The 134,329-nt window shown below is 36.3% G+C and overlaps 1 protein-coding gene across 4 annotated transcripts; it reads left to right on the top strand.

Moving 5' to 3' along the window:
* The first annotated feature begins 13,190 nt into the window (after positions 1-13,190).
* Positions 13,191-109,369, top strand: LOC149577317 (uncharacterized). 4 transcript variants are annotated; one of them, XM_089823413.1, is made up of 9 exons: positions 13,317-13,712; positions 24,811-24,878; positions 63,784-63,846; positions 76,118-76,262; positions 76,486-76,509; positions 108,203-108,309; positions 108,410-108,460; positions 108,674-108,727; positions 108,925-109,369. In XM_089823413.1, exons 1-9 carry the CDS (start codon positions 13,451-13,453, stop codon positions 109,027-109,029), a joined length of 879 nt encoding a protein of 292 aa, XP_089679539.1. In that variant the 5' UTR covers positions 13,317-13,450; the 3' UTR covers positions 109,030-109,369. The 4 variants fall into 4 exon arrangements, with proteins under 4 accessions (XP_089679549.1, XP_089679546.1, XP_089679539.1 ...); XM_089823420.1 differs by lacking the exon at positions 63,784-63,846 and having other exon boundaries at positions 13,314-13,712; XM_089823416.1 differs by lacking the exon at positions 76,486-76,509 and having other exon boundaries at positions 13,321-13,712.
* Positions 109,370-134,329: the final 24,960 nt, after the last annotated feature.

The raw sequence follows: 134,329 nt of genomic DNA, 5'->3' as shown, positions 1-134,329 counted from the left end.
TGACACTTTTACTTGTACACAAATAATAAGTCAAGAAGTCAACCTATTTATGGCTGCTCTAATTTTTATAATTTTTATTGATAAAACAAATCATGTTTATGTTTCTAATATTGACATGTTTATTATCATGCATGCTTATGTGTATGATTTGAAAACCATATTATTGATTCAATATCAAATAATACTAAATCATGTGTGTTTATGTTTCTAATTTTGACAACAACTTTGTTGCTTCAAGAACAACTGATAGATCCATAATATAATATTAGATCATGCATAACCTAGTATTAGTTTTTATTTAAGAGACATCATAGTTATAAAAAGAAACATAAAAATGCATGATCTAGTAGTGCTTGTTGTTGAAGGAACAATATGCCCCAATACTTCTTGACATTGAAACAATAATATGCTTATTAATATTGTAAACATAAATATGCATATGATCTATTTTGCAAACAAAAAAAATTAACATGCACTTGATTTTTACTTGTTTAAATGGAAGAGTACATAGTAACATCTTTATAGATTATGTATGTGCATGCACATGTACATACACATATACATCTACATAAGCATTGGCATATACATATACATACACACACACACACACACACACACACACACACACACACACACACACACACACACACACACATGTCTCTGTGTGTATGTGAATTGTATAATAGAAAATGGTGAGCTTTGTTGTGCTGTCATTTTGTATGATGCTTAACGACAGGAATCCTTTTGAACTCCTCTCTTGAAAAGCTAATTTCGGATCAACTCCAAGGTTTCGGGTGATCTTGCGACCTACTAGAATCCACTTAGTTGAAGATAAATGTATTTGTTCACAAGGAGGCCTTTTCTAGTTCAAACCAATTTCAAATAAGATATCAATATGCTTGTTGTTTCAAAATTCACCACAAAAAGAGATATGCTTTTTGGTATTTTTTGTTTTTAAATGAATGCAATCTAACAATGCAACTATATGAATTCCTAATTTAACCAAGTATTAGTAAAGCAAATAACAAAGATAAGGTAATGAGAGACGAAATCAAATAGCATGAAAGGAAAATTCCTAATGGACATAAACCATGGTAACAACACGTCTGCGAGTTAAATCGTTGAAAAGATCGAGTAGGAAACTAATGAAAATAGGAGCAACACTTCTTGAAATCCATTGATGCAATCATCGATGGGAATTTAGTAAAAAATGAAAGATGTTTGACTTCTTATTGAATCGCAAGGCCACCGAAAGTGCGCTCATGCGAGATGAGAAGCTATGTAGGAACAATAGGGTGATCTCTTCTCTAACTCGATACGCTAGCAAAATTTGTCAACATGTAGCAAACACTAGAACTAAAATATCGCACAACCAAATCAACACAACAAAACTATTGGCTCCATTATTATCACGAACAAAAATCCACAAAAATAACACACTCCGATAAGAATAACTATACTCAGAATAAGAGCACCAATAGCATATATTATTGCATCAAAATAATGACCTGGAATACATGTTACATTCTTGAATTTATAAGAAATCATCTCCTCAACTTATGTTGAGAGTAAGAGATCTCTTAATGCAAACATATGTTTTTAAGCTAATAAAACAAATCTAATTATATAGAATTAATGCGGTAAAATTTCCACAATCCATGATAGTTATGCTAAGTTTCTGGATTAGATTGTGTAAAGATAAATCTTTACAAAATCTAATCCAAAAACTTAGCATAACTAATTATATACAAATTGACTCTCTAAAATGGTGCTAAGAAGGACTCCACCCTTGTTTGTATCAATTAATGGGTGCATGAGCCTTTACATGACTTAAAAACAAGAAAATAAGAAGTAGATAAGAAGAAGGAAACTATAAGAGGATCTGGGAGTCACTAGAAGCTCTAAAAATGGAATCTCAACCTTCTCTAAGCGTTTGTAGGAGTTAAAGTGCCATCATAAATGTGTTTCATGTGCATGGAAAGCTCTCAATATAGCAATTGGCAGTTAACTATTGGCGCACTGTTACTTCTTCAAAATTGTTGGCACACCTCTGGAGTGGTACACCTTGTACACTTACGCACCAGTGTACCCTTGATAAAAATTGTACAAGGTGCTCAATTCACCAAAAAATCAAAGTTCTCAGTTTTGAAAATGGGTTCTTGGTTTTTCTTAGATGAGGTCTTGGAGCACTTTAATGTACTTATTTTGCCCTTTTTGATGATTTATACCCTCTTTATAGCCAAATATTTTCATAAATTTGAACTCCTTTTGCTTCTTCTATTTGTAAGAATTTGGTATAGCTCTAATACAATTTGCCTAAGGCAATAATTCAATGTCAAGATCAAGAAGCTCAATAGATAGCATAAGAGAGACTAATGATGATCAAGATAATAATGGATATCCAATAATTGGATATGAGATAAATACACACTAGAAGTGCCTTGCATATAAAGGCAACTAGAATGACTAGGAGTCAGCAAAGTGATAAGCCTCACAACTAAGCACATGTCCACCAATAGTAGATTATCCTCCATTGAGCACAAGAGTTTGTGTGATGATGAGAGGATAAGTTTACATAGGTGTATCTCGTAAAGAGATGTTGTAGACACCATGTGCTCAATTGAAGTGCAAACAACTGTGTTGTCAACATGACAACTCAGATGATTATGCAAACTCTTGTGTTGTCAACAAGACAACTCATATGACTACACATACTCCTAGGTTTCTACATGACAACTAATATGATAATGCATTAACCTAAGTAAAGTGTAATAATTTAATTATTTACACTAACACCCCCCTTAAGTGTGACTTAGGGAAATGCACTTAAGCTCACAAAAGCTATGATGAAAATGCATGATGGGTCCTAGCTACTAGGCCATGTTAGGTACCCATGTAAAAATGCAATGCTCTACATATAATGCGATGCAATCTCTCAAAAAACAGAGAAAGAGAGAAAACCTCATGGGAAAAACCTCCTTCAAAAAGAGAGATGAAGAAATAAAAGATGCATGCAAGGATGGAGTAATCAAGAACCCCCTAATATGACATACATCATGCATGTACAAGCATATATCCCCCATAAGAAAAAATACATTATGGCATCCCCCCGTATTGAATAGTCTCCTGCAAGGATGTCATGAAGACAAAAAATTATCCAATGCCTACAAATGACATTTCTCCCTTTAGGAAGAAGATACACCAAGAATAGGTGCAAGTATACTTCCCATTGTGGATAGGAAGATGGATGAGGAATCCATATGTAGTATGTAATGGATGATGCCTCTAAAGTTTGCTTATATGTTGACAAGTCCTTGATGAATGTAGATGCCACAAGCCAATCTGGTGGATGCCCAAAAGAAGGTGGTAAACAAGGTAACATGTCCATGTATGAAAGTGAATCAAACTCCAAAGACAAGGAATCATCCTTTTAGGAAGATATGGGAAGAGAAGCAATGTAGCCTCCCCTCAATGATGAATGCACACCCATGAAAGAAGCTCCTTGATGACTGAAGAAGCTACACCATGAAAATTGAATGATATTCCTCCTTGTAGGAAGTGGTGCCATAGATGTAATAGAGAATGCTCCCCAACTAGTAGGAAGAATCCTCAAAAGATATGATGTCTGAGGAAATTGGAATACAATCTCCAAAGACTGATATGTTTCCTTTGAAGTAAAAGAGTCCTCCTCCAACTGATGGAAAGAAGTGTCCATAATCATGTTAGTCTCAAAAGAAAGATCAAGTGGTTGAGGGTCGAAGTGTTCCCTTGCAACAAGTGAAGAAGAATTCTCCTCAACAAAGAGAAGACGGATGTCATAAATAATGTCTCCCACATCTTCAATGTAAGACTCCACAAACAACACTGCAATGTCTGGAAGGAATCATCCCATGAAGCTGAAATAGGAAGACATGGACCATGGTGTTTCCTGCTGTACTAAATCAAGAGCATTTGTGGCTAGAATTGGATTAGTAGAAGCAATAGGAGCATTAGGATGTATGATCTCAACTAGAGTTGTAGGTACCATAACTGGAGTGACTGGAGGTAGAATGTCCTTTGGGAATGGAGGGACTTGTGGATCTCCATATGCTTTCCAAAGGCACATCCAAAGGTCATGAGGATTACTTGCCTTTCTAAGGACAACAAAACAATCTAGAATAATATTTATAAAAATAGCTTGAAGAATTATGCTAATAGGCGACTAATCAGTGTAAGAGGGCAGTTCTTTGGAACATAGATAAGGAAATACTTCCCTATGTTCTCTTAGATGATCAATCATCAAAGCACTCCATTTCTGATAGTTCCTTTTTGTCAATTTAAATCTTAAACCAAACTGACACTTGTGACATAACTCCATGTATGAAATAATGTATGCACCCCCAAAAAGCAAAAAAAAGAAATCAAAGAACCCCCCCAATGTATGTTATGGCACTTTATATTTTGTGCAATTACAATAGGCCACTTGCCAATTTAGGGCATAAGTGGACTTCTGATTTTGATAGTTACAACAACAAATATGAAGCTATATTAGACTCAACAAGATAAGACACAAGACCTCTCAAGGATCTAATTAATTACAAGTGCCAATAGGCCAAAATGAGACCAAAATTTGAAAGTATTATGTCCACTCAGAATTACTCTAAATTGATACCAGATCTGGAAAGTAGACAAAAAATCATGCACTCTAAAAAAAAATAGCACCTAAATATGTGTCCAGATGAGCCCGAACTAAGCCTTTGAATTTGCAAAAATCAGGATTTGTGATTTGTAGAAAAATTCAGGAATAGAGATCTCAAACACCCTACACCAATGTGTAGATCATGAAATTTTACCCCAAAACAAAAAACATTACTCGAAAAAAGGAGTTTGTATGAGGGAGATATCACTATTTGAAAATCATCTCTGTAATTATTTTTCCTAAGTCCTCGTCATTGCACCTTCAAAAATCAAAAGACTCTTTTCACCTCAGATGTCTGATTTTGATGAAACAAAAGTCAATTTTGGGGTTTTTTGACCTTTTGAATATGATGGCAATATCTGATTTGTACTAGCAAGCTCCAATCTTGACCTGCAAAAAATCTCTCCAATGGCTATACAATGAAGCTCCTATGACTCTAATACCATGTAAGAATTTGCCTAAGGCAATAATTCAACGCCAAGATCAAGAAGCTCAATAGATAGCACAAGAGAGACTAATTATGATCAAGATAATAATGGATATCTGATAATTGGATATCAAATAAATACATAGTAGAAATGCCTTGTATATAAAGTCAACTAGAATGAATAGGAGTCAATAAAGTGACAAGCCTCACAACTAAGCACATGTCCACCAAGAATGGATTATCCTCCATTGAGCACATGAGTTTGTGCGATGATGAGAGGATAAGTTTACATAGGTGTATCTCATAAAGAGATGTTATAGACACCATGTGCTCAATTGGAGTGCAAACAACTATGTTGTCAACATGACAATTCAGATGATTATGCAAACCCTTGTGTTATCAACAAGACAACTCATATGACTACGCATACTCCTAGGTGTCTACATGACAACTAATATGATAATGCATTAACCTAAGTAAACTTAAGTAAAGTATAATAATAATTAATTATTTACACTAACACAATTAGAAATCCCAAGGCACCTATGTTGAATCTTGTCATTAATAGTTGCATAAGATGAGGAACTTATTTTGGTTCATGTGTCCAACCTCTATATCTTTGATCTTTAGTGTAAATTCATGAATCAAAACTTACATGTGACTCCTTTGAAGGTGAAGGTCACTATCTTAGGTGAAATCTCTATTGTTGTTGATAATGAAGATGCTACAATAATATGTGCACTTTGTGCATTGTGAAGTCTAGTCCTTGATTTTTTCTTCTCTATGACTGCCCAATCCTTCCCAGTTAGAGACCAGGTGATCTAGATTATCCAAAACAATAAAAAATTTGAAATTTGTTCATATCTTTTTTAACAGACTTTTCTAGGCATTTTAAACTAGCTTTTTAGAGGTCTTCTACTCAAAATTTCAAGTTGAAACTTTCATCGATCTCTAAAACTGGGAATACTATTTTAGAGATTGAAAGCAAATTTTTAGTTCTTCTTTCCAACGGTGTAAACAATTTTGAATTTTGAACTTTAGGTCAAAAGTTATGACCTTGACAAGTTAAGGATGCCTTTTTATTTGCACAAAAAGAAAAATATTTCGAAGAGTTGAAAATCTAACCCAAAACAAACTCTAATTGACAAAAAACCTAGCCTAAATGCTCCAAAATAGTGAAAAAAAAAGTTAATCCCCCTGATATGCACAATAGTGCACCTAGCGCACCTTGATAGGTGTGCCAAGTGCATTGAAAGGTCATTTTAAGGCTATTTTAGTGCAGTTGTGCTCATGTTCTTGTGCGCACATAGGTGAGGTGCACACATGCATGTGGAAAGTGAAAATGGGGAGGGGACTTAAGTACATGCCTTGTTTAAAAAGAGTGCACACATGCACACCTTGATGGAGTACGCATGCGTGCACCCTTAAGGTTTTTTGAAAGGTGTGCATGTGCACACCTTAGGGAGGTGCACGCATGGGCACCTTTCCTTAGGTTCTTTAGTTTTGGACCTAGTGCACACTCTTTGGAGGTGCACACCTATGCATGTGCATAGTTGCACATCTCCAAAGGGAGATAAGTGCATACTTGCGCATTCAGTGCACTTGCGCACCTTGGATAGGTGTGTTTGTGTGCTAGTGTACAAGTGTGCATTTATGCACTAAAACACTTAAAATATTCCAAATTTTCTTAGTTCTAGCACCTTGTACTTGTCTATTCAAAGACTAGGACTTGATCTAGACTTGAGAAGAGTTCCAAAATGACACAGGCCCCTAGTTTGGGAGACTAAAAATTTACTATGGGGTCCCCATTTCTAGGAGAAATAGGGCATATGTTGTGAAACCACAACAAGCTTTAGTAAGATGTAGATCACTCGCCAAGATTTTATTATATACATTAGAATGTAAAAGTCTCCCATAAAATGAATTTGATTAACATAACCAAAAGGAGGATCAGTGTCAATGCAAGATCTATGCTTTGTGGGGTTTTTTTTCCTAATCGACAATCATTTAATGATATGATAGATCTAACATAATAAAGTAAGTGCAAGGGAAAATAAGTAAGAACAAGTGCATCTTGAAAGTGAAATAGGAAAAATGGTACTTTGAATTTGAATTTGAATTTGAATGACATCAAGATGTTAGAATGCACTGTAACTCCATATTTGGGAACCTAAGACATGTATTTCTCAGTCATGTAAATTTCAGCCAAAAAGTGTATAAACATGTTAGTTTTTGAGGTAAATGTTGACACTTTTACTTAAACTAGAAGAATAAGTCGAGAATCAACCTATTTCTGACTACTCTAAATTTTTTTTTTTTTTTTTTTGAGAACTTGCAACTATGCTTATTCTTTGTAGATCTAAATCCACAACTTTTGTAACCTATTCCTAAACACAAAAGATAAGAGAACAAGTTTGTGGAAAGGGGTTTTCCTTGGTCAAAACTATACTTAGGAATCAAACTTGAAATAAAATTGAAATTGCATAAGGAAAGATGAAATGAAAGCTAGATCTTATACATAAGTTACCTTATAACTTGATAATGTCACCTCTTTGGATGTGATCACAAGTGTTGATGCAATAGATTGATCTCCATAAAAGACCAAATAGGAAATCATAAACTAAAGCCTTGGATGATGGATGTTGTAGTTTGCCACAATGCTTGATGAAGAAGAAGGATTGAAGAATGCTTGGAGACTTGGATGCTTGATTTATTATGTAAAATAATTGAATTATATATAGCTTGCACTTGATTTATGGATCATAATAATGGATGAAATGAGGAGAAAGGATTTTATATAGAGATATCTAAGTGAAATTACCTCTAGGTTGACATGATAGATGTAGAAAATATGCCATGAAATATAGAATGGGGTGAGACCCATCTTAATGTGGGAAACAAAACAATCGACCACAATAACATTTATTGTGTGAATAAATTAAGAGATGACACAAAATATTAATTTAAATCAACAAAGATCCAATGAAATGAAATGAATTATTCAATAGGAAAAGAAATAGATGAGAACTCTTAGAAATGAGGGCTAGCCTCGAGTTTTGAACAAACTAAATAATTAATATTAATTTAAATTAATAAAAGAGAATGCATTATAAGTTTATACACACACACACACACACATATACATATCTACATATACATACATATATACATATAGGTACATATACATACATACATACATACATATACATATACATATACGTATACGTATACGTATATGTATATGTATATGTATGTATGTATGTATGTATATGTATATGCATATACACACACATATGTAGCTATCTACATATGCATGTATATGTATATGTATATATACACACATATGTAGATATGTATATGTGTGTGTGTGTGTGTGTGTGTGTGTGTGTGTGTGTGTGTGTGTATAAATATAAACTCAAATTAAGTTAGACATTAATTTAAATTAATAAAAGGTCCAATAAGTGCTAGAAGAATGTGAAATCAATGTAGGACCCTTACATACTAGAATGAGACTAAGAATGAGCACCTAATAAGGATGCATATAAACACACCATGGGCGATGAGACTATATGCATATCTATATAGAATACATATTCCTCAAACTTAGACACATAACTAATTTATAGTTAGTGAAATAATTTGAAAGTGTCATTAAACCCCACTATAATGTCCCCACTTTAGCAGTTAAATTAATTTTTTATAAAGTCATTAAATAAATTAAAAATTAAAAGGTGACTTTATATTTAATTAATTATTGTATTACAAGGGAGAAGCTTCTAGAGTGTGTATTAATTATTGGAAAGGGGTAAGCCTCTAGTAATTTAATTTTCTAGAAGCACGATTAATTATTGTATTGCAAGGGAGGAGTTTCTAGAGAGTGCATTAATTAATGGAAGGGGAAGCTTCTAGTACTTGCAATTAATTAATATTTTATTTCTTTCTAGAAGGGTGTAGGAAAAGTATAAATAGAGGTGGGAGAGTCATTGTTTAACATTGGATTATTGTGAATTGCATTTGATAAGAGCTTGGATGTGTGAGTCACATATCTTTCTTGGCATTAGAGGATGTTCATCCTCTCTTGTAACATTCTAGACGTCATTCCCTTGGGGTTTGGCCTTTGGAATACATTGCTATGTACTTGATTTTATCATCTTGAGAACTAATAATATTTTAGCAGTGGTTCAATCTTCAATTTGCATAAATTCCTTCTTGCTCATGTTATGTGGATTGAAACCTATGCAAATACATTAACATTGCTTTAAGTAGTTGGTTAGTTCTTGGGCATTTCCAAGGTGCCCATTATAGTGGTGTCAGAGCAGTTTCTAGAGTTTCTCTGTTTCTAGGGTGCCCACTACAGTAGTATCAGGGCTTACTTGCAAAGTGTTTTACGAAGTTATAACTGATAGCTACCCATTACAGTGGTATTAGAGCTATTTCTAGGGTATACATTACAGTGGTATCAGAGCTATAAGTCTTGCCATCTAGTGGAGGTCTTATAGGGAATTTGGAATAGTTGGATAGAGGGAAAAGTGTTTGACAAAATGCTCAGACAGTTATTGGATACATTAGAGGAGGGGCAGCATATGCAACTACATGGTATTCATACAATGATACAAATTTAATAAGATAAGTGGAGGTGAATTGGTTAACGTGTTTTATTGTTTGCTAATTGTAAGAATGAATGATGGGTCAAAGTTGTGATTCATAATGTGTAATCCTCAAAGTATTAAAATATTGGGACAATCAAATTGATTTTTTTTGTTAGTATGTTGAAAAAAAATTAATCTGTATCACTGTTTGCAAAATGCACAAAGAAATGATAGGTAGAGATTTTTTGAAACCTAGAGAGCATGGATGATGAGTAATCTTGAAATGAATCAATTTTTTTGTGCAATAATCATACACCCATTATAGTCCATGATTACAAACTAGGAATTGCAAATAAAACCATAAAAGATTCAATTTATTTCACATGCTATGTAATGTTTCCTCAATATAAAGTGATTGTTTTTAATGGAACCCTTGATGTCATGGATATAAATAGTGAAGAAGGACAACAAACTACAAGTAGGAGTGAGTAGAACCTTTCATTGTTGACAATAAAATAAAAGTGGAAATGATGTGGTAATGTTGATTGCAACCTAGGAGCATGATGCTTGGAGACATAGAACACAAATGATGGCAATAATATAACCACATTAAAATAAACCCAAAAATTCCACAAGAAGAGATGAAAATGGGGCTCAAAAGATGTCTTTTCATTGATGTCAAAAAATATTCCCACATAGTCAAAGATGCTATTAAAATGGAGTAGTCAATGTTTAAGTGCCCTACACAAAATATTAAAGAATATTAGGTGAACAACTTCACATGCTTGAAGACATAAAAATAGGTTTAAAAAAAAAAATTGTAATTATGTAAATTAATATTTCATTCTGGTCATCTTTAAAGCAAATAAGTAGTGACTTAATAGGGGCAATGTTTCACTCGACCCTTTAAAATTACCACTTTTTGACTATTTGATGCTTAATGGATTCAAAAATGCATTCATTATTACCTAGAAGCTATAATAATAGCTACAAGTAGTTAAATTATCATATGGAGACAATGGAAAAATTATCAAAAATTGATGTATAGTTTATGATTTGTTAGTGCATAAAGTTAACTGGTACAATTCACTTATCATGTGCAAAAGGCACAATGTTTCTCTTCTTATATCTTTTTAAATGCAAGAACTTGTGTAATTTCTAAATTTCATCAAAGATGACCTAAGACTACCATTAATCAACCAATAAATGAGAAAGAAATCATAAGTGAAATGAAATAACAAATGTATAAGGAATTGGGGCATTCCATCTCTGTATGTGTCAAAATAATAATAAAAAAAGATATATGTTATAGATACATTTGTCACATGAGATCAAATATTGAAGAACAAGAAATATTATCTTGACAAAATTATGTTCCCTTATGATCATCAATAAAAGAATTTGTATAAGAATAAATATATCATAGAAGGCAAGGATTCTTATATTTCAAATAAGAACTAGTTTAGACCATTTTTGATATGTAACAAGTAGAGGGAAAACATGTCTAAAGAAGATTGGGAAGAAATAGTTCATACTTTTTAATTCAAGAGACATTGAATCTAAAAAGTAATTTATTGTTCAATAAAAAGCTCACAAACGATATTTAAATAAAATATGCATATTATTTAGGGCTATCTCACTACAATATTAATATAACATGAGTTCAAAATTAGAAAACTCATAATTAATTGTTTTGATCACTCTACAAAATCTAAAAAATAAAATGACAGAATCCATTATCCCTTGAACTATCAATGAGCTCATGATATATAAATAAATAAGTCTTATATTCATTATTATCTCAAAGAGTTTTATGCCACACGTGACCACCAACAAAAAGAGTAGATAATATTGCCTCAACTAAGAACCAACTCTCATAAGCTTTGATGTGAAACAAGGAGGTGGAAAAGGCCTAAAGAGACATGTAAAGAAACAATCTATATTTTTTGCAATGTAGGGTAATGAGATTGGAAAAACAAAATTAGTTTAGAATGAGACGCTTCCAAAGACATTGGAGACAAGAAATGTCAACTTTCTTAACACATTTTATTTTGTATGGTAGCAATTGAAAATGTGGCAAATTTACTTAAATAAGAAACTAATTGAAATGCATAAGCCACATATTGTCCCATAGACTATTTAAAATTTGTAAACTTCAAATGTCTTACTTATCAATGATGTGCTTGAGAGGTGTTATAATGAATGGTTCATAACACAACCATTGATGAAGGTTTTGCGAATGAGGTTGCAAGTAAAGTAGGCTTAACCTTGTAAGGTACTTTGTGATTAAGTGCACTTGAGCTAAAATAGTGTCAAATTGGGTGTCTTGACACTTTACCTTTGTAGATGTAATGCCATGAGAAACAAGTTCCTGTGAACCACTACTCATGAAATATGGATCAAAGAATTTGACTAAAAAATTGTAAAGTTGAATCTTGATAGCAATATTACAGTTTGACTTGTTGTGGAAAATATCACCTTCTTATCAATTGATGAGCTTAAGGGACTTTATAATGAATGGTTCATAATGCACAATAGTTGCTAAAGCTTTTACAAATTGGGTTGCAAGAAAAGTGGGGTTAATCTCAGAGGAAACTTTGTAGTTAAGCGTGCTTGAGCTAGAGTAGTATTGAGATGGGTGACCTCTTAGGAAGTCCAATGTTTCACCTCTATGAGCATCACCCAAATACATTTAGTGCTAAGTGTTTCGTTTATTCTCATGAAAGATGGGCTCTTGAGAACCACTAGTCATGAAACACGAGTTAATGAGTTTGGCTAAAAAACTACACAATTGAATCTTGATAACATCATCATAGTTTGAATTAATATGGAAGATATCTCCTACTTATCAATTGATGAACTTAAGGGGTTTCATAGTGAATGGTTCATAATTAGACAACACTTGTTGAAGGCCTTGCAAATGGGGTTCCAAGCAAATTGGGCTTAACCTTGGAGGAAACTTTATGGTTAAGTGTGCTTGACCTAAGGTAGTACTAGGATGGACGACCTCCCAAGAAGCATAAATGCTTTACCTTTGTGTGCATCGCCTAGATGTTGTACGTGCTAAGTGTTCCATTTATTCTCATGAGAGATTGATTCTTGTGAGCCACTACTCCTGAAACATGAGTCAACGAGTTTGACTAAAAAAATATATAGTTGAATCTTGATAACAATATCACAATTTGACTTGATGTTGAAATATCTCCTATTTATCAATTAATTAGCTTAAGAGGCTTTATAATGATGGATACTTCATAAGACAAAATATTTGCCGAAGGTAAAGGGGACTTAACCTTGGAGAAAACTTCACAATAAGCACAATTGAACTTGAGTAGTACTTTGATGGATAACCTTTCAATGCCTCATCATTATAAGCATCACCTAGATGCATTGAATACTAAGTATTCAATTAGTTCTCATGAAAACATTTTTTTTTTCGTAAACTACTATTTATGAAATTAAGATCAATAAATTCAATTAAAAATAAAAGCTAGCCAAGTAATCAACTTACGAATTCAAATCATGTCCACCACCATTTTGTCAAATTTCTTCTTCGACTGTAAACTACGCAGATCATGAAGATCAAATGCTGAAATTTTGAAAAAATTCTTAATGTTTTTGATTTTTCGAAAATTGATTACAGTTTGTAGGGAGGATAGCCGCATCCCATAAAGCTTCCATAAACTATACAAACCCGACGCAGACATACCAGTTTTTACATATTGCATTAGCATAATCGAGTTTTTGTTATCCCAAATGGTAGTAATTCATGTTAGGCAGAGCGATCAACGTCAATTCCTGTACGAATGCCCGTCGACCCGAAGCGTGGAGATTATCATTAGAGACATTGTTAACATTCACAACCTCCAATGCACAATACAAAATCTTGTAGTTCACGGGGAGCAACTCATTCTACACGGGCCCTCAGAACCCGAAGATGTAGAGAATACTGATGCAGAGAATTCCAAAGAAAGAGAATCCCTATATAATAACCCTTCTGGAAGGCGTATCGCAGAAGGTAGATTAAATGCTTTGTCATTGCCATTTTTAAAAGCAAATAATGATTCTAATCGTATGCTCTCTGCTCAATGTTTACTATTTTTGTTCTTAAAATGCTCTGTCAAGATTTGTTTTTTATTATCCGTAAGAGGCCGAAGTCAAGATTAATTATTATGTATTGTTATTAACTATTATTTTATTAAGCGTGAGTAGATTCGAACCCAAGATCTCTTCCATTCGAAGTTCACAATTTACCATTGTGTTGTAGGCTCTTGCCTAACCCTGTTAAGATTTAACTCTTGTAGCTTTGGCAAATATTTGGCAAACTTTTCAGACCTTTACTATTGTGTGGGTTGAGTTTGGACCGCATTGTCCTGTTAAGATTTAACTCTTGTAGCTTTGGCAAATATTTGGCAAACTTTTCAGGCCTTTACTATTGTGTGGGTTGAGTTTGGACCGCATTGTCCTTCAGTTGCACTCCTGAATTGATCCATCGTTAGTTACAATGTAATTTTAATTTTACCATCATCCTCCGGAGTTACGGTCCATCTTTTTCTGGAGGGCTAGGGACAAGCCCTTTTGCCTGGTACATATAGGTAAGAGTGTCAGTTTTTTACTGTTTGCCTGTTATGGTGTGATATTTCATCTACACCATTTTGGCAGACCATAGCCTTGCCACATTGGAGTTATAGCAGTGTTATCAGACTTAATGTCCAATTTGGTGGGGCAAATTCACTTTCTGCCATTACATCCAATACCGAATTGGGCCGGGTGAATCCATATTCTACCATTGCATGCTATATCTAATTGGGTGGGGCGAATCCACTTTCTAAGTATACATAGGTGAGGCCAATGAGCTATTTTTTTAACCTAGCTGGTGTGATTGCTTCAGTAAGTAATTTTAGCTATGTGGATTGCCTTCAGAAAAACATTTAGTGTTCCCCTGTTGAAGAAATCTATCAGCTGAGATGAAATCTACGCAGTTAAACTTGCAGGAGCGAATGAGCTGTGAGTGCATCTGATTGCTGCATCTCACAAGCTAATGATAAAGATTCAAATTACATCACAACTTCCACGATTATTTATTGTGAGTTCTATAGACACAATTGAATTTTTATTCTGTTACCATTCCCCGTAAAACAGAAATTAAATTGCTAATGGCAGAGTTTCCATTAGCCACAAGAAAAGAATATCACAAGCCGATTTAAGGGTTTATATTGCTAGGTCAAATTGGCTTGTTTATAGTTTGTAACTTTGTTCCACCAGGCTTACAATCTTGTGGCACACTACTTAACTTAGCACTGAGCCACATCTCTGTAGTGTGTATGGCCACTGGTTTTTGATTTGGTGTTATTGAGACGCCACTTCTTACATTTCGACCACATTGCCCATTTTGCAGAGTAATATTTTTTGAGGGTTTCTATCTGTTCTCTTCACATAAAATTTAAAAGCAAGAGTTTCCACTTGACCACCTACATTCAACATTCAAATTCCATGCAGATATTGTATGTTTAGACGAACCTTTCCTGGAAGTTTGAGCAGTTGGCCAGAATTTGAATCATATGGAAGAGATTGAATATAGTTTTAAGTCAATGGTGTTTGACAAGGTACTGCATGCACCATACAAAGGGATCAAAAATGGTTTCCAGTCCTTTATGTTTAAGGAAATAATATATAACAGTTTCACCCTGTTAAGATAATCTAAATGCAAAAGGAAAAAGGTGAATATAGACTATTTTAAGATAATCTATATTATAGAAGTAAAGAGCTGAGGAGCTGAAACAGAATAGACAGTTTTGGTATTATTTAAATAGTACTTATGAGAATATAAACAGGGTGTGTCAAAGACAGACACTAAAATTTTCGAAACACTATAAAAGTGGTGAAATTTATAAATGTGAATATGATGGAACCATTTAGGAATTTAAATAGAACCATCAATACTGAAAGAAATATTAAGAACATTTGTCTTATGATCTTATCATCGCAATCTGCATATTGTGTCAAAAGAGAAGTTTTAATTTCTTTATACAGAAAATGTATTAAAACATGTGCGCCATTGATGAAAAACAGCTTAGTGTCATTGTCAAAGGAGTTACATATAACCTTTACACAGTGGCCACAACAAAGAAGTTGCATCTAATCTTGTTGTAGAAGTTAAAAGGAAACTTGATACATAGTAACAAAGGAATAAAATTAAACCTTGTAGAAGGAGTTACAAAGTAATCAAGTACTTTGAATCTCGTAATCTAAGTTGCTGAATTGGAATTGGGGGTTGTATGCTGGTATGGCAAATTTTTAGGGGAATGGGTGCATCCATACATAAAACATATAGAAATCATCGATATTATATTTGCACCCTAAATCTGGACTGAATTTCAGAATAGCACATATTATGCATATGCTAAATGAATCTACCACAAATATTAGAATTTTGAAGTGAATTATACTGAATAAATAGCAATTTGTCAAACTCAAATGCCTTGATAGGTATTTCACTATTTTGTAACCTTATGGATATAATCTTAAAGTTAGTCATTGTGAAGATGAATTGAATAGTCATCTAGGAAATGAACTGAACACTCTTTGTTGATACGTGTGTATATTTTATTTCGTTTGATATGAAAATAGTATTTGGGTTTGCTGTAATGGTCACCTCTGAATTTTTATTTTCAAAATATGTTTGCAAGTTTACGGGAGCAGTGAATGTAGTTCGCTGTTTGATATAATCAGATTTCATTCATAATAAAAAACATACACAAGCCTGATATATTTGCAACACAATATATAAGCAATGGGAAGATCACAACTAATCTTCCTTCGATCAACAATAAACTCAGTCCAGATAATAAAACCAGATTTAAATCATTTTGCAAGCTTTTTGTAGCTACCAACAATCAAAGCCAGCACTAACTGGGTGTCCTTGCATGTCAAGTGTGGTTTCTGGAAATGATTTCGGTGTCACCAACAGCTCCAAACTACTCCAGCAATCTGTGTTTGCAATTAGTGATCTTAAGTTCTGATGCTAACCCTTTCAAAAAACTTAGAAAACAGAAATTGCCCCCCCTTCAATATCCACGTGCTAGTAAGGACAAGTGCTTGCTGTCTAGGGCCTGATTAGCCTTTTAATATTCACTTCTTCAAATCTCAAAAACAATAGCCAAGAAGTTAATGCGCAGCCAAGCAAAACACCACGGCAGAATACCCAGGCACAGATCTACATTTCTCTGGACAATAGTTATGATAAAAGGTGCGCTTCAGCCACCTTGTATAATCACTTCCAAAAATCTGTTGATAAGCTCCAGTAAACTGAAAATGAAACCAAACACACCCTAAACCACCTCAAAATTTAATAAGAATCACCAACACACTAAAATCGACGCACACCAATTGTAGACTGAAAATCCACATCAAATGAAATATCCTTGCTACAGAATTTTTACTAATTACAGATATAACCAAACAGCCAAACCAAGAGATAATTCATTCCATGAAATTTTCACAAATTTACAGGCTGATTGGTGAGATATTTGTTAGCATGCAACAAGGATTCTTAGTTCCAAGACTATCAAATAAAACTTCAATAAAAGACATCCTTAAACTTCAATATATTGAATACAAGGTGTATTGATGCAGGAGCATCAAGCTTGGATTTTGTGGGCCCTCTGTTCAGCGAGCTTAGGGTTATGTTCGAGGCATATCTGTGGACCTTCTCCTATGTGCACATAATGATTGGATTGATCGTATTGAAGTTAGAGCTCTTTTGGGGGCTGCTGGTAACGTGTTCTTTATTTCCTAGGTGGACTTTGGAGATTGTTTTTGCGAGTTTCGACCCATAGGAGTTAACTTATGTGATCTTAGATCTGAATCGTTGGATGGAGTGTGGGCCTATGGCTAAGGCCGCTTATTGTTACTTTATCTTATGAGTTAGTTGTGATTGTAAATTTGGGTCATATCCTGAGTGTTAATTAATTTGTTAGGCTGACTTGTGGCTTGAGTGTTTATTTAATGTAATTTGTCAGACCGACTTGTGGCTTTCTATGTATAACTAGAGAGTCTTGAGATGTCTAGAGGCATTCGGTAAAGTATGGAGTAGCTATGAGCATCTTGAGGGATGATAGCTAGGAGATGGATCTTCGCATGTGAGAGTTTAGTTGTATCTTTGTATTAGCTGTAACCCGGAAGGCCTTGCAACCAAGTATGTTGGATGTAAATCTTATGATGATATTATGAGAATATATGTTGCAAATATCTGTGTTATTGTTATATTTCCACTGTGTGGTTACTTGCTGTGGGCTAGGTCACCTCCAAGCGGGTACATCCAGTCTTGCACTGCATTAGATGATATCAAATCAAATTTCAATCTTGAGCTAGTTGCATGGTGGATTGATTGTCTGTGGAGCCCTAGATCTCTTTATTGTGAGGTGGCAGATAGTGGTTTTGGCTCGCAATTGCAGAGGAGTCACAAATGGATCGTTTTGGTTATGAAACCTTGTTGTGAGAGATGAAATTTTCCTTGGTTGAACAGATCGCCGAATTGAGGCAGGTTGCGAAGATAGAAAGCAGATTGCTGAGTGGGAGGCAATTGGAATCTTGCAATCAGATTGCCGGTGTGAGGCAATTGCACTTCGAGAGGAACTTGATGGCTAAGTTGGATCAATTTTGGGCTAAATCCAATAAGAGGATTCAAGAGATGATGAAGTCTTGTTTGAGTTAGCATCTACCGATCAGAAAGAGAGTTGTTTGGCCTATTAGAAGGATTGTTCAGAGAAGAAAACAATTTGCTGATAAGGAAGAGGTAACTGTTGACTTTGCTGAAGATGATGAGGTATGTGTTGGTTTTCATGAGTAGATGGATGGATCTGACTTGGAAATTATAGAGCATCTTATTGTGGATGATGAGATTGTTGATTATGAGATTTGCATTTGTGGTGATGAGGATTTACATATGGATGAGGATTTGCATATGGTTGTTGATAAGGATATGGATTTATATGTTGCTGCTGAAATGATTGAGGATGTACAAGTTACTGCTGATATGATTGATAATTTTGGATTTCCATATTGCTGATGTTAATATGGTTTTGGATTTACATGTTGCAGCTTATATGGTTGGGGATTTTATTGTTGCTATTATGGACATGGATCAACATGTTGTTGATGTTGATGTTGCTACTGATGTGGATTCACTTGTTGTGGTTGAGGATCTACATGTTACTACTGATGTGGACTTGGATGTTGTTGATGTGAATTTGCTTGTGGTTGACATGGCTGAGGGTTTACATGTTGCTACTGTTGTGGATTCGGGTTTGCATATTCATTTTGTTGCTAACATGGATTTCATGTTTGAGGATGTTATTTATTGTTGGTTGTGATCAGTTGCAAAAATTGTTGGTGAAATATTATGTTGTTCAATTTGTTCCTGTGAGTGAGCATGCTGATTGGGTTGCTGAGATTCATATGATTTTGATGTTTGAATGGATGAAGTAGAGCTGTTGGACTTGCAACTTTGCTCTCTTGTCTTTGATGGATTGGAAGCCTTTGGTGAAGATGAAGATGGGTGTAGATATTTCTTTTGGCATCAAAGTGTGGGACACACTTTCCTATTTACCCTGTGAGTTTGATTTAGGAGCATTGAGCTTGGATTTTGTGGGCCCTATATTCTGCGAGCTTAGGGTTATGTTTGAGGCATATCTGAGGACGTTGTCCTATGTGCGCATAAAGATTGGATTGATCATATCGAAGTTAGAGCTCTTTTGATGGCTGCTGGTAACACGTTCTTTATTTCTTGGGCGAACTTTGGAGATTGTTTCCGCGAGCTTTGATCAGTGGGAGTTAACTTATGCGATCTTAGATTTGGATCGTTGGATGGAGTGTGGGCCTATGGCTAAGGCTGCATAATGTTATTTTATCTTATGAGTTTGTTATGATTATAAACTTGGGGCCTGTCCTAAGTGTTATTTAATTTGCCAAACTGACTTGTGATTTGAGTGTTTATTTACTATAATTTGTCAAGCCGACTTGTGGCTTGCTAGGTATAAGTATAGAGTCTTGAAATGTCTAGAGGCATTTAGTAGAGTATGGAGTAGCTATGAGCATCTTGAGGGATGATAGCTAGGAGATGGATCTTTGCATGGGAGGATTGAGCTGTAGTCATCTTTGTATTGGCCGTAACCTGAAAGGACTTATAGGCGGGCATGTTGGATGTAAATCCTATGATGATATTATGAGGATATATGTTGCAATTGATCTGAATCTTTGTAATATTGTTATATTTCAGCTCCAAGTGGCGTACAACCAGCTTTGCACTGCATCATGTACCAACATTGCATCAGGTTCAAGTTACAATCTCTGACAAAAACTATTATGACCCAGATGCTGAGAATGTTGATCTAAATGAGCAACAATGATAGCCTTTATACTGAGCACTGTAGGTCTTTACAATGTTGTGGCAGTGATATCAATCAGACTGACCATTTTGCTTCAGTCTGCCAGAATGAACAACTTCAGCTCTAATAATGAAACGTTTGAATAGATTTATCGCTTCCAGAGAGAAACAGACTACTGTTGTAGACCTGGAGGCTGGGGCTATGTTCAGAGCTGCTAGTAAGAGGGGTTTCATCCTGTTTGCACATCAGTAAGCAGAGAGTAAAAATATAAAACATCAAGATGCATAATAATCCTCCTCTAATTGGCATTGATTCCCTTTATAAAGACTCTGCATCCCAAAAAGCAGTGAATTCCTCCATAAATCCTAGGTTTTAGGCAACTTGTCTTAAGCACTAAGATTACCATTCATTAGAAGTCCTTCCATGAATAATTTGCCAAGTAAAACCATCTCTAACTTAAAAATGGCCCCACAATTATGACAGAAATATAGAAACTTAAGGTGTGGCCCCATGATGAATAATTAAAACAATATTCTTTGGGAATTCAGCTTTTTAGCCTATTATTTGATTAATCATTTTATACCCTAATTAATCCCTTGGCTCCATATTGGGGACATTACATCAAAACATGCTGAAAATCTTCATCATAACAATCCAAACACACACCAAAAACTTCATAGTCTGATCTTCTAAAAATAATGAGCTTGAGTGGGTCTATCACCACTGAAACGGGTGTCCCTGCTAAGGATTCTTGTCCTCAAACTAGCAGATAGTGCTTCCCGGAAATACATAAGCAACAATTATTTATGTTACCAAAAAGAAGATGCTCAAATGAGAGCCAAAAATGCTCTTTTTAAAGAAGAAAGGAGAAGGTTAGCACAACATACGTTTGGAAATCCTTTTCTCTCCAATATTCCACACCTGTCTGGTTCCTTTTAATTTTATTTCATCTCCTTATGTCTCCTTTTCCTTGGCGTCTGCCCTCTTGCATTTTAAATTGCATTATTAAAACATTTTTTGCCTTTAACATAAGGCATCCACTTCCAAAGGTATAATATTAGCCTTTAACTTCATAGTCTGATCTTCTAAAAATAATGAGCTTGAGTGGGTCTATCACCACTGAAATGGGTGTCCCTGCTAAGGATTCTTGTCCTCAAACTAGCAGATAGTGCTTCCCAGAAATACATAAGCAACAATTATTTATGTTACCAAAAACAAGATGCTCAAATGAGAGCCAAAAATGCTCTTTTTAAAAAAGAAAGGAGAAGGTTAGCACAACATACGTTTGGAAATCCTTTTCTCTCCAATATTCCACACCTTTCTGGTTCCTTTTAATTTTATTTCATCTCCTTATGTCTCCTTTTCCTTGGCGTCTGCCCTCTTGCATTTTAAATTGCATTATTAAAACATTTTTTGCCTTTAGCATAAGGCATCCACTTCCAAAGGTATAATATTAGCCTCATGTCGATGAAATAGACTAGGACATGGGGACCTTTTGTAAGAGGCTTAAAAAGAATCTTTTTAAAAGAATAACAAGGCCAATTAACTTGCTATAAATAACAAGTCCTTAAAATAGTTCCTTGCTAAAAATAAACACCACGAGACTTACTATAAATAGTAAGTACTCAAAATAGCTCCTTGCTAAAATTAGAAACCCTGCTGGAAAGCTTTGAAAACCCAGCCAGGCCACTCAACCCCTTACCCTAGACTTCAACTTAGAAATAGGCTAATGGATTAACTGGTGAAACCTAAGGACTCGCACTCTTCTCCCTCGACAAAAAACATCGAAGTACCCATCCCCGGGTACTTGGAGTACCTGAGTAACCCCACCTCCACCATTTTGCAACTGCGTTGCCGCCATGACGGGTGCTTGAATTTCTGTTTGAATTTTGATTTTTGAATGTTACTATTGGGTATGTACTATGTGACTACGTTCAATGTTCAATGGATCTAATTCGTGTTGCAATTTCGCTATGTTCAAGTATTTCAGTTTGGTATGTTATATAAAAACATCATTTCATAACTAGCATTTCAGGTTCTATATGTATAGTATATAGCACTCTCCGCCCCCTCGCTGCCATCTCCCCACTGTCCCCAAGCTGTTCTGAAATTGATGCCCTTTGTCCCCTTGTCCTGGAAACTTGTCCCAGCATCCCGACGTACCCCAGTGCCGGTGTTACATTGGGACTAACCATCTGATCAAGTGCAAAGAGTTTCCATTTCCATTTCTGTTTCATTTTCACACTCCAATTTCCTGGCTTGACACTGGTACCAGAGCACAGAGAATTTGCTTTCCTGCATCTTAGTTTTTAATGCACTTATTGTATGGTTTGAAACAAGCTCCACAAGTATGGCTTGAGAAGCTCAATGAGCACCTCTTGGGCATGAACTTTAAGCTTTTTGAATTTGAAGTTGCAACTCTTTTTGGCAATACACATGACAAAACGATTGTGTGCTTAGTTGCATATGTGGATGATCTGTTCATTACAGGAAATAATTAAAATTACACTGGAAAAGTTAATTTAGAACTGAAGAAAAGTTTCAAAATAATGTCATCTTTATTACTATTTGGGTCTTGAAGGGATTTAAAAAGCATATTTTTAAACACAATAGAAATAAATTGGCAAAATTTCCAGACAATTTGGAATGAGAGATTGTAAACCAGTTGGCATGCCCATTGGACAAAATATAAAGCTGACCTCAGATGATATTGTAGAGTTTAAATATGCAACTCAATATACATGGCTCATTGGAAGTCTGATCTATGTAACACAACTAGACCAAATACTTCTTTTGCTTTAAATACATGCAACAACTGAGAGAAATTCATTTTTTGGCAGCAAAGATGGTCGTATGAAACTCAGAGTTTTGGGCTAAGATACTCCATTGCAGTAGATTTCGATCTAGTTGGGTATTCAGATTTAGACAATGCAGGTGATTTTGAAGATGGGAAATCTACTTCAGGTATCAATGGATTTAGGATCAGCAGCCATGGCTTGGAAGTTAATGGAACATTTGGTGTCAGCTTCTTGTGCAATAGAAGCATAATATTTGGCAGCTTCATAGGGAAATATTGTGGCTCAGGAGGATTTGTAGGAAAAAATGAGTTCTATCAAAATTACTCATGGTTAATAATGCTTCTACAAGACAAATTGCAAGAACTCTAGTATTTCATAATGGAACCAAACACATCAATGCTAAAATGAATTTGATTTAGTGTTATGTGAATGATGTGTTAAATTGATATATTGTCCCTTGTGGAGCAACCAGCGATATCTTAAGAAAAGGGCTTGGAAGAAAGATAATTGAAAAACTCAGATGGTTTCACCATAATGCATGTGGATCAAGGAGGGGACAGGCTATTTTTAATGTAATCCTAGGCTATAGCTAACAATAGGTTATTTTCTTGTAAAATCTGAGCAGTCGATGAATCAAACAGTTATCCAGGAAAGCAGTTGAATAGTCAATATTAGACTCTTTTCTGGTAAATATGTACATTGCATCTCATTTGAATTGAATGTAATCTACAAGTTCACATTTCCTTTTTTTGTTTTCATTTTCGCATTGTAGTTTTTGGGATGACATATTTATTGTTTGTTGTACATTCGAGTTGGCCTAATGGCAAAGAACTTGTACTCTCAAAGGAGAGGTCACAATTTCAAATCCTGCAGGGTGTAGGGTATGTACACCTCGTATTCAAGACATATTTAGGTTCCTCTTCCATACTGGGAGTATGGTGAGTCCCATAGATTGCAAGTGTAGAGATCACCTGATATCATGTACTATAAAACAAAATTTATTTTAATTTGATATTAAATAATACAATCAATAATCAATGTCATATGGTCATCATCATGATTAACAGTAGATGACGTAGGTAGTTTAGAACAACCACAGAAAGTCCCACAGCCACTTGCAGTTTAGTATGCTATCTGTTTTACTCCCAAAAATGTGACATCCTATTCCTACCCAGTATCCCTAATTTAGCAGACACCAGTTATCAGCTCCCACAGTTCCCAAACAAGAAAGATTACAGTTGTTAGACTTCTGAATCCAATTAAGAGAGTGATATGCTGGAAGCTAATTTAAAGATGGATCAAACAAGGATTATTGCAGAAGAATCTTCCAACCTATGCAAAAAGCCACCCAAAAGCCAAAGCTTTGCCAAGTGAAAAGTAGAATAAACATACTGTGATATTGCTGCAGAATCAGAGAAATTATGACACTCCTTACTTGTCAAACAAAATGTAGTATTTTTTTCTCACTCATCAAACAAAATGCAAGTGAAAATAATTACTAGTTAAGGGTTTAGGGTGTGATTTTTATGGTTCAAAGTCAAACAAATGCATTGAAATTGTCACTACCGTTTTCAATCTGCTAAGCATCTTGCAATTTACAACTTAACAATTATTTTTTGATAAGTCTGCCTATGGGTCACCTATTAATCAGAACCAAATCATTTAAACAATGAATAGGGTTTACCAATTTTGCCCTGTTTTAGCCAGGGAATGCTGCATGTCTGGATTTGACAGTTTAATCAGCTGTAATATCTTGTGTGTTTCGAATTTCTGGTGACACTTTCAGGTTTTAATGAAATTACAAAGTCAATGCAGAAAAATGACTGCGTGCTTCCTTTTGAAGTTACAATTCTTGCTTTTTTATATAGCTCAATTATTTAGATTGTTTTCAAGTGATTTATTTTTTTATGTCTGATCTTGAACATTTCAGCATGTGATCCAACTGGTGCTGAGACCTTGAGGAGAACACTGACAGAAGCAGATGCGTATGTTTCTAAGGTTATATGAGAACATTTTCATTACTAAGACCATTGTATGATATTTTAGTTTCCCAATTTAAAACCGGGTAATATATTTGCTTACATGAAAGTTTACACAAATAATTATATTTTATGTAACTGCATTTTATGAAATTTCATGTTCATTTATATTGAAAGAGAAACAGCTTGCTAAATTTCAATAATAAAAGGAAAATTCTTTGTAACTTGAGTTCAAGTATGACATTAGTTTTGTATTCTTCCTGTCCTGTCATTTCTTATTCTATAAGAATCTCCATGAGTGTTACACAAATTATTTAAGGAATATCCTGTCCATTTCTGTGTCCGGCATAATATCATGCTATCCAGTGCTTGAGAGTGCATTCAAAAAGTAAAAGTACACATGAAAGATGAACATCAAAGGGCAAGAGCATAATCAAAGAAGTGATTACTCCAAAAAAATCAATGTGCAATAAGTAGTACCAGCATCTTATAAAGTGGGAATCGTTTGATCAGTTAAAAATGCATATTGCAATTTTTTTGAGATTTTGAATAGTTGTAATACCACTAATTAGGTCATAATAGGTCATATGAGACAATTTTGAAGCTCGTTTATGTTATTGAAATATTTTAACCATCCCTCGGATACTTAGGGTTGAGGACATGTTCAAATGGAGCATAGATTATTTAGTAATTTTGTATAGACACGTAAACTTATTCCCTTGTGATATGTAACTAAGTCCTTGGAAACTAATACTTGTAATTGTCTTAAATTGTATAGGCATACAGCAATTTAATGATGACTGATTTGGTACATGACCCACATGGAATGAATAAACCTTCTCTTAACTTATCCAACCTTGATGGAAGTGCTAAGTCAGCTCATAGGACCCTCTCTTGCTTCTATTTAATGTTTGCTAGCTATTTGCCATGCTTTTGCACTTTATTGCTTTATAAACACTTGTTTGCTCACTAAGTCTAGTTGCCTTGGTAATTGAGCAACCGCCTCTACAAATTTACAATCACCTTGACTGTAACAGCACCAAACTAAGAACTGAATAATCACTATCTATTTTATAAGAGTTACAGAGTGCTCATTCTAATATATACTCAAGTATTGATCTTCCCTCAAAATAGGAGAGGAATCTATCAATTAAAACATGACAGGAATCCATCATTTATCCATCAAATAAAATCTGCATCTGTCGATCTAAACATGACATGAATCCATCAAAACATGATATGCGTTCATCCTTCCAAATAAGACAAGAGTGCATGATCTATATATCAAAATAGGATAGGCATTCATTCATCAATACATGAGAGGATTTCATCATCTATCCATCAAAATAGTTTAAGCATCAATCCATCAAAACATGACAGGAATGCATCATCTATCCATTAAGTTCAGATAGGGATTTTAGACTCATCCGAGTCGCTACCTAAACACTATGGTCCTTAATGAAAGAACATCAAGGTCTGGTCCCTGATCGAAGAGCATCAAGGTGCATCCCTAGGAGTACATCGAAGTAAAGACTTGAAATCCATATTGGAATTAAACAATCCCTAGAGGGCGTATATAAGGATTATATTTTATCCTTATTAAGCTGTGAGATAATAGTAATATCCCTTCCTTTAATTGAATAGATTTTGTTGATTGATTTAATCTATGCATTTTCAGGTTGACCTAATATTTCATGGACATACCCTACGCCATATCTTCAGATACTGGAGTGTTGAAAATTGTATTTGTTTCCCAAAATTATTACATACCTTGTTTCCAAAAAGGATTTGTAAAGTTTTATAATGCTGTGATCTTGATTGGTGTAAATCTCAATTTTATAAGTCTTGATAATGCAGATGTTAAGATACTCTTATTTTATTTCTGAATGTTTATTGATGATTTGAATAATGTATTGAAACTGTATATATATATCTCTGATTTTATGTATTATGATCTGCAAGTGTGAGAGTACGATTTCCACAGTAATTGATCTACTTCACACTGCAGATCATAATATATATATCAAAGTAAAGGCGCAGTGAGAAGACATGATGAAAGGTCACGTACCAATAACCCAATGATCATGAGTCGGTTCACAAAGGTTTGAAACGGAAAGCAAGATTAGTTAGTATTCCTTTGTCAACGCTATGCACCATGTAATGTAATCAGCGGTTTTTACGTAAGTATATTTGCGATCGACAGTATAAGGTAATACTGAATTATGTGTGCATTATATGTAATCACAAAATATAATAATTATGTGCTATCGGTATTACTGATTACATTACATTATATAAGTGTTTTACTCTACTCTTGAGCGTGTATATATATATATATATATATATATATATAATAGTAATAATGAGACATATATCTATATATATAATATTATATGTATATATAAATACAATTACTGTAATCAGTTATGCAAAATTTATTTGAAGATAGTCATGAAAGTTACAGATTCAATTTCACACAAGCTAACATTCTTAACACTCCCTCTTTAGCAAGGGAAATTGAAATAAGTTTAATTTATACAATAAGAAGTAATCATCATTATGTTTTAAACTAAGAGAGAGAAAGAAGAAGGAAAACATAATGAATTTTCATGGTGTCCGGCTATCGCCCATAAGACCCATGAAGGTTATCAATGTGTCCAGCAAAATCCGGCCCAAAGAACAAGGATAACCCAATCTTCAAAACAATGGGTTTTCATGGTGTCCGGCTATCGACCAAAAAAGATCCATGAATGTTATCAATGTGTCCGACAAGATCCGGCCCAAAAGATAACAACAATTTCAACCATTGTTTGAAAATAGATCAACTAAAATAAAGTCGTCACTTTATCATAGGATCAGAACACACGAAAGGTCGTCACCTTTCTCAAGAAAAGTCGTCACTTTTCACAATACAAGCTTGCAAGCAAAAAAGAAAAAATAATAATTTGTATTCATGAATAATAAATGCATTTACAATAATATCATACCAAGTTTTTCTCGGAAGTACACAATTTTCAACTTCGCAAGAGGTTTGGTGAAAATATCAGCGTTTTGTTCATTTTTATTGATATAACTCAATTTAATGATATCTCTGCCGATCATGTCTCTTATGTAGTGAAAGGGAGTCTCAATATGTTTTGATTGATTGTGGAAAACTGGATTTTCTAATAGCTTGATACAAGTTTGATTATCACAATGAATCACAGTTGGTTTTAGAGGTTTTCCAAATAGCCCAAATAGGGGTTTTCTTAACCAAACTGCTTCACGTGCTCCCATGGAAGCGGCTACATACTCGGCTTCGGTAGAACTCAAGGCAACAATTGGCTGTTTTCTGCTGAACCAAGATATCATTGCTGACCCAAGACTGAAGCAACAACCTGTAGTGCTTTTGCAGTTAGAGGAACAACCTGCCCAATTTGAGTTTGTATATCCTTCCAAATTTATCTCAACATTTTCATACTTTAATCCAAAACCAATAGATCCTCGTAAATATCTTAATATATGTTTTGTAGCCATAAGATGGATCTTCTTAGGTTTACACATAAAATGACTAAGGGCATTTGTAGCATAGCATATGTTAGGTCTGGAATTCACAAGATACATAAGAGATCCAATTATTTGTCTGAAGAGAGTAGGATCAATGTCCTCAGATTTTGATGCTTCTTCTTTTAGCTTGTGTAAGTTTGTTTCCATCGTAGTAGATAAGGGCTTACTATCCATCATTCCAAATCTGGTCAGAATATCTTGAGTGAACTTTCCTTGATGTAAGAAAATGTAGTCTTCTTTCTGATTAACTTCTAATCCCAAGAAGTAGTGTAGTAACTGTAAATCTTTCATTTCAAATTCAGCTACCAGATCTTGTTTACATTTTTCAATTAATTTATCATCACCTATTATTAACAAGTTGTCAACATATAGAATAAGTATTACCATTCCATCATTAGTGGTTTTGAAGTATATGTTAGAGTCGGCTTCATTTTTTGAGTATCCAAGTTTGGAAAGGTATTTATCTATCCTTTCATACCAAGCTCGAGGAGCCTGTTTAAGAACATAGAGTGCTTTCTTGAGTTTACATACATATAATTTTTTATCTTTTATGGTGAATCCTTCAAGTTGTTTTATTTAGACTTCTTCATTAATGACCCCATTTAGGAAAGCAGTTTTTACATCCATTTGATGAATCTTCCATCCTTTTGATGCTGCAATTGCAATAATTGTTCTTACAAAAGTGTAACGAGCTACTGGAGCAAAAGTTTCTTCATAGTCAATGCCAGCTTTCTGGGAGAATCCTCGAGCAACAAATCTAGCTTTATGTTTTTCAATGCTTCCATCAGCGGTGTATTAGATTTTGTATAACCATTTTGAAGATACAACTGTCTTGTCTTTAGGCCTAGGTACAATATCCCAAACATCGTTCTAAATTATGGAATTGTATTCTTCTACCATGGCATCTTTCCACTCTTGTGAGTTTAGGGCTTCTTCAGCTGTAGATGGTTCGGTTTTGTTTATCTCAGATATAAGAGCAGTATAACATGATTGATTTCGAGTTCTCTTGTTTTCTTTTGAGATCTCATTTGGTTCCACATTGTTTTCTTCAAGCATCTTCCTTGCCCATAATGGTCTTTTCTTCCCATTAGTTATATCTGGTTCTCTCTCATCAGGTGTATGCTCCCTTTGATTTTCAGTTTGTCTAATTTCCTCATCATCTGAGATTGGTTCATCTTCTATGCCAATTGAAAGTTTTAAAGCAGAATCCTCTTCAAAAATTACATCTCTACTTATTTCAACTGATCTTTGTCAAGGAATGTAAATTCTATAACCCTTGGAATTTTCACAATATCCTATAAATATACCTCTCTTCCCAGAAGGTTCAAGTTTAGTCCTCTTTTTTTTGGGTATGTGAATGTATACTAGACATCCGAATATTGTAAGATGACTTAGATCTGGTTTGGTCCTTGAGAAGACTTCTTTAGGTGTGGTATTCTTTAGAAATGAATGTGGACATGTGTTTTGAATGTATACTGCAGTCTTAGAACCTTTTGCCCAAAATGAGGCATGCATATTTTGATCACGTAACATAGCTTTTGTAGCATCAATGATGGTTCTGTTTTTCCTTTCTACGACTCCATTTTGTTGAGGATTATAAGGTACTGTATACTCCCTCTTAATCTCAATAGAATTACAAAAACTTTTGAAGATGTCAGATGTATATTCTCCTCCATTGTCTGATCTTAATGTTTTAATCCTTTTACTTGTCTGATTTTCTTCTAATGCTCTGAAAGTTTTGAATTTTGATAGAACTTCATTTGATTCTTTGACTTCAAGAAATAGATCCAGGTCTTCCTAGAAAAATCATCAATGAAGGATATGTAATAAATGAAACCTCCTAGAGAAGGTGTGGGCATGGGTCCACAAAGGTCTGAATGGACTAGTTCCAAAACTGATTTTGACTTATGTTCACTAGAGGGAAAAGGTTTTTTAATGATTTTCCCTAGAGCACACCCTTTGCAAGTTCCTCTATGAGATGAGTTTAGTTTAGGAGTACCAGAGATTATCTTATCTAAATTAGGAAGAGAACTAAACCCAATGTGCCCAAGTCGTCTATGCCATAATTCATTAACATTGGATGTTTCAAGACTAAGAGCTTGAGTTTGAATATTGCTTAATCTATATAATGTTCCAAATCTGGACCCTATGGTAATAGCATTTTTCATATTTGAGTTATTAGGCCAATATAGTACTTTGTCTTTGTTGAAGGTGACATGATATCCATCATTGGTTAGACTTGAGATAGAAATTAGGTTCCTTTTTATGCCTCGTACAAATAAGACATCTTTAAGATTAAGGGTAGTTTCATTTTTTAATTTTATAGAACATGTCCCAATACCTTTTACAGGATAGGTAGAATTGTCTCCAATTGTAACTCCTTCAGTGATATAAGTTCCAAATGTATCAAACATATCTCTGAATCCAGAGATGTGACGGGATTCACCACTGTCTACGATCCAAGCTTTTTTATTTGAATTTACTTCACTTGAAAATGTGGAATAGTATAGTTGATTTTCATCTTCCTTTGTTTCAACAAGGGAGGCTAGAATTTTCTCTCTTTCTGGACAGTTTCTGAAGGTGTGTCCTATTTTCTCACACTTAAAACACTTAACATGAGAATGATCTTTATTGAACTTCTTTTTATTATTATTAAATTGCCTTTTATTGAATTTCCTCTTTCTTTTGTTTGAGACAGTGTGAAGAGCTTGATTTCCTCCTTCTTGATTTGAAGTGATCCCTCTAGAGATTAGCCTTGATTCTTCTGCTATGCATTCATTTTTTAATTGATCAAAATAGGAATTGAAGGTCTGCTTACAACTTGTATGAAAGTATCCCAAGACATTGGAAGCCCTCTTAGAGCTATTAATGAGAGTTCTTGATCTTCGATTTTGTTTCCAATGAAAGATAATTGTTTCTTCGTTTCAGAAATTTTCTCAAACTAAGAGTGAATAGAATCTCCTTTTTCCATTTTAGTATTCAGTAATTGGGATTTTAAGGTGATTAGTCTACTTGAGTTATTTATCTCAAATGTATTTTTTATGGTCTTGAATACTTCATATGCACTTTTGATCTCTGATATGGAAGGAAGGATGTGATCTTTAACTGAATCAACAATGATTTTCCTTGCTTTATTATTACGCCTTTTCCAGGTGAGTTTTTCGGTTTCATCTTGAGGTATTGCGATATCTTTTTCAATATATTCTTCAAGTTCCAGTTCTTCCAGAATCGTAATGATATGGGTTTTCCAAGAGAAGAAATTTGATGCACCTTCAGGTCTGTCTTCCACCTTGACGTTGTTAATAACCCAATGATCATGAATCGGTTCACAAAGGTTTGAAACGGAAAGCAAGATTAGTTAGTATTCCTTTGTCAACGCTATGCACCATGTAATGTAATCAGCGATTTTTACGTAAGTAATTTGCCATCGACAGTATAAGGTAATACTGAATTACGTGTGCATTATATGTAATCGCAGAATATAATAATTATCTGCTATCGGTATTACTGATTACATTACATTATATAAGTGTTTTACTCTACTCTTGAGTATATATATGTATATATATATAATAATAGTAATAATGAGACACACACACACACACATATATTTATATATATAGATATATGCAATTACTGTAATCCGTTATGCAAAATTTATTTGAGGATAGTCATGAAAGTTACAGATTTAATTTCACACAAGCTAACATTCTTAACAGGATGAAGGTAAATTTATGTGAAGTTGAATTTTCTATCCTAAGTTTGCGTGATTTTTTTTTGTAAGCAAGCAACCTTTTCTAGGGCGCTTTTGTGAGGTTTTCACACCATCACCCTATTGCAAATGGGGACCCCTCTTTTCACATGGAGTAGGGTACCATGCAGTCTTAGTTCAGTGGCAATTTTCAAGACTCCGAGTCTGAGTCAAGTTTGAGCAACCTTAGCACGCTAGGGAGTCTAGTCAGTTAAGGATATGAGTGAGAGCTGGGCAAAGCTAGTCAAGTATGTGGAATTGAAGTCAAGATTTGTGATGAATTGAATTGGCCAAAGTGTGAAAAGATGGAGTGAAGATTTTAAGCAAGTAGAGACAAAGTTTTAACCTAAAGAGCCTTGAAGGAGGCATGTTAATTCTTGAAATTTGTCTAAGTTTGATTTTTTTTAGATTCTTCCAAAATCTATAATCTCCATTATAACTCCTATGAATCTGCAACCACTTTAAAACATCCTGATGGTATATACATAACATATAACTTAAAGTATAAGAAGTTAAAATATGACAAAAATATTATATTTTATGTTCCGCTCTGCCATTTGAGCATCTTAATTCAGCTTGTCACTTGAAGCAATTCTGCTTTCCATGTAGAGGTTGGATTTCCGCATGGTATTGTCATATGAGGCCTTCAAACCCGCACTTGCCACATAAGTCTTGAGTTTCCACAAGCAACTTGACGCATAAGCATGAAAGTTGCAAAAATGTAATTGGGGCTTGCCACATGATAAGATAAAATAAGATGTGATAAGATAAATTTATTAATGCCCAGCAAGAGACCCCAAAGAGGGTCTAAGGGGGTCTAAGGGACTGAAATCATACAAAAAAGGAACAACCAACAGCAAGAACCAAACGGTGCTCAGGGAAAGAGTAAACAAAGCAAGAACCCAACAAAAGATTGGAAGTAGGAGCTAGCAATAGGGCGAGAGGGGGCCTCAAGCCATTGCTGAGAACCACTGCAAGTAGTAGACTATTGCCTTGTATAAATCTTGTGATGTCTCACTAACCTAGTATGTCTTGAATTAGAGAAGCCAAGCGACCGTTTGGTGCCTCGAGCCAGAGAGGCTAACATGAAGGAGGTAATGAGCTGATCAGTAGTCTATCTTGAAGGGAACTGAAGCTGCAAGGTGTGGTCCCAAAGTTGCATGGCCTCTTGGAGATAGAGCGTAAGACACTGCTAGTAAGTTCATTTGAAGAAGGATGGAAGAGATAGATTCCCTTTGAATAGGCAGTTAAACCTCCCTTTAATCTCATAGTACATGGGGCAATGAAATATAAAGTGTCTCCACCTCTCCTATGTCACAAAGGCGATAGATCTGTACCTCCTTGTTAGTCTCGCGGTCTATTTGGATACAGAGCCGATAGAAACCCACCCTGTAAGAGCTGAAAGAGATACGAAGAATGTGTGTCCAATGTCGGGCAAGGTATAAAGGACATATTATAACCCCATCTTGTATATCTATATAGTGCTTTGCATGGAAGGCCATCCTTGGATAGAGTCCCCCCCTCAAGGGTTTAATCAATGTCGTAAGAATATCTTGTCTGTAGATGTCCATCTTGACATGCCCATTCAACTCCTGTTGGGGAGGGAGGAGATGAGCAGGGGCATCCAAAGAGAATTGAAAGGTGGGGAGGGGGAGGCGGTTAATCTTAATCCTCACCAAGCTTAGTAGAGCAAAGACCTGAGCATACCAAAATCGGGCCTGACCAGGGAAGTTGACACTTGCAATTGCCTTTGAGGAGTGATAAGCCAGGTAAGTGGGTTTGTGATGTCCCTCAAGTGGATTCACAAAGCACTGAAGTTGATGGAGGAACCAAACTAAATCGAAGATGGCCTCAAGTCTAAAAGGATGTGCCCCAAACTCGACCAAAAGGATATTGAGAGGAGTGGATTGGTGGCACTTGATGATGCACCAAAGAAGGGTCTAGACACCCTCCATTGAAACTAGTCTGACTCCAAAAGAAATGCCCTCCAAACTACTAAATTGTAAAGCATAGTTGACCTGACCAAGGAGTCCTAAAGATACATCTTGGACGTGATGTCCTGGAAGTGATGCTAGAAACACTGTCTCTCAAGCAAAGCGAGGGAACCTTACTCCTTGTTGACACGAGGTTGCATGACAAGTCTCATACTAAAATAGGGACCAAAGAACTTGACTCTTAGGTACATGTAAGAAGAAGAAATCTCAACCTATGCACCCTGGAAAAAGAAATGGAGATGAGAGGTCTTTAAGCAATTAAAGACCATCACATGGGTCTTGCTCAGGTTAACAACTAGCTGCCCCAAATCACAAAAAGAGGCTTGGCTATTCAAAAGCTGCTGAAAACCCTCTAGGAAGGAGGCTAGGAAATCCACATTGTACACAAAGAGTAATATGGAGATCAAGTCTTGATGCAGGGAACAACCATCACCCAAAAGTGAGTATTCCTGAAGGAAAGCCTCAAGCTCTTCAACATAGATGCTGAATAAGGTAGGAGAGAGAGGGAAGCCCTGCTTCACCCTAATGGTGCTCTGGATAGGGTCCGAAAAACCATGCGGGGTCATGAATCTACCCACCACACTCTCATGCAATCTCATGATGGCCGTTAGTAGAATCTCTAGAATCCCAATGTCTCCAAGTCTTCGAAAAAGAGCTGTATTAGAGACAATCAATTGCTTTGTGAAAGTCCACAAATTAATACTAGACTTTTGTGGAACGGTGCTAGTCTCCTCAATAATAGCCCGTAGAACCAAAATGTGGTCCATGGTCTATAAGTCTATTTGGAAAGGATCCTGACCTTTGCATGACAATGATATCAATCAATCTCCTTAGAGAGAATAGTGTGTAACTAGGTAGCGTAAAGTTTGGTGAAAGTGTTTCTAACCATGATGGTTTTGTAGTTGCCGAGATCTGACGCTGACCCAACCCTGTGGATTAGATGGATGATATGTCAAAACCAAGAAGGGGGTAAAGGCTAAGGAGTGCATGGCCAACCAGGGGGAGACGGGTGATGTTGAAGTGGTTGAGGGAGGGAATGAAAGAGGCACTAGAGAGGGTGTAGTCCACAATGCTCTCCTCCCAACAATGCATCCAATAGGTGAATAAGCTGGAACCAAGAAAACATGAGAGCTCATTTAGAATCACTAGGTTCAAGGACTCTTATAACTTGAGTAGATGATGACCATATCTCATGAGGGGTCTTCCACTGTCCTTCAAGAGCACTGCAAGCCCAGGGTGTTAGAATATGACTCAGAAGTACAAATTGAATCTGTCACCCTGTTGTAGAGGGGGGTCTAATGGTCTTTTTGGTTGGTGCATTGAAGCCCCTCAAAATGATAATGTCACCCATCGCAAAAAACTTGACAAAGCAATCATTTAAATCCCTGTAGGGGTCACTGATGACGGGCCGCACCACCTGTACCAACTCACAACCAAAAATGCAACAATATGGAGATAGAGAGATGACAAAAATGCTTCATAAAGCATCCATTAATACTTGAAATCCATTAGAAGAGATTACATTTGAAGAGCTTACAACGCAAGAACTTCTATTTCTCGAACTTCCTTACAAGATATTACATACAAAGAGCTTCTACTTGAAGAGCTTCTATTTCTCCAACTTCTACTTCTCAAGCTTTCTTACAAGAGATTACATTAGAAGATCTTCACTACAAGAGCTTACACTTGAAGAGCTTCTACTTGAAGAGCTTCTATTTCTCGAACTTCCATTAGAAGAGCTTCCATTTCTCGAACTTGATTTACAAATGATAATAAGCCTTGCTTAAATAGGCACTTCTAACCCAAGACATTACAAAGACAACCAATGTGGGATAAAAGGTAAATACAACTACCTTTAAATAAATATTAAATTCCCACCCCAAATACAACTAAGCACCCAACAAATATTAAATACATGATTCAAGGAACTTTCCACAAACTTCTAAATTGCCACCTATACACCTCGATTAATGGAATGACAACTATTTCTATTATTTTTCTTTTTATGCCACATATGCACCTCGAAAATAGAAATCTTCTTTTTCTTTCTTTTCTCCTTTTTATTTTTTATTATTTCTCCTCTAATTTTCGTCACTTTCTCTCTCCTCCACAATTTTATTTTATTATTATTATTATTTTCTTTCTTTTTTTTCTTTTTTTTGAAATTTAATTTTCCCATGCAAGATGCTCCTGCATCAGACTCCCTTGATAGATAGAAAAGTATGTCCCACAATTTGACGCCAAAAGAAAGATATACAACCATCTTCATCTTCACCACAAGCTTCCACCTCAACAGGGACAAGAAAACCAACATGCAAATCTTCCACATTTTTTTTTTTTTTGCTGATGCATGATGCTCCTGCATCCGACTCCCATGGTAGGAAAAATTTTGTGAATATGGATTCACAAAATGAAGTAGCCACTGTTGACATTTTTTTTTTTTTCTCTTCCTCCAACACATAGCTGGAACAAGTATCCGATGCCAATATATTTCCTTCTTTCTTCTTTTCCAACACCTAGCTGGAACAAGTGTCTGTTGCTGAAATCTCTCATCTGCAATGAACTCTATCCAAGTATAAATCTCATCCTCATCCAATCTTGTTGAATTAATCACACCTGTAATAAACCCAGCAACACCATACCAATCTTCCTTTGCATACCATACATGACTAACAAGATCCTCATGCAAACCATTATCAATATCTTTCAAACTCATCTGAAATTCAGCATCATATAATTCATAGAAATTTACCTCTTTGACATATTCATCTGCGCTTGCCTCTTTCATGTCGTCAACAATGCATGTAACTACTTCACTTGCTTGATCTCTAACGAAGGCACTATACTTTTCCTCCATTGTTGCAATCTTCAAATCATCTTGATCTACTTTCAACACATAAATATGGTTATCTTCATGCTCTTCCTCTTCTCTTTTATCTTCTTCAGCTTCTGGTTCACAAATAAATTCCTCTTCATCCTCTTGCTCTTCTTTTGTATCACATGTTTGATACTCCACTAGATCTTCTTTCTTCTTTGCATCAACATCTCTTTTCTGGTAATGCGCTCTTTGTTTCCGCAAATCAGCTTCTAATTCATTCACTTGCTTCTGCAAATCGACTATCAATGCCTCTTGATTTCTTGCTCTAATTTTTTCTAGTCGAGGAATCCTCAAAATCTATCCAATCAGAAAAGTCATCTTCTTCTTTCTCTTCTCCATAATCAAGTCTTTAGAAGACAAATCTCATGCAACACAAGAACCTCGTGCAAACTGCCTCACAGTCAGCGCTCTGTCTACACAATCAAGAACTTCTTCACAAACTTCACCCAACTCAAGGTCCTGGTGCAAACTGCCTCACGTTCGGCGATCTGTCTGCACGCTCAGGAACTCCCGCTCTGATACCACTAATGACGGGCCAGCTCTGCAACCACTAACAAAGGTATGCTCTGATACCACTGATATAGGGCCACACTACCCATACCAACTCACAACCAAAATCACAACAAGATGGAGATAAAGAGATGACAACTAAGCACCCAACAAATATTAAATACATGATTCAAGGAACTTTCCACAAACTTCTAAATTGCCACCTATACACCTCGATTCATGGAATGACAACTATTTCTATTATTTTTCTTTTTATGCCACCTATGCACCTCGAAAATAGAAATCTTCTTTTCCTTTCTTTTCTCCTTTTTATTTTTTATTATTTCTCCTCTAATTTTCGTCACTTTCCCTCTCCTCCACAAATTTTTTTTTTTTTTTTTGAAATTTAATTTTCCCATGCAAGATGCTCCTGCATCAGACTCCCTTGGTAGATAGAAAAGTGTGTCCCACAATTTGACGCCAAAAGAAAGATATACAACCATCTTCGTCTTCACCACAAGCTTCCACCTCAACAGGGACAAGAAAACCAACATGCAAATTTTCCACTTTTTTTTTTTTTTTTGCTGATGTATGATGCTCCTGCATCCGACTCCCATGGTAGGAAAAATTTTGTGAATATGGATTCACAAAATGAAGTAGCCACTGTTGACATTTTTTTTTTTCTCTTCCTCCAACACATAGCTGGAACAAGTATCCAGTGCCAATATATTTCCTTCTTTCTTCTTTTCCAACACCTAGCTAGAACAAGTGTCTGTTGCTGAAATCTCTCATCTGCAATGAACTCTATCCAAGTATAAATCTCATCCTCATCCAATCTTGTTGAATTAATCACACCTGTAATAAACCCAACAACACCATACCAATCTTCCTTTGCATACCATACATGACTAACAAGATCCTCATGCAAACCATTATCAATATCTTTCAAACTCATCTGAAATTCAGCATCATATAATTCATAGAAATTTACCTCTTTGACATATTCATCTGCGCTTGCCTCTTTCATGTTGTAAACAACATACAACTAAGCACCCCAAATACAACTAATGCAGGAGCATCATGCATCAGTCACCCTCTTGCATATTGTATATAGCATATGACAAGGAGGCTAAGAGAAAGTCTTCAAGCAATTGAAGACCATCAACTGGGTCTTGCTTAGGTTAAAAACTAGCTGTCGAGAATCACAAAAAGAGGCTCGACCATCCAAAAGCCTTTGAAGATCCTATGGGAAGGAGGGTAGGAGAACCACATCATCCCCAAAGAGTAATATGGAGATCAGTTCTTGATGCAAAGGCTAAGGACGACATTGTTGGTTAGGAGGAGGCGGGAGATGGTGAAGCAGTTAAGGAAGGGAATGAAGGAGGCACAAGAGAGGGTGTAGTCCACAATGCTCTCCTCCCCCTTGCAATGAGGCCAGTAGGCGAATAAGTTGGAACCAAGAAAGCAAGAGAGCCCATTTAGTGTCACCAGTGCACTTGCATTGTAACAAGCTAATTTTTCCCATTTCTAATTAAACAATTAATTATAAACAAAGTAACAATACCTTTCCTATTCACATGAAAAACAATTATGACAACTCTACGTATTCAAATGAATGGGATCAATGATTATAACAGATTAACTGAATCCTAGTCCATTGAAAGAGAGTAACTAATTTAACAATATTAACCAACTAACATATCTTCAACTAAAAATGTAAATACATAAAAGTAAAGTACCCATTAAAAAGAAGATAACTTGAATGCAGATCATATCTCTCTCTTATGCAAGTCTTAGCATCTGGTGGAGAGGAGAAGCATTGTTAGGAGCTTAAACTCCCAACCGTGGACCCTTAAGTATCTCCACACAATCTCAATCGAGAAAGGCCTTCCTTGCCCAAGATTAGGCATGATACACTCGTGTCCTGCCACTGAGCATCCTAGTGTTAGATTGTCGGCTATGCAACCATCTATGCTATGGAGTCCTTCCCATCAGCCCATCTATTCAACTGCTAGCAACTCTGACCTCTAGTGATCACAGCAACAAGCATGCCACTAAACCTTACTTGACCAAGGATTTACATGGACACTATGTCCACGATCACCCACGACTCGACTTGACAACAAGCTTATACCATTTTGGTCACCATGAGCTAACTTGGTTTGTTCATTCGTTTATTCTCATTTTAAGCTTAGTATGTTACCGATTATCTCTCTTTTCCTAGCAGGTGTTATTCACATAATCATTTGTTTTCAGCCTACACCCTTCATCTAGACCTTACTGGTCATCTTGGATGAATCTCGATGTGGCTGTGCACCAAACTCTGGCTAATAACAAATGCATGGAGGAAAGTTCCTTGATATTTTCATATATCTTATCTTTATCTCAATGAGGATGCCCTCCTTATCTCAAATAACATATGGATAATGCCTTTTTATAAGATTAGCACTGAACTATACTCCTCTTTAATTCAACTTCTAGAAGTAAAATCATTTGTTTACAATAATTAAATAAAATAGAACTAGTTTCTTGCACTTAAGGAATCAACTTGTAGGCTTATCATTTCATTTCGGACTCTTGTCCAACTGACTACACAACATGATATTATCAATTGCCTATTCTACGTACTTAATCCCATAATAAAAAATCATACCTTTAAGCACATAATATTCATAAGAAGGCACAACCTAGTTAGCTAATAGGTGTGATCACTTTCGATTGCTGGAAATGGTTGTGCGACTCCTTGGTTGTAGTATATCAACTTGATATGGAAGCGACCGCAGAGAGAATCAATGCCACTGTGAATAGAAAACGCTGGTAGGTATATCAGCAAGAGGATCGTAAATCTAGTTATGGACCACGGAAATATGAATGCAATATTCACGATGATCATGACAGATCTTATGCAATACTCAAATGGCTTAACGATAGTATGGATGCAATTCTTAATATGACAAAATGAGTAATATCTCAGAGACGACAATATGGAAACATAGATGGAAAACTGCTACTCTAGAAAAAAAACACCAATGTGTGTAATGTTGCTGGTAATAATGAAATCACCAATATAGAGTTTGGCTTGCTGCTCAAATGCATGCTTGGTTACGAGCAAGATGAAGAAAGGTGGCTAAAGATGAGTTATGTTCAAGAGCCTCTAAAAAGGCCGATAGCAAATGTGGCTATTTAAAAAAGAAAGAAACTATCAAATAGGCTGCTAGAAAAATAAAGAGGGCCGATGACATGAAACAATATTATTAAGATATAGCCAAGGTTGGAAATAAAAACTTTATTCCCAAAATGTTAATATAAGGATACCATCCTATATCTACCTATACTTGTATATATAAATATAAATATATATATATCTATATGTATATATATACATATGTGATATTCTAAGCATACGTATCTTCGGTATCTGTCTTATTTTAAATGGGCATATACGCTCATGTATGTCTCATTGGAATTTACATGTATATACATATATATGTAGGTACTATGGTATCGTTATATTAAGACATGTTTGTTATTACAGGAAGCTTTGAGTTCATTCCAATATATATATATATATATATATATATATATATATATATATATATATATATATGGAGGTAAAATTGTTGTTCCAATTAATTATTTTACCATCTTATTAAATGTGTAGACCAATTTAGCTCATGGTGATCACTTGGTATTCCCTTGCTTGCCTAGTCCGGTTTTTCCCTTGACCAAGGTGGTTTAGGACCCATACTTGTTAGCTCAATGGTAGGTGGTGCCCTTATACCCTTTCCTTTTTTGGCAATGTTTCCCCCCTTTGTTGCAGTCCTGTGAAAGAAATTTACCATGGGAATAACATATTTCTCATCATTTAATCAAATCAAAATTACTATAACAAGTATTCATACTAGCTATCCATTTCCATTTCATATAACATCATACCAATTAACTATTATTCAAAGTTCCCATGAATTTATAATGAATAACTAACACTTCCATTTCATATTAACAATAACAATTAACTAATTTAATTGAATCAACTCACTTTACATGAAGTTCTCAACGACTATAAGAAATATTTTATATTTAAGCAAAAAAAAGGGATGTGACATGCACAATTAGAGTAGTTGATGACCGTATCTTGTGAGCGGCCGTTGCTGTCCTCCGAAGAGCATTGTTGGCCTAGGGTATCCGGATGTGACTCAAAAGTACATTGCACCATCTTAAATTGGAAGCACCCCAATTTAATTAAGGTTTAGCACCCATTTAATGCAATTCTATCATTTATTTGCATTTATCTTCTATTTTTCCTCCATTGAAATAATTTATTTCATCTCATTGGACCTTTTATTAATTTAGAATCAATACAGATGGGTTATACCTTTATTTTTCTTAAATACAATATCCTCATTAATTAATTTAAACTAATATTTAATTTTGTCCTTCTTAGATAATATTTTATCTCACCTATAAATTAATATTATGTGTTTCCTCTTATTTTATAATTTGGGGTAGACGCTTAATTAATTTAAATTGATAATCCTTTATTTACTCCCCTAAGGAATCTCATTTAATGCTCCACTTTAAGATGGGGCTCACCTCATTTTAAAGTTCAAGGCATTGGCCACTTCGAGATCTCTATAAAAGGGAGCCTTCTTATTTCATTTTCACATCAAACATTCACTAGATGAGGCATTCACAAGACCAAGCACTCATGCTCAAGCACTCAAGTATTCAAGTCTTCAAGCATTCTTCAACAATTCCTCCATCGAAGATCAAGGAATCAAGCATCAATCCGTTGAAGGAGTTTATCTTGCAAGATCTTCAAGATCCGTTGTTGCATCTTCTACATCAATTCATCTTCATCTTCTTGATCGAAATCAATTGGTGAACTAAGCACATTGCATTCGATTCAAGAGATCCTACTATTCTAAGATGAATTTGTTTATTTACTTTACATGCTATTTCAATTATTTCAATTCAAGGTCAATTAATTAACTAGGGTTTGATTGAGGCAAACCCCCCATCAACAACAAAAATACTTTTTTTTTTTGGGTAGGTTTTGGATCTCAGATTGATGAATAGGTTGCAAATCTGAGTACCCTTTTTAGCTTTCGTCAGAACTATGAAATCAAAATCAGCATCAAACACATCAATTAGGGTTGCATTACACCCTTGATGTACTAATTCGCCCTTGCTGATCTAGGTCGCACTGCACCCTTGATGATCTAGTTCACACTTGAAGATTCTAGTTCATCCGTGATGGGTATTAGGGTCACATTGCGCCCTTGAATTGACTAGGTTGCCTTTGATTTCTCATCGAACGATATTTGGGTTTTGTTCGCAGCTCAATTTTCAATCTAAGTCGTGAGAATCTACCCTTTTAGAGGTTGTTTGATAACCCATTTTTCAGGTTTTTCACAAACTATATCTTTTTCCTTCTTTCATTTCAATACACTTTATCATTGCTTTATATATCTTAACTCTACATTGCACATCTACTTAGTTGCTTTTCATAGCTCTTGCTAAAGTAGGGTTTTAAGGACCTTTGTATGCTTTCTCCAACCCTATTAACCATTAGATCTTTTTTTGCATTAGTGCTCCTTTATCACTCGGTTGGCACTAATCTTCCTAGATCTAGTTAACTTAGAGTTGGGATTGAGAGGATTAGTCTCCTTACCTCCCTCTTTGAGTTGTGATAGTAGGATTTGTGACGAACTTAGGCTTTGTTATCCTTGATTCACATTCCCCCCATACACAAACCAAATCCGTCAGCAAGACGTAGAGGGGGGTCTAGTTGTCTCTAGTCCATACGTGAAGTCCTGCAACACAATAATGTCACCCATTGTCGAAAACTTGACAATATAGTCATGTAGATACCACTAGGGTCTACTCTTTTGCGTACTTTGTATAGCATAAAACAAGGAGGCTAGGAGAAAGTAGCAAATTGCAATGAAAATGTCCTTGGAATGTGTATCTATTTGGTTGATATGGATCCTCATAAATCTGGCCAAGCTGTTAGAGTAAACCACAAAAGTCGCGCCCAAGAGGCGGTCCTTGACCAAGCGACTCCACTAGAACCCCTGATCTCATCTTTAAAGGAAGACAACCACTAGAACTTGGTGACACCTGGGAGAAGACTTATGAGGCTCTCATGAATCTCAGTAACAAAGAGGATGTCAACAAAACCTTTAGCATCCTAAAAAAGGCCCAACATGAGCCATAAGGTATTATTGGCATTTCAAGAGTTGACATGCAAGAAGCCATTGTGAGGCTTCCTCATGCCAACTGCCTCCATGACTGTTATTTGGCCGTGGAGGTCAACCTTGATTCCTTGTATGGGGGGACGGAATCTCTAATCATAGCCCTAAGGTTCTTGTTTACAACCCACTTCCGACTGTGTCTAGCCTTTGCAACAAGACTTCGAGAGTGCTTCAGCTCCACTAGTTGTGATTTAGTGAGGTCCTTGTCAAGGAAAATCTTAGTGGAAAGAGGAAAGAGCTTTCTCCTTTCTCTAAGAACCCGAAGATGGTTAGCCAACTATAGGGTACTGTTATGGCCAACCCAAGCCCTATCAAGCGTGATGTTTGTGATATCTAGTTGGTCATTGGGGAAAGAGTAGCCCGCTCTGAGAGGATCAATGGAGGAAGGAGGAAGGCCTCTACCTATTAAATTGAGCTCAAAAGCCTGTCTAATCCGTTCATTTGCTAACCTCATTCCATTGCGATTACTTTGGTTTGGTCATAGTATGATCTTTACATATTTTGTGGCTAAGTTTAAAAGCCTGAGAGCAGGCTTTGTATTTGATACCAAATCTGAATAGGGGCTTTACCAATCTTGCAGATTCAGTTGTTTCCCTCTGTGAAGGGTCATTTTCCTAGGATAATAAAGAATTAGGATATATCCATAGCAAAGGGACTTTCTTAAAGAAGAGTTGGATAGATTGCATGACCAAAGCATGTCTAGAGAGAGAGAGAGAGAGAGAGAGAGAGAGAGAGAGAGAGAGAGTTACCATTAGGAATGAGCTAGGTTTAAGGTTAAAAAATTTAGTTAGGGAAAAAAATCAGCGCAATGTGGGATATATAACTACCCAATGGACAAGGCCTTTCTTAAAAAAAGTTAGTACAAAGGTCTCCAAAAAGGAGATAGAATAAGTTCAAAGCATGTCTAAGAGGGGCTAATTAAAAAAAAAGAAACAATTCAATAAACAAAGATCTTCTTGTTCTCTGATTTCTTTTTAAATTATCGTATTTTAGTTATTTTTGGTTCAAATTTAACATGGTATTAGAGTGGGTTTGAAGGAATTTGATCCAAAACCAGTAGTATTCTGCATTTGTGTTCTTTATTTCTCCATTAGTCATTCTTAGTGTGTGAAAATGGTAAATGGTTTAAAAGTTGGAGATAGGTTAGATGGCTCTTCAAATTTTGCCTCATGGAACTCTTGGTTGCTCTTGAAGAGAATGATCTTTTGGGTTATGTTAGTTATGATGATGTAGAGCCATCTGATGATATTGAGAAAATTTAGTGGAAGAAGAACAATATTTTGGCTAAAAAGATCACGATTGATTTAGTTAAGGATCATTTGATTACTGTCATCTCTAAATTGGAATCCGCCAAGCAAATGTTCAAGACTCTCAAGGATTTGTATGAGTTTAACAGTACCAATAGAGTTCTTGCATTGAGGCGTTAACTGTTGCATGTAAAGATGGCAAGAGGTGAATGTATAGTTTCATATTTTATGGAACTTACAGAACTGAAGGACTAACTCTGTGCAATTGGTGAAACTTTTTTCAGATAAAGATCTAGTTATGTTCGCTATGAATGGACTTCACCATTCCTGGGAATCCCTCATTCAAGGTGTTAGTGGAAGGGATGAGCTTCAAAATTTGACAGACTAAGGGCAAATTGCATTCAAGAAGAGTGCAGATTAGAATAAAGATTAAATGGTTGAAGAAATTTTCATGAAGATGATAAAATTCTTGCAGCTCACACTTCGAAAGTAAAAGGGAACAAAGGGAAGTCAAGAGGTTCAGAGACGAGATTTGAGTCAGCTCCTGACTTCAAGAAAAAGAAGAGAGACCTCTCTCGAGTTCAAAGTTTCCAGTGTGATAAACTTGGTCATTTCCCAAGCTATTGCATCACAAGACCAATGGCTCATGTTACTGTAGAGGTTGTGAATTCTTCTCCACAAAGAGAGTCTAGCAATAATTTTGAAGGGTTCTTATTCATCTCTGCACTTTTGGGGAACGTTCCCACAAATAGTGATACTTCACTAATTGACACTGGTGCATCTCGTCACATCACTGGGTTCAAAGAACATCTATATAATTTGAAAGAAAAGGTTTCTCACTTACAAGCTATTTTTTGTGATGATGCAAGTTACTTAGTGAAAGGTGTTTGTTCTACATCTTTCAAATTGGATTTTGGTATTCCATTGCACCTAAGTGATGTATTATCTATACCAGGTATAAAAAGGAATCTGTTTTATATATTGGTCTTGGAAGACAAAGGCTATCATGTTGTCTTTGCTGATGGTAAATTCTTGGCATGGAATATTAATAATGATTTTCAATCAGCCCGTGAAATTGGGGTTCGTAATGATAGCCTTTACAAGCTTTCAACTCGTCCTATCCATGCATTTTCTCCTGATACTTCAATGGCACAAGAGGTTTGGGCATCTAAATTTTAGAGCTTTAGCCACTATGGAGAAGGCTGTAATTGGTCTTCCAAAGCTGAATCATAATCATGAGGAGTTTGCAAGGGATGCTCTCTAGGTAAGAATATTAAGAGCACTTTTCATAGTAGTGCATCTAGAGCTAAAGATATTTTAGAATTAATTCATTCAGATTTATGTGGTTCAATGCTTGTTGCATCTCTTTGTGGTTTTTGGTACTATATTACATTCATAGATGATTTTTCTTGTAAGTGTTGGATCTATTTTCTTAAGTCTAAGGAATATGATGAGGCATCGTCCTGTTTTTAAGAATTCAAAGCATTGGTTTGAAAATTTGTCTAACGAAAGGGTTAAGATCTTATGATCTGAATATGTTGTTGACGTGTTTCATAATTATTGTATTGAAGCTGAGATTAAGAGGGAGTTCTGTGTTCCCTATAATCCTCAACAAAATGGTGTTCTTGAAAGGAAGAACATGACAATTGTTGAGGCAGCAAAGGCAATGATTAATGATCAAAGCCTTCAAACATTTCTATGGACTGGAGGTTGCAAGACAACAATTCACATTCAGAATCACAGTCTTCATCAGATTATTGAGAACATGACACCAAAAGAAGCATTTACATATATAAAACTAGATGTTAGTGTTGGTTTTGGAGGATTGCTGGAAATGTAATAGGCACCGCCATAATGTTTGGTATGCGTTTTCCAAATGGCAGTGACCTCTTATTTAAATTGAGAATAAGTGATGAAGAGACATTGTCCATTCATTAACTAGATAATTAGTATAATAAGACTTAATCTTTGTTATATATATATATTAATCTCTCATATAAACTTATATCTCATATATGATGAAAACATATATATAAATTATATCTCATATATAATTATATATAGATTTATCCGACAGAAGCTACCAAATATCAACACTCCCTCTTAGATAGGGAGGATAAATACGACATATATTACACCATTAGTAATATTAGTCATTACAAATTTTAAGGATATCTTTGATCAAAAAAATCCACCATTTTGATATCACATTTGATATCATGAGTATTGGCCTTCAGAATAAATGATATTCACTGAATACTCTGAGTAATGATGTTTAGAGTATCAACACTTCACCATTTACTCAATAAAGTAATGGTTTGCAAAATATCAACATATGATATTCACCATTTTGATATCACATTTGAGTATTGGTCTATAGGATATCAACATATGATATTCACCAAATACTTGTTGAGGTCGGTTTTGTACCAGTACATAACATATAGCAATTGAACACTTGATATAGGATATCAAATACTCAATTCCTCTCTTGAAAAGTTAATACTCACGAAGACATGAGAAAAAACTCCAACGTTCCTTACACTTGTGGATACTAATTGTAACAGCCGGTCTTCTACTATCTAATTTCATTAATAAACTGACTGATTTATAATTCATAATCACATGACATGGAATTCAAAAGCAGTTTAGAACTGAAATTAAATCTACAATGCCTTTCTATTCGAATAAATTTATCATTGACTAATAATTAATGTAAACAGCCGGAAATAAATCTAATCTAATTATAGATTACATACATGAAAATGTAGTTATTATGCTAATGAACAACTAACTAGATTTTAAGGATAACATCTAATTTTTTTTTTTTTTTTTCAGTTAATGAAATTTGCAGCTTGAAAGGAAAACACTAACTTAAAGGATAATTAGAACATATTGTTTTTAGTTGAGAGACTTTCTAAATTGGTCGTCCAAGCTCTGACTTCGGTGAGAGGAGAAGCATTATCATAGGCTTAACCTCCCAACCGTGGACTTTTTTACTAATCCATACATGTTCTAAATTAATAGAACGGTCCTCCCTACTCCAAGGTCGGGCATGGGATGTTCATTGATCCAGCCATAGGAGTATTCAGGTGAGTTGAGGTCCCAACAGCAATTCGGAAGAATAATTGAAGCATCAAGATAACAACACGATCAACTTGTTGTGGCAAGTCTGCCTAATACCATGTAATATCCTCCCCTGATTTGAACTTTGACTTGTAGAAATTTAACTTAAGGAATATTGTCAAACACTTTGTATGCAAACTCATAAAGCTGATTTCCTCAATAAATTGCTTTCCAATGAGTAGATTTACGAACAACTATGAAGTGACATTAAAATGCATAATACACATCATAACATTTTCACAAACACTTGGCACACATTCAACAGTATATGAAAAATTTGGAAACTCTTTCAATCTGCTGATAAAAGGGTGATTTTTAAATGTAGATGTGCACTTACAGCTGCCTTAAAGGCTGCAACAACTATTCAGACTTGTATTCAACAATTATTATGCAAAGTATCAAAAATTGACAGAAGAAACCTGGAATTAGTTGCCGTAGTATTTTGCAGATGTAGTCGGCAGCCCTCCAAACTTCTAATCAGCCGGAAAAACAAGTAAACTTGATACCAACACTGTTCACGCCGTACTGTAGCAAAATACTGTTTATGCCGATTGTAGCAAAATACTGTTCATGCAGCACTATAGCAATAACTAACTTCAGATCTGCACCTCAAACCCTTGTAAATTTCTTTATGCGAACACCCCAAATGAAACCCAGTGTGTTTCCTGAAGTGAAAACACCATTGATCCTCCTAACTGTGTCTTCCAACAGCGAAGAGAATGCTAGCAAAGAGGGATTCCGTCCTCCAAGCCCGATAATCATATATCCAGCAACATAACATTAATTTTCATCCAAGAATACAAAAAAAAGCTCTTCCATTTCTTTTATAGTGTTCTCACAAGAGCTCAATCCTTCGTTTTCTCAATGTGGGATAAAACATAACTCCCTTTATGTACCTTATGTCTCCAATGTGTTATAAAAATAAAGGGAACTCTTTTAATTTAAATATTTCCCACAAACTATAGTCTATGCATTAATAAAGTTAAATATTTAAATTTAACTTTATAAAATGGCTTTATCAATGCATAACAAATCTTATCAATGATAAATAAGTTTTCCTGTCGATTTTAAACAATTACCATCGACATACCACTGTGACTGAATGTCCGGCCATGTCCAAGATGACTTACTATAAATAGTAAGTATGCCCAAAGTTGCCCCAGAACCCCTCAGAAAGACCTGCAACTGAAACTGTCTAGGCCAAATGGCCTCTAAGCCCCTTTAATGTCCTAGTTAGCCTACGGGACTGTGGGGGAATAGGCTAACGACAACATCATGCTATGAATGCTGGAAAGGGGACATTACAGTCCGCCCTTCCCAAAATTGCTTGTCCTCAAGGAACTTCAGCTTTGGATGCTGCAATATCTGCTCATTTTCCCAAGTAGCATCCTCGACAGGTAGGTTCCTCCACTTCACTAGATACTCCCTGATAGTCCTCCTGCGAAGCACCCTCTCCCTGGAGTCAAGTATGGCCTCGGGAACCAAGATAAGCTTTCCCTCATCATCAAGAGGTGGCAATACTACTGAAGGCACCACATTGTGACCCAATGCCTTCTTAAGGCGTGACACATGGAACACATTATGCACTTTACTGTCTGCAGGCAACTCCAACTCATAAGCTACTTCGCCCACTCTCCTGATTACTTTGAACGGTCCATAGTAGCGTGGTTTCAATTTCTTTGCTCCACTCTTCTTGAGAGAGGACTGTCTATACGGCTGTAACATGAGGTACACCATATCTCCCACCTCAAAAGACCTCTCAACCCTGTGCTGATCAGCATATTGCTTCTGCTGATTTTGTGCTTTTTGCAAATTTTCCTTCAAGGATCGCATAATGTCCTGGCACTCCTGCAAAGTATCCTTGACCTTAGGCACCCTGCTGTCCCCAAATAACAAATCCAAAAAATTAGGAGCATCATACCCGTACAGTGCCATAAAAGGGGACATTTGAATAGACATATGGAAAGAGGTATTATAGCAGTACTCCCCTAGATGTAGCCACTTCACCCAAGCCTTCTGCTCTCCTGCAATGTAGTTTCGAAGGTACCCCTCAACCCATTTGTTCACTATCTCTGTCTGCCCATCAGTTTGGGGGTGGTAGCTGGTACTCGGAGTGAGCTCTGTTCCACATAACCTGAACAACTCCTGCCAAAAGTGGCTCATAAATCTGCTGTCTCTGTCACTGGCTATGCTCCGTGGTATCCCATGTAGTCTGAATACCTCTCGAAAAAATAGTTCTGCTGCTGAATATGTAGACGAAATTGCAAAGAAATGTGCAAATTTCATCAATCTGTCTACCACAACAAAGATACAATCCCGACCCTGTGCCTTGGGGAGGCCTGTGATAAAATCCATGGAAATGCTATCCCACTTCTTCTCTGGTATGGGTAGGGGCTGTAGTAAACCACCCGGAAAAGAATGTTCCTGTTTGTTCTGCTGACACACAGGGCATTCCCTCACAAACTGAAGCACCTCTGATTTGAGTCCTTTCCAAGTGAAGCGCTCTCTCACCTGCTGATATGTCTTAAAGAATCCGGGATGTCCTGCCATTGGTGAATCATAAAATGCCCTCAAAATCTTCTGCTTCATAGCAGACCCGGGTACTAAATAAATCCTTTCCTTGTAGATGATCAGATCATTTACGACAGTGTATCGACTATCTTGAATAGCTCCCTCAATAATGCTAGATGCCCAACTATCCTTAGCATATTCTGCCAAGATCATCTCTCTCCAATCATCCATGACTATCCCAAGAGCAAGCAAATGAGGCCTTCTAGATAAAGCATCTGCAACAATATTTTTCTTCCCTTTGACATAGGCTATGTCGAAATCATAGGCCTGTAATTTACTCACCCATTTCTGTTGCCTGTCATTAAGGTCCTTCTGTCCAAGGAAATGTTTCAAGCTATTATGATCTGTTTTTACTGTGAACCGGCTTCCCACTAAGTATTGCCTGAACTTAGCTAGCGCGTGCATGATTGCTAGCATCTCTTTGTCGTAGATGCTGTAGGTTCTCTCCACACCTCGTAATTTTCTACTCTCATATGCGATGGGATGTTTGTCTTGCATGAGAACAGCTCCTATGCCCTCTCCCGAGGCATCACACTGCAGCTCAAAGGGCCTGGTGAAATCTGGAATGGCTAAAACAGGACATGTACTCATCAGCTCCTTAAACCTGTCAAAACAATCCTGAGCCCTCTCTGACCACTTGAAACTATCTTTCCGTGCCAAATCTGTAAGTGGTGCTGCTATCTGTGAAAATCCCTTCACAAATCTGCGGTAGAACCCACAAAGCTCGAGAAATCCCTTGAGTTGTGAAGTGTTCCTCGGTGGTGGCCAATCCAGAATGGCCCTGATCTTGTCTGGGTCAACCCGAACACTTCCTGCACTAATAATATGCCCTAGATAGAACAACTCTGTCATTCCAAACTCACATTTACTCATCTTGGCATATAATGACTCCCTCTCTAGAATACTGAGCACTGTATCAATATGCTTCAAATGTTCCTCCCAAGTACGGCTGTATATCAGTATATCATCAAAAAATATCAACACAAACTTCCTCAACTGATCTCTGAACACTCTATTCATACAGGACTGGAAAGTGGCAGGGGCATTTGTCAACCCAAAGGGCATGACTAAGAACTCAAAATGTCCATAGTGGCATCTAAAAGCTGTCTTCTCCACATCCACCTCTCTAACTTGTATCTGATGGTAGCCGGATCTCAAATCAATCTTGGAGAAGTAGCATGCACCATGCAATTCATCAATAAGCTCATCGATGCGCGGGATAGGGTATCGGTTCTTGATTGTCTTCTTGTTTAGCTCCCTATAATCAATGCACATCCTCATTGTACCGTCCTTCTTCTTCACCAATACTACTGAAGAAGCGAAAGGACTTTTGCTTGGCCGTATGTGCCCCATGTCAATCAACTCCTTAATTGCCTTTTCTATTTCATCCTTACATCTCTTCGGATGGTGGTAAGGTGTGATGATAACTGGCTTAGCCCCTTCCTCTAATTCAATAACATGCTCGATTCCCCTATCCGAGGGTCTCCCTGGAGGTATCTCACCAAACACCTTAGTATGTTTGGTTATTATTTTTTGTACATCAGGTGGATACTCTTGTTTATGCTGCTCTGTCATCTCAGGCATTACTCTAAACTCTGCTGCCCACTGCACCTGATCATGTCTAAAGAAACTCTGCATCCGCTTGAGTGACACCACTCGAAGTCTCCCATCTGACAAACCTCTGAGCACTATCTTCTTAACATTTGCCTCAAACCTCATTTCCATTTTCTCAAGGTTAAATGTAAACTCTGCTAGAGACTTCATCCAGTTCATCCCAAGCACCATATCCTGATCACCAATGTTGACCACAAAGAAATCTCCTGTCATGTCATAATCTCCCAAACGAAGCTGCAAGTTGGAGATTTTCTTGGTACATTCAATTTTGAAGCCATCGGCAACCATCACCTTAAATCCCCTATGCTCCTCTGTATGTAGCCCTCTGCGTGTCACAAATTTCTCATCAATGAAGTTATGTGTCGCCCCTGTATCAATGAGTGCCACAACTCTCTGTCCATCCAAGGTTCCCCTAACTCTGAAAGTGACGGCCTCCTGTATACTTGACAACTGAGCTATCGTGCTATCACCGCGTGCTTCCTCCTGTGAAGAACTATCATCATCTCCATCTGATTCGGATGACTGCTCTGAATCTCCATCTACTGACTCTTCGGCTGAAAAGTACTCCATCTGCTTAGCTTTTGCTTTCAATGGACACTTATGTGACAAATCCCAAGGCTCCCTGCAATGAAAACAAAGCTTCTTCTTCCTGAGATCATTAAGTGTCTCATTGTCCAACCTCTTACTTTCCTCCTTAGCTGGCTGAACCTCTTTATGAAAAGGTTTCCTGTTCTTATCTTTCCTTGAAGGGAAACTCTTTGCCCGGAATTTATTTTTTGAAGATGAAGAGGAATCCATGTCACGAGCTTTCTTAATGGCTTCCTGCAAAGTGGGAGGGTTGAGAGCTTTAATCCACCCTCTCAACGGATCAGCTAACCCATCCATAAATAGAACTAGTATCCTCCATTCAGATACATCTATTACTAACACTGCAAGTTTCTGAAATTCTGAAATGTATGTTTCCAATGATCCCCACTGTTTAAGCTGAGCTAACTCCTTGAAATGGAGTTTTGGATCCTTCCTATCAAAACGTTCAATCAGCCTCTCTGTAAACTCCACATATGAGGTAATGTGTGCATGTCCCATAGTGACCATACCATGATGCCACCACTCGTGTGCTAACCCATCCAGATGAATTGCTGCGTACTTAATAGCTTCTTCCTCGGGCATAGGGTTCAATTGAAAGTATGTGTCAAGCTTTTGAACCCAAGCTCTTGCTGTAGACTTTCCTGAGCCATCATAATACGGTAACTCAAGTCTCCCTACTTTCTTCCGTAGCTCATAGCTTTGGTTCCTGTCATGTCCACGTGGCATATGTTTCATCCACACATCCATATACTCCCTAAAGGTAATTGCAGCAGTAAAATCTGGCCCTTCGGCTTCCCAATCTCTCCTCAACTAGTCCTGTATATCAGTAATCTGGGGCTCTGGTACGAGCTGCTCTGGAGCTCTAGGAGGAAATGTAGGAATCATGGGCCTTGAACTCACTGTCCTAGCTCGCTGGGGTGCATGACCGAAATTGTTCCCAACTTGTTCATCTCCATTATGTGTCCCATCCTGATCATTTCCATTCTGATTGTTACCATTCTGATTATTTCCTCCACCCATGTTAGCATTCAACCCCATTTGACGAGCCATCATCTGCATCATAAGATCCAATCTCTGATTCTGTTCCTGTGCCCTTTGTTCTGCTACTCGCTGACCCTGTACCAAGGTCTCTAATAACTGTAAGAATCTTTCCTCTCCAGGCTCTGGACCGGCATTCCCGCCTCCACCTAATCTTGTATTCCTGTCATCTCGGTCACCCATATTGCTGTCTTGATCAAAGAATACCTCCGCTGTGTCTGTATGACTGGATTCTATACCCCCCTGTATGGATGAACTAGACTGTTTTCTTTGCAGGTCTGAACTCCTACTTTGTCTTGCTCTGGTATTGCGGAAATTATAAGGCCCCTGTCGCATGCTCAAACATAAATGCTCTGATTTTAGTGTTTTGACATTTCATCAAACACTTTCCCCTCTATCCGCCAGTTCCAAATTTCCTATAAGACCTCCACAGGATGGCAGGACTTATAGCTCTGATACCACTGTAATATCCTCCCCTGATTTGAACTTTGACTTGTAGAAATTTAACTTAAGGAATATTGTCAAACACTTTGTATGCAAATCATAAAGCTGATTTCCTCAATAAATTGCTTTCCAATGAGTAGATTTACGAACAACTATGAAGTGACATTAAAATGCATAATACACATCATAACATTTTCACAAACACTTGGCACACATTCAACAGTATATGAAAAATCTGGAAACTCTTTCAATCTGCTGATAAAAGGGTGATTTTTAAATGTAGATGTGCACTTACAGCTGCCTTAAAGGCTGCAACAACTATTCAGACTTGTATTCAACAATTATTATGCAAAGTATCAAAAATTGACAGAAGAATCCTGAAATTAGTTGCCGTAGTATTTTGCAGATGTAGTCGGCAACCCTCCAAACTTATAATCAGCCGGAAAAACAAGTAAACTTGATACCAACACTGTTCACGCCGTACTGTAGCAAAATACTGTTCATGCCGATTGTAGCAAAATACTGTTCATGCAGCACTATAGCAATAACTAACTTCAGATCTGCACCTCAAACCCTTGTAAATTTCTTTATGCGAACGCCCCAAATGAAACCCAGTGTGTTTCCTGAAGTGAAAACACCATTGATCCTCCTGACTGTGTCTTCCAACAGCGAAGAGAATGCTAGCAAAGAGGGATTCCGTCCTCCAAGCTCGATAATCAGATATCCAACAACATAACATTAATCTTCATCCAAGCATACAAAAAAAAGCTCTTCCATTTCTTTTATAGTGTTCTCACAAGAGCTCAATCCTTCGTTTTCTCAATGTGGGATAAAACATAACTCCCTTTATGTACCTTATGTCTCCAATGTGTTATAAAAATAAAGGGAACTCTTTTAATTTAAATATTTCCCACAAACTATAGTCTATGCATTAATAAAGTTAAATATTTAAATTTAACTTTATAAAATGGCTTTATCAATGCATAACAAATCTTATCAACGATAAATAAGTTTTCCTGTCGATTTTAAACAATTACCATCGACATACCACAGTGACTGAATGTCCGGCCATGTCCAAGATGACTTACTATAAATAGTAAGTATGCCCAAAGTTGCCCCAGAACCCCTCAGAAAGACTTGCAACTGAAACTGTCTAGGCCAAATGGCCTCTAAGCCCCTTTAATGTCCTAGTTAGCCTACGGGACTGTGGGGAAATAGGCTAACGACAACATCATGCTATGAATGCTAGAAAGGGGACATTACATACCACCTTGGCCAAGGATTTCGAATGTGGGTTTATAACCCGATCTCCACCACTCAGCTTGACAACTAGTTTCAAAAGTGGAATTTGCATGAGCTAAATGCATTAGATTTATTTGTAATGTAATGGTTACTGATTTTCGTTCTTGTTTTCTTTTTAACAGGTTCATCTACACCTCCTCACCATTAATAGGCCATCAGGTTGGTGTCTCCTTGGTGCTTGAACCATTAACTTTTACTAATATAACAAGTACCTATTCACAAGATTCTGGCTCTACAACTTGTGAATTTCCTTGGTACTTGGGATTTGTACTCATCTCAGAATTGAACATTGTTCCATATTGTTAAACATATTTATCAGAAGAAAAACATTTCAGGAAATCTGCAGAGTTTAAAATGTACAGTATGGTGATGGAATAATCTTATATTCAAAAGAAATTCAAAGTTGTGGTAGTCGATTATTCTTGAGAAATATATTAAACCAATATGGCATTACAGTTGGCTGTTTCTATTAACACTTACAGTTTATGAAGTGGACATGAATACAGATGATTACGTACATATATCAGATCTTATGACAGACGGCTTGTTTTATTACTGACTGGAAAACATGAACAATACTCAACTGCCGACTCAGCTTAACAAGTTGAGAGAATAGAATAAGGAAAGAATTATAAAAAGGTCTCCTTACGTGACTCAATGCTATGTAGTCAATTTGGCTATAACCTGAACTCGGACGCCTTCTTCAGATCTCCACAGGAAGCAGTGGATTATGGCATACAAATACATATAATTTCGGGTGTTAAGGATGTTGTAACCGAGCAAGAGAATCAAGTGAAATTGTAAAATAAAGCAAAATTTGGATATCTTTGTATGAGCCAAAACACGACAAGGCCATCATAAATAACTTTGGAAGAGACTTTACGGCTTCTCGCCATTACAAGATTACATTCAAATTTTAATTCGATTAGTTAGAAAGAACAAAAAGAAAGAGGGAAAAATGAAAGGAAAAAGGAAAGATGAAAAGTTTATTTAATAATATTATTTTATATTATTTTATCTTCTTGGTTAAATTTATAAATATGTATTTGCAAGGTGGCATTATTGGATTAATAATTCTAATGTAATGGTGCCACTTTGTATTTATTTATCTATGATTTTAATCGAGAGAGTAAAATAATATTATTATTTGATAAATTTAATTAAGGTAAGAATTTTATTTATTTTTTAATATTTATATTGTTTTTAGTTTTTAATTTTAGCTCATGCGGATTCCACCAAGAAATTTAATGTCAAGTCCTAATAAACTTGCCAAGGCGATTTTTTTAGGTCAAACTTGTCATTCCTGATAACTGAATCTTATGACCATCCCATTCCGATGACCTCGTTTCGTAATGCTTCCCCTCTCTCTTCGATCTTCATCCTGCAACCTTTAAAACAACGTTCTCGCCAAAAACATCAATTTCATGATTCATAATTTGTTAGATAAAATCATTAGGAAATTTCATTATAAATACTAACTAATTCATCATAAATGTTCAACGGCTAAAATTAACGGACTCCATTTCCCATGAACACAACGGCTAGATTTAACTGACTTAGTTTCATATGATATTTAGATCGATGCAACGGCTAAACTTAATTGCTTCAATTTCACATGAACATGAACAAATAAACAACGGCTATAACTACCATGATATAACGACTATTATGAACTAACTCAATTTCACTTGAACATGAAAAATTAATTTGGTTCAACGGCTATATTTAGCTTAATAATTTTGGGGCAAAGATTGGGATGTAACACTTAGTTATCGATGTGATTTGTTGGTAATCATGTAGGCGGCCTTACGATGTTCATTCAAGGATGACTTGGGTTTTTGGATGATGGTGATGATTTTGTATGAGTGCTAGATGATGTTGACGGTGATGATGATGGGGGCAATAATGTTCTAATGACTTTTACCTTCCTAACTTTCTTAGAATGAAATTTGATTACTCAACTGCTTGCTATTTTACTCTTACTTCTATGAATGGAAAGATTAGCAAATGGACGGATATCAAATCTAATGAAAGTTTACCAGTTGCTCTACGTCCATAGATGCAATGGTTCAAGGGAAAAGACTAGTTTACCACGCAAGGCTTCCCAACAAGCCGCTAGGAAGCTAGTGGCCTAGTTATAGATCCCTATCAAACATCCACTAATATGACCATGCAACTATCCATCTACTCTTACTCTTACTTAGCAACTTTCTCAAAATGAAATCCACTTTAATAGCTTCAAAAGAAATCTAACTTTAACTATTTGGAAGTAGAAACCATGCAATAACACCAAATGTTCTTAATCACCATGCAAGTCACAACAATAATAGAGGCAATTTTGGTATTATCTTAGCAACAAATTTCTTCGACCCTTTACAAATGAGAGCAAATGGCCTTATATAGAGGCCAAAATTACAAACAATGGTAGAGATTAAGAGGCAAAACCATGGATCCAGATTGGATCCTAGAAATCCTAATTAGGGTTGCCACCTCATCAGCCAATGAGAAGATGCCACCTCATCAATGGACCAATGAAAAAAAAGAAAAAGTGGCAACCAATGAGAAGGCACCAAAATGGTAGCCAATCAGAATTAGACACCTATCCTACCCAAGAAGAAGGAGAATTTTCCACTTGGGCTTACATCATGGATCTTCTAATATAGTTCTACCCCTTTCTTTCATCTTTTTAGCCAAAGTAATGAACTTGGCTAGCTTGTCATTGACTTCCTTCATGGGAGGGCAAAGTGTATGTTTCATCTTGAGCTCAGCTAAATTCATCATGTTGCTCGTTGCTTGCAGTGTTTTCTCATGATCCTTCTCATATTCTTTCGTGTATCCGATAAAGGCATTGAGGAAGGCAAGGGTGCCCAAATGTTTTTTCTTGATGGCAACCTTCCCCAACTCATCCAATCTCAATCCAAATTCTGTCTCATTGACGTTCTCCTCTTTGATATCTTCAAAATCAAGCACAGTCCCAACATCGCTCATCATGGTTGAAACGAAAGTGTTAACACCCGGGCTGTGCTATGCAATCTCGTTCTATACCTCTTCAAATATTCTCGATCTAATAGTCAAGGCAACAAACCAAGACTCCACCGTACTCAATCCTCCTTCATCTATCAACTTGGTTCTTTCCAAATATCTCTTCGGTAGCTCAATGAATGCCTATAGCTTGGGAATGGCTAAGTCCTTGACTGGAAGGAAATTCTTCCATTCACCTTCAAATATTCTAAATCTATTTCTAATAGCCATTAATGTACTGAATGTCGAGACAAAGGAAGGCAAGAAATTTCGCCCATCTTGGATTGTAACATGGATCCAATCCTTGACTTCACACGACTGAGCCGATATCTCTTCTATGTTGCTCCCGCTGTCTTAAGGAAGGTCTGCCTGGTGCAAATATTGGATAGGCTGGCAATCTCTCCAATGCTTGTTCTCGGCCTTCAACTTTACAATCCTTTTGTTTGCCTTCCTCAACCTTTCTCTGATTGAAACCATGCCTTCTTGGATCTCCTCACATTCCATGTCATTTGTGATTCTTCCCAAGTTATGCTCTACTATCTCATATTCCTGAGCTACAATCTCATTCAATGCCTTGCTAACTGTTGGTATAGCAATCTAAACTTTTCAGTGACCATCATTGTCACTCCTGATTACCTTTGCCACTGTTTTTGCAATTTGTTTTTGGTTCTTGCTATTACCCTTTTCCATTAATCCTTGGATATCTTCAATTGTTCGGGCAGTCACTACCTTGCCTCTTGGCATAAGCATTTGCCTTAACCATAATGGTGCAGTGCATCTCCCCAAATTTGGATTCGGTTTGACTAGCAAAGATCACCAACAGTGTCGGGTGCCTGGCTTATTTTCTCAATATCAATTGGCCTATCCTATTCTTCACTAGTGACTGTCATATCATCTCCATGTTGGTTCTCTGAGAAAGGAGAGTACTCGGTGCTATCACTGTAACCACTTGATTCTGAATCAGAGCTCACCTCTATTGCGGCCCCTTGTCCACTTGTATTATCTTCTTGGCTTCTAGCCTCAATTATGCTCTCCCTTGACGGTGCTGCATTCTATTTCGTTGCTGGAGATTCTTGATGTTCTTTACTTTTCTCCACCTCCAAACCTCTCTTCCTGTTCTTAACTGTTCTTTTCTGCTTGCTACTGCCCTCACTTGTCTGTCTGACTGATTCTATTAGACCTTCCTTTGGTTTCATCTTCTCATAAGCAAGATGTACCCTCTGACTTTGTAATTTCCTTAACTTCTCATTATACCACGACTCAGGGTGTAGGTCCACTGTCCTTGTAACTGCCTCCAAGGAAGGATCTTGATGATCATCCCAATCCACTGGATTCAACTCTGTTCCATCCACTGTATCATAATTTTCTCTTAGCACATTTTCATCATCTTCTAGTTGATCGGGAATATCAAGGCCTCTCCATCTGATTGCCCTTATCATGTTCACTGACAATCTTGAGAAAGCTAGCTTTCTCACATGAAAGTAATCTTGGGCATTGGCCCAAAAATCTTCTATAGTAGGAACATTTTTAAATGTCTTTTCGTGAGATGCTTTTATAAGACCATTAGGTCGAATCCTTACCTTGCCCTATACCATCCTAGATGATACCATTCTAACTCTTTCTCTACAGTTGCAAAGGCGACAGGATTGGGGCAACTATCATTGCCAATTCCAAATGAGAAGGTAATCCTTGTCTCACCTTTAAGTTTCATCATTTTGTCATAATGCTCAATTTGCCTAGCCAACTCCATCAAAACTACCTTGTCGGGTGGGTACCTTGGAAGACTCTTGGGACAGATTGTACTTCCTGCTACTCTAATAAATGTGAATTGCGGAAATTGGATGAACCAATTCCCATACTTCTTAACTTTTGCTTCCGCTTCGATGAGAGCCTTCTAGCAGGTGTCCCTTGTAATATCCTTACTATCTTCATGGCAAAGGCGTCAGAAAACATCTTATAATCCTTGGTGTTGTGCAGATGCAGCTATGGGTAGCACTCGTGCACCAAACATTGTCCCAACCCATTGCCAATTACTCCTAAGGCCTCAAGTCCAAGATTTTCATATAATCTTGCAACTAGATAGAAAAGATAGGACCCCATATAGAATTGCATTTGATTTTGTACGGTCCTAAGTTTCAATTCTTAATTCTCGCTTATAATCCTAGCCCAATCAAATCTTCTTTTTCCATTTTCAATTCCATCAATAAAATAATACATCTAGTTCTCAAATTGCATATCTTGAGCTAAGCCCATGATCTGGCTGAGGAGCACAATAAGATCGCCATACTTTGATTTGAAATCCGACTTAGTGAGCTTTGACAACTTGGTAACTCCCTTCTTGCCTTTGTGCAACCAATTTTGCTTTAGGTGAATGAAGTAAGCCTCCTGATTATCCTGAAATAACTTAGCCACTTGATCCATCATTACCATTGTCATGCTTTTATACTGGGGAATATTAAATGCTTCTTCGACCACTTGTCCGCCAATGTTGGTCAACAGTCTCTTCCCTTCATAAAAAATGATGGACTTGGTAACAATATCAAACTGGGATGCACACTCCATTACCAATTCTGGACAAGGCAAGGTAGGAGGGAAGGCCTCATGTGTACAGTTCCGATTTTGTAGATTTTCTTTGCCATGGGGGATTGCCCTTCCTTCAATCTGTCCTTTAACTGCATCATGTTCACTGTACCGATATTGGTGTCACTTATTCGCCTCACTTTCGAGAAGAAGGCGGTCTTAGGCATCATGTCCTCCTTGTCTTTTTTGGTATTCGTTCCCTTTGGGTTCTTGCGTAACTAACATCTACCATTCTAAACACTTATTTCTGCCCCTTCGTTTTAAATGATATGGACTACACTTATCGATCTCCAAACTTCTTTCTATCAATGAAATCTAGCTTATTTATGCCTCGCCAAGTCCTATCTCTACACTTATCGATCTCCAACCTTCAACTTAAGGGTGGGACTACCACTTATTTTTGCCTCTTCGTTACCTTAGGATGGACTACACTTATATCTCCCAACTTCAATCCTAGGGTGGTCTAGTTTATTTTTGCCTCTCCAAGTGTCCTATCATGAAATCTACACTTATCTCTCCAAACTTCAACTTATCAATGAGATGATGAAGTGGTGGATGATGAATGCAAGAAGAATATAAGGGAAACGAAACCAAGCAAGAACAAGGAATAGAATCCGTCTTTAACAATCTTCACCTCTAAAATGAATAGAATCGCAACTTAATTTTGTCTTTACCAATAATCAGGCCCTCATCAAGTTCAGATCAAGTTTTCAAAATTTTAATCCTCCTTGCAAATAATGATGCCCTAGCAAAAATCAGAATTTTGTCCCCTTGAAATTGCCCATATATTTGCCAAAAATCAGACCTTGGATAATGTATCTCCTTTACCACATAAAATAGCCCAAATCTAGGGCAGAAATTCATAGCCTCTAGCAAAAATCAGAACTTTGAGAAATTGCCCAAGCAAGAGAAAATATTCAGATCTACTCCCAAATCACTTAGGGCAGAAATTCGCCCAAATTGGAAGGAGAATGGTGCCAAGCAAGAAAAATCTGCTCCAACAAGAAAATCGCCTAGGCTAGAAATTGCCTCTTGAAGAAAAAATCGCCCAACACAAGAGGAGGAGGAAGTTGGAATGAGGAGATAAGAGGGGGGGAGCCCCTTTTATACCACAATTTCATGTCTCTCCAAGCTGGTCGACTTGCCTTGGAGGAGAACAAAATTAAATTAGCATCCTTAGTAATGGCCCAGATTTAAATGCCATGCTAAATTTACTTAGCTCAAAGTGAAATTAAACTATTAATTGCCGACTGTGATCAAAAATTGCAAAATAAAACAAGGAAAGCCTAGGAGATGCCAAAATTTTCATTTAAAAACGTTTTAGCAATTAAAATATCATTAAAATCAACCTTAGCAAACCAAAATCAATTTTCAATTTTAATTTACCAATTTCTTTTGAACATTTAAAAATCTCCTAAGCAATATTTCAATTGATTTCATGAGATTTTGCAATTTAATCTATTTTTAATTTTGCAATGCAATTTTAATTTTAACTAAAATAAATCATTTTCTAGCATCCAAAATCGATTTTCCAATTTTTAATTTCACTATAAAAAAATTTCTTTTTCACTGAAAAATTCAAGATTTTCCAAAACAGTTAAATCTATTAAAAAATGTCATTTTGAAAATGTCCAAGTCTATACAATTATTTCCAATTTTCAAAATCCGTCCGAGTTAAAAATTTTGCAAATTTATCCTACCGAATATTGTTCTAACCATCAAAAATATTGTTCTAACCATCAAAAATATTGTCTTTGAAATTTGTTTTGCCTAAGGATAAAATTACATTTTCCGGAAAATCAAGTTTCGCACCAGGTGAAAAAGAAATCCAACCACATCCTTCCTGTCCTGAAGGCATCCAAAGTGTAAAATTTTCAAATTGAAAACTTTTGGACAACTGAAAAAAAAAAACTTGCCAAGGCAATCGAAAAAAAGGGGTCCCCAAAATTTTGGGGCGATGATGTGAAAACTTCACAACATCTGGCGTCTCCATTGGTGAAATGTTCTTGAACGTTTCAAGAATAAAACAACTTAGAACAAAATCTCAGGATGGCCTATCTAAAAACTTACTTAAGGACAAACACTCGACAAAGGAAAGAACTCTCAAGTTGATCCTAAGCACCTTGACCATAAGTTAATCATGTGTGTGCAAATGATTCATTCCCCGCTCGACAAGAACTTGGTAATCTCTCAGATCCATTAAAGCCATTATAAATATCCTTACTTCAAAAGCAACCTGGATAGAGCCCCGTTGCCAGTCAGGCATCTATAGCCCTGATGGAGTTATTGCTGTGGCACCACAATCATCTTTCTACCTTTAGTGATTATTTTTTATAGCACCGGTAGAGATTATTGCACACCCTTGAACCAAATTTCATCTTTATTTTCACTTTGATACTGCCTGTTCTTTTGCATAAATTCGTTTGTTTCTTTTCTCATGATATTTCTCTTTTTCTCAATCTTTTGTTTGGCTTGCAGGCAATGAAGCTTGCGGAGGGTTTGGAAGACCACAATGGCGCCGAAGTAGGTGTAAGATTTATAGTAAGTCCAACTTCAGTTCAAAACACCAAGAACTCAGAGCAATTAAGTGTGAGTAGAATGTTGTAACCATGTCAAGGATAACTTAGGAACCTCTGTCGAGTTTAACCCAAATTCAGTACAAGTTCTACTATATACTAATGACTAAGCACATCCTTTAATCTCTGAACCTTGTCAAATGTATTCAAGAAATGAACAAGACGAACTCCGTTTTGTCACCAAAAATGTAAAATCTACACACCTCGCCCACGAGTGATAACATTGGTCCCCTTTGCGCTTGCGAAGGCCTAAAACCACAATTGCCTTCCAACTGAGGAAGCTAAAAAAAAATCTCAAGTCAAATGACTTGGTGCAAATCAAATCGAACTCCCTCACAACACCTAAACTAAACAACTGAAAGAAAACTACTCTAAACAACTGAAAGGGAAATTACTCTAACCTTTCGGCCAAATGGTCCAAAACAAACTCTACTCTAAAGAATGGAAAGAAAACTAAACTACTCACTGAAGGCAAACCTAAATTGACTATGTACAAAAAGGGCTCCAGACCGAGTCCTAGGCTTGGAAGTAATGCTTGAGGAATTGCCCATTGACAGGCAATGGGACATCCTCACCAGTGAGTGTCTTAAGTCTAAATGCATTATCCCCAATCATTTTTGAAATTTGGAAAGGACCCTTCCATAGTTTGTCAAATTTATCATGTTGTCCTTTCCTTCCATGGGCTTTGTCTCAATATAAGACCAAGTTAGAGATCTTGAAGGCCTCATATTGCGTGTTTTTGTCAAACCAACATTTTAGTACCCCTTGATGTTTTGCAAATTTTTCTAGGGCTTTATCTCTTTTTTCATCTAATTGCATCAGTTGAGCCAATCTAACTTGAACTTTGTCTTTGTTCTCATCATAGTATTCTTGTATGAACCTTAAAGTTGGAATTATCAATTGAATCAGGAATACAGGGTTTTGTCCATAAACCAAATGATAAGGAGTGATTCCTATGGACTCTTTAACTCTTGTTCTATCGGCCCACAAAGCGTATCTCAGCTGTGTGTGCCAATCTCTTGGGTTCCTGTCTAAAATTTTTCCAATCATAGTCAAAAGGTTCTTGTTTGTGGATTCTGCTAGGCCATTCCCCTGGAGATAGTAACCTGATGAAAATTTTAAAATGATCCCATGGTCGAATGCCCACGTATGAAATTTCAAAGAAATGAAAGTAGAACCATTATCACATACAAAAGCAGAAGGACACCCAAACCTGGTACTGATTCTTTCCTCTAAAAATTTGATGACAATCTTAGCAATGCAATTCTTGAAATCTTGAGCTTTTTACCACTGAGTACAGTAGTCAGTTGTGGTTAGAATATACCTGTGTTGCGCTGAGGAAGGTGGATTGATAGGACCAATGAAGTCAAGTCCCCACATTGCGAAAGGTCTCACCTCAATAAGCGGCCGCAAAGGCATTGCTGGATTCTTTTCTCTCTTAGTCAATGTCTAGCAAACATGACAAGTCTTTACGTGTTCGTGAGTGTCTTTGAACAAGGTTGGCCAATAGAATCCGGCCTTTAATATCCAATGTGCCGTAGCCAAATCTAATCCATGTCTTGTTCCCCATTTATCCAGTTGTGGGAAAAAGTTTGTAGAATACTATTTCACCCCCCTTCTCAGTATTATCTATTTCTAATGAGTGTGTGTGCCTGATAGGAAGAGTACTTCAAGATGTTGTTTTAGCTTGTGTTCAGTGATGATTTCTTGGTGTAACATGAAACAATCTTGTGTTGCCCAAAGTATTGCTAAAGGAGAATATGTTGTAGCTTGTATGGCTGCAAAAGAAGTTGTGTGACTTCGAAAATTACTTGCTAGTTTATTTAGACAAGTTTTCGAACCTACTATGGTTATGTGTGATAATCAAAGTTGTGTGAAACTTTCAGTTAATCTAGTGTTTCATGACAAGACAAAACATGTGAAAATTAAATATCATTACTAAGGAGATATGGCTCAGTGAAAAGCCATCAAGCTTAAATACATGTCTAGAGAAGAGAAGCTTGCTGACATTCTCACCAAGCCACTTCCAAGAGTGAAGTTTTGTTATTTTCAAGATAAGCTTGGTATTGTAGAGAATGATGCTCTTTGTTAGTGTAATTAAGTATTTACTATTTACACTTTACTTAAGTATACTTAGGATAATGCATTTTTCATATAAGTTTACTCTTGGTGGACATGTACTTAGTGGTTATGCTTATCTCTTGCATGACTCCTAGTCATGTTGGTTTCCTTTATATACAAGACACTTCTATTTGCAATCCATTATCATTTGATCATTATTGAAATTCACATCATCTCTCTTCTCTCTTGTGCTATCTCTTGTGCCTCTAGATCTTGGCGTTGCTTTATTGCGTGAGGCAAATTCTTACATGGTATTAGAGCCGAAGGAGCGTTAGTTGCATAACTATTGGAGAGATTTTTTTTTTTGCAGGTCAAAATTGAAGCTTGTTGCTGCAAATCAGATGTTGGCATCACATTGAGAAGGTCCAAAAACCCCTAAATCGACTCTTGTTTCATCCAAATTGGACATCTGAGGCGAAATCTAGAGTTATTTGAATTTTGGAGGTGTGGCAACTCAGAAAAAATAATTACAGAGGTGATTTTCAAACATTGATATCTCACTCATCTGAACTCCTTTTTTCGAGCAATGTTTTTTGTTTTGGAGTAGAATTTTGTGATCTACACATTGGTTTAGGTTGTTTGTGATCTTTATTCTTGAATTTTTTTGAAAATCGCAAATCCCGATTTTTACAACTTCAGAGGATTCGTTCAGGCTCATTTAAACACATTTTTAGGTGCAATTTTTTTTTTGGATGTGCATGATTTTTTGTTTACTTTTCAGACCTGGTATCAGTTTGGAAAAATTTTAAGTGGGCATTTCACTTTCAGCGTTTGGTAATTTTTTGCCTATTCTGGCACTTGTAATTGTTTAGGTCCTTGAGAGATCTTGTGTCTTATATACTTGACTCTGCTATAGCTTCATATTTTTTGTTGTAATATTCATATTCAGAAGTCCACTTTGGCCAAGTTCAGCAAGTGGCAATTGTATTCACACTACATATAAAGTGCCAAAATCACATATTTAGGGGCGGTTTCTTTGATTCATTGCATTTTGGGGGTACATTATTAATGTAATCTTGAAACATCTTGTTGTCATACAGTTAACTAGGGATTATTATCCATCACGGGAAAAAGGCATCGTCACACATTGTAGATGGCTTAATATTTTGCCTAATCTTTATAGTCCCATATTTGAGCCATAAGCATATTGGAAGAGATATGCTTGGGAGATAAAAAATGAACATATTAGAGGCAAAATTGGATCGAGTCTCCAATCCTTTAGATATAATAAAATCTACTGTTTGGTCATGGATGATAATAAGTTCATGGCTTCCCCTCTCCCAGAATGGAGTCTTATTTGGGAACACTTTAGAGATCCAGACATTCCTCCAGTACTAGCTGATCCAGTTGCATTTTGTCTCATTCGACTTGCTGATGCAGATAATATTCCCTATGATGATGACACATTTGAGTTCATTACAAATCTTGCAAAAATGGATCGTCACGATGAGCCAAAGCCAAAAGTTACATCACCTACTCCTCCAGTTGCAATCCTATCTACTGTTGTTCTTGATGATACTTGCATGGATTCATGTGATTTAGTGCAACGGGACATTCCTTGTCTTCTAGTTACAACTCCTTGGCTTCTTGACAAACATTGCAGATTTATTTATGGAATCCTACATTGAGTACTTGGGAGACTACATTGATGATATACATCTTCTCTTTGTTGAGGATGATCCTTCTTTAGTTGTTGCAAGAGAACACTCTGACCCTCATGATTCTCCACTTGATCTTTCAAGTTTGACATGATTGTGGCTACTTTCTTACAACATTTGGAGGAGGTCTCTTTCACCTCAAAGAAGACATTTTAGTCTTTTGAAATTGGTATTCATGAGTCTCAAACTTTACTTAAGATGTCATATTGCATGGTTGATCATACTCATGTGTTGGAGATTCCTAGTCAGGTTCCTGAGACATCATTCCTTTTGAGTGTTTTTCCTATTGATTGGGGAGGATTCTTTGATACACCTATGACACCATTTCTTCGTAAAGGGCAGAACATAATTGAGTTTTCTTTGCTCAACTTCTACATTGATCTAGGAGCATATATCATGGGTGTAGATTCTACATTTAGGGGAGGCTACTTTGCTTCTCTTCCACCTTCCTCTTTTGAGGAGACATCTTGGTCTGTGGAGTTTAAATCAAATTCTTACATGGAGCAGCTACTATTGGTACCTTGTTTATCATCTTCTTCTTTTGGGCTTTATCGTGATTGGTTTGTGGCATCTTCATTGTTTAAGGACATGGCAACACATCTACATCCTTTAGAGACTTCCCACTTCATATGGATTCCCCTTCCATCTTCCTATCTACAATGGGAAGCCTTCTTGTATTTGTACATGGCGTACCTTCTTCTTAAGGAAAGAGATTGTAATATCCCCACTAATTAGGATACAATTACATGGCAAAATCAATGTTAGAACTTATAAAATAATCAGTTATATATTTCTATTCTACCCTCTATTCTAACCCCCAACCTTGAAAACGTCTCCATATCGGGATTGATAATCCTCTCAAGGCCCCTTAGGCCCTTGGTTACTTCTTCGTCTTCTATGAAGTGCTCTCTTCAAGGTTCTTCCTAGGATAGATATTCTCTATCTAAGGCCCTTATCACATATGCATATGTTAACATGTACGGATTATCCTGGCCTTATAACCATGTTAAGATCACTCTCTTCCTATTGGGACTCTCTTGATCTCAAATTAATAAGATCACTCTTTTCCCAATAGACTCTTTTGATCTTAATAAATAATCATTTTACCTTGCATATAAATAAGAATTAAAATAAACATTTATGCTTCCATAATAGAACATCATACTTTAGATACCTTGCCTTGGAAAGTTACTCACAAATTAATATTTTCATATTCCTTAGTAATTGAAATTCCCTTATACCTTCAATATGTGCTAAATCATTTAATCGGTGGGTACGGTTTCCTATAACCTTGAATTCCACTCAATCTTTGTTTGCTCCAAATAAGCTTTAATCAGCGTCGATTTAATCTACTTGCAGGGCCTGACTTCTAACTTGGATGTTTTGTCACTACAATGTACTGTTTCAAATCTTCTTCTCTTCCCTCCTTTTCGATGATCTTGAGTTTCCCATTCTACGCCATTAAATATGTATTTGGGGGTCCTCACAATTGATGCAACTCATGGTACCCCCTACTATTTGCTCAACCCGTGATTTACTAGTCTGTAAGTTAGTTGATTGCCTTTATTAATGTTGGTGTTCAGTCCCTTTAATCATGTGGTAAATCTCCAATCGGCGATAATAATGGAAAAGTGACATTATTATTATAAAGTGAGGTTATATGAGAGATATCAACTTTTGATGTTATGAATGATATTATTTTAGCATACAAGTAAAATTTAATCCTTCATAGGAATAACTTGATGTATAAATTTGATTTAATGAATAATTATTTGCATAGCTTTGATAATGAGATCATATTAGTCTACTTAATACGTGATTTAATGAAGATTCATTGCAGAAATGTTGTTTGTAGGCATTGGACCATCTTTTGTCTTCAAACACTCGCCATTCTCACAGGATATTATTCACTATGGGGGGGTTTCATTTCTCTTTGTTTCCTTTCTATGGAGGGATTGTTCATTGTATATGGATGATGTATGTCATAATAGGGGTGTCTTGATTACTCCATCCTTTCATGCATCTTGCTTTATTTTTTCATCTCTCTTTTTGGGGGAGGGGTTTTCCCATGAGGTTTTCCCTCTTGCTCTGCTTTGTGAGAGATTGCATTACATATCTTTTTCTTTTGCATTTTGTACATGGGCACCTAACACGGTCTAGTAGCCAGGACCCATCTTGCATTATTATCTACCTTTTGTGAGCTTAAGTGCATTCCCCTAAGTTGTACCTAAGGGGGGGTGTTGGTGTAAACAAGTATTTACTATTTACACTTAAGTTTACTTAGGATAATGCATTTTCATATAAGTTTACTCTTGGTGGACATGTGCTTAGTTGTAATACTTATCTCTTGCATCACTCTTAGTCATCTTGATTGCCTTTATATACAAGGCACTTCTATCTGCAATCCATTATCATTTGATCATTATTAAGATTCACATTTTATCTTCTCTCATCTCTCTTGTGCTATCTCTTGTGCTTCTAGATCTTGGCGTTGCTTTATTGTTTGAGGCAAATTCTTATACTCTTGTTGAGAGAGAGTCTCAGCCTCAATCAAGGTTTTTAATTTTTGTTAATGTGTTCTTCTTTGTGGGATAAGTACAAAGTGAAATTGCTTGTTCCATCCTCTGCGAGTAGGCATGGTGGAAATGCATTCTTTTTTGTGAGAAGTTTGAGGCGAAAGCCCTTGTTCCACCCTCTGCCTGTAGGCATGGTAGATCCATCTTCTGCAAGTAGGCATGGTGGAAGTCATGTATATGACTCCAAGACTTTATTTTTATGCTTTTGTGGTTCACCCTCTAGGAGTATCTATGGTTGGAACTTTTTGCACATGTCATGGGATGGCAAGTTGAAGATCTCTCTCTTGCCAAGAGGTAGTGTTGAAGTGAATAGCTGCAAGACATATCATTTTACATGAATTTGTCTACTCAAGGTTCTTAGTATATGTTGGTGTTTTTTTTTCCATGAAAGAAGACATTCTTTATGGGTCGTTTGTTTCCAGTCCTTTGTTTTTGATATTTGTTTATTGTTATGGCACAGATCTTCTGTTAGGAGCTACCGGGTTAAAGGATTTAGAAACTCTTTCTGTGAGTCACCTGGTTAGAGGATTTAATCTTCAGACCTTTCAGGATCCTGCATGCCTAGTTAGTGTCAAATTTGAACCAGAAATAACTAAAATACGATAATTTAAAAAAAAAATTCAGGGAACAAGAAGAACACGATATCTTATCCTGGGAAACAACCTAGCCCACAAAAACTGATAAAGCCTTTATGCAGATTTAGTGTCAAATACAAAGCTTGCTCGTAGGCTTTTAAACTTAGCCACAAAATATGTAAAGATCGTACTATGACCAAACCAAACTTTAATCCATCATATGGACCACACTTTATTTCTCTTTTAGAAGATATGTGCTAACAATAAACAATATTGTTTGTCTGCTTTAATTGGCAATCACTTGTCCAAAAACACCAAAACATAGTTTTTTAAAACTACAACAGCTCAATAAATAAAACGACTACTTATGTTTGACAAACAAATGTTATTATGCCAATATTGTTTTCCAGAGTCTTGCCAACTTCTTATGTTGACGAAGAAGTGCCAATAGCATTTTCCAGTCTACCATACATGTACCCATCAAAGTATGTGACTCCTTCCAAATATGAAATGTTGTTTCTTTAAAAAAAAGATTGTACATGTCAATTATATTGTGCCTCTATTGACTACCTGATGACGCTATAATCGCTCCTACTTCTTTCATTTTGATCTACGTTCCAAACAGACAACTTCAAATCGCAATTGAACTTTGGAAATAATTGTTGATTATTTCCAAAGTTTAATTGGAAATAATTCACTGCTTCTTTGCAGTCAATACTTCATATTTTTTTTTGTCATACATTTATAATCTTTCATCACTGAATATAAGACACACTGCCTTCAAATAAACAATTTCATCTGTATATGGATGAAGTTGCTACCTTCCGCCATACAAGATGAATTAATCAATCTGCTGGGTTAACGATATCCACTTCAGTTTAGTGTTTGCAAACAATGATATCACCTCGACACGAAAAATATAATATTGGCTACAGAATAATGTTCCCACCTTACGCTCACAGACCTGACATTATTGGATAGAGTGTTAAAGATCCCGGATGAAAACATTGTTGAACGCAGTCCATGCAGACACAATACAGTCAAATCTCATACTCTTCTGTTAATACGAACTCTCGTGAATATCACATTTCCCTTCAAGGAAACAATAGTTCTCGGATAAATGAAGGCTCCATACACGCAGAGGCTGCCAGATTCAGATCATTATCACTGTATACCTATCCCATTGTTAGGTTCCATACAAACCGCTTCAGCATTGTGGAGCCCCATGTCGTGCTGCATTAGATTGCGGACTTTGATCTTCCTCACCGTAATAAGAAGAAAACATGACAATCTTCATCGGGCATCTCTGCAGCTCACCAGCAATGTGCAAGCCCCTTCCTGCTCCGATACCATGTTGGTGGTTTTTTGTTTTTATTCAATTGGGTACAGAGAGATGAAGTTTTCACTCTTCCTATATATTTATTAGTGGCGCCCCTTCACCAAGGGTCACCACTCTTCACATGTGGCCCTATTATTAATTATATTATTCATATAATATAATAATTATACAATATAATTATATTATCACATAATAATATAATTGTGTCATCATAATAATAATATAATAATTGTATATTATAATTATATTATCACACCTAATATCATTATTTTATCTCACAATAATATAAATATAATCACACCTTCTTGATATCTATGTCGGCTTGTGGATTCTAACCATAGCTACAATGAAATCAACATGATATTGGTATACCCATCCATGATTATGGAGCATCCATCCCTTATCCATGTACAATGTCCCTCCATCAAAATGCTCACCTTGGACTACTCTCTGTCAAGAAGGGTGATGTGCAACTTAGTTTCTCTAGGTGTAACAAATGAGGGACCAACAATTAGACATCTTTGAACATTTGTTTCTCTCTGCCTTCTCTCCTCTACTAGAAGTGGCACCCTATCCCATATGAGAAGCATCGTTCATAAATTTTGTAGTGATTGACACAATAGACTTCAAATTCATCATTGACTTGAGTCCCTTTCCTTAATGCTTCCCACTGCTCCGTATGCAATCTAGTTGTCTCAATTCTAGTTGCTTCAATTTTCTCAACTTGTGTTATTTTTTTGTTACCTTTCACACCTATCCACAAATTATGGCAATAGACTCTGGTATAGTTGCCCCTATAATGTTTGTGGCACAAATGGCACTCCCATTTTCTTCTATCCCTTGAATTTTTTTTTAATCTTTATCAACTCATTTAACAAATTGTATAAGAGGTTTTCTGGAGTTGAATGGCCCGTTTGTATAGGGTTTGAGGAGTTGGGAAGGACAGTCGAATGGTTTTGAGTGTGCTGCCCCTGCTACACTCACATTCCCTGAAGATCCCTCAATGGCTGCCATACTTCTAGGTCTAGTTTGAGATCTTTCTTCCATTTCAACTCTAACATCCTTATTATCAATACTGCCACCACTCCTGCTGCTTCTTATGATTTTACTTTTATCAGAATTCAAAGAGAGTTGCAAGTTCAAAAACAAAACCCACAATGCCCTTCATATGTGTTGAAAAAAGCTGCAAAAATATCTTGAAAAAATCTAAAACAAATTGCAAAAACAAATTGAAAATGAAAAACTTACCTCTAGTGAAGTAGATTGTGGCCAAAACATCCTCTTTCAACTACTGCACTTCTTGACCGAATGCTCCTTTTCACAGCCTTTGGAAATGTAAAATGATGCCTCTTACGTCTACTTTGTTCTTTTATGCTTAGGTTGGGGTTTCAGATTTTTAAATGGTCTTTTATTGACATTGTGGGGCCAGCTAGGAGGAAAAAGGAATAAAAAAGTGTGTACTTCTTAGTTTTGATATGCACAAAAGTGGCTGGGCTGTAGGGGATGGCCCATTGTCTTTGAGTTGGTCAGGGGATGCCTAGCTGTCCCTGACCATCTTGGGGACATTTGGCCATTCCCTACGGTCCAATCACATTTGTCATGCATTAGAATATTTCCCAACCAACATCAAGAAGGGTATGCTCCAGGGGACATCCTAAATCTGTCCCCGTGTTCCCGTATCATCCTCTGGACAGGTGCAAGGGTAAAGCCTTTGGGGACACATTCTTGTGGAGCACAAAATAGTAATTCTAATTATATTAATTTTCTTCTACATTCTTTTGCAATATATATCAAACTAACTGTAATTTTCATTGAAAATAATATTTTTGAAGTGCTTGGCAAACCATTTAACATGACTAGCGATGCTGGAACGGCAGGAAATACATAAAGGACAGACTAAAACACACAGGTTACAAAGGGCATAGTTAGTGTTTTTTAACAGTTGTCCTTATATATCATGAGATTTGGTTTTCTGGATAGCCACAGTGGCATGAATGCTCTCCAGGCCCACGTGAAACGCTTTAGATTCAGAGCAATAAACCAGTGAGGCCACAATGAACTAGTGGGGGTTTTGAACCTTGGTGGGCACAACAACCACACCACCACTTATGCAACACATAGAGGATGAACCCCTTCAAATAATTTATTCGCTATTTTATTTGCAATAATTGCTCTTGAAATGATTTAATATTAAATACTTGTAAATTACTTCTTAATTATAAATTTAAGTGATACTAATTGCCCTGAAAATAATTTAATACCAATTTTTAAAAAATTACTTTGCAATGTAAATTTATTAAATGCATACTGCCTTTGTAAATAATTTAATAGTAAAAACCTTGAAATTACTTCTGAATTATAAATTTGGGTGACACAAACTGAAATCAGTTGAAAATTTGAAATGCATAGCTACCATATACCACATGTGCTATGGTAGTGCTGCTTATGACTTCTGGTTCATTGGCAATCAATTAATAATTCAGACCACATTTCAGATGAAATAGTAGTCTTCAATTGAGTTAGATGATTCACAAGTTTGTCAAATAGTTTGTTGAAGCTAAGAATTATAGAAATTCTACTATTTCTCTGATTAGAGTGATCTTAAAACTTCAGTTTTGAAAGTCGCAACAACAGTAAACGATATCCAAATTAAAACACATAGATAACCCTTGAGCTTTTACTTGAACTTTTACCTGGGAACCTCCAAATGGAGCAAAAATTTAAAAGCATGTGGTAGCAGTCAAATAGTTTGTCTACCTGAATATATCTGTTGAAATCAAGTTGAAAGAGTGAAATAAAACAATATGAATACAGTTGTTCTATGCTTATTGTCCAGCTTCACCTGTACAATAATTGAGTTCTCGTCGTGCGGATTGCTTACTATCTGATGCTCCAACCTCTGAGCCTCAGCAATATCACTCATGACCTTAAAAAACATGCTGGAAGGCTCCTTAAATGGTTTGGAACGTCAAAAGACTCAATTCTTTGTTCCTATGTCATGGTGAAACCATTTCTTTTCAGCAGGTTGAAACCATGAGGTTTGAAGATTGCCATTTACCAAGATGAAGTGCCGTGGTGGTTTGGAGACTTTCACATGTTTGAATGACAGGCTTGATTGTGGCAAAACATGAGCACTTACACATTTCTAAATTTCTGAAAACACTAAATTTCAATTATTGTTCTAGAAAACTTCTGGGATCCTTGTTCAATCATAGAGGAAGCAATATTTAACACAGATCAATCTACACATAAAATAGATACTAAGGATTAAAAAATAGAATAGGGTTATATTCAAATTTGGAATGCCTACCTACAATCTAAAGAATTGTATTTCCTATTACATAATGTAATTGCTGAAGTCCCACTCAAGCTGATTGCAATTTAAAGGCATGAATATTTAATTCTAGCCTGATCTACCATAAACAACATAAACACATGTATGAGTAATCAATACAGGCTTATCAGTTAAAAACAATGTGAGGACACGGATCAGGCTTATCAGGTAAACATTTTGTCATTAATATGTTTCCCGACTTTCATAGCTATCTCAGACTGTTACTTATGTGACTTTTTAGGGACATGTAATATTGGCTCCGAGAATTAATGCATGTATGATATGCCAACATTTGTTTGTAGGCATATGTCTATATATGTAACACAACTGCTTTGGATGAATTTTTGCTTTTAATTTATAACAGTACATTCAGTCTTTTTCATCCTACTCTTCTTGTAGAGTATTACATTTTGTATATCACAAACTTTTATTGGTTGGAACTGCTGACATGCTATCTGCCTATGCTTGTTATATATTATCTTAGTTATTAAGTACATTAGTGTTTTCTTCAATTTATGTCCAATCTATAATAATATATCTTTTAAATTCTGCATTATATTTCTTTTATGACATTTTCAATACAAGCTCATTTGATTGACTGTTACTTTCCTGAATGTTTATGCTGTCATGCAGAACCAGGTTCTGCACAAAATTCCACTTGCATTGAATGTCTTAAAGGACCACGTCGAAAATATAAGAGGAGCGGTTATGATTTGTTATCCTATGGGTCTGCCAAGTTATGACCCAGTACAACAACTTCTGGTTGGTACTTTCAGAGGTGAGAATTGACTCAGAATTTCCATGTTTGGCATCAGGAACAAGGATAAAAGGGGATCCTTTTATCAAATTGTTTGCAGTTGAGTCTTAACCAGAAATAACGACAGAAGCAACCTTCATTTTTTTGTGTCAATGTCTCTCGAGTTTAATAGCTTGAAAAGCTTTGTGATAACTTATCTATAAAATTATAGGACACAACACTGAACTTGTTTTTTATGTTGCAGAGGAGAATGCATGCTTGATTGGAGGTTAGTGAAATAAGCAAGACCTGATCCTGACTTCCAAGCAATTTATCTTATCACAAGCATCATACTAGATTTTAGACAAAACAAATGGAATAACTAAGTATCAAACCATCACCCTACAAAATGGTGGAAAATTCCTTATCAAATGTATGGTTCTACTTCTCAACCTACCAGGAAGGAAATTTCAGATTTAATCTTAAGAGTGTGAAACTAGTGCAATCAATGCCTTTATTATAGGAAACAACAGTCTATAGCTTTTTGTCTCTATTGGGTTTTTGGAGTGGTCTCACTAGTGGCTTTGTTCCAGGAGATTGTAGTGCATTACCTTTTGGAAGTTTGTGGTTCTTGGAATCCCCTACATAAGTGCTATCATTTGAGAAGGATGTGTATTGATATGGCGTCACTTATTCTCTAGAGTCTCTCTGGCTAAATTCTAATTCAAAGTTAGATGAGATGAAAAAGTGCCTGGGGCAAACACAGGGAAATGGGGTAGTGACAAATCTGAAGGACCCCGCACACACGTATAATATTTGAGAAAACACAGATAGGGAAATGGGGATATGACAATTCTGAAGGACCATGTGTGGGTGTAGATATGATGTATCCATATGTGTATGTATGCATGCGTATATATATTTATGTATATATGTGTGTATAACTATGAATAATACATGTACATACATATATATATATATGTGTGTGTGTGTGTGTGTGCGTGCGTGTGTGTGTGTGTGTAAAAATAATCTCCATATCCATATATAGTTGCCTCATCTCATTTTAATATGTATATGCACATTTCTAAAATGAAATAACAGTAAATATGGAAAAACAAAATACGATAACATTGTTGTACACCCATTTTGGAGATATTATTACAAAAAAAGAATGAAAGATATTACAAATTGATAAGTTTGAAATGGAGAAATCTATTTCAATAAATCAACCAGATTAGCATAGGAAGATAGTCATAAAATGAGCTCTGTCATGCATTGGGTTACGTTATCTTACAATCGCACAACTTTCAAACTAATGAATTCAGGTGCTATGTTTTAGAGAGCTATGGATGTCATGCTCTGCCAGAGAACAATCAGGGAACAAGGTGCATTGCAGGCACAGCTACTTTTTTTTTGAATGACAATTCATCATTATCTACAAGGATAACATGAATACACTATCATGACACATGATACAGTCCTGAAACATTAGCATATGGCAAACCAGTGGATGCATTGTCAACATGAACATCACTTATCCAATGAGCTAAGTCTAGTGATCCCAAGGGTCGTATGGATGCCATCAGACGACCACACGAAAACAACCACGAGAATGTTAAAATGAAGTTCATGTGTCTCTTGACTTGTCTAGAACCCCCATGACCCATCTGACAACTCAAGTGGTCTTGACACCTCATGGAGATGTCTAGGCAAGATCTAGTTCCATAGTATTGAACAACTGGCACACTAAATGAGTTCAAACAACGAAGGAAAATATGCCAAGATAATTAGGTACCCATAGTACAAACCCATAATTGAATGGCACAAGTGGGACTGCATTTTGTTGTAAATGTGCAATTTCTTAGAGGTGAAAGCATGGAAACAAATCTTATATGTGCAGGAAGCAAAATCCTTGAAAGCAGGGAATTCTTGCCCATATGTGTAAGATGCAGAGTTCATATGTGCTGTTCTGCAATGAACGTGTAGGAAATAAGGGTGTATATGTAGGAATACAATGTACATGCACAAAAACACATAAGTCTTAGGAAAACAAGGCTTAGAGGTTAAGACACTTAGTTTTGGTCCCCACGAGGTCATATCACAATCCAAAAGGTATAGATAACATCCAATAAGATTATGAGAATTTCGTACAAGAGTGAAACATCATAATTACATCCTTTTAACACATATATCTAGGCTATACACCATGGATCAAAACAACATATGGGAATCAACACGGATCATAAGTCTTTGTTATCAAGTACATGTATGCCATTCAAGTGTGCAACATTGTCCAATTACAAGAGCAATGCTTAATTTTTGAAATCAACATAATGGTACAACACAAAGAGTCAATGCAAGGATACAACATCGAATGGTTTTATGAAGTCCCAAGGAAAGGAGTATACCATATACATCAATCAGACATCAACATTAATCAAGAACAATATAAATGAATAGACTCTACATACTAATCATGATGGCATCATTATACCATTGTATGGGATACAAAATCATCTCATTAGTGTACATTTATCTTGATTTCACATAAGTACATGAATACATCAAAGTAGTAACATAATTGTAACGAACTGTTTGAAGCCCAATCATTATGTAACTAGTGCTCATGCAGATTCCACAGTTTCTTCTACCTTATCTATTGTTGTGATAAAACAAAAGGAATGTGAAGTGATGCATTTACATATGTTGAGATGTTGTCGGAATTTGTAAGAGTTTTGTGAATAATAGAGAATGCCCTACTCGAAGAGTGGGATGTAGTCCAGTTCTTTGGATGAACCACTATAAATTTGTCTTTCTATCTTGCATATTTTTGATTTATTTTGTTTTCTACGTTTCTTTTTAACTCAACAATTTAATATTATAGAGAAATAACACCAATTTGCAAGAACAAAAAATGACTTCTTATCATCTTCAAAAGTATGGAATTACAGATTTCAAAAATACGTACAAAGCAACATGGGCATTTTCCCTTACAATATTCTATAAGCCAGAGGCACGAACCACCACCCAGAATTGCTCTAGACAACTCTACGGGCCTTTCTTATATAGGGAATTTTCCATTGCTCCAGGAAGGTTCTAGAATTTAGTCCTAACCCTTGAGGCTGACCAACCCAAAAATTGTTTTATTTTTCATATTTATTACATTAGGGTCGGCTCAAAACAATTACAAATTATAATATTAGGTAGCCTAACTTCCGGAGGCCATAACTTTTTAATTGTAGCTCCAATTGGCTATTATAGCCACTTTTCAGAAATGGCAACTTGTAAACTACAACACTTTGATGGTGCAAGCACTGTTAGCCAAGGTTCGACCTTGTTTTAGAGCCTCTAAGGCCTTCAAAATTGAGCTCAAAGTTTTTTTACCAAAAATCCTCAATAGCTTCACAAGTATAGATGGTATGACAATGAAACTCAACCGGCAGGTTGATGTGTCTATAAGATGAACCTCCTGTTAGAATCTGATAAGATTAATAACCCAGAAAACTAGTGCAAAGAGTAAATATCTAAACTATGAATGCAAATGATACAAAATCAAAATAGCATCATAGAGTTAGTCTCCAAGAGAGTAATGCAAATGCTGGAAGCAAAATAGCATTAAGAGGATGCAAAAATAAGAGATACAAATACAAGCCAGGTAGCATGCTTATATAGGCTAGGAAGAGGGAGGAGGTGGCAACACCAACCAATGAGGAGCAACCATCTATCGGACTAAAGATAACAAAGTATCTTCCCAAGATAGCTAATTGATGCTCACATGTAGGAAGGTGACACCTCACAACCATTCACCTAATAAGACATGCTTTATTAACCTAAGCGAGATTATTAAAAGTGTAGGAAAAACCTAGCAAAATAAGAAAAATAAAAAACTACACTAACACCCCCCCATAAGCGAAGCTTAGGTGGATGTAGAAATGGGTCCCGGCAAGTCAAGCCTGATGAGGTACCCATGTACATAAAATTCCCCCAAAAGAGAGAGAAAAGAGACTCCCCAAAGAAAATTAGGACTCCAAGTGAGAGGAAGAGGCCCCCCCAAAAGATGAAGCATCCCACACCCCTAGCAAAGCTTGCAAATTTTGTTCGGTAGATCCACTTACATCGAACAAGTTTTCTTCCCTTAGGAAAACGGACAACATCCCAAGTGTGGTTCCTCATCAAGGAACTATACTCTTCCTGCATAGCTATATCCCACTTAGAAATACTAGAAGCCTCATGAAAGGATTGTGGATTTGAGGCAGTAGCAATGAAGATATGTAGAGCATCCTTGAATTGTGAACGAGTCTGCTTGGTGTCTGATGGATCCCCAACCCAATCACCTGCAAACTGCAAGGTCTGTCTAGCCCAAAGTGGACCAGAAGATGGAGAATCTAGAGGAGAATCATCAACCTGTAAATGATGACTAGGAGAGGAAGGAGGTGAGTCCTCTGAATCACTCTCTGCATCAAAAGTGGAGGTAGAGGACTGCTCAAGTGAATCTGACCCATCAGAAGATCTATCATGTATTCCAAGTGACTCCAATGTCAAAGTAGAAGGCAACCTTGTGACCATGCTCTGCTGGTTAAGCTGATGCAAGTAGTGGAAGTTAAGATGGCCAAACCGCTCATGCCATAATCTGCTCACATCATTAAAGTGAGTGAGTGAAACAGTCAAAGGAGGATCAGGAACAAAGTGAGAAAACATATAGAGTCGTGACTAATGATCTGGTCTCCCAACTGCAATTGTAGAATCATTGTGCAACTCACATAACTCCACTGAACTAGGAGTGAACTCAACCCACTTGCCTAAACTTGTGTGAGTGATCTGGTGTACCGATTGGAGATTAGTTGACAATGAGGGTACATAAGGAACATCATGGAATGTACCATCCCCCACATCAACAGACCCTCTCCCACACACCTCAACAAGAGTGTTATCTCCCATCAAAATAGAAGGCATAGTACATGGCTCCAAGGATGCAAGTTCTTCCTTAGATGAAGCCATTTGGTTTGAAGCACCCGAATCAAGAACCCAAGTGGATGGTGAGGAAGCAACTGCAAAAAGGGCCTTGTCCTTTCCTTTCCCTGTGCTGTTTTCTTTTTCCTTGTTAGACCCTTCATTAGAACTTTGTTTGATAGACTCAGGAACACTGATATTATTCTTCTCAAGAATGTATGTCAAGTGATCAAGTTGTTTCTGCAAACATTTATGTTCATCATGATCAGGTCTTTTACAATAAGCACATTTGACCTTTTCTTTCTTAGTCTTATCGCCCTTGGAAGATGGTGTATCAATAGTTGCTTTTGAAGAAACCGGCATCTGATCCTTCTTCTCCTCGCTATTCTTTTGTTTCTTGTCCTTACTATTGTTGTTACTACTTTGTCCTTGTTGTTCTTTTGTGCCTTGGTTGGCAGCCAAGGCATGTGACTTAGAGGACTTAAGAATGCCCATCTGGATTAGCTTGTCCTGTTCTTGAGTGAGATTGACAGCAAAATCATCTAAAGATGGCATGGTGAATTGAGTACCAAGTGCACCCTTAGTAGCATAGAAGGTAGAGACAAACACAGAATATTCTGAACTTAGCTTAGAGAGAATACTAAGAATCAGTTGTTCATCTTTCTTTTCAATTCCACATTGTTTTAACTGCAGCCTTAGTGATTTCAATTTGGTGAAGAAATTTTGGATTGTGTTGAAATTGCCTGGACTCAAACTTATTAATTCATTTTCCAACATATGACCCCTCATTGAATCTTGTGTGCCAAATAGTGTTTCTAGCTTTGTCCATACTTCATTTGGTGTATCCAAAGACTCAATGTGAAATAGCAAGTCAGGAGAAACAGACAAACACAATGTTCCAAATGCCTCATCACATTTGTTAAACCACTTAGGCTTATCTTCATCTTTAGTAGGTTCAGTTTCAAGTCCCATAGTTATCCTATTTAATCTAGCTTTCCTTAAGTGAATTTTCATGCGTGATTTCCACTCAAAATAATTGTATGGAGTTAGGACGGGCATATTTGTTTGATCCATGATGAAGAAATGCAGAGAAGAAATGCTAGAAAGAAGAGAACCCAGCCACGACAATGCCCCCCCCTTTTTACTCAATCAAAGAACCCCCCTCCAAAGAAATATGATTTGGCACTTTATTCTAGTGCGTTTACAACTACCATTAGAAAGAAATACTTAGTGGTCTTGATTTTAATGCATTACAAACCCTCATGAAGAGCATATGCTAGAAGTGAAACTTGGGCACAATAATCAAGGAAACAAATAGCATCACTGTGATCTACTCGAAAAATCATGCACTTTCAAAAAAAGAATTGCTTCGATACGAGGTCGTATGAGAAAGTTATGATCCTTCGAAGTTTTCAAAATGAGAATTGTGCACAGTCATGACTGAGAATCTGCAATTTTTGAAGAATTCATGCATGAAAATAAAAAAACAACTCCACTAGTGGATAGAGCACAAAAAAATAGCCAAGTTCATAACAAGAATCATCAAAATCGGAGTTCGTATGAGCAAGAAGGAGACATTTGAAAACTGCGTTCAAATCTGCGACTGCCAATGGAGAGGGGTATGGCTGTAGCTTTGCATGCTCGATTCTGCAAAATATACAGCTTGCATGCAAAATCTAAAAGATACCCAGATGGTTTTTCAGGGTTGCGAACAAAACCCAGAAAGCGTTTTTCTTGCTGATGTACAGAAGATGTTGCTGTAGTGTAAATCAGACGCCTTTAACAGTAAAAAACGGCTCCAAAAATCAAAAAATGACCCCAGCAACCAGAATATGACATGCAAATGCTGGATCAGCTTCCTAAGTCCATCAATGGCATGCTGAAACCTGCAATACTGATTGAAAACTCCAAATATGCAAGTTGGTTGTCAGATTTGAGATTGAAACCCTAGAGAAAAATCGTTTTTGTCAAAACTTTTCTGATTCTCAGGATCATCCAAAGATGCAAGAGAAGAGCATACTTCGCTTTTCAAAAAACTACAATAAAGTTTATTAGCCCCCCCCGAATCTCTCAAATAAGGAAACTAAAATCTACTCTTGCACATAGAAAAGCTCTGATACCATGTTAGAATCTGATAAGATTAATAACCCAGAAAACTAGTGCAAAGAGTAAATATCTAAACTATGAATGCAAATGATACAAAATCAAAATAGCATCATAGAGTTAGTCTCCAAGAGAGTAATGCAAATGCTGGAAGCAAAATAGCATTAAGAGGATGCAAAAATAAGAGATACAAATACAAGCCAGGTAGCATGCTTATATAGGCTAGGAAGAGGGAGGAGGTGGCAACACCAACCAATGAGGAGCAACCATCTATCGGACTAAAGATAGCAAAGTATCTTCCCAAGATAGCTAATTGATGCTCACATGTAGGAAGGTGACACCTCACAACCATTCACCTAATAAGACATGCTTTATTAACCTAAGCGAGATTATTAAAAGTGTAGGAAAAACTTAGCAAAATAAGAAAAATAAAAAACTACACTAACACCTCCACCTATGAAATCAGAAGATTTTGAGCTCGTATGACCAACTTTTTAAAATAGTAAGTTTCTGCAAATAGTAACTCTGCACTGAAACAACCCCTCATTGAAAAGACAAAACAAAAATACTTTTGGGTGATGCAAGATTTCCCTTACACCTAGGATGCTCCTACATTAGGTTTTCACTCGTTTGGATATTGCTCATGCAGTGGGAGTTGTGAGCAGTTTTATGAGTAATCTGGGAAAAGCTCATTGACAAGCAGTTCAATGGACTCTTCGGTATTTGAAAGGTACCTCGACTCATGTTTTACGTTTTACAAGTAAGGCTACTCAACTTTGTGGTTACTCTGATTCTGATATGGTTGGGGATTTAGACAAGAGGAGATCTACTATAGGCTATGTACTTACTTTTGTCAAGGCAGCGATCACCTGGGCTTCTCAGAAGCAACAAGCCGTTGCTCTTTCTTCTATTGAGGCTGAATAAGTTGCTCTCATTGAGGGAGCTAAAGAGTTGATATGGCTATAACGATTGTTTGGAGAGTTGGGATATAAGCAAATCCAATTTCACTATGTTTTGTCACAGTAGGAGTGCCATTCATTTGGCTAAAAATCAGCTTTCCATAGTTGCATGAAACATATAGAGACTAGATATTGTTTCATTCGTCATGCTCTTAAAGAAGGCAAATTACAGTTAGAGAAGATTGATACTAAAGTTAATCCAGCAAGTATATTAGCGAGGGTAGTATTGTTGTCGGTAAATTCCATATTGTAGCCGACGGCTAGAATAGTATTCGAAAGGGCGTGTGACGGTTGAGTCACCCTTTTGGGAAAGTATATGTACACCGTCTGGAAGGGACTTTGGAACATCATCAGAATCATTGTAATGAGCATAATCATATTGTAAGCATTGAAGTGCATATTGCGTATATGAATAAAGTATCTGTTTTGTGTTATATCTTGCTATACTACATGCGATAAGTATCCTTTTCCTGTACGGTAAACATTTGGTGCTGTTGCCAGTTGAACTTGGAATGAAGGAAGTGTTATGAAGATTAATGCCGAATTTGCTTAACAAGGATAGGAATAAGATAAAAGATAATGATGAAATACGCACAACACAGGAAGTTTTAACTTTAGCACAACAGGCAGAGTGCAAACAGAAGCTTCAGTAGATTGCCAGTGGACACCGAGGGGGTGGAGGGGCACAAATGGAGGGAGTGCATTCACCTAGCAGATCGAGGAGTGCCAAGGAATTGCTAGAAGAGACTCGACAATGATTAAATTTGGTGGAAGAGACAAGGGAGGAGTTCCTTTACTTGTATATGCTAAGGGTAGAGAATCTAGACGGAAGGGAAGTAACTCGCATTGCTTGAAGTGCCGAAGGAGCATGAGCATGGAGTGAACTCTTCATTCCCGATACACTTGACGAACGGATACAGGGAGAGAATCAAACTTCGCTTGAGGAAGATCTTTTTTCACCAGGTAATGTGGTTGTTGGAAGTAGGATGGTTGTCCAAAGCAGAGCGGTTGTGCAGAACAACCCAGGTGCTCAAAACAGTGCGATACACAGGAGGTACCTCAGAATCAGAAGAAAGTAGTAATGGCAGGACCAAAGGGTAAGTTGCCAAAGTTTAATGGTGATGGGACAACAAATCCTATCAGAAACTGCAAGATGTGTGAAACAATATGGATGACAAATGGTGTAATGGACGAGGATGATTGGGTTCGACAGTTTCCAGCAACCCTGTGGGGTGTGGCAATTGAGTGGTTTGTAGATGCAGATCCTCAAAAATTGACTACATGGGCATAAGTCAGAAAGGAGTTCATAGCAGAGTTTCGATTGCTACGGGACGATAACAAATGTTTTAGCATAAATATACAACACAAAGCAAGGAAAGAACGAAACAATCCGTGCCTATGCAAGACGACTAAAAGAGTTGGTGGGGAAGATGGGGAGCCAACCGGTTGACGAATTAAAGAAATGATGGTTTTTTGAGGGGCTACAGTCGGCTTTGAAGAAAAAAATGAAGTAGCATCGTATGCAAATGTGTATAATCGGGCGATGGATCTGGAGAGTGAACAAAAAACAAGCAAGAAGAAGAAGCACAAATTGTCGGACTTAGATGATTTGTCGTCCAAAAGTAGCAACAGTGATGAAGAATCAAGCAAGAAAGTTTGAGCATTGCAGAAGGACATGCTACGGATGATGAAAGAATTTAAAAATCTGAAAAAGAATCCTGATTCATTGAAGGGGGAATTGTGGTGTATGGGCTGTAAGGAGGAAGGCCACACAAAGGGCTCTTGCCTGAAAAAATAATTCTGTGATATTTGCCAGGTTGCGGGTTATTCCATAAAGGAATGCTCATTTAATATGAAGTCAAAATGACACCGAAAAGTGTTATTGACGCAGGAAGTGTCTGTCAGAACAAACACAGGAAGTGTCTGTCAGAACAAACACGAATAACGACGCAACCTCAAGAGGATATTGCAACAATAATCGGCGCGAAAGGGATGGTAATAATAATAAAAATAATAACAATGGAGGACGGAGTCGGATACAGTACGACTTGAGTGGACGACCGATGATACAATGTTGTGCGTGCAACCTCTAGGGGCACTTTTCCAGAGATTGTACCACGAAGGAGACGTTGTAGCTGTTATGTAGATGGTGTGGTCCAAGAGACCACGGAGATTCGAAATGCTCGAAGCAAGGGGTGAACTTCTTAAGCATCGAAGCATGTAATGAGAAGACACTAGCCATTACGCATGAGCAAGCTAAGAAGGAAAAGTACCCTCATGTAGAGGAAGAAAAGAAGAGGTTGCAGCAAGCATGAATGGAGTTGAAAAAATAGATGGAAACGGGAAAGTTGCAAGTAAAAGACACTACCGATACCTCGAAGAGGAACCTGGCTAAACAAACTGTGATAAGGCAGGTAATGCAAATAGAAGTTCATATAAAATTAAATGACCTTACAACGACTTAGTTATGGACAACGATTTTGAATATGACACCACTTCCGAACGCAACGGAGGAAACAAGAAAGGATGATAGTGGAACGACTACAGAACACCCAATGCTACTAGCACTGATGACAGGAAGACATCTGATAGTAGTAGAGATGGTTATCCTGGGAACTGTACTTACAGACACAATCATGGACGAAGGGTCAGGCATAAATGTGTTACCAGAGGATATATGGAAAAAGTTGGGACAACCTACGTTGTGGCCACCTACATTTCAGTTACTCATGTGGATCAACATGGAATCAAGCTGTTGGGAACCTTGATGACGTAGCCAGTAACTATCAAAAGACAACCATTTCTGTTAGATTTCGTGGTCATTCTGCTAAAAAAAAGGGTATGATGCTATCCTTGGACGGGGTTGGTTGGTACAAGCAAAAGTGAAACATGATTGGAAATGAAATACCCTGTCCATGGAATGCAAAGGCCAAAGATTTGTAATTGACTTGCACACATAGATGATAGGTGAGGAGGCAGTGTCGTTAGATTCTGAAGGCGAAGGTGGAGGGGACAATGAAAGAAAGAAGAGAATGGAACATGATGAAGAGAGAGTATTGAGATTGGAAGGGGGGTCTAACAATGACGACCTAGACTTAGTGAATGGCCTACTCCATTGGTAGATGGAGGACTATGAGCTCTTTCTGAGCTGCAATATGTTAAGGGTCGACAAAGGTAAGAAAAGAGAGGAAAATGAATGTCTGAAGGAATATAGAGAAGTGAAAGAAGGTAAGGTGGTTACGACTGAAGCTGAAGGAAAGAACATACCGTATGGCCAGTACAAGAGGAAGAACATACTGTACGAACCCAGAAAAAGGGAAGATTCCATCGCACAATACACGATGAATGGACCATGCAGAAAGAAAAGGTTACAATGCACCATGGATTTAGTAGAAAGGTACCGACAACAAGGAAAACACATCGTACGGTTTGCACAGGAAACAAAGAGGAAGGGCTTAATAAAAACTTCAGTAATACGGAGTGAAGGTTCTAGAATCATGAATACAGTTATTGATGGCAAGGAGTGGCGGTCGATAGAATTCATGGTACTGAGTTTAAGGATCGCGATCGAGAACAGACTGGGAGACATGGAAAGTCTGAGAGAGAGGTTGTACGATTTAAATAAACTGGATGAGCGACGACAATAGGCACAATGGGCCACAAAAGTTTCACAAAACAGGTAAAAGGTATGGCATGACAAGCATTTGAAATTGAATAAATTTCAACTGGGCCAGTTAGTTTTAAAGTATAATGGGCGGAACGAGATCAGACAAGGAAAGTTCAAAGTGGTTGGCGATAATGGAGCAATCAAATTATGGATGCTCGACGGGAAGGAAGTGCTTGATGCAGTGGATGGATCGGAGTTGAAAATCTATCATGAACGTAATAATGCGCCTCCGTGGACGAACAACTGAGAGAGTATAAATAATAAATATTAATGTATATATATGTAAAATAAAGTGTAAAATAAAATATTAAATTTTTTTAGAAGTAAGTTGTAGAAAAGAGATAAATATTAATATGTGTAATGAGGAAATATGGATTCAGAGTGTACGGCCCTGAGGACATTTAAAGAGCACAGTGGATGATAGGAGAAGACACGTTGAAATACCGTACGATGTGGGCAGGGAAAACACTGCAAAAGATACCGTGATATCGTACGACCTTCTGTACGGAAAGAAGGGAAGTGAAGGGCCAAAAGAGAAACTACTGTACGACGTACAGAGGAGCAATGCAAGGTGTCAAGTACGGCCGTATGACCCAAAGTGAAATCCATTTTGAGCGTCACTGTACGACAAAGTAGTACAGGAGTGGAAGCAGATACACCGTATGGCTATCAGATAGAAATTGGAAACGTACAACCATCAACTGGAAGATAACGTCACCGTACAGACATCACTAGAATGAAATGCATATAGTATGGTCATCCAGTGCAAGGGATACTGTACGGGAGTACGAACTTGGAGAACATATTAAGAAGAACGGATATCATACGACCCTAAAGTGTCACGAGCCACCAAACGAAACTGTACGACTGTATGACAATAGGAAATCGCATAGAGGAGACTAACACAGACACTGTGCGGCTATAAGAGGAAGAATGATCTCATACAGACAGAGAAGACATTGTACGACAGTGGGGTATGGGTATGATGCCAACCGTACGACATAGTCATAGTCAGCTATAAACCAAAGAAGTCTGAGATCACCATATAGACTCACTTGAAGGGAAGGAGATTGTAGTACACTGGTAAACACAGAAGAAGGGTGATAGAACTTTCTAGAAAAAACAAAAAACAAAAAAAATGATAATAAATCAAAAATGTTCATAATGAATAATGTATGGTACCGAAGGGAAAGACATAAACAGGTAGTGAAGAAAACATAAGCGGTTGGCAGAAAGAGTATGGGATTGGAAGAAAATCACAAAAATGGTGTTCCATGGACTTTTGTGTGGGTTTGAGGGTGCTAATTTGGTCTTGGCTCGGGGGTGTTGTCCCTTGACCCCGCTGGGGGCATTGCCCCCTAGATCCCCAGTCAATTAAGTTATCGATCATGGGAAGAGTGACCAGTTGATGAGACTTGGAGCTGCTACAGGCACAGAGTGCCTGTTTGCCAGAGGTGGAGAGAGCACTAGAGCATGCCTTTCGAGAGGGGTGCTACAGTTTGAGGCAATCGGAGTAGGTTTTGGATGTGAAGCTGTCTTGGTGGATGCATAGAGAGCTCGAGAGGAGTTGACCATCTAGCTGGAGGTAGTGGAGTGACACTTGGCTTCGCGTACCTAGGTGTTGGAAGTAGAGAAGGCGGCACGGGTGGCTATCAAGGTTAGATAGGCTAAGGTGACAGTATTATGTTAGCGAAGGCTACAAATGCAACGTGTTTTGGAGACCAGTTTGGTGTAGGCACAGGAGGAATGTGAATGTGATGTGAAGGAAAAAGATCTATCTTGTTATAGTTAGTCATAGTTAATGTATTCCATTTTGTTAATCTGTCTCAATACTTTTGTAATTGTCGTCCGGAGATGACTTTTTTTTTTCAGGGATGATGTTGTCAGTAAATTCTATATTGTAGCCGACGGGTAGAATAGTATCCGAAAAGGCGCATGACAGTTGAGTCACCCCTTCGGGAAAGTATATGTACACCGTCCGGGAGGGACTTTGGAACATCATCAGAATCATTGTAATGAGCATAATCATATTGTAAGCATTGAAGTGCATATTGCGTATATGAATAAAGTATCTGTTTTGTGTTATATCTTGCTATACTACATGCGATAAGTATCTTTTCACCCTGTACAGTAAACAAGTATCTCAGGAGAAGTTTGAATTCTGTAGAGCTTCTCTCGACATTGTCATGACATAGCCGTAAGCTTCCAAGTGAGGGATATCTCTATCTAGCTCTTCTCGTAGTATTGGTTGGACTTAAAGTGGGAGATTGTAATGGTTTTGACTGTCTGAAGCCCAATAATTATGTAATTGGTGATCCTCTCTTAAGAGCCACTTCCAAACTTGGCTAAACATCCACCCATGGTATATGCAAGACACACAATGAGATCTTCCAACAATAAGCAATTGTGGCACATTGCCAACATGTCCTTTGGCAATAAAGAATAGATTCCATCCATGCAAAGTGACCAATGGAGTACCAATGAAGAACATAACCATAACTATGTACACTCCAAGGTAATCTCATCAAAATTCTCAAGTGCCATGCAAAGCAATCGCAAGGTTATAACCAATCACAAAGTCATAACAACATGGAACCATGCTCTCACCGCAAAGAATCACATAGGGTAATAGATTGCCCATCAGGGTATGCATAAACCTTTCAAGGTTTTAATATATAAAGATCCAACCCAACACAATACTAGTCTGAACTAATCCAAGCCTAAAATAACATGAGTAGTGGTGTCTATGACTCTAATCATCTAGAAAATTCTCCCGCAATATGATCATAGCGGCAAAGAAGGAATGAGAGTTATTCAGAATTTAAATTCAGAGTTTTACAACATATTCCAACAAACGTCCCATCATATATTTCAACTCTTTCACTGTTTTCTCATTACATTAAGACTTACGCTATCAAATATATAGAGATCACACACACTCCCAAAGTTTGAACAACAGTACTGATGTTTTATGCAAACAATGGACATACAAGAAAATAGATATTGGAACTTGGCATATCTGTGAGTGGATTGGTTGTTTGCATGCCCTTGGGTTGGGTCGGTTAAGTGCCTCAGAGCTCTTGCTGCCATTAATAACCAAGCCACGGGATTGCTGTATCAGACCTGCTCCTTATCGAGTGTGACTCTTGTTGTCAGATGGTCGAGCTCTCCTATGTTTCCCACGGCTGTGACTAATACCAGCATAACAACGTCCCCCTATATGTCACCTGTATCATACCCGAGGTCGCATTGTACTAACTGAATACCTTGTCACTCTCTTTTTGCGGTGAAGGACTGGGATACTCAATGCCACTGACTCCCATGTTACTGACCTCATTGCTATGTCCAATGTCCTTGCCGACTGACTGTTTGCCTACTGCACTCATATGCCAAGTGATCTCCAAAACCCTGCTGTCAGATTCTGTGGCCACTAGGTAGCATCTAACAATTTCCTTCCTGTGTATGCCTGCTCCAACCAATGTGCTCTTGGGTGCAATCCCAGTAAGAGTGATATATCACCAAACAAATTCCATACTAGCAAGAATGACGTCTCTAATGAACAGTTGGGGCTACATCCAACTCTTCACACTTGCCTTAAGGGGTTTTGTCCTCAAGGGCAATTAGTCACATTTAAGCAACCTTTGTTATTTTGACCAGTATTATATTTCGTGGTGTGAATCCCAATGTAGCTCCTTTCTTTTATAACCTCGATGTGAGGGGAAATGCAAACAATTAGGCAATGTGGGATAAAACCCAATTTAGTCTTTTAGTCACTTAAGTTACTTTTGTCATAAAGTAACTTATAAATAAACTTTATTAAATAAAGTGACTTAACTATAGGAGTTCCACACTTAAATATTTCCCCAACGAAACCAAATAGAATCCTGTGACTGGTTGGCATCCTCCAATTAAATGCCGTTAGCCTATCCGGATGGAGAGATAGACCAACAAGGCGCCATAAAACTTAGTGCGGAGAAGGGGACATACATAATACTCACTCTAAATTCATTCACTGAACTCAAAGACCATGCACAAAACTCGTAACATCACAAAAGTTATCATAACATAACCATGCATTGTCTCACAACACAACACATTTTTTGGAATTGCTTTTGTATAAGCAATTTTGAAGCCATACCAAGAGTAAGGTGCACACAAGCTACCATAACACATTTCAACTCAACCAAGTAAACGTAAGATCACATGAAACTAATGAATCCAATTTACCACGCCAAGACTCCCAATCAACACTCATTTCACACTCAAATTGGAGGATTTCTCAAAACTGGTTGCAACAAGCGACATAAACGATAACCACTATAAATTCAACCTTCTTAAAAATGAAATCCACACTTAAAAAACTACAATATGTCGCTAATATCACGAGATATTGTGAGCAAAACTGCTAGCCAATATAATCGCCAAATAAATCACTGATGATATTTTGAAAAAATTGCACCGCATTTGGGATGAAAAAATCACAGTTTTTATGATTGTTGGGTCAAAAAGCTGCTGATTAAGTCAACTTGAAAAATAATAAAGTTTTCTAAAAAATGTTCAGAATTTTTTCATTTTCTCGCAGGCTGTGATGGCTAACAAAAGGGTTGCGATGTCTATTGACGAAGGGTGCAATTATTGAGGACTATTAAGGCACTTAGATTCAGACTGCTGAACATAGAAGCACAGATTCAGACACATGAACTATTTTGACGATATGCCTCAAAGATGCCATCACATGGAGTGTTGATTGTAGGATACACACATAATGGTTGTGCTCTTCAACAGGTTATAGAAAACATTTTTGGAAATTCAATGTAAATTTGTCTAAGTATGCCAAATTTCATCCCCAATGAATGACTTGGAAAGTCGAATCTCCTCATATACACATCACTATTATGCTCTTGTATGCACACCAACATCACTATATATATTTTTATAGAGCTATAAGTTGTAAATTTATATAAGTTATGAGTTGATGATCTTGAGTTTATAAATAAGTTTATAATATCAAAATTTTAATTTATTTGAACTAGCTTTGTAAATTTATAATACTATATAATACAGAGTTATACTACTATTATAATATATATTATTACAAAAGTAGTATAATATTGTATTACAATAATAGATAAGACGTCTATTATTAGTTAATGGTTATCTTGTAAATATCTTTAGCTTTAGTTTGCTTTCGTTTTTTGCTTTCTCTGGAATAGAATGTTTCTATTCTTTACGATCGTTTCCTAAGGAAACATCGTCTCTTCCTTTTGTATAAATTGACCTTTCGGTCTCTGTTATTAATAAGCAAGTATTTACCAATTACCTTGTAATATGGTATCAGAGCTAAATACTTAAATTTTTTCGGAAAAATTTATAATTTCTTTTTGAAATTATTTGTTTAAATTTTTCCAAACTTATTTCAGCTAATTTCTCCAAAACCCACCTAGGGTTTTTCTGCTTGGAGAAATTCTCGAATTACGGGTCTGCAAATCGCGTGGAAATCGTGGCCATTTTTTGAAGACTTGCGTTTTTGGGGTGAAAATCTGCATGTTTCTGTATCAAATCTTCATGCTCTTAGCTGTCTCAGTCTGTCATCGTGCTCTGGGAAGCAGATTCGACCATTTTTCATCAAGAAATCCGAAGTTTTTTCAAGCTTTTTTCAGCTAGGGCCGTTTTTTTTCGAAACCCTAATTTTTGGGGTCGAAATTTTTTTTTGTTTGCAGATTCTTGGTGGGTTTTTCGAGAGCTCAACTGGGTTGTCGTCCGTTTTTTCTGGGTGCCTCGATTTTTGTGCCTCGATTTTCGAGCCAGCGGATTCAGAAAACGACAGCAGATTCCTTTTGGGTTTTTCGAGCTCTCTTTTGGGTCATTCTCTGATTCTTCTGAGTCTTCCGTATTTTTGCCTCGAAGAACGTGCCTTCACAGATTTTCACAGTTTTTCATTGGAAAACGTGCCATGGCATCTCTGACAAATATTCTGCTCGAGCATAATTCCAAATTCAATGGTCGCAATTATGGAACCTGGAAGCAATGCATCATTGCAATCTTCGAATATCGAAACACTGATCAACTTGTTCTGGGTGTTACGCAGCGTCCGACTTCTCCAGGTCCTGATCAAGATACATGGGATCTGAATAATCGAGAGGCAGTAATGCTTCTCAAACTATCCGTAGCTGATGACCAGCTTTCTCAGATTCCATCCGGCAAGACAACGGCCGAAATCTGGACACATCTAAAAGGTCTTCATGAGACTTCCGACAAGAGCAGAGCCTTCTTTCTGAAAAACACTCTGTTTTCTATTGTCATGGATGAGCGCACCTCGCTCCAGGCACACCTGAATCGGATTCAGGAAATCCGTGATCAGTTACTTGCCATCGGTCGCAAAATGGAGGAAGAGGATATTGTGGTAATCACTCTTCGGAGTTTACCAAATTCCTATGAGCATTTTATCGAGACTCTCAACATCACATCTACTGGTGTTGATCTAAAGTTCACTGATCTCTGCACCCTGCTACTTCAGCAAGATCGGTGGAAACAACAGTTCGGTAGCAGCTCCAGTTCCACCTCCACTGAGCAAGCCTTTGCTGCGAAATCCTTTCAGAAGGATAAGGGCAAGTTTCAGCAACCATCTCAGCAGAAGTCTTCTGCTCCAGCATCCGATGGTACCAAAAAGAAGAACATTCAATGCAACTATTGCCACAAGTATGGTCACATGAAGGTTGCATGTCGGAAACGCTTAGCTGCCCAGTCTAAGCAATCAGGTTCGCAACCCAAAGCGAACAGTGCAGAGCACACTGAGCAGGTGGAATCTGCCTTTTATGCCTTCATGGCTAAAAGACCCGCAGATCATGTACAGTCATCTGCCTGGTACATTGATTCAGGTGCCTCCCGACATTTCACTCACCGCAGAGACTGGTTTACTGACTACCAGCCTTATTCAGATTCTGTTATCTTTGGTGGTGGAGAAGAGTACACGGTTGTTGGTGAAGGCAACATTCAAATTCAGTCTGTTGGGAGGAAGCTCATATTCCTTGATGTGTACTACGTTCCAGGGATGGAACTAAATCTACTCTCGGTCAGTCAGTTGCTGCGACATTCTCCACACTTGGCAGTCACCTTCAGTTCACATCAGTGCACCATCACTGATCGGGCGACTAAGTCTACTATTTCAGTTGGTCTTGAGGATCATGGTCTTTTCAGACTTACTGATTCTGGTGATTCTCAGGACTTAGCTATGGCTGCTTGGCGATCTTCCATCAGCACACTTTGGCATCAGCGATATGGGTACTTAAATGTGCATTATCTCTCACAACTTGCTCGAGATGAGCTTGTTCTTGGTTTGCCAGAGATTCAAACCCAACACCTTGGAGTTTGTGACGCATGTCAGGCTGGGAAGCAACATCGCACACCTTTCCCCAGTGGCAATTCTTGGCGAGCTTCTCAAGTACTTCAGCTTGTTCATGCTGATATCTACGGCCCTATGGCCACTCCTTCTGTTCTTGGGTACAAGTATTTTCTGTTGTTTGTAGATGATTTCAGTAGAAAAATGTGGGTGTATTTCCTTAAAAAGAAATCCGATGCATTTATTGTATTTCAGAAGTTTAAACCCTTAGTTGAAAAAGAGTCTGGGAAATCTATTATTACTCTTAGATCAGACAATGGGGGGGAATTTTGTTCTAATGTTTTCTCTAGCTTCTTGGATACACATGGCATCCAACGCCAGTTCACCACACCCCACACGCCACAACAGAACAGTGTAGTTGAACGTCGGAACAGGACAATCACCGAGATGGCTCGTTCCATGCTTGAACACAGACATGTTCCGAAGCGTTTTTTGGCAGAAGCAGTTAACACTGCAGTTTATCTGTTGAACCGGTCACCCACAGTGGCGGTCAAAGGTAAAACTCCGGAAGAGGCCTGGTCAGGTCGCAAGCCCAGAATCAGTCACCTGAAGGTTTTTGGCTCTCTTGCTTTTGTTTGGATCCCTGATGCTTCACGCACCAAGTTGGATGCCAAGAGTCAGAAATTGATGCTTGCTGGATATAGCAGTCTTCACAAAGCCTACCGCCTTATTGATGTTGAGACATCTCGTCTCATATACAGCCGCGATGTAGTCTTTGATGAGCAGCGAGGACCATTCATGCCTGTTTCTCCTGTTCCTGATCCAACAGACCAGCCTATGCAGGTTCATGATTTGGGAGTTCGGCTTCCATTAGGTCCACCTGATGGGAGGGCTCCAGTAGCTCCTACAGCTCCAGTCCTGCCAGTGATACCTGTACAGCCACCTTCGGCTTCTCCTGCAGGATCACCTCGTTTTGAAGATGCTTCACCTGAGTTTGATCCAGATTCTTCTGATCAGGATCCTGCTGATCAAGCATCTCCTAGTACTACTGTTGGTCATTCTCCTCTCCGGCCTAAGTGGTGGGCTAAGACACTTGCTGATCTTCATGATGATGAGCTCATTGATGGGAGAACTACTCGGAAAAAGAGCAAAACTATAGATTCTGTTAACTTTGCTCTTATGGCCAACATTCACAGTGTGTTTGAACCTCAAACATATTCCGAGGCTAAAAGAATTCCAGAGTGGGAACAGGCCATGCAATCTGAACACCAGAGCCTGCTGAAGAACAACACTTGGGTCCTTTCTGATCTTCCCCCAGGGAAGAAACCCATTAGCTGCAAATGGGTCTACAAAATCAAATACAAATCAGATGGTACTTTGGATAAGTACAAAGCTCGTTTAGTGGCAAAGGGCTTTTCTCAGCGTCAGGGCATTGATTATGAGGAGACCTTTGCTCCTACTGCAAAGATGAGCACCATTAGATTAGTCTTAGCCATGGCAGCACAGTTTGGCTGGAAGGTCCATTAGATGGACGTAAAGAGTGCTTTCCTGAATGGTGATCTCTATGAAGAGGTCTACATGACGCAGCCTCCTGGTTTCAAGGTTGCTGGTAAAGACCATCAGGTTCTCAGATTGGTAAAAGCTCTCTATCGTTTGAAGCAGGCCCCTCCGGCATGGTACATCAAGATTGATACGTACCTCAGTGATCAAGGCTTCAAGAGGAGTTCTTCAGACTCAAATCTGTACATCAAGACTACTGACAGTGACATCCTTCTGATTATCTATGTGGATGATCTGATCATCATTGGCAGTTTGGCATCTTTGATTCAGGGAATCAAACAACACTTATGCCAGTCTTTTGATATGACTGACCTTGGGCTCATGCATTATTGCTTAGGTGTTGAAGTTTGGCAACAGTCTTCTGGTATATTCATCTCTCAGTCCAAATATGCCAGAGCCTTGTTAGACAAATTCCGAATGCAGGATTGCAAACCTGCATCTACACCTATGGAGAAAGGTCTCAAGTTATCAGCCAAGTCTGATTCTCCTTCCGTTGATGATACTACGTATAGGCAACTAGTAGGCAGCCTCATCTACCTATCTGCTACTAGGCCTGATATCAGCTTCGCAGTCAGCTATATTTCACGCTTTATGACAGCTCCTAAGGCTGATCATTGGATGGCAGCAAAGCGTGTGCTTCGTTATGTGAAAGGCACTTCTGATTATGGACTTCTGTATTTTCGGAGTTCTAATCCTAAACTCAGTGGGTTCATAGATTCAGATTGGGCAGGCTCTGTTGATGATAAAAAGTCAACATCTGGATATGTGTTCAGTTTGGGATCCGGTGCAGTCACATGGACCAGCAAGAAGCAGCAGGCAGTTTCTCTCTCTTCTACAGAGGCTGAATATAGAGGGACTGTTAAGGCAGGATGTGAAGCTGTCTGGCTTCGTCGGATGCTTGGGGATATGCAGATGTCACCAGCAGGACCGACTACTCTGTTTGTTGATAACGAAGGCGTTATCAAGTTAGCACGAAATCCAGTCTTCCATGAACGAACCAAGCATGTGGATGTTCATTGTCATTACATACGACAGCTGGTTGAAGATGGGACTATAGATTTGCAGTATGTTCCTACCTCAGATCAGACTGCAGACATTCTCACCAAGCCTCTTGGTCCTGATAAGTTTGTCAAATTCAGAGGACAGCTTGGTGTGTTAGATAGATTAACCATTAAGGGAGGGTATTACAATAATAGATAAGACGTCTATTATTAGTTAATGGTTATCTTGTAAATATCTTTAGCTTTAGTTTGCTTTCGTTTTTTGCTTTCTCTGGAATAGAATGTTTCTATTCTTTACGATTGTTTCCTAAGGAAATATCGTCTCTTCCTTTTGTATAAATTGACCTTTCGGTCTCTGTTATTAATAAGCAAGTATTTACCAATTACCTTGTAATATATTGTATGTTAATAAATTTATTATAGAGAGTTATAAATTAGTATAAATTAATAACTGTATATCTAATAAATTATAATACTGTATATTTATTCCTTTTTTTGATCAGTAAACGGCTGAAGCCTAGAGTAATTATTGTTATTTGTTATAATTAATTATTTTTATGTATTGAGCGAATTCGAACCCAAGACCTCCTACATGAGAGGCTCACAATTTACCATTGTGTTGTAGGCTCTTGCCTATTGTATATTTATTCTTAATGCTAATATGCATATGCATTGTTTATTAACAACATTTATAAGTTTACAGTGTTTATAAATTATAAATTCAATATAGAGAACAAATATATTTATTTATAGTCTTCATAATTATTTATTAATATATATCTATAAAAATTATATATTTCAAATGTTCGATAAAAAGTGCCGATTTATTACCAATTTTTTTGCTGAATTTTTTTGGCAATTCTGAGATTTTCAGAAATTTTCAACTAGCCGAGATATTGCCGAAATGGAGTTTTTCAACTATGATCCACATAGTCCATTTCAAATTCACCAATAATGAGCAACAACACAACTTCACATTCATCATTCACCAAGACCGACAAAGTAGATGAAATCTGCCCAATCTGGGCACATACATGCCAATGTAGCAAAGCTAACAAATCTTCAGACTTACTCAAAAGGAGATCTGGGCAAACCCCATGATTTGCTATTAATCTCCATCTCAAAAATACAATTTCTTCATTCATTTGTGTTCAAACAATTCTGGAAACATATGGACAGCAAACCCTTGTATTTCATGATTTTCATTGAAAGATAATCAAATCATTGTCAAATTTGTTCAAACATGTTCGTAGTAAAATTTAATACAATAGCAATGCATTTTTAAACATTGCCAAACCAAGAATTCAGAATTTAACCAAGAATTGGAGGAGAAAATCAAGAAAATACCTTCACTTGCTCAAATAAAAAAAAATGACAAGAAATTGAACAAATCTTCACCAAATGCCATGCAATTTTGTGGAAAGATTGTAATCAAGGAGAGGAATCCGCAGAAATAATATCCACAATTATTTCCATTCAAATTTCCTCCACAAGTGAATTTTGAATTCAGCATGAGGTTTTTTCCAAATACTTGGAAAAATTAGAAAAGAGCATAGAATGTTGAGTTCAAAACATGAACTTTTTAATTTATTTTAAATACCCCTTTTTTAAAACATAAAAACACATTAAGGCAGTTAACTTCATAAAATAAACCTCCAAAATTCAAAACCAACTCCCAAGGTTGAAATCCCACTAAAATAGAACACCCATATAACACTAGTCGGTGACAACAAGAATATGACAATGATAATAACCAGTGACACCATCCAACATGCAAATACATAAATAAAATCACATACAGACCAGAGACCATTATGGACATGTAATGTTCCCTTTTATGATTATTTGGACACTGTGAATCACTGAATTAATTCTTCAATACAATGTGCAAAAAATGTAGATATATGAATTATTTATAATAATGAATGCAATAATTGTGAAATATGAATACAAGACAATGAACTATATAGATGACTAGCAGTTGCAAATGCTACAATAATGGAAATGCAAGAATGAATTGTATTGTGATGGTAATAATAATGCTATTAGCAATGCTGTAATGTGAATTCAGTGATAAATGGGTTACGACAGAATGTACATATGACTGGCAATTCCAAATGCAATGTTGAATGCTCTCAATATGGATAATGGATGATTCTGCAGTCTCAGAATTCAGTTTATGTGTAAAGTCTGTTTCTGATGTTACAATGTATTTTATGCACTTAATTCTGTATAGCCGTCTGTGATCTTTGAATGTATTATATGCTGTGGTTACAGGTTTACATGTAAACTTCAGGCAGAGATATGCCATCTCTTATATTCAATGTTATGTATAGAATCTTTGTCTATCACTCAAGCTGTCTCAGATATATAATTATGACGTATGCTCTTCGTATGGATCCCGTCTCTGATATGTGATTATAATGCTTGCACCAGTGGTAGTGGCAACAACCTTTGATGCTCGGTATACAAGTGATTCCACAAAGGGGAGTTTAAGTAATACGTACAAATCCTCTCCAATGATGCTTTGGAGAGCCAATCGGCTTAATATAAATATACGCTGAAGAGGCATGATGGAAAGACACCAATCTTCATAACTAGCATTTGTCATTTACTTATAATAATGACTTATGATCTATGTTCCACGGAGTTTCTGGGACGGGGACTTTTTAGGGGACGGGGACGTGTTTCCGGTACGGGTACGGATCGAAGCCAAAATTTAGGGGACGGGACATCAGGGGACGGCGATTAAAAACATAGGGGATTTTTTTTAATATAGAGACAAAATTCAAATATGTATATCATAACATTGATAAACCATTCAACATAGACATTTTAGAAGATAAATACATGGAATATTATCAAATAGAAAATACTAAGTGCTTCCATTATAACAATATCACATACATATATAGCAAAAATTAAAACGCCTAAAGGCTTCAAGTATCATGCTGAAATCAGAATGAAATAAAGAGAAGTCCAACTAAAATAGTTAGTAAATAGTAAATACCAAACGCAATCTTTCCTCACTAAACACAATCTTTGCTCATTGCTGCTACTGCTCTTATGTTTTTTTCCTTCCTCTTAGCAAGTATGTTAAATCCAAAAATGAGTAGAAGAGTTAGTGTTTTAATGGACCAAATATGGGTTGCATATTGTTATTATGTCTTTAAGATGACTAGGGGCACACGAACAACAAAAATTAGAAAAAAATGTTTTTTTGGGGATGGTTTGCCTTTACCAGATTGACTGGAAAAAAGGGGACGGCCAGCAGTTTCGGGGACGGATAGGGGACGGCAAAACCGTCCCCGATACTGCTGGCCGTCCCCAAGTTTCCTGCCAAAAAAAATTGGCCGTTTCGGGGACGTTTCTGAATTTTTCAAAAAGGGGACGACTCAAGGGACGGCCAAAATCCGTCCCTGCGTCCCCGTTTCGTCCCCGGTACGGGTACGAGGGTAAAACCCCAGGAAACGTGTCCCTGTGGAGCATAGCTTATGATTAATATGAGTAATCATATGTAACTGTTGTTTAGATAATCATCATTAAATGCCAAGCATCGATGGTATTGTGATATAGCCATTGCTAAGTATGTAATTGTTATTTTACTTGTAATATTCACTTGTGATTATAATGAGTAATCATATGTGATTAGTCATAATAATCATATGTCATTATTGAATTATTTCTCATATCAGCCCTGAATACTGTCAACTCTATAATACACACTAGCTCGTAATACTGTCGGCTGGGATGTGCATAGTCCACGAGAATGAGTTGGAAGTGATGCCCAACCATGGGAAGCAATGGTCTCGATGATGCCATTCTCATCTTCATATTGCATAAATATATATATGAATATGAACATGATGCTTATTGTAGAATGCTATGAGTGCATATTATGGGTACATCTATGCATGTTAGGATGTTACTTGTATGTGTCAATGTGCATGGAACATTATATCACATGTGGATGTATTCATAGAACAGTGATATGAATGACTGGGTAATGATGAGTGATGGTATGAATGTATTTGATGTATTATCATGCATGAATGAGTATGATGATGCATCTGTGTGGATTGGTAAGCAGAAAATGGTGGTGATCTCTAGTTTATTGAAATGAATTTAAATATTATGCAAGTGCAGGAATGTATGTACAAGACAAGATATGTTTACTCCTCCTTGCCCCTATTTACATGTTTATGTTTTTGCTATGTTACCAAATTCTTCCCTTGGCAACCCCAAAGTCTGGTCCTTATCACATTCTTGCAAAAGTATGTCACAGAATCTGGCATGAATTTTGCCATTTTATGGTGAACTTGTAAATCTGCAGCAGGACCCAGGCTGAAGTTGGCCAAAAAATAGATTATTTTGACTATTTAAGGATTTTTTTGGTCTATTTAAGTCAATCTAACCCTCCAACCCTAAAATAGACCACTAAAAAGGCCAAATTGATAAAACATGTGTCATTTGGACTATTATATTTATTATTAATATATATGGTGGTGTATTTTGCTATATTTCTTTACTGCATGGTGGTGTATGAACTTATTTGCTGCTGCATATATAGGTATGTATCTATGTATACACAGTACACACACACACACGTATATTTTAAAAAAAACATGATTTTGTATGGGCGAACCCAGAACGAATTCAAACCCACCCCCTAAATTTTTTGAAGGAATTTCGAAATCAAATCTTGAATCTGCATCCGGACCTGAATCCGAACCGGCAATTTAGTGTTTTTTATTAAAATAATGGGATATCATAGGACATCACAATCAAACCACACAAACAAATCACATGTTTCAACATACCAAGCAAGGCGGGTGATTGTTACCTCTTGGTAACTTGTTGGCCAAAATAAACGATATGGCAATTGTCACCCAAATTAGGAATGAATTGGGGCTAGGAGAACCAGTTGGCCATATGATTAACTCCAATTTTACCACCGTCAGAGTTATTTTTGTTTTTAGGCATGCTCAGACTTGCTAAGTCAGGTGAAGTCGATGCTTGGTACTTGTCTACGTTAGTGCAATTGCCGAAGAACATAAATAGGTCATATCAAACAGCAACAGCTAATGAAGGGGATTGAGACATTGTGTGGGCCTCGTGAGTAAGTAAGTACGACCCTGTCACTCTTCATACAAACACGTCAAACAAGATCAGCCAAAACTATTAACATAAGCACAGTTATCGAACATCAGTAGATACATGCACTAGTACATTAGTGACTCGTAATCATGCAATTGACCATCTGAATAATCTGAATAATCAACATTCCATAATTCATCTAGCCAACATATCATTCTAATCAGTTATCTGCCACATTTTTCAAGTAACCATATTATCCAACAAGGATCATCAATATTACTAGGTACCTTTTAATTATCATACAGTAACACTAGTACATCAGTATATCAGTTATGCTTACCTCTTGCTACATCTGAGCTAGGGTACAATGCTAAATTATGTGCTTACGGAGATGCAGTTGGGGTGGCACTGTAATCGACTTATCATACGGTGATTTGAGGAACAAAATTATAGTGGTCTATCTGGATGACTTGATTGTGTTTCGGAAAAAAAGAGATCAGCTGAAATATTTGGAAGCAATCCTATAAAGATGCTGAGAACACGACGTTTCACTTAATCCCACGAAGTCAATTTTCTGCATTACAAAAGGAAAACTCTTAGGACACTATCTTGAAGGAAGGAATAAGGATTGATTCTGAATGGGTCAAGGCCATCCAACAGTTGAATTTGCCTTCCAAAAGGAAATTGTTAAATATTTCTCTGGTCAGGTCTATTTCTTAAGAAAGTTGTTCCAGATTTCTCTAAAATTACCAAACACAGTAATATGATGAAGGAGAAACAAGATTTCAAGGAGATTGACCATGGTAATAAAGGTTTCGAAGATATCAAAGAAGCCATTTGATACGTGCCAATCTTGGTTCACCTAGAATTTAATAAGGATTTTGTGATCTATGTTTATGGCTTTGGACACACTACATCAACCATTTTTTTGCAAGGTAATGAGTACAAAATGAAAATGTCGATTGCTTTTTTGAATATGCCACTTAAGAAACATGAGCTGAATTACTCCCAAATAGAGAAGCATGCTTTTGCAATAGTCAAAGTGGTCAGGCAATTCAAATTTTATATCTTGTGTTCTGATACTACAATATATCCTTGACCTAATAGTTAGGAGCATAGATTAAAATCTCTCCGAGAAGTGGCAGATATCTCTACTTCTCGTGAGAACTTTTCCAAAACGAGAAAACTTAAGGTTTTCTGGTGAGAAATTCAACTTGAGAAGACCTTAATTTCTTGCCGATAAGTTGGTCACTACTTTGCGATAAATCGCAAACTTCTCATGATAACTTAATTACTTCTCTTAGGTGACACCAGTAAAACTGGGACACCCATCGACTTGCCCATTCATTGTTTGTTTTGCAATTTTGAGTGTTTGGAGGAGAGGAGAAGGATTTTGATAGTGAAATTGTTTTTGGCAGCCTTGTAGATAGATCACAAGTGGATTTGAAGCAAATTCCGGATTCACAAGTGAGTTTTCTAAATTCTTTTTCTTTTTTATGGGAAGGGGAAGAGGAAGATGTAGATTAGTTTCATATTTTACTTGACATTTGTATTTGCTTATCTTTTTACAAAGAAAATTTTCTATTTCTAGTTTGCTTTAGAGTTCATAGTCTCTAAATATGACTACCAGCCATTGACATTCCACACGAGGATGCAACTTTGTTACATATTGCATTTATATATATCTAGATCAGCTTGTTTGGTTTGTTTACTCATTTACTGATTCATTAGATGCATATCCTTAACGAATTTTGCAAAAAAATGCATTTCTAATCAAATTTATGTCATTTTTAAAATTCAGGATATTTTCTTGAGAAGTTGCCGATTTATCTCCAATATTTGCAGTGAACTTTATTTTTTGCCTCGCCGATAAGTGGCAGAGAACGAGATTTTGAACTATGGTCAGGAGTATCCTCAAACAACTAGATATCAGCTGCAGTAAAGATAGGTATGGGTGGAAAAGTCACAGTATTATCTAGAAGAAGTTGAAGAACTCCCAATGGCCATACTAGTAAGTCTTCAAGATCCATGGTTTTTGAATGCCGTGTACCTTTGAGTTATGGTGAATGCCCCTCCCCATTTATTATCGAGAGAACAGAGAAATTTGAAGTGGAAAGTAGCTGAATAGGTTATCTGGAACAACACTCAGGTGAAAAGAGGCTTAGATGGGAACTTTTCTGAGGTGTGTGGAAAGAGATTAGAGTCGGAAGATACTAGAAGCTTTCCAAAATGAAGCTTGCATTGGTAGTTTCTCCTCAACCGTGGCTGCATTTAAAATTTTGGGGCGATGCTACTACTGGCTGGGCATGTTCAAGGACACATATCAGTGGGTTGCAAGATGGGAGAAATGTAAATAGTTTGTTGGGCAAACATGGTTAGCAACATTCCCACTCAAGCCATTAGTGACTGAAGAACCATTCCAACTATGGGGATTGGATTTTGTGGGGCCAATCAATCCCTCATTGAGCATTGGCCATACATATATACATATAACAACAAACTATTTCACCAGATGGGTAGAAGCCATATTTGTTTAGCGAATTACTTTAGAGGTAAATATAAATTTATTAAAAAGAATAGACCTGTATTTTTTGGAGTCCACTCAAGTTGGTTGTAGACAATGCCACAAATTTTTCCATGTCCGAAATTGTTCTTTTCAGCGATTAACATGGGATCACAATGGCTCTCTCATCAGATTAATATCTCCAAGGAAATGGATAGAGTCTAGACCAATTCTAGCAACAAGAACTTGCTGTCAACATGAGGAAATTGATGGATGAGAGTCGGAGGAGTTGGCACTAAAAGTTATATGAATCTTAATGGGCAAATACTAATAGAATTACACCAAAGAGAGCAATTGGAATGTTGCCTTTCGACTAGTATAGCACTGCCACTCTAATTAGAAATGAGTCACAAGATTACACTCCATCAAGCAAGGGTGAAAATATTTTTGATAGGAAAGCTAGGTCAAGAAATTTTATGGAGCGAGATATGGTGCTTCTCAAAGACAAGAAAACAGAACCTAAAGGGGCACATAACAAGGTTATTTTTCCTTTTAAGTGTTTCATGGGGAAGCATCATCTGGACTAGGATGCCTCCTTGATATCTGATCACCACTTCTCATGTCTTGTGTATGTTTCAAGGACACCCCTTGGGTTGGTACTTTGAGATGTTCCTGAAGGCTGAGACCTAAGTTACCTGGTTTGTCAGTCCTAGGGTATAATATTGCTCTGATTCGATTTGGGTACAGGTCCTAGTCAGGTTTGACTTTGGGTTCGGCCAGGGCTTGAACCCAACCAGGCTGGTTCATCCAGGACGAATCTGGGCATACTTGGTCAGATTGACGACAAACCATTTGAGTTTCATGGTTATTTATTGGAACCAACTGCCAATAAATGAAGCACTGCCCCCTCTCGGGACATTTGAATTTCAGAGTTATTTGAATTTTGTTATATCTTTTAACAGCAGTCCATTTAAATATAAAGTTACATAAGGTGATCAAGCGGTACAAGACATATAGTCCTGCATGCAATTGATAATATTTTATACTACTGTAACTTTCAACTTACTTAAGCTAACTAAATATTTCAATTGTGAGTTTTAATAACTAATAGTGTATCCAGAGATCCTAAAATAACAAAATTGAAAAGCTAGATAGGTCAAAGTACCTGCTACAATTCCCAGTTGAACTTTATTCTTGCACTGCTTTGTTATACCAGATAAGGTGATGAGGGAACTGGTGAAAGTCCAGCTGCCCTTCCAAATACAGCCTGTTGGATTCTTCGATTCTTCTTTTCTCTTATGTTGTTCCATAATCTACTCTTCACTGCTATGTGACAGGATTTAATGGGTTCCAAGCATAGATTATCCACATTGAAAACTTTTTTTTTTTTTAGCATAAAACCTGTAAAAGCAAGGCTTCTAATGCACTTATTTATTGAAGCATGTTTTTAATTGATCTAATTTAGTAAAGTTAATTGTCTAGACAAATAATCTAGTGGTTGTAGAATAACGAACAACACTAGTTTATGTATTTTAAAAGTAATACTAGTTTATATATTTAATCTTTTGATATTGAACTTGAAGTATATGATACTACAATTACAAGTTTGTAGTGTTTTTTTCTCTGTTTATATGATGCTATGTGACATTTTAATCTTAATTAATTATTTTTTTGCATGATTTTTAACTAATGAACCCAAACCCCATTTCAAAAATTTTCTGTACTGGCAAATTGGTTCCTTGAACCTGAACCCAAACCAACAGCTTAGCCTGAGATACTCAGGAGTCTTTGAGTAGTCTCCAACTGTCCTAGGGACTTCTTGTTATTCAACCCAAACCCCTGTAAGGGGATGCTGCCCGATGACTACATTAGGAACTCTTCCCTCAAACACTCGCAAGAGGCATTGCCCTTTGACCCCTAACCTCTGCCAGCAGTGTTAATGTTCAATGCAGTCATTGCCATGTTTTTAATGTTAGTTTTAAAATTTACGTAGTATGCAAATTTTCCGTTTGCAACTCTTATACTTATTCTTGATTTAGCCCCAAACCTCCTCCTATCATTGTTAATGTTCAATCCAATTTTTATGATATTTTAAATGTTTATTACTAGTATGCCAAAGTTTCATTTGCAATTCTTATACTCATTCCATTCACATTAGGGACTTCTTGGGATTCAACCCAAACCCCTGCAAGGGGATGCTGCCCGATGATTGCGTTAGGAACTCTTCCCTCAAACTCTCGCAAGAGGCGTTGCCCTTTGACCCCTAACCTCTGCCAGCAGTGTTAATGTTCAATGCAATCATTGCCATGTTTTTAATGTTAGTTTTAAAATTTACGTAGTATGCAAATTTTCCGTTTTCAATTCTTATACTTATTCTTGATTTAGCCCCATACCTCCTCCTATCATTGTTAATGTTCAATGCAATGTTTATGATATTTTAAATGTTTATTGCTAGTATGCCAAAGTTTCATTTGCAATTCTTATACACATTCCATTCACATCTTTTAAAACAAAAATCTCAAGTAATATATGTATTTGTACAGTGTCGCACCTCCATCCCCCCTGCACGCCCCTTCCCGCCCATCCCCAAACTCTAGACCGTTGGTGCCTCAGTCCCTCGCCTCCCCAGTAGAAAACTCCATGGAACTGTGGACTAATTTTGTGGCATTTCTAATGAAGTAGTAATATTCTGCTCAATCTTTGATCTCTTTTAAAGTTTGGCAACAGGAATGATCAGTGAGCTGTATATGACTATCAGAGTTTCACCTCGTAAGAAAATTGAATAGATTGTATATATTGCTAGGTGAGGACCTATTTGATCTAGATACAGCTCAACTGTGGTGGGCTGGTAAGGAGTTGATGCGTGACAAGAAGTTGTGTGATCGTGTTGGAAAAAATGAGAAAACAAAGGTATACGATCTGCTTGATGTTGTTAACTCTTTAAAAGAGTATTCCGATTCCATTATATATAGGCAATCAATGCTTACAGAAATTCCTGGTTCTATTACAGATCATTGCCAAGCTACAAGTAAGAGGTCATGGTCCTCCCACCCGTGAAGCAGTAAGTTACAAGTTGTTTGGGAACATCACGCCACTTAGTTTGTTCTTTTTGAAATTCTAAATTAAAGTTTGAACATTTTATTACTTTTAGAATTGTCAAACTTGATTTTACCGGTGACTAATATGTGACAATTTGCATGAATATAAGTAAAATGGTGAGTATTCAATATATTTTACCAGAAGTTGCTTACATCGTAATTTGGTTCTCTGCCAGCCAGTGGATGCTGAGACCCAGAAAGCAATGATGGCTTCACACAAACAAAAAGAGGCATGAGAATCGCAAACAAAATCATTTTTTATGGGTTTTGATGTTATTACCTATGATGTGCAATTTAGAAATTTCGTATTATTTTAACATATCACTGAAGAATAGCCTCTTTGGGTTCATAGTAAATACTCATTTATTTTGTGAAATATAATCCTTCACTGTTCCAAGTCATTGATTATGGCATTTCTTGCTAATAGAAGCTGGAAGATCAAAAGGAAGATTTGTACACAAACCCCTCAAAGACAAACCCCAAATCCTTGAAGGCTCAGTTTCAAGGCTTGTCCGTGATACACTACAAATAGAGGTTGCTGGAAGTGGAAGATGAATTGGATTTAAACCTGTTGCACTCTGCCATGAAAGTGCTTCAGCAGTTGGATGTGTATGAATGTTTTGTAATCTATACGAACGTGGTATGTTCTCTGGGTATTACCGTTCTTGTTGATATAAACATGGGCTGTTACAACCTCGTTGACATGGGCACATGCTATTCGTATCTTTGTTGATACAAACTCTGGTCATTAGTATTTTAAATATATGTTCTGTAGAGTTCTGTACTATTTGTAACCCTGACAACTTACAGCTATAGTTCATGGATAAAACTACAAGAAGGTTAAAAAATCCCAAATATTTCTGAAACTAGAATAGTGTTTGATTAGATAGACTTCATGATTGATGCAGGGACAATTTTCACACGGTTTCTTGTTGTTTAAAGACATCCATTTTTCTTTCACAGATCTTTGGTATTTAATCTATTCTTCCTTATGCATTACAATCACAATAGTGTATGATGGCAAGCAAGGAACACATTTCATCATATTGGAGGAGCTCTGTGGTCAATTTCTCCAAATAGATATTGAGGTGTAGAAAGCAGATTGTGGTAGCTTCATGTATCTCTTGTAAGAGATTTTCTATAAATTTGCAATTATTACAGTGTTTCACAGGGACACGTTGCCCCTAAAAAAACCCGTGTCCCCTATAGTGGGACGTCTCCATAGAGACTGCCATCCACACCACCACCAGTACCACCACTTCTGTTGGGGACGCTTCTGTGTTGCTTGCTATATGGCTTATGCCATTGTGTATTGATTTCATCGTCTAACTTTTAACTTTCTGAAAACGAGTTGGCCTTTCATGGGTCATTCGCAGAGACATTATATTCCATATTTTGCCTTAAAGATTTTAGTTTACCTCTATTTTTATATCAGCACACCCCTGCCACCTCTCATCCACACCACCCTACTCCCCACCGTCCTTTTCCACCACTGACCAAATTTGGGTCCTCCTTTTAAGACATTATTGTATTTCTTGCAAATAAATAAAGTCAGCAGTTATTGTTGGATATATTGTTGTTATCTCCTTTCATTAGTATCTCATTTGATTACGAATTTAAAACAAGAGACGCAATGCGTCATAGTTCCTGTCTAACGAATAATAGTTGTAGAGGTTTACACGAGTGAGAATCTAAATTAACATTATGAAAGCATTGATTTTTATTTAGAAATGCAGTTGTGATCTGATAGGATTGCTCATATTTTGTTGTTAAATTCTTGTCCTAGAAATGCACTTGTGATTTGATAGGATGGCTCATATTTTGTTGTTAAGTTCTCATGCTCTATTATTATATCTTTGGGCATTTAAGCCCAAGAATAAGAGGCCAAAGTTCCCAATATGGCACTAAGTACTTAATATCATACTATGATCAATACATATACTTTAGACAGATTTGCACCTTCTAAGTTGACAACTTAAATTATGTGCAATGAGGAAATATATCCATACCAATATTTGAATTATAGAACTTGAAGAAGTGATGAAGCATTTGGAGTATCACGTTATATGTTTAAGCATAGTATGCATGCTACTAGACAACCATAAGTAGTTGGAATAACTCCCTCAACTATGTATTATTTTCATCTTGATTATCAAATGGAACTCACACTATTTTTAATCATTAGCACTGGACAAAATCTAGGATAAAGATACAGATAGAGATAAATAATAGTATATAACAATAACAACATAAACATATATGCAGAGGAAAAAATGATAGATAACCACGAAAATGCACTTCCTTACGAAGGAGAGGATTCAGAATTTTTTTTGAAAAGTTAGAAAAAACAATGTAAAGGGAGTGCATTTTCGTGGCTGTATAGCCACGGGCGATAATATAGAGGAGGAAGAGGAAGAGAGAAAATAGTAAGATAAGAGTGATACCAACATAAGTTGTGTGTGTGAGAGAGAGAATTAAATATAGTTATTTTTCTTAATAAAACAGATAGTCAAAATAAAATCATAGTTATAATAAAAAAGTAAAATATATTATATTTTAATTAATAAAACTAAATTTATTTTTTAATATTAAAACTCACATTTCTATAAGAAAAAATGAAATGTATTGAAATAAAAAAATATTTTATAAGTAAATCTAATTGTTTAATTTTACACAATTAGAGAAGGTTTACTATTTAATGTTTTGTATTCCCAAATTTTTAATAAAATTAAGTAATTTTTAATTATGAAATAATATCTATATAATTTAATATGTACATTTATAAATAATAAATAGATGTAATACATATAAATTTGATGATGAATAAATATGATGCAATAAATAAGAAATAAAATATTACTATTTAATTTTAATACATAATTTATAAAAACCTAATAATAATTTAAATATCTTTTAGAATTGAATTATTTCTATTTTGTGGTTATTTCTTTAGTATGTTTTTTGATATAAAATATAATTATTAATTTAATATTAAAATATATATTTAAGTTTTAAATGTATTTAAACTAAATGATAAATTGTTTAAATAAAAAATATTAATAATAAAAAATACTATAATTCAAAAATTGTAACACTTATCAATTATACATATTACAAACACTATTATAAAATATAATTAAAAAATAATATTATTTTTATAAAAGTAAAATAATAGTAATAATTTAACCACTTTTATTAAAAAAGCTAAGTTTAAAAAAATAAGAAATTCAAATACAAAGATATAACATATTGAAATTATGTTAAAAAGACATATTTATTAGTTTTAATTTGAACTTATGCATTGCATGAAGTTTTAGGAACAAGTTATATCAAATAGTAAAAAATAAACATCAATGTAAAATTAATAATAAATATATTTAAAATAAAAAATAAAAAATATTTAATAGAGTGTGATAATTAATATTGATTAGACATGTTGTGTGAGGTGGAAGATAAAATGATTTGAATTTTTTTTTTAATCAACTTGTCACAAATGTGAAAAAGATAAAGTTATAATTAATACATTCATTACTGCAAGATGAAGTTGTTAGAAAATATTTGTATTTTTTGTTGAAGAAAATTAATTTTCTCACCCACCAAAAATAGTATGGACCAATAGAATGGATGAAAAATATGATTTATAAAATACTGAAAAATTAGAAAAAGCTATAAACATTTGAAATCTCATATAATCTTTTAAATTCTTGGATTTGATTGGTTAGTGTCAATGTCATATTTGGATTGACATGAATGCATAAGTATTCCTGCCTTGGCAGGAACTAATATCATATTTGTAACACAACACTCAACGATCTGGGGCTTTGTTCATTGCTAACCAATAAATGTTGTATTGTTCCCAACAAACAATATGTGTTAAATAAATCAATCACACCATGATGATTTTATATTATCATTTTATTTCCTTAATGTTGATTTATATGCACCTTAAGTACCCCCTAACAAGAAGAGATGCATTCTCCTAAGGACAACTAACATTAGACTTTCATTCAATGTTTGATCCTTAAGGACATGAAATCGAGTCTTACAAAGACCCTAATTGTTTAGGGCCCGTTTGGCGAGCGGAATAGGAGTACATATTCCAAAAATTTTGAATTCCTTGTTTGGATGCACAAAAATAGAATTGGAATACGAAGTAAAATAGGAATACGTATTCCAATTTTGGCCCAAAAAAGGGGTTTTGCAATTCCACCCAAATAGGTGTTATTGGAATACGTATTCCTATTCCACTTTTTTTAATCTTAGAAAACATAAATTTTGGGGTCTGTGAATTCCCATCAAATATTGGCTGAACCAAACGGAGAACAGGAATACATAGCCCCATTTTCTATTCCAGAATACGTATTCCTATTCCGCTCCCCAAACAAGCCCTTAAAGAATAAAGCTAATCCTTATTGGCGGGAGCCAATACCTGTTCCATGATATTGTGCTTTACAACTTTTGGCTCAAGTTTATCACCGTTTTAAAACCAATGAAATTGTATGCCTTTAAAAGATGGCTTGACTTTGTTTTATTTTTCGTTTCAGCATTTCTCGAGGAACATGGCAAATTATTCAAGGTGTGGGAAGGGACAAGGACTAGTTGAAATAATTTGTTTAGTGACAGTGCAGTCAAGTCAAGAGCATTGGTTAGTGACAGTGCATTTAAGTCAAGAGCATTGGCTAGAATACATAGAAGTATCTAATCTAGTTAGTTTTCAAAGTGTTGAGATTAGTTCCCACAACCTAAAATAGAGATAGGTTTGTAAGATAGAGATTTAATAATGAAGATTATACAAATCCTTTTAAAGCATAAAATGAAGGTAACTTTTAAGTAATGTTCTTGAATATTTAGATGTGACTTCTTCAATATCAACCTTTCCTTTTCCTTTATTGAATTCACTACTAGGTGCTTTTAACCTTGTTGGACAATTTTTGCTTCGGTAACTAGTCTGCAAACAACTAAAACATTTTGACTCAACTATCTATTGTAGTCACTTCTAAAATATGTTCTAATGCAATTTTCAACAACATGTCCATACTCTTGACAATAGTGACAACTATACCTTGTATTGTAATCCCAATTGTAAGATTTGCCAGTATGGTTAACCTTGGCTTGCTTGTTTGATGACTAGTTAGGCTTTGACCTGCACTCATATGCTCTATGTCCATACTTCTTATAGTTATAGCAGTAACCTTCAAATCTTTGTGTGCTTGATGTCTTGGTCTTACATTCATGTGCCTAATGTCCTTAATTGTTGCACTTATGATAGTTACCCATGAATTTCTTCTTAGGGTTCTAATTTGCATTGTTGCTTCTGCAAACATTTGTTGTATGATCTATCTTTCCACAATTATGAAAAGTAGGTTTGTAGTTCTTACCTTTGTTGCTCCTTTGTTCACCTCTTTTAACTAATTCTCCTTCTTTAGTGCTGGTGTAACCCAACTTAGTAGTATCACTACTAGAGCTCGAAGATCTCATCAATTGCTCAAAGTACTTGATGGCTTCACTAGGTTTGTTGAAATTTTCAGCAAATTCTTTTTCTCTTTTCAAATCATTTTTTAGTAGTTCATTCTGCAACTTTAGTGTTGTGATCTCAATATCATTTCCATTCAATTCATGATTGGTAATCATCATTTGATTCAATGTTTCCAGTTGCATGCGAGCAATCCTATTTACCTCTGATGTCTTCTCTTCCAGTCTGTTGGTTAGTATCCTTTTGTCATCTTCAATCATGACTCTGTCTTCTTCAACTTTTTTTTTCTGCTTGGTCACTTCACATAGCAATATTGATTGGATTTCTTGTTTTATCTTAAGATTTTTGACCTCTTCAGTTAAGGCTCCATTCTTTTCCATCGGATCTGCAACTACTGCATCAAATTCACTTGTGTTTCCATCTGCAAACAATTCAGTAGTGTCAATCTCTTGGTAATGTGTGTCATTCTCTTCAATGACTATCTCTTTCCTTCTATTCAATGAGTGTTTCAACTCATCTCTTGTTTCATTCAGCTGATATAGGGCAAGCTAAATTTCAATCTTTTGATTCTCAATAGTCTTTCCCAACTTGTAAACTCATATCTTCAAGATCTTTCCTCAAAGTTGCAAAGCTTTCCTTTCTAGAGAACAAAGCTCTAATACCAACTATTGGAAATACAATGGGGAAAGTAAACTCCGAGGGGGTGGGGTGAATCAGTCCTTCAAAACTTTAACCCTTAAAACATTCACCACACTTCCTCTCACAATTTGTATGTAAATTGAAATAGCTAGCGGGTAAAAGCACAGATCTGTGTCACCATTTGTGATATCAAAACCTATTTTGGTCAAATTTCATTTCTCTATCAAAGCTCAATTTTATTCAAAAACTAAAAATACCCTTTTATAGATCTTAGATTCAATATCATCATTATATAAATTTTTGAGTTTTTTGATTAGTTATAATATGTTAGAATTTCAAAATATTATAAGTCGATATTTCAACATTTCAGAAGATTCTCACTTAAAAATGGGAAAAAAATAGTAAATCATACCAAAAAAATAAAAAGATTAGATTTATCTCTAGAGGAGAGAGTCCTCTTCATGAATATGTAATTTTTTCTCAAGAAGGTGTAGATTTGGTTGCAAAGTTTTGACGGGAGGAAAAAAATGTTGGCTTCTGAGAAGGTTGAGCTTGAGTACTTATAACAAAGAAAATATAGATCAAAAATAATTATTTCTTTTTTTGTGCACTAGATATACATGTCATCTATACGATATTTTCAAAAAAAAAAAAAAGATGATTTGCATTTTATTTTTTGACGAGAACTACAACCTATATTTTTTATAGTTAAAAAAGGGACTTCAAAATAAAAGAAATGAATAAATTCTCACTCAAATTTTTTTGAAAAAATGATAGGCATAAATTTCATCCAATTCTACACATTTCATCAGTTTATATCATTTTGAAATTCTAAACCCAAATACCATTTTTTTGTCATTAATGTTGAACTGTCGCATTCTGATATCACGTTTCTTCATAAAAGGTGACACAGGTTTGTGCTTTTACCCTAGCTAAACATATTCATCCATAGCATAAAAGCAAATAACATTCAACATATGTATGACATAAGATTTTTGGTTACCCAAAAACCCTCCAATGAGAAGGTAAAACTAGGGTGGGGATGACACTGACAGATCTTCACTATTGCATTAATAAAGTGTATCCAATGAACGCTACAATGTTTGATTATAAGCTATGGTCTACCTTGTGAAAGGTCTGCCATGTTAAAGGCTTACAAGATTGTTAGATCTTACCCTGTTAAATGATTTCAACACCCTGTCAGAAGTGTGCATGATTAAATAACTTAAAACTCACAATGCAGTAAGCACCCTGTTAAAGGATTTACAATAGCCTGTTAGGACTACTTTGTTAAGAGGTTTAACCGATTCATTTGCTATAATGTCTCAACAATGATCCTGTGGTTAGCACTCTGCCGCTAGATAACATATCACCTCTTTCTTGATATGTACTTGATCCTCTTTGATAAGATGTATAACTTCTGTCCTCTAACTACTTTCCTCTATTCTTCTTTAACTGATTCTGCAATGTATCTCAATTCACAACACCTTAGTCACTAAGAATGCTTTGTTTGTGTATGCAAACTTCTCTCTCTGGACATACAATGTTTAGGGTTTTCCTTCCTTATGAAGACTTAGGTGACTTAGGGTTAAGCATGAATCAACCATTGTGATTCACCCATTTTGTCGCTTAATCCATCCTTTTAACTAATTGATTGCATGTACTGCATATTGATCCTCAATATAGATTCGTCCTTATCATCTAGAATCCCAAAACAATCTTTAAGTTGGCTAAAAAATGGTTTACATAGAAGTTTGTGCCACTACAAACAACTATGTCCAAAATTGTTTACTCGACACTTGAAGTGTTTGATGCTCGGCATCCACTATATCTTCAATGTTGTAACTCAGCCTCTGAATGACTCGGCATCATTGATCACTCAGTATCTGAATATCTTGGGAAGTACTATTGGTTCGGCACTTGCGTGATTTGGCACTTACTACTTATTCGACATATACTGTAAACTTGCTTGGCATACACTATCTGACAACTTATGCTCGACATACATGACTTGTTTGACATGAACTAAGTAAATGACTTAAGTGTATTGTCACTTATATGTCAAAAACCAATATGAGATTAACACTTGGTGTATACTTGGTATGCTCGATGGTTTATGTTGATGCTTGGTGGTTTGGTTCACCAACAATGTGTTCTTGGGAGATTTGATCAGTTGACTTGGTGCATTTAATATGTGTAGTGTGTGATCATGTTGCCATGATTTCAGTCCCTTATATTTTTCAAACTTCTAAAATTAGGATTGAATCAATGTGATGTGATGTCCATGTCTAGATTTCCTTTAAGGAACTTCTCTTCTCATCTATTTCTTTTTGTACACCTAGGTGGGCATTTAAAAGCAATCTAATGCTTTGGCTCATAGTAGGTGATTAGGAAAGGGAGGGTAAGTTTACACATTTCTCAGATGAGAAGAAAGTTGTTCAGAAACCCTAATTCTATGATCAAGTATCTCACTAAAGTCATGATACATCTGAAAGAAGATCACATTGTATTCAGAACAAATGACGACTAAAAACATTTGGATTGAAGCTTAGGTCTAAGGTGCAAATCACAAGAACATCATGAAAACTAGAGAAGTCAAACCGACTGTAGGAGAAGTAGATAAATCCTCAGAATGATGAAAGAACTTGGTCAAAGGTGGTATGACTTTCTTTGAAATCCAATCAATGGCTTATATTTAATCTACACATCTACGTTGCAAAGTTCATAAGTCAATTACCTTTGAAGATAGATCCGTAGCCATCAGATGAAGATCAGATCAAGGGTGTGCGCAAGGTCGCTAGCCAAGAAGTATTCAATATATTTCAGGTTGTGACCTAGTGAACGTAGTAACAGTTAGTCCTAAACAATTATCGCAAGGTCACATTCAGTTAAAGCTTACTTGAAGTTAAGGAAATGACAAAGTGAAACTATATAAATCTCATGATCGCAGGGTTAGGTAGATTAAGTTAATCATGGGTCAAGTTCGCAAAGCAGTGAAAACATAAGAATCGCATGGTTGATGGTGGTTAGAGGTAACTCAGAGTTAAGGCAATGACAGAGCGAAAGCATATAAATTGCATGATTGCATGGTCACTAGCAGTTAAGAAGAACCCAAAGTTAATGTTGCAAAGCAACGACTGCAAAGGTGAATGATAGAGTTAAACATTTTTGTGGGATTGTAGTCTAAGAAGATGTTGAGGGATAAACCGCAGTGACAGTGTGAAATCCAATGATCGCATAGTCGCAGGTGGTTAAAGATGATCAGAGGTTAATGTGGTGAATCAGTGAAAAGTCATTGATCGCATGGTTGTAGGTAGTTAAGGGTAACCTGAAGTTAAGGTTATGATAGTGCAAGAGAGCACAACGATTAAGGTGAATAGTTTTTGCAAGGTCACCAAGAAAGAAGCATTCAAAAAATTTTATGTTGCGACTTGGTGAAAGCATTAATAGTTAAACCTTAAAACAACCAGTCACGTTGTCGCGGGTAATCATGTAGTTAAAGGTTTTAGGCTGCGAAACTGTGAAAAGTAACCTAGGGCATTCAAATATTGAACTTTCGCATGGTTGCTGGTAGTTAGAGGTAACCCAAAGTTAGCATGGCGAAGCAATGAAAATCATTATTCATAGGATCACAAGGGTTTAAATGAAACCCAGAGTTAACACAATGAAACAACAAAAATTGATTAATCACATCATCACATTGAGTGAAGGCATCGTATGAATAACAATTGCAAAGAAGCGACAAGAGAAAAAGTAAAAAGGATCTTCCTACTTTAATCATGATCGTTGATAGGAGATTGATGGTGGAGATTTAAAACTATTGTGATTGTTGAGATTCAAATTATATGAATTTGGCGCCAACAAATCATAGAAGAATCTAAATCATTTTGAGAGTTTCTAACCATTTATGCTTTCTTTCTTTGATGTATTGAATTGTTATAGATGACTGTTGGATTTCTGAGCGATTCCATTGCTCTGTTAATGTAACTTGTGAATTTGTAACTGACCAAGAACTCTAAGAGGTGGCCTATATATGTAATTTTATAAGCTAATAGAAAGAATTGACAATTCTATCTAACTTTTCCACTTGTAATTCCAGATGTTGAGTGAGAATCGAAGAGTTAGATGGAATGAAAGATTTCTATGATGTTTGCAGTTAGGTAATGTGATGTTCTAACTCCATTTAGGATTAGTATGCCTAGGTTCATTTCACTGTCTCCTTCAGCTGTGCTAACCTTGCATCTTAGAATAGTTTCTATAGGATTGTAGGTTTGATGCATTTGAAGCTATTAATTCCTTGTCAGATTCCATTTTGGTAAAGGGTTATTAGTTAAGGTAGATTCCATTTCATCTTTCATGTGCATCTTTGCTCTCTCCCTAAATTGGTTTTCAAGAGGACTAATTTGCATTTAGATTAGATTAGGAGTAGTATTAAAAGGGCATTAAGGTAGCTTGTGATATCCATTCCACTGGGTGTTATAGGTTTCCCAAATCTATTTCTGTCTCGGGTGTTTTTAGTTATGAACATCTTGGTTTATCCTCTTCTACTCTTAGGTTAAGAGCATACCCCTCATCCCAATGATCTATTAAAAATACAATTCATTGCATTTATTGCATATAAGGGAGCTATACCTTATAATTTAGAGGACAGTGATATAACACATATACTGACCCATTTTTTGGTGACATTCTTTTGTTTCCTCACATTCTGGGAATCTAGAGTCAAGGTACAACCAAGTTAGCAAGAGGGACAAGCTGTTAACTAATAGTTTTTGGCGAGTGCTAGGGATTGGAATCCAAGTCCAGTGTTTGGTTTCTATTTCTCATAAATCTAAAGGTGTCTTCCCTAGGATGAAGATTGGCGAATGTGTATGAAGGACCTACTTTCTTTGGTCTGAGAAGGTCCATTGTAACTCAATGACCATGCCAAATTCAAAGACTGGGAGAAGGCTAAGGCCTAAACCCACTCTCCGATAAATTAATGAGATTACTGACAAGCTACTGCAAGAGCTTGTACTTCTATATAAAGAAAGCATCATGCATGCTGTCCAAAAGAATATTAGCATTGACGATGATCATGTTTCTGCATCCCTATGGAAATGTGTGTGCTCCAGATTCTACAAGCTGAAAGACATGCAAAGAGAGGAGTTGAGGCTAAAGCAAGCAAGGTTGAAGCTCATTCCTACTCTTGAAGAACTTCACACCACAAATGACAAGGTGCTTCATAAGCTTTTTGAATAGTATAGAAAAAGCATCTCCTATGTAGCCCGAGAAAACATCAGCATAGAAGATGATCATATGTCAAAGATGTTTTGGAACTACATCTATGATCGTTTCAAAAGACTCAAGGACCTACAAGAAAGTGAAAGAAGGAAGCTGAAACAAGTACAAATAGTTGAACATAAAAAACCCTTGGTAAGGTCACCTGACTGTATACCTTATGGTTTTCAAATGTTTAAAGAGTAGGTGAACATTCTTGATGTGAACACCAAGGAGAGGGCAAGGCATGAGCCTACTCTTGAAGAGCTCCATACAACTAAGGACAATGTCTTTAAGAAGATCTTGTTGAATCTTGTAGAGAGTCTCAACAAAGATGACCCCAAAGCAAGGAAGATATGGGGTCACCTTTGCGATCGATTCCACAATTTGAAGGATCATCAAAAGGACAAGAGAAAGGAGCTAATGATGAAGATAACATATACACCTGATTATGAAGCTCCCATGGTAATGTCACCTGATTCTTGTTCTCATATTATTGTAGTCTTTGGTAGACAAGAGGCTATTCTTGATGCTCTAGATCAAGGTGACAATACTCCATTAAGGCCCCTTGAAGAAGAATCTTTCGATGATCATCTTCCTGCACTAGAACATTCCATATGTGATCTGCCAATAACTACACTTCTGAATCCAATTGAAGAAATAAGAAATGAAGTTCAGCCCGAAGAATGGTTGTGTCAGCATGAGGAGGAACTTCATGAACTCATTGGTAAGACTCTTATCCTTGATAAAGATGTGATTGAAGAAAAGAGTCCCGAGATCATCTGTCAGTTTGTAGAAGAATCAGTTCCATTGGTAGACACAACTTTTTCTTATAGTAAGGAAGAGGAGATTGTCTGTGAGTTCATGTCACCCCTCTAATGGATGAACCCTCTCAAGATGACTCAGCTATGGAGCTAAGACTTGAATAAAGGTCATTGGCTTGTGAGTCTCTTTATGTGCATTCAAATTATGAAGGCATTGATAATACACTGAAAGAGGGAAGGGATGAAATTGACTTGGTTTTTTAAAGCAACAAGGTGACGTACCATCAACTAGTGGATTCCATGGTGAAGATGACATCTTCCTATTCTCATACTCATGATGAAAGCATAGACCACTGCAAAAAAAAAAGAAGCTCACTTTCTTAAAATAAGTGTATGTCTTTCCTCCCCTCCTTGACACAACAGAAGACCATCAAGAGAATGACATAAAAAATGCAAAGGGAGATAATGAAGTATATGATCAGGCATGGTTGTTTAGACCTGAATGGATATATAGCCAGCTAGTGCATATAATCAAAGAAACATGTAGAGTAGTCATGTTGTTGTTGCTGCTACAAGTAGGGATCCTACTTAGAGACCAAAATCAATTGTGGAGAAAGGGATCCTACTTCAGTCAATTAGTAAATGGATTCACTTGAGTATCTTTTGCTACTGGTTTCATAGGGTGAGATTCATCTCACCTCTGTAAATATGATAGGTTAGGTGTGTGTTTAGTTTAGTTTAGTTCTTCTTTCCTTGCTTTCCTACTTTCTATATGTTTTCTTTTGTTTTGTTTTGGCTGTCCTATTTCCCCACCACCCAAATGCATAGCATCTCCTTGTGCTAGTTAAGACTCTGCAACCCAATAGACTAGGCACTAATCTTTTCTATTTGGTATTTTATTTAATAAAAGAAATAAGTAGCCTATTGTTGTGTGTTTTTATCAAACTTTTTGTGAAACTAGAGATTGCTTGGTTCTTGCCTAGGCACTAACATGCCTAGTTCCCTAGTTAGAGCCAACTGTTGCCATAATTTCAGTCCCTTATATTTTTCAAACTTCTAAGATTAGGATTGAATCAATGTGATGTCATATATGTGTCTAGATTGCCTTTAGGGAACTTCTCTTCTCATCTATTCCTTTTTGTACACCTAGGTGGGCATTCAAAAGCAATCTAATGCATTGGTTCATATTAGGTGATTAGGAAATGGAGGGTAAGTTTATGCATTTCCTAGATGAGAAGAAAGTTGTTCAAAAACCCTAATTCTATAATCAAGTATTTCACTGAAGGAATGATACATCTAAAAGATCACATTGCATTCAAAACAAATGGTGACTAAATTTTTTTGGATCAAAGCTCAGGTCTAAGGTGCAGATCACAGGAACATCATGAAAACCAGAGAAGTCAAATCAACTGCAGGAGAAGTAGATATAAATCCTCAAAAATGATGAAAGAACCAAGTCAAAGGTGGTATGAATTTCTTTGAAATCCAATCAATGACTTATATTTAATCTGTATATCTACATTGCAAAGTTAACAAGTCAATTACCTTTGAAGATAGATCCTTGGCCGTTAGATGAAGATCAGATCAAGGGTGTGTGTAGGGTCGCTAGCGAAGAAGTATTCAATATATTCTATGTAAGGAAACTTGCAATAAAGAATCTAACCATTTCCACATAACCATAATAGATCTGAATAAATATGCAATTGAAATCCACATACAAGAGAATAAACAACATACCCACAAAAATGTGACACAAGATATACCCTGGAAAACCCTCATTGAGAGAAAAACCCAGCCTCCAAAAACATCCATCACCATGTATTATTCAACAAAAACACTATTGCAATACAACCACGGAAGCCTTTAAAACCATAGCCATAACCAAATAATCCATGTGAACAAGCATGAATCTACACATCCCATGCCATGCTTCCAACCTTCACAAATGCTCCCTTGGCTAACCTGTCAAGGCTTGTCCCACTTGACTCTTTCCCTTTTGCCTTCTTCTTTCTCATACGTCAGCTACCCTTGTGGCTGTTTATATAGGAGCAAGTCCCACAAAACTAGCAAGTGGTATTACATAAACCATGTGCTAAAACTATGTGCTACCTAACCCATTGACCCCAAATTAATATTAGAATTTTAATTTTTTCCTCCAATATTAAATAATTACATGAAATATGATCACAGTGTTACAATCCAACTCATCAAGTATATCTCATGGGAATCTTTACATGTTGCACGCCCATCTAGGTGTAACATTACATAATAAAATAAAATAATACAATATAACAATATTATGCAATGTGTGCAACACCCATTGTCTCAACAATCTCCCACTTGTATACATTATATAGGGTCAATCTATAGCCACACAAATGAACAAAGGAATAATCCCTCCTAGCACATCCACCATCATGGATCAAAGTACACCATTGCTCCATCATGATACCCACAAAAAAATCAAAGTATCCAACATCTCAAACATGAATGGTCTCTTCTTCTATTATGTTATTGCCACCGAACATACATAAAAGCCATCCAAAGAGAAAGTCACCCAACCTATCACATTAAAAGATCATTAAATCCTATACCAATTGAAATTCCAAGCACAAAAACCTGATCCAAAGGTAATCACATGTATCTGTAGTTGTCAAAATATCCATAGTTAAAATTAAATCCACAACAAGTGCCGAATCCATCCAACTATCCATACCTCCAAAGGTATACCACATGAATCTCACATCATCAACATATCCAATCTGTAACCTACAATTACAAGCCTCAAGAGCAATACCTGCCACATATATACCAAGAAGCTCCCACTACAAAAGATAATGTCAAATCTATAACCAATTCACTCACAACATCTCAAAGAAGTGAATCCATGTAGTCTCAAGGACATCCACAACATATAAACCAATAACTTGCTCATAAAAAATTTCCAATAGTCTCCCAAGCTCTCCACAACCAATAGAAGAAAGAGATAAAGGAATAACCATGTCATCTCTCACATGACATACATGAACACAAACCAATGATCACAATCTCTAACCAATCTCAAATCTGATGTAAGAAAAACCAAACATTTAGGAAGATAACCAAGACCAAAGTGAAACCATGCAAATCATAACTTGTATCATGTCCTTCTACACACACCTCTAGATGTAAATTGTGCAAGTATGATCTTCTTTATAAAACTCCAACAAGAAGCCACAACAACACCCAAACCATACGATACAACTAATCATGGATGTAAGCCTCTCACAAGAGGATCAAACTCATATACCATTCATAATCCAAGGAATATGCCCAATATAAAACCATCTCCCAACTCAACTAGCATAAAAACATATGCAAATGGAGATAACCAATGCTAAACCATATTTCAAATAAACCCTTCAAAACTAACTCATGTACCGTAGCTCAAGATCCATATCCATGAAAGACAAGCATAAACATAATGCACTTGAGAGTAACAATGGGTTATACCTCTCAAGTAGTAGACTGCCGAGTATACCAAGAGTGGGGAATGAGAATGCTCATCAAGATATCCAAGTCTCCAACCAAGACTCATCTAAGAACAATTTCCTCTCAAGTCCATACCAAGTGAATGCCCCTCAAACTTCCTGTTGAAACCAACAACCGGTCTAACAAATACTTCTCTAATCCAAGAGAAATCAATATCACTGCCATCTCTAAGTATCCATAAGAACCATAACCAATCAATCCATGCCAACTCCAAATGCAACATAACAATATCATGAAGTATCCAACTTATGATCAATGTACTCAATACTAAAAGACTAAACCAATATCAATCTCAAAGTTCCAACCATGGCCTCAAGAACATAAACATGACAACATGATCTAACCCATCTCAACCAAAGAGATAACATGCTCTATATGAACATACTATAACATGTCAAAACTCTAAATGCGTATCAAGAGTATACCATGACATAAAAATGAAACCATCCTCACACCAAGGATAACATGCCAAATGAAAACATAAACTACACCTTTATCAAGAACCCCATTAGTCCTCAAAATGCAACCATCTCCACACACTATGAACATAACCAAGAACCCCATGAGTATTCAAGATCTAACCATATTCAAACACCATGAAGATAACAAGTGCACCATGCAAATGTCAAAGACACTTCTGCAGCAATAGGATCTAAAACAAATCTCCAACATCTACAAACACTCAATAAATATATCAATGCCAAGAACTCTCACTAAATTGTGGTACCAAGTCACCCATGGCATCATATAAATCCATCTCCTACATGAAGATCCTCCAAGTTTACATTCACACAATCAAAATGTCAATACCAAGTGAAACCAAGATCTCCAAATTCAAGAAGATACAAACCAAACTAGGTACAAACCAAACCAGGACCTAATCTTGCACTTTCACCTCATCACTATCACAAGCTCCCACTAAATCATGTATCCAAGATATCCATGACATCATGATGAAAAAATCATCCTCTAACCATGAGAATTAACCAAGGCATCAAACTATCAAAGAACTCAAAGTGCACATCATGAGCTCCTAAAAAAAGAAACCAAATAACCATGATCCTCAACCAAGAAGATATACCACCATCACTAAATTAGGAATCCAAACTAATAAACATCAATGATGTGCCTGTATATCCAATCATGTCATATCAAAATCTATGACACCATGATCATAGGCATGAACCAAATAATTGACTCTCAATATGTCCAACCTATGAGTATAAAATAGTCAACCACAATCCTCCACCATGACTATACCTGGTAACAACATCTCATCCCTTCGATAAGAAGAAAAATTAGAAAATTATGTGACTTAGGGTATAAACAATTCAAATTCAAGCCACCAATCTGAATATGCATCAATAATGAAAGATTAATGGGCAAAGACAACCCATAACCAAGTTATAAATGCAACCTGTAAGTATAGACCGCTTACAACACTGCACAACTTGTAGTCCCAACAAGTCATCATACATATCCAAACCAAACACTAATAACCATATGATTGTGAGACCAATCTGAAATATGAGACATTAAATCTTAAAACTCCAAACATACAATGTCATTAACTCACAATGTTACCATAGTCAATATATACCATAAACTTTTCAGATCAATATATCACCCAATAAACCATGACAAACCTGCACCAAATTTGAACCAATGTGTAGATCTCTCCAAGAGCTTTTCGTTGACTATTTGAAGTCCAAAATTTGACTCTGTATGCTTAAGTTATTCCCTAATCTATGTTCAAAATAAACATCTAACTTTTGGGCTCTTAAAACCTAACAAAATGTCAAAATCATAGAATTAAACCTACATCAAGATGTAGTGCTTTGAATAAGCTTTCCAACGTTTGTAAGAAGTTTGAAATCCGATATCTTGAGACAAAGTTATGGTCGTTTTACTAAGACAATCTTTTTACCATTTCTACTGCGATTTTTTTTTGTGACAAAAATTTCAATGGGATTAAATTTGATGGCCATCATGAGCTGAAACTAGAAAACTCTTTCATTTGCTCTTAACATGGCCAAAGTAGGGCATATTATATATCAAAATTTATAGAAACATTGACTCAGATCCAATGGTGAGGTTTATTTTTACTCAGGAGGTCATTTTTGCAAGCTCCCCTTAAAACCATCATTTAAATGAAACATTCAAAATATTCTTTCGACCAACAATTTCACATGCTCAAGATATTTCAACATCCCATCATAAAAAAAAATCCAAAACCCTCAAATTGTCAATAAACAACTCATATATCTTGCCCTTTTTTTAATCCTCTCATGCATTCCCATGTATTCAATCTAGGGTTACAATAATAAAATCATAGCTCTAATACCACTTGTAAGGAAACTTGTAATAAAGATAATAATTGTTTCCACATAACCCATAATAAATCTAAAATAAATATGCAATTGAAATCCACATACAAGAGAATAAACAACATACCCGCAAAAATGTGAGACAAGATATACCCTGGGAAACCCTGACTAAGGGAAAAACTCAGCCTCTAAAAACATCCATTACCATGTATTATTCAAAAAAAACACCATTGTAATACAACCATAGAAGCCTTCAAAGCCATAGCCACAACCAGGTAATCCATGTGGACAAGCATGAGTCCACACATCTCATGCCATGCTTCCAACCTTCACAAATGCTCCCAGGGCTAACCTATCAAGCCTTGCCCCGCTTGACTCTTTCCTTTTTGCCTTCTTCTTTTTCATAGATCAACTACTCTTATGGCTGCTTATATAGTAGCGAGTCTCGCAAAACCACCAAGTGGTATCATATAAACCATCTGCTAAAACCATGTACTACCTAACCCATTGACCCCACACTTAATTTTGAAATTTTAATTCTTTTCCCAAATATTAAATAATTACATAAAATATTATTACAATGTTACAATACAACTCATCAAGTATATCCCATGGGAATCTTTACATGTTGCACGTCCATCTAGGTGTAACATTCCATAAAACAAAATAATACAATATAACAATATTATGCAATGTGTGCAACATCCATTATCTCAAAATTTTAAGTTGTAACCTAGAAAACTCAATAACAATTAGTCCTAAATAGTTATCGCAAGGTCATACACATTTAAAGCTTACTTAAAGTTAAGGCAACGACAGAGTGAAAGTGTATAAATCCTATGATTGCATGGTCATATGCGGGTTAGGTTAATCATGGGTCAAGTTTGCGAAGTAGCAAAAATAGAAGAATCACATGGTTGATAGTGGTTAGAGGTAACTTAGAGTTAAGGCAACGACAGAGTGAAAGCGTATAAATTGCATGATCACATGGTCACTGGAAGTTAAGGAGAAGCCAAACTTAATGCTACAAAGTAGCAACTACAAAGGTAAATGATAGAGTTAAACCTTTTCATGGGATTAGAGTCTGAGAAGATGTTGAGGGATAAACCATAGTGATGGTGCAAAATCTAGTGATTGCATAGTCACAAGTGGTTAAAGATGACTTGAGGTTAATGTGGTGAATCAGAGAAAAGTCATTGATTACATGGTCACAAGTAGTTAAGGGTAACTTGAAGTTAAGGTTGAGATAGTGCGAGAGATGATAATGATTAAGGTGAATAGTTTTTTCAAGGTTGCCAGCTAAGAAGCATTCAAAACATTTTAAGTTGTGACCTAATGAAAGAATTAACAATTAAACCTTAAAACAAATAGTCGCATTGTCATGGTTAATCATGCAGTTAAAGGTTTTAGGCCACAAAACTACAAAAAGTAACCTAGGGCATTCAAATATTGAATTGTTGTATGGTTGCTAGTGGTTAGAGGTAACCCAGAGTTAGCATGAAAAAGTAGCAAAAATCATCATTTGCAGGTCGTAAGGGTTTAAATAAAACCCAAAGTTAACACAAGGAAACATCAAAATTTGATTAATCACATCATTGCATTGAGTGAAGGCATCGTATGGATGACAATTGCGAAAAAGTGACAAGAGAAAAAGTAAAAAGGGTTTTCCTGTTTTAATCATGATTGTTGCTAGGAGATCAATGGTGGAGATTTAAACATGCTTTGATCATTGAGATTCAAATTATATGAATTTGGTGCCAACATATTAGAGAAGAATATAAATCATTTTGAGAGTTTCTAACCATTTCTGCTTTCTTTCTCTGATGTATTGAATTGTAATAGATGATTGTTGGATTTCTGAGCAATACAAGTGCTCTATTAATGTAACTGATGAATTTGTAACTGGCCAAGAACCCTAAGAGGGGGCATGTATATGTAATTTTCTAAGTTAATAGAAAGAATCGACAATTTTGTCCAACTTTTCCCCTACATTTCCAGATGTTGAGTGAGAATCAAAGAGTTAGATGGAATGAAGGATTTGTATGATGTTTGTAGTTAGGTAATGTGATGTTCTTATTCTATTTAGGACTAGCATGCCTAGGTTCATTTCATTGTCTCCTTCAATTAAGCTAACCTTGCATCTCAGAATAGTTTCTATAGGATTGTATGACTAATTCATTTGAATCTATTAATTCCTCATCAGATTCCATTTTGTTAAAGGTTTACTAGTTAAGGCAGATTCCATTTCATCTTTGATGTGCATCTTTGCTCTCTCCCTAGATTGCATTTCAGTAGGACTAATATGCATTTAGATTATATCAGGAGTAGTATTAAAAGGGCTCTAAGGTAGCTTGTGATATCCATTCCATTGGGTCTTATAGGTTGCCTAAATCTATTTCTTCCTGGGGTGTTTGTAGTTATGAACATCTTGGTTTATCCGCTTCTGTTCTCGGGTTAGCATACTCCCCATCCCAGTGATCTATTAAAAATACAATTCATTGAATATAAGGGAGTTGTACCTTATAATTCAAGGGGCAGTGATATAACACATACACTGACCCATTTGTTGCTGACAACCTTTTGTTTCCTCACATTCTAAGCATCTAGAGTCAAGGTAAAGCCAAGTTAGCAAGAGGGACAAACTGTTAACCAACAGATTGTGACATGGATTGATTTTGGGATATGCGTAGACCTATTTAGTATCTTGGTTCTTTCTCCTATATGCATTTAATGATGTTGTAAGCTGACTAAGTCATATTATGTTTATTTGGGTTCTAGATGATTCTATTTGCAATAGGCCAACTTGTGGTTGTAGAATTATACAAGAGGGATTTGGGGTATTGTTGTGGGTAAGTAACGAAGTTGAAGAGATTTGGGAAGGAATTTGGAGTTGAAAACATAGAGCAGAGCTAGTAGCTATTGTGGGCTTAGGAACAAGAAGATTAATTGGTGGCTTGCAAGCACAAGTTTAGATCTTGCTCAGGGTTTCTGCCAGATTATTGTGATGTTACAAATTTTGACTAGGTAGGAGTTATTTGGATCATGTGAGACCTTGTAGAATTGTTACTGTAGTTTATTTGTAATTGGTAATAACTGGAAAGGCCTTATCACCTGACATATTGCATGTAATCAATTATTTACGAATAAAGAATTAGATTTTTTGTCAGATCTTGTGTTGTGTGTTTTGTTTCTACTATGTGGTTATTTATTGGAGGCTTCGTCACCTCCATTGGGGGTTCACTTGACCTTGCACTGTATCAGGTGGTTTTAGAGTGTAGTTTGATTTGGTTGGTGATTTGTTGCATAAGATTGTTGAAGATTTTGGAAGATGTCTCTGAGAAGATTAGACCCTATGGAGTTTTCTGATCTCTATGATGCTACACAAATTAAGAATTTAGAGAAGGTTAGATTAGATTTTAGATATGAGATGGAGTTGATAAAGAATGATATAGTCACTGAGATTATTAGGGTTATAGTTCGTGTACTAAGGAATGTACATATAGAAGATGGTTATGTGGAAGCTATCAAAGACTTTGAGATTGCTGGATCTAGTGGTAAGGATAGAACCAATCAGATGGAGAGATCTGTGGAAGATAGAACTAGTTGGTTGGATAGATTTGAAACTTGGTTGAAGTTGAAGCATAAAATAGAGGTTTCTAATATCTTAGGTACTTTGAATTTTGAATTTTGAATATCTCAGGTAGTTATAATACATCTGTGAAGTATTATAGTTCCCAAGGGAAAGAGAAAATAGATCACTCGATGAAGGATAATGATTGCCGAGGATGAACCAAAACTTGTTGAACAAATAAGAAGAATATGTAGAGGTGGATTTAAGGGTACTTGCTATAGATGTCACAAAGGACATAGATCATTTGAATGTCTCAATGTTGGAAAAAGGGTCGGTGATAGAAGAGTTGTTGTGGTAACTTGGTGGATGATCTCAAGGTAGAAGATAACTTGTTGGCTTAACAAGTATTGTTTGGTAAGAAGGTGTTGGAACATTGTTAGAGAAGAAATTTGTTCAGGACTTGATGCAAGTTTGGAAGTAAATGTTGGAATGTAATTTTAGATAGAGATAGTACTGATAACTTAGTTGCTAAGGAGATGGTTCACAAACTTGGTTTGAAGAGGGTGAGACATCCTTTCTCTTATAGGATCAATTGGTTGCAAGATGAACATGCTTTGGAAGTGAGGGAGTTGTGTCTTGTTAATTCCTAGATCAGACGATATGTGTACCAGGTGTTGTTTGATATTTGTGGACATGAGTAATTGTCACATGTTACTTGGTAGACCTTGCCAACATGATTTTAAGGTAGTGCATGATTGTTTCAATAATGTATTTACTATTGAGAAGGGTGGTAGGGAGTTTTCCCTGATTCCTTTGAATAACACTAGGACAAAAATAACATATGACTAAAAAAACTACTAAAATTTGTATATATGTGACTAAACTTATTTATGCAACTAATAGTAGTTAATATCTAGTCATTTATAACACTACTAAATTTAGTACTAATCAATTTTAGTCATGTATTTGATCATTGATTTAGTGGTATATTTAGTATTATATATAGTGGTATATTTAGTAGTATATTCAATCATGTGGCTAGTCACATACTAGTATATTTAATCACATAGTTGTATATTTGACAGCTGATTTAGTCACATATTTACTAGCATATTTAATCATATATTTGGTCACATATTTAGTATATTTAGTCACATATTTAGTAGTGTATTTAGTAGCATATCTAGTAGTATGTTTGATCAAATATTTAGTAGCATATTTAATAGTGTATTTGGTCATAATAGGGCATGATGGAATAAAACCACCATCCATCTTCTTGTAAAGCAAGTGCTCTTCCATTGAGCTAGCACTCTTTAAAAATGATCATACAATGTGTAATTTTCTACATTATCTTGGTTCTTATCTGTTGAGTTCATGCCAATCATTTCTTGAGTGATTTGTACCTAGTTTCTATATATAATTAGTGTAAACTACTATAAAAAATCAAAAGAACTCAAGAAATAGACATATCTCTTCGTACTATTCTTGCATCAATAATCATAAAAATCAAGAGGAGTTGGAAGGTTTTGTATGAACCATCATAGGTAATAATTATAGTCCTCTCCAGATATTTGGAACAACAACAACTGTTATCATTCCAAGAATTAGAAGTGGGAAGGGAACAATTCAGGAAGTATCCGTTGAGACCAGTGAAGAGAAAGAAAACCCAATATTTACTATTGATGCTACTTTGTTCTAGTATAGAAATGGGGGATGGGAGGAATAGGTTAATGAAGCACCAAGTTGCTCCCTTGTTGTCATGGTATGCTGAATAAAGGATTTTGGGATCCTTCCACATATGTAACCAACATAAAAACCTTTACTGTTAGAAATTATTTCTTCTATGAGTAGAAATACTCATTTTGATAAGGGAAAAAAATAGGGGATTTAGAGAATGGAAAAGCTATCATGGTACTCATACCATGAGATTAAATAATTAGGATGTATACCAAAGACATGGGGATGGATGAATGTACCGAAGATCACATACCACTCTTAATAACCCTAGTAAGAGGAAAGAGAATTCAACCAAACAAACCAAAGATACATTATAAGAAGTTACCACTTATTGATTCATATAGTAATAGTTCAAAACCAAGAATGACTATCAAAATTGAAGAACAAGCAGTGAAAGGAACATCAACTAACAAAAATTTAATACCTTGCTGATATGGGTATGTTGCAGAATAAAAAAAATTGATAATAGAAAACCTTAGTAATGTTGACTATAAGTAATGAATCCGTTGCTACTTTTTTGAATCAAGAAAATAAAAATGCTAAAGTTCTACCAAAAATCACAATTAGAAATGATCTTCAAATTCATATAGGTAAAATGCTAAAACCAATTAATAAGGTATCATTAGTGTCTTACCCATAGTGAGAAGCAGTTGGCAAGTGAATCCCATAGCTTTGGAAACATCCTTTAGAAAATGTACAACATCTCCCTTTGTCAAATTACCAACAATGCTTCCAAGCCATACAAGGCAACGTTGATGTTCAGGGTAACATCTTTTTATTTGTAAACTCTTGATAAAATTTGCATGTACCTATTCTAGAGCATTAGGTTCCATTCTTGACACAAGCTCTATCAAGCTTCTTCTAGCCTCATCCAAAAAAATTTCCAAAACATCAATTCCAACATACATGCATTTGAATTGACCACAAGAGAAACTAAAATAAAATTAACACCAATATATTGGGTACAACATGCCATATTCACTTGGATTCAAACTTTTGCTTTCTCTATGGATTACACAGTGCTTCACTATTAGTAAAGAAAACATGCATACACATGTACCCATTTGAATGCTCATTTTTGAGGCCAAGCTATTCCCATGGAGGTCCAAAATGGTACTAGTTCCTTGCTCTTATCATTGCAACAAGTTCCACCAATTCTATGATGTTGGAAAGGGGAAGTCATGGTGCTGCAACAATAGACAATGTGTGCATAGGACTACTATTACTTCTCTAATATCTTGGTAGCTAGCAACATTTAAAGACCAATTGTGTGTGTGTGTGTGGGCATGTGGGCGAGCGCGCATGTGCATGTGTGTGTGCATATGCATGTGCATGTGTGTGTGTGTGTGTGTGAAACACACAAACCTCTTTAACTTACATGCACATATAAACTTGTTTACAATGATTTTTAATGGAGAAGTTATAACAAATAATAAGAAAACATTAATAATATAACATATTTGAAAATATTCTATTCCTACTCTTAAGAACCTTCATTTCAACATATTGAAGCAATGTGATTAAACTATTGAAGTTATGTGGGTGATATTAGTATCAACATGTTACACAAGAATAGTATTCTATGAGTAAATTGATTGAGTTCTTTACATTGAATTTTGGTAATAAAATGATTATTAGGAGGATGAGTTTTAGTTATATAACAACAAATCCAATACTAAAAAATAACCCACATGCAACAAAGGTGTATGGCTTGCAACTAGGGTGAATTCCTTTATAAAATTCATATCTTCGCCAAACTTAGAAAATGAACTATCAAAATGATTTTCCCAACAATGGAAAGAAGAGAGAAATACTATCCAAAAGCATACAAACAATGCCAATAGAGATATGAATCAACGTGATCACTTCAATGTAATTGGAAATCTATGGACAACCTCAAAATTCTCACCAAAACACTCATAATTATTACAAAACTCCAAAAAGCATCAAAATACACCCAAACCTTTGAAGGATTCAAAGTAGCCAGAACTATATCGTTATTAAAGAACTTGTATTCAATTAGGAGTTCTCAAGGTTCAAAGACAAGCATTGTGTTAGGCAGCCCTTTAAGAGGATATGTGTCCACATTAAATTAGGTATGTTCAAATGTGATTGGCATAAATCTGCTAATGAATCTGACTTTATAATCAATTACTCTTTAATAAAGTGTTGATTGTTCTTTTTTTTCCCTAGAATTTGACCGCAACATTGGCATTATTTTTGCTATGATTCTTTTGGGCACTCTATCAAAATCTTTGACTATGCTTCCACATCTTGGATACATGTCTACCAGAGAATTTTATCTATGGTATCTAATGAAAATTCATCTTCCATTATGATCTAATGAATTTCCATATCATGTTCTGAAGCTCACATTTTAGCATAGGCAGGGAGGATGCTGGTAGAAGTTAAGGAATTCAGGTTTACACCTACCAAGTGCATTTTCTTGAAAGTTTCTAAAGTTTTTTCCAAAAATCCTATTTTGTGCATAATCTACAATTATTTTATTCCATAAATTAGCATCTCTTTGA

The sequence above is a fragment of the Cupressus sempervirens genome, chromosome 1, assembly GCF_028749045.1.
Source record: "Cupressus sempervirens isolate cs-2001-9-10 chromosome 1, ASM2874904v1, whole genome shotgun sequence".
Lineage (NCBI taxonomy): Eukaryota > Viridiplantae > Streptophyta > Pinopsida > Cupressales > Cupressaceae > Cupressus > Cupressus sempervirens.
Note: the sequence above shows the minus strand (reverse complement) of the source record. Positions and strands in the feature narration are given on the sequence as shown.

Excerpts from the sequence above, each read along its gene's own strand:
- LOC149577317 (XM_089823413.1), top strand. The coding sequence starts at position 13,451 with ATGGTAGTAATTCATGTTAGGCAGAGCGATCAACGTCAATTCCTGTAC. Across the intron at positions 108,310-108,409 it reads GAAAAAATGAGAAAACAAAG|ATCATTGCCAAGCTACAAGT; the intron begins GTATACGATCTG and ends GTTCTATTACAG. Across the intron at positions 108,728-108,924 it reads CTTCACACAAACAAAAAGAG|AAGCTGGAAGATCAAAAGGA; the intron begins GCATGAGAATCG and ends TCTTGCTAATAG.